Consider the following 144,179-nt stretch of genomic DNA (forward strand, 5'->3'; position numbering starts at 1 on the left):
ACAAAGCCAAAGTGGAAAGATCAATTTGTGCAGCCTACTTGCATCGTGAAACAACATATTTCTATTCTCATTATTTTAAGAACTTCATCTTTTCGCCTAGCAATGTTAGGAATGAAACACACTGGAAAAATGAAACATGTGACTCAACATTATTAGTGTTTCGACAAGTTGGTCATCACGCAAGCAAGGAATTGACTTATTGGTTAACTGATGTTAAATTCATCTATGCTCATGTCCATGTGTTAATCAATTGCGTTGAAGTTAAATCGTACCTTGAGTATGTTCTAATCTCAATCTTTGTACCTTAATCAGGAAATTTATATACTTACTAATTATATTCTTATCTAATAGCTCATTTGTTATGGCTAACCAAGTACATGAAGGAACTTCTTCTGCTCGAATATACTCAGAGTTTCCTTACTGGTTCAAACATCAAGTTTGTATGCTCTTGTTTCTTAAACAAATTGTTGTTATTGAAATTCATGTAACAATTTATTGTTGCATATTTGTAGGTTTATAATGCGCCATTAAGTCCCAAAAATCAAGATTTAAGGGATTTGGCAAATTGGCCCATGAGATGCGTAAAAGAATGGCACACATACTTTGTTAATGGGTACAAATTTCACACTAATGAATGGTCCAAATGAAAGAAGACAATTAACTGTGGTGTGTACGTTAAGGGCATTACAGAGGGTGGTTATGATGATTTTTATGGAATAATTCATAAAATATTTGAGCTAGAGTACAATAGTTGTACTTCTCTAAAGAAAGTAGTTGTTTTTTATTGTGAATGGTTTGATCCTTCTAGAGATGGTACAAGGGTAAATCCTAGGTATAATATTGTTGAACTTGATATGAGTAAAAGCTACTGACCTTTTGATCCATTCATTCTAGCAAATAATGTTAGACAAGTTTATTATGTCCCATTTCCAGCATTTTGGAGCATCGACAAAAGTGGTTGGTGTGTTGCGATACAAACTAAGCCTAGGGGTCGATTGAGTCAAATGAGGTGGAAGAGGATATTCCCTATCAAGTTGATGAAATGTCAAATGTCCATGAAATAATTAAAGTTGAAAGTGTATCTACATTGCATGACTTTGATGGTGCTCCTAAAGAATTGGAAGGAGAAATACAAGAAGAAGATGGAGAAGAAGAAGAAGAAGAAGAAGAAGAAGAAGAAGAAGACGAAGAAGATGAAGACGACCAAGAAGAAGAAGAAGATGATGATGATGATGATGATAACGATGACGACGAGTATGATGATCATGACAAAAATGAGGAGGAGGAGGATGACGACGATGATTGAATTATTTAGTTGTTGCGAGATGTTGTTGTGGTTGTTGTAATTGTTAAATTTATGTAAAAGATTCACTAATTATGTTTTGGCAAACTTTAAATATATCACTTATAAAAATATTATTTTGTGGTTGGTAATGTGAAATAACACTTGTCATTTTAAACTGTAAAATAACTATCTTGTTCATATTTGATGTTCAATTTTGTGGTTTTATAGTTTGATTGTTGCAATGTCACCTAGACGTCCATCGGGTTCTGATAAAGGGAAGAAGAAGACAAAGCCAAGAAGACAGCCACCATAGTATATCATAAGGGTTCCTGGCCAAATAGCACAGAGTGCGCCCATTCAGGCTCCATCACTTGTTGCGATACCCACACCACACCCTGCTAGGGTTACCACACCATCTACATCCATTCTGTCACCATCCCCTTATGTGGTTCCTACACCACACCCTACTGTGGCTCCAACACCACCTACCTCCACACCACACCCTATTGTGGTTCCCGCACCACCTACCTCCACACCACACCCTACTGTGGTTCCCACACCAACTACATCCATACCACAACCTTCTCATCAAGGACCATCCCCTGTCGTGGTTCACACTTCTTGTAGACCTTCCTCATCCTCTAATCCCTCTCCTGATGTTGCTCCTGCAACAAATGCTCCTGATTCAATTGTTGATGATGATGTTGACCCTCCTCTCCATGAGCTGTAACATCCCGGTCGGATATTACTAATTTAAGTAATAAAACTTAAGAAATATGATGAAAACATCATTTATTATACTTCGCTTCCCAAAAACGCGGGAAATTTTAAAACATTTATTAATCGGATGTTATCCAAAAAATCCATAATTTATGAAACTCAAATACAATATCCAAATTCATAAATTAGTAAGACACTATTTACAAATTTCATAAAAACAATAACGGTAAAACTCCAGTAAAAGCTTTTCCCAGTTAACCCTTTCTCCGATGCTATGCCTCATCAGCACCACCTGCAACATCATCTGCTCCCGTGTAACGCATTACACGATCATCGCCAAACACAAGCAGATAGGGTGAGCTCATAAATAATTAACATATAAGTTAATAAAAAAAAGTCAAGATACACCCATCTATTTTATTCTAGTTAATTCTTGGCCCAGACCTTAATCCCCAAGGCTTTTCAACCTTCACAACACATAAATAATTAACCTCGGATTCAGGGTTTATGATGCTCACACGAACCTGCCCGCTCGTGGTCCTGCCTCTACGAACCTCCCCGCTCGTAGTCCTGCTCTACGGACCTACCCGCCCGTAGTCCAACACACGTGATCCACCAGCTACGTACCTCCCCGCACGCAGCATCTCTCAAGTGTGAGCACAGAACATACGAACCTACCTCGCTCGTATCCCCACACGATAGTAACATGATATGAACCTCCCCGCTCATATCATCACGTGTTCACCACCATCCATGAACCTACCCGCTCATGGCACAGCATCCCCTGATCCAAGTTTCACAACACAACATGATAAAGAAAACAAGCAAAACACACCACCCTACACAAGGTATATACTCAAGCTGGTCTTAGGGATTCCAATGCTTCCACGAACCTGCCCGCTCGTGGTCCAACTCTACGAACCTCTCCGCTCGTAGTCCAACACACGTGATCCACCAGCTACGTACCTCCCCGCATGCAGCATCTCTCAAGTGTGAGCATGGAACATACGAACCTACCTCGCTAGTATCCCCACACGAGAGTAATAGAATATGAACCTCCCCGCTCATATCATCACGTGTTCATCACCAGTCATGAACCTACCCGCTCATGACAACATCAAGAATATCCCAGACCAAGACCCACATCACAATGCACCCTACCACTACACCATCACCTAGCGTAGCCTAAGCGCCGCTAGGCGAAATGGCAGTACAGACCGCCTGGCGGTTCCACATCACCGTCGGGCGCCACAACTTATAAAACATTCATGTTTCATACTATCGCCTGGTGGTTCAGTCTACACCGCTAGGCGCTACACCAGTAATGTGACACTACTGGTTTTAGGTACTCTAATTCATTTCCTACAATTCAACCATTTAATTCTCAAACATCCAGAAATCAACATACACATTCATATATTCCAAATTACAACATCACAACACATATGCATCTTTCAAGTATAAGCACACATTCCTCTCTTTTATAATTCATATATACTTACCTCTTAAATCAATTCCAGCACACATTTTATTTTCCCCTTCTCATTTTTCCCAACCCTTTGCATGCTTACAATTCCATTACATTTAAAGTATGATTATCATGTTCCCATACTTTTCCAAAACCCTTCATGATCATGCAACACTCGGTCATAGTGATATCATCAATTATGGCATTATTCCCACACTTATAACATCTTATGTTCGAGCTAACATATATAGGTTCATATATTCAACATGTCTCAACAAGCACTACCAAAAACATACTCATCAATCATGCATCAATATATTTATATATATACATTCACCAATCAAGGCCATACCAGCACTTGATCACACTTAATCATCCATTAGTAATCATACTATTAGGGAATTCAACAACCAATCATGAGTGACGTATATCTCCCTCTTGAGGCATCCAATTTGAATCTCCACCGTTCAAAGTGAAGAACAACATGTTGTTAAACACCTTACAAAATTTCACCCAAATCGGACAGTTAACGAAGCGGGAAATACAGTTTTACGAAACCTGCGCAAACCAGAAAAATCGGTGGCGCCTGACGGCATGAACTAGCGCCGGGCGGTTCCTGTTTCACGAAAAGTACGAAAAACAGCGTTTTTCATGAATCAGACACCACGCTTCACTGATATGGCGCCTGGCGGTAACCAACGTGCCGCCAGGCGGTTCCTGCTGTTCCAGGGACCCCAACATTTTTTTCTTTGCACCTGCGAATCTCAACCCTTTCAGAACAACTCTGAGTTCAACCAATTTATAACTCTATAGGATACGATTCCATCTTTTAGGATTACAATTCATTCTCTAACACTTCCCATACCCGAATTCATTCACCTTTTCCATTTAGATTAGTGTCGTTTTCTAAATCCCCAATTCATCAACCCTAAGATAACCTTCATGCAATCTTCTTCTCAATTAAACCCCAATTCCACGAATTTCCAATGAAATACTATGTTTAATCATTCATAAATATTAGAAAGAAATTTCTCCTTGATTACAAACCTCCCAGAACCTGTGAAACATCAAAATCGAGCCAAAAGTGGCTCGCGTCGCCTAGTGGGTATTCGTCACCGCTAGGCTCTTCATAAAACCTAGAAAACTGGGTACTCTAACATGCACCGCCTAGCGGTTAAGCCCGTGCCGCCAGGCAGTTCCGTCTCCAGAACCCCCAATTACCCAAAAATAAGATGAGTCATCTGGCGGTGATTCATCACCCGCCAGGCGATTTCTGGAAAATTGCAGAAAATACGAAAATACATGAAATAGCAGAGTACATGCATTCAAATTCTCATACATTTCATACAAATAAAAACAAGAAATAAAAGATTCGGTTCCAGCTCCCCTAACCTCTGATCCTCGCTCCAAACACGGATTGCACGTGACTTTTAATTCAAACTCACCCTTGCTCTTGCCTCACTCTTCCACAACGGTTTCCCACTCCAATTCTCCTCTACAATTCGTGCCAATCGCCCAGAAGTCTGTGATTCCGCATGCACTCCCCTGTCTCAGACCCTTAATCCCTTAATTATCCTCTCTCACTCAATTCATTCCACCTTTAATTTCACTTAACCTTTTAAAACGAAAATTACAATAAAAGTGTATGTTAATGTCTGCTCAATATCCCTCACAGTGTATTTTTCCAGCACTCACGAATGCCTTCTTGGCTACTAGGTTTTCCAAACCTTTTCACATTCATGCCAAAGGAAAAATTGGCAAAAAGAAATTTTTTAGTTCTTAACAAGGTTTGAACCCACACCCATGCACATACCAAACCAAGACCAAACCATTCAACCAATCCAGATTTCATGATAACTCTTACAATTCTAGGAATTTATCATCACCCCATGCATTCAATATATAAACACACAAAAACGCATAATTTAAATAACACCCAAGTGGCACACATAGGACTCGAACCCAAGTCCTCACACACAATAAAGCACTCTCAACTACTTGAGCTAGTACTTTTCCATGTCATAGTTCCTCACATTAATTGCTTTAAATTTTCTATTACCCGCCATAATTAAATAATTATTTAAATAACTATTTAATTTTCTCGGGTCTTACATTACACCCACCTTTAAAGATTTTCGTCCTCGAAAATAAGACTTACCAGGAAATAAGTGCGGATAGGATTGCCTCATGCGATCCTCCATCTCCCAGGTCATCTCCTGAGTAGTCTCATCCCAAAGCACCTTCACAGTCTTGATTTCCTTCCCTCGCAGCTGTTTCATTGATCCAACTCCCAATATTAGATCCTCACGTACCTAAACGTCTTCCTCCTCTTACACAAGTGTAAAACTTGCAATCATTATAGTGTTTACACTAAGTCCTTGTCATCAATTCTTCAGTATCTATTCCTCTGCTTCTCTTTCTTCCCATTCCCCGTGACACCATCCAATTAGAAATTATTGACACCAGCTCTTCCTCAGGTACTAATGCGATAAGGAACTTCACCACTCCAAAGTGAAATTCTAGCATATACTTTAAAATGAGTCTAGGGCTCTTCCACCATCGAGATGCTCTACATCTATTCTTCTCTGGTCTTTGCTAAGTAACTCTAGTTCACATGACATTTTGTCCTCACCTTTCTGATCCATCTACAATTGATACCTCGTCGTCGATTTGTCTTTTTGGATCATCGAACACTACCTTGTTGAGTACCACACTGTTCCAGCATGAGATTGGAAAATAACCTATCCATTCTTGTGTTGATGTCCCATTCTCACAAAAGAGTCGATTCCAATTAACCTTGAGTATGAATTCTTCGATCATCTCGAGACACCACCAAGCCCAAGTATTCCACACTTAGCCGCAACTGTAGAGTAAACCAACATCTCACTACCAATTCCCTCTTGCCGACAACCAGAACTTAATTCTCATAATGGCGATACCAAGGAGTATCTGATCTCGATTAAAACCAAAACGCATACCCCAAACACCACTTTTATACCTTGTATCCTTTTAATTATTTACTTTAACCGATCCAACACCAATTAGTAGAGACACTCCTTCAACTGCACAAGACTTTTTCTCTTTTCCTTTCATCCTCCCTTGTGCCATGACCTTACCCACTGCCTCATTCCCATAAGAACAACTTAATGAAGTATTTCTTCTTTCGATACTTGAAACAGTTCATCTCATGCCCCAAGTCAGACCTTTCTCTCTCGCGAGCCAACTTACTTAGGACATCCATTCTACTCCTGACTTAAATTGTGGTTATTGCCAAGAAGATTTAACTGCCTCTCATGGAGGTTGACCAGCATAAAACCTTGAACATACGGTATTCTTACCACGTGATTGGTTTTCCCCCTTTCTTAGAACATTGCCTGGTCGACCTAATCTTTCGAGCTTTGCCTCAACTTTACCTTTCACTAGAGATTCTCACTTCCTTGTCTCGACCCTTTTGGCTTAGCCTTAGCCTCATACGTTTCACTACTTTCCACTACTACCTCTGACCCATGTTAGGATGTAGTACCGATTTGACTTCTCAACTTTGCTGCACAAGCATGCACTGAACACCTCTCCTTATTCTAACCTTTGAATTTGATTCCTCTCCCAAAACTTATGGTATTCGTTCCAAGAACCTATTCTTGCCCTCAGTTTAACGCGATGTTTCTAAACTCCTCTAGTGCTTTTCGCCTACAAATCCACAACTTAACTTCACTCGTACACTGATACACAACCTTCTGCATATTCGTATCTTCGGTCAAAAGGCTACCTCAAAGGCCCTACACTAACCTTTGAAAGGAAAGCAGGTCAAGTTTGAGCTTGAATCTGCATTGCTTTGCCACCACAAATAACAAACACATACCACATGAGTGCAAACATAAAAGGAAAAGGTATAGGAGAGAAACTCAACCTATAACTTCCCTCTCTTTTACCAAAACCTTTAGAATTAAGAAAGGAAACTATCTCTGATATAGTCATCAGTGTGCACCCTCATCACTTTACCAAGAAATTTTCTATTCTTAATGCTTCCAGTTTCACAACTTTACGTAGTCCACAATCAATAGTATGATTTATAGACTGTAAATTCATTCCTACACGGTTTCGCAACTGAAACACGATAAGCTCACTCCCCAAGGCCCAAAAATCATTTGAAAACCATTGCTCTGATACCAAATGTAACATCCCGGTCGGATATTACTAATTTAAGTAATAAAAATTAAGAAATATGATGAAAACATCATTTATTATACTTCGCTTCCCAAAAACGCGGGAAATTTTAAAACATTTATTAATCGGATGTTATCCAAAAAATCCATAATTTATGAAACTCCAATACAGTATCCAAATTCATAAATCAGTAAGACACTATTTACAAATTTCATAAAAACAATAACGGTAAAACTCCAGTAAAAGCTTTTCCCAGTTAACCCTCTCTCCGATGCTATGCCTCATCAGCACCACCTGCAACATCATCTGCTCCCGTGTAACGCATTACACGATCATCGCCAAACACAAGCAGATAGGGTGAGCTCATAAATAATTAACATATAAGTTAATAAAAAAAAAGTCAAGATACACCCATCTATTTTATTCTAGTTAATTCTTGGCCCAGACCTTAATCCCTAAGGCTTTTCAACCTTCACAACACAAAAATAATTAACCTCGGATTCAGGGTTTATGATGCTCACACTGTAACATTCTTTTTTTTAATAAACTGTATTATTTATTTTAAATAAAGCAATTAGAAAATCTTATGTTTTTACTAATGTTTCATATATTATTATGATGTAGTTTAAACAGTAAAAATATATATTTTATCATGTTTTTACTTATTGAAAATAACAACAACAAAAAAAACAACTAATAAAATATATATACATATATATATATATATATTTAAAAAAAAAGTTTTAGCTAAAAAACAAAATATATATATATAAATTAAAATATTATTAATAGGTGTGTGTAAAAGAAAATGAATGAGATAAGAAGAAGATAAGAAGATTATGAGAAAAGATAAGAAGGAAAGAAAAAAAAAAGAGATAAACATTATCTCTTAATTAATGAAAGTCATGATGATTTGGATAAAAACAACCACATGCACATGATTTGGCTTATATATATATATATATATATATATATATATATATATATATATATATATATATATATATATATATATGTATGGAGTGAGGTTACGTGAAAGTGAAAGAGAAAGGAGAAAGAAGGAGAAAGAAAAAGAGAAAGAGAAAGGAAGGAGAGAGAGAAAGAAGAGAGAGAAAGAGAAAGAAGAAAGAGAAAGAGAAAGAGAAAGTAGAGAGGGAAAGAGAAAAATAGGAAAAGAAAGTTTAGAGCAAAGATTCAAAGAGATTTTAGTCCTCTTCAAATATTATTAGTGTGCTCTTCAATCAATAAGGTAAGGGGGAGTGAGGTTAAGCTCTTATATATTAATCTTGATAAGCTCATGGGTTTTATATTAATCTTTTATTTATTTTGACTCATATATTATTCTATTTACTTTTATTTAACTTATTTTCATTTATTATCCTCTTATTTTTATTTTATTTAATCTCTAATTATACACGGATCTTGTTTACTTATTTATTTTATTTAATCTCCAAATATGTATTGATCCTATTTATTTATTTTATTTTATTTATCTTTAATTACGCACTGGTCCTATTTATTTATTTTATTTTATTTATCTTCAGTTACGCATTGGTCCTATTTATTTATTTTATTTTATTTATCTCCAGTTACGCACTGGTCCTATTTATTTATTTTATTTTATTTACCTCCAGTTACGCACTGGTCCTATTTATTTATTTTATTTTATTTACCTCCAGTTACGCACCGGTCCTGTTTATTTATCTCCAGTTACGCACTGGTCCTGTTTATTTAGTTTATTTTATTTATCTCCAGTTACGCACTGGTCCTATTTATTTATTTAATTTAATTTAATTTATCTCCAGTTATGCACTGGTCCTGTTTATTTATTTTATTTAATCTCCAATTACGTACTGGTCCTGTTTAATTTATATTTTTGTTTATTTATAACGTTCTTACCCTTATCTAATTATTTATTTAAAGTTCTTGCTTTGATTCTTATTTTATCATTATTTTTACAATTAAAAATAAATAAATGTGAAGTGAAAGTATATATTATTTTATTCAGTGAGCTTGGATATAAGAAAATTGTATGTACATTTTATCGTTGTTTTATATTCTTTGTATAGTTTATACAATGACATGAATTGATAGTCATCACATTTAATGACCTTTGAAAATATCCAAGAGTATGTCAGTTAAGTAAGAGTTAAGTCTGGTTTCAATAAGTTGAGATTAAACCAGTGTCAAAGTGTTTGTATTTGGGAAGTCACAGTTTGGTACACTGCGGGATGAAAGGCAAGGACCATGGTAGGGTCTAAGGAAGTTTTACCAAGTAGGTGAATATCTGGATAGTTCAGAATAGCGCCCTGGACTAGGATATTCATAGGCCAAACTTGGGACTATCCGATACCTGCTCGGCATCGCCAAGGTTAGGTAGTGAGTATATATCTCTTTTGTGAGCCGATGAATGGCTAATATTCTCGAGAAAGAAATAATTATGATTGTACCAATGTTTTATGGGAAATACTCAACTACCTAATCACTTCCCAAAGTAACTTTTGATGTTCAGATTGGATCATCAAAAGTGAAATATGGATCCATATGTCTGGTAAAACAAGATCAAGTTTTGTGGTTGTAGGTCCAAATCTAGGCCCCCGATGTCTGCATTGTTTGTTGAGTTTATTAAGATTGATATTTAAGGCTTATAAAGACCTCACTCCTTTCATATTTTTCTTTCATATGTACCTGTTGCATGAGCAGAAGAGGAACCTGCTCAGTGAGAGTTGTTCGGGATATTATTGGTGGATCTTCTGAAGATTGACTCATGGATAATTTCTATTAATATCTTTAGGAGATGTTAAAAATATAGAAAATCTTATATTCTGATGTAGGACTCTTAATATTTAACAAATATATATTTTTGTAATATTTTATGAACAATTACATAGATGCAAACTACATATATGAATATGAAGTTATGTTATTATTAATGTTTTCTCAAGGATAATCTCTAAAAAAAAAATTAATTCCATATCTTTTTATCCAATAATAATTATTTAGTATAGCAGTCGGGGTGCCACATTGAGTGGTATCAGAGCAATTCCTTCTATCAAGACCTTGGGTATGGTGTCTTCCATGTTTGTAGTCTCTACTAGTAAGTAGAGGTGCAAGTTGTTTGTTCTTACATTTTTCCTGTAAAAGAGAAATGCAAGATAAGTAGACTAATAAAAGTAAGTAATAACAACAATTAATACTTGTAGTAAGGATAAGTTTTAACAATAGTTAAAAAAAAATCTAAAGAAAACTAAGGAAATTGTTCATTCTTTCAGGAAAAGATGGATAACGGACCAAACATTACCAATTAGTTGTTGGAAAGAATGACAATTGTCCTGGAAAATATGAGCCAAAAACAAAATGTTGAACCCATGGAAAATCAAGGATTAGAAACCTTTCGCAGGAATAATCCACAAAAATTTAAAGGGGGATTTAATCCTGAAGGTGCTCAGTCATGGATAGCATAAATTGAGAAAATTTTCATCGCAATGACGGGTGCAGATGCAAATAGAGTCACATTTGCTACATTTATGCTCGTTGAAGAAGCTGAAAACTGGTGGAGATTTATGAAACAACAATTGGAGGATGAAGGGAGACAAATTACTTGGGAAGTCTTCAAACAAAAGTTTCTGGAAAAATATTTTCCAGAGGATCTACGAAGGAGGAAAGAAGTTGAATTCCTTAATCTTCGTCAAGGAATCATGTCTGTAGGAGAATATGCAGCAAAGTTTGATGAGTTGTCAAAGTTTTGTCCTTACTTTCATGATAGAGTTGATGAACGTTCCCGTTGTTCCAAGTTTGAAAGTGGATTAAGACTTGATATTAAACAAGCAGTTGGTTATTTAGAGATTTCTTCTTTTCCCACTCTTGTAAATCGTTGTAGGATTTATGAGGATGATACTAAGGCAAGGCAAACTCAGTGGAGGCAAGGAGGGCCTTTGAGGCACAAAAGAAATGATTTTAATAATAAGAAACCCTACCAACGTCCATCTCATGCTTCATGGAATTCTTCAGGACAAAGACATTCCTCTCCTGCCAATAATTCAGGCATAACCAACCCTATCAAATGTTTCCACTGTGGAGGACCTCATCTGTCAAGAAACTGCACCACAAGGACTGTAACTTGCTTCAATTGTGGGAAATTGGGTCATTATCGTAATGAATGCAAAGAGTTAATTAAGGAGCAAGGAAGTGGGGGAAGCAGCAACAGAGGAAATAATCAACTTGGAAGACCAAAGACAACTGGAAGAGTCTTCACAATGAATGGTACTGAAGTTGTTCAATCTGAAGATCTAATCCAAGGTAAATGCATCATAAATGGTCACCTCGTTAATGTACTATATGATTCAGGTGCTACTCATTCTTTCATATCACATGAATGTGTCAAACATTTAAAGTTACATGTCTCTTTATTGCCATATGACTTAACTGTATCTACTCCTACCAATGTTCCAGTCACCACTTCACTTACATGCACAAATTGTCATATTTCTATAGGGAATAGAAAATTTTATGTAAATCTTATATGTCTACCCTTGTCTCATTTGGATATTGTTCTTGGAATGGACTGGTTATCTTCCAACCATGTTCTCCTAAACTGTCACGATAAGACTTTAATTTTTGAATCACACATAGGTGAAGTTTTTGACTCAAAAGAATTAAAAGAGAGTACTACCAACCACAATGAAATCCCAAAAGGATCTCAAGTATACATGATCTTAACTTCTTTAAAAGTCAAGAAAATTCCAGACATTAATAAGTTTCCTGTTGTTTGTGAGTATCTTGATGTTTTCCCTGAAGATGTTCCTGGGTTACCTCCACAAAGAGAAATAGAATTCACTATAGACTTGGTACCAGGATCAACAAGACCTGTGTCTATAGCCCCTTATAGGATGTCACCTCTAGAGTTAGCAGAGTTGAAAAAACAAATAGAAGAATTGTTGGATAAACAATTCATCAGACCTAGTGTTTCTCCTTGGGGTGCGCCAGTATTGTTAGTCAAGAAAAAGGATGGCACTATGAGGTTGTGTGTGGATTATCGTCAGCTTAACAAAATCACCATTAAGAACAAATACCCTCTACCGAGGATTGATGATTTGATGGATCAATTGAGAGGAGCTGTGGTATATTCCAAAATTGACTTAAAATCTGGCTATCATCAGATTCGAGTCAAGGCGGAAGATATTCAAAAGACAGCATTTAGGACAAGATACGGTCATTATGAGTACTTAGTAATGCCTTTTGGTGTGACCAATGCTCCTGCCATTTTCATGGATTATATGAACCGTATTTTTCATGAATTTTTGGATAAATTTGTGGTTGTTTTCATTGACGACATTTTAATTTATTCCAAAAATCATGAAGAACATGAGAGACATTTGAGGATTGTGTTACAAATTCTAAGAGAGAGACAATTGTATGGAAAATGGTCAAAGTGTGAATTCTGGTTGAGAGAAGTTCAATTTTTGGGTCATGTGATATCACAAAATGGCATTGCAGTTGACCCCTCAAAGGTTCAAGCGGTATTGCTTTGGGAACAACCAAAGAATATCACAGAAATACGTAGTTTCTTAGGATTAGCAGGCGACTATAGAAAATTCATTGAAGGATTTTCTAAATTAGCAATGCCTTTGACTAAGTTAACACGTAAGGGACAACCTTTCGAATGGAATGAAGCATGAGAGTTTAGTTTTCAAGAATTGAAGAAAAAATTAACATTTGCACCTGTTTTAATCCTTCCCGACCCTACAAAAAATTTTGAGGTATATTGTGATGCATGCGGACAAGGATTAGGATGTGTGTTGATGCAAGAAAGAAAAGTTGCAGCTTATGCTTCACGACAACTCAAGCAACATGAGCTTAATTATCCTACACATGATTTGGAATTAGCTGCAGTGGTGTTTGCATTGAAAGTATGGAGACATTACTTGTATGGAGCAAGGTTTGAAGTTTTCAGTGACCATAAAAGTTTAAAATACCTTTTTGATCAAAAAGAGCTAAACATGAGACAACGTAGATGGATGAAATTTCTTAAGGATTACGACTTTGAGCTGCAATATCACCCTGGGAAAGCAAATGTTGTTGCAGATGCTTTGAGTCGAAAGTCTATACATGCATCCATGATGATGGTGAAAGAATTGGATTTGATAGAATCATTCAGAGACTTGAACTTAGCTGTAAAGCTTAGACCCAATAGCATATGCTTAGGAATGTTAAAAATATCAAGTGAATTCTTAGAAGAAATAAAGAGAGCTCAAGAAAGAGATCAATTATTGCAAGAAAAGTTGATAGCAAAAGTTGAAGGAAAGGAATCTGAATTCCACAAGGATTCAAATGGAATCATCAAATTTAGAGATAGAATTTGCATACCCGCAAAAGAAGAGTTGAGAAAGTTGATAATGGAGGAAGCTCATAAGAGTAGCTTAAGTATTCATCCGGGTACTACAAAGATGTATCAAGACTTGAAGAAAATGTTTTGGTGGTCTGGGATGAAGAAAGAAATGGTGGAGTTTGTTGCACGTTGTCTAGTGTGTCAGAAAACAAAAGTTGAACATAGAAAGCCTTATGGGGAACTACAATCCTTAGATGTACCAGAATGGAAATGGGAAAGCATATCCATGGATTTTGTGACAGGGTTACCAAAGACTGTGTCAGGTCATGATGCAATTTGGGTCATTGTAGATAGATTAACAAAATCTGCTCACTTTCTACCTATTAACATTAGATTTTCCTTTGAAAAGTTAGCTCATTTGTACATAAAAGAAATTATCAAGCTACATGGAGTACCTTCTAGTATAATTTCTGATAGAGACCCTCGTTTCACATCTAGATTTTGGGATAGCTTACAAAAAGCCTTGGGAACAAAAGTTAGGCTTAGTTCAGCTTATCACCCCCAAACTGATGGACAATCAGAAAGTACTATCCAATCTTTAGAAGACTTGTTGAGAGCCTGTGTTTTAGAACAAACTGAAAGTTGGGAGAAATTTCTACCACTTATAGAGTTCACTTATAACAACAGTTTCCACTCAAGCATAGGAATGGCCCCATATGAGGCTTTATATGGGAGAAGATGTAGAACCCCGTTGTGTTGGTATGAGAATGGAAATTCCTTAGTTTTGGGTCCAGAGATAATTCAACAAGCAACTGAGAAGATTAAAATGATTAGGGAAAAGATGAAAACTTCTCAAGATAGGCAGAAAAGTTACTATGACAAACGAAGAAAACCCCTTGAGTTTGAAGAAGGAGATCATGTTTTCTTGAAAGTTACACTTGTAAATGGGGTTGGTAGAGCTCTCAAATCTAGAAAACTTACACCCAAATTCATAGGTCCTTATCAAATTCTTAAAAGAATTGGTTCTGTCGCATACCAAATTGCTTTACCTCCAAACCTTTCAAAACTTCACAATGATTTTCATGTGTCTCAACTTCGTAAATATATTCATGACCCTTTTCATGTGATAGAACCTGATGTAGAACAAATACGAGAAAACCTTACTTATGATGTGCTTCCTGTAAGGATTAGAGATCGAAGGATTAAACAACTTCGGGGAAAGGACATACCTTTGGTAAAGGTATTGTGGAATCAACAAGATGAAGGTGATGCAACTTGGGAATTAGAAAGTAATATGAGAGAGATGTATCCCCATCTTTTTGCAACCACGTGAATTTCGGGGACGAAATTCTTAAAAGGAGGGGAGAAATGTAACATTCCTTTTTTTTAATAAACTGTATTATTTATTTTAAATAAAGCAATTAGAAAATCTTATGTTTTTACTAATGTTTCATATATTATTATGATGTAGTTTAAACAGTAAAAAAATATATTTTATCATGTTTTTACTTATTGAAAATAACAACAACAAAAAAACAACTAATAAAATATATATACATATATATATATATATATTTAAAAAAAAAGTTTTAGGTAAAAAACAAAATATATATATATATATATATATATATATATAAATTAAAATATTATTAATAGGTGTGTGTAAAAAAAAATGAATGAGATAAGAAGAAGATAAGAAGATTATGAGAAAAGATAAGAAGGAAAGAAAAAAAAAAGAGATAAACATTATCTCTTAATTAATGAAAGTCATGATGATTTGGATAAAAACAACCACATGCACATGATTTGGCTTATATATATATATATATATATATATATATATATATATATATATATATATATATATATATATATATATATATATATATATATATATATGTATGGAGTGAGGTTACGTGAAAGTGAAAGAGAAAGGAGAAAGAAGGAGAAAGAAAAAGAGAAAGAGAAAGGAAGGAGAGAGAGAAAGAAGAGAGAGAAAGAGAAAGAAGAAAGAGAAAGAGAAAGAGAAAGTAGAGAGGGAAAGAGAAAAATAGGAAAAGAAAGTTTAGAGCAAAGATTCAAAGAGATTTTAGTCCTCTTCAAATATTATTAGTGTGCTCTTCAATCAATAAGGTAAGGGGGAGTGAGGTTAAGCTCTTATATATTAATCTTGATAAGCTCATGGGTTTTATATTAATCTTTTATTTATTTTGACTCATATATTATTCTATTTACTTTTATTTAACTTATTTTCATTTATTATCCTCTTATTTTTATTTTATTTAATCTCTAATTATACACGGATCTTGTTTACTTATTTATTTTATTTAATCTCCAAATATGTATTGATCCTATTTATTTATTTTATTTTATTTATCTTTAATTACGCACTGGTCCTATTTATTTATTTTATTTTATTTATCTTCAGTTACGCATTGGTCCTATTTATTTATTTTATTTTATTTATCTCCAGTTACACACTGGTCCTATTTATTTATTTTATTTTATTTACCTCCAGTTACGCACTAGTCCTATTTATTTATTTTATTTTATTTACCTCCAGTTACGCACCGGTCCTGTTTATTTATTTTATTTTATTTATCTCCATTTACGCACTGGTCCTGTTTATTTAGTTTATTTTATTTATCTCCAGTTACGCACTGGTCCTATTTATTTATTTAATTTAATTTAATTTATCTCCAGTTATGCACTGGTCCTGTTTATTTATAACGTTCTTACCCTTATCTAATTATTTATTTAAAGTTCTTGCTTTGATTCTTATTTTATCATTATTTTTACAATTAAAAATAAATAAATGTGAAGTGAAAGTATATATTATTTTATTCAGTGAGCTTGGATATAAGAAAATTGTATGTACATTTTATCGTTGTTTTATATTCTTTGTATAGTTTATACAATGACATGAATTGATAGTCATCACATTTAATGACCTTTGAAAATATCCAAGAGTATGTCAGTTAAGTAAAAGTTAAGTCTGGTTTCAATAAGTTGAGATTAAACCAGTGTCAAAGTGTTTGTATTTGGGAAGTCACAGTTTGGTACACTGCGGGATGAAAGGCAAGGACCATGGTAGGGTCTAAGGAAGTTTTACCAAGTAGGTGAATATCTGGATAGTTCAGAATAGCGCCCTGGACTAGGATATTCATAGGCCAAACTTGGGACTATCCGATACCTGCTCGGCATCGCCAAGGTTAGGTAGTGAGTATATATCTCTTTTGTGAGCCGATGAATGGCTAATATTCTCGAGAAAGAAATAATTATGATTGTACCAATGTTTTATGGGAAATACTCAACTACCTAATCACTTTCCAAAGTAACTTTTGATGTTCAGATTGGATCATCAAAAGTGAAATATGGATCCATATGTCTGGTAAAACAAGATCAAGTTTTGTGGTTGTAGGTCCAAATCTAGGCCCCCGGTGTCTGCATTGTTTGTTGAGTTTATTAAGATTGATATTTAAGGCTTATAAAGACCTCACTCCTTTCATATTTTTCTTTCATATGTACCTGTTGCATGAGCAGAAGAGGAACCTGCTCAGTGAGAGTTGTTCGGGATATTATTGGTGGATCTTCTGAAGATTGACTCATGGATAATTTCTATTAATATCTTTAGGAGATGTTAAAAATATAGAAAATCTTCTATTCTGATGTAGGACTCTTAATATTTAACAAATATATATTTTTGTAATATTTTATGAACAATTACATAGATGCAAACTACATATATGAATATGAAGTTATGTTATTATTAATGTTCTCTCAAGGATAATCTCTAAAAAAAAAATTAATTCCATATCTTTTTATCCAATAATAATTATTTAGTATAGCAGTCGGGGTGCCACACACACGAACCTGCCCGCTCGTGGTCCTGCCTCTACGAACCTCCCCGCTCGTAGTCCTGCTCTACGGACCTACCCGCCCGTAGTCCAACACACGTGATCCACCAGCTACGTACCTCCCCGCACACAGCATCTCTCAAGTGTGAGCACGGAACATACGAACCTACCTCGCTCGTATCCCCACACGAGAGTAACATGATATGAACCTCCCCGCTCATATCATCACGTGTTCACCACCATCCATGAACCTACCCGCTCATGGCACAGCATTCCCTGATCCAAGTTTCACAACACAACATGATAAAGAAAACAAGCAAAGCACACCACCCTACATAAAGTATATAATCAAGCTAGTCTTAGGGATTCTAATGCTTCCACGAACCTGCCCGCTCGTGGTCCAACTCTACGAACCTCCCCGCTCGTAGTCCAACACACGTGATCTACCAGCTACGTACCTCCTCGCACGCAGTATCTCTCAAGTGTGAGCACGGAACATACGAACCTACCTCGCTTGTATCCCCACACGAGAGTAATAAAATATGAACCTCCCCGCTCATATCATCACGTGTTCATCACCAGTCATGAACCTACCCGCTCATGACAACATCAAGCATATCCCAGACCAGGACCCACACCACAAACCATGCAAAACATATCACAATGCACCCTACCACTACACCATCGCCTAGCGTAGCCTAAGCGCCGCTAGGCGAAATGGCAGTACAGACCGCCTGGCGGTACCACATCACCGTCGGGCACCACAACTTATAAAACATTCCTGTTTCATACTATCGCCTAGCGGTTCAGTCTACACCGCTAGGCGCTACACCAGTAATGTGACACTACTGGTTTTAGGTACTCTAATTCATTTCCTACAATTCAACCATTTAATTCTCAAACATCCAGAAATCAACATACACATTCATATATTCCAAATTACAACATCACAACACATATGCATCTTTCAAGTATAAGCACACATTCCTCTCTTTTATAATTCATATATACTTACCTCTTAAATCAATTCCAGCACACATTTTATTTTCCCCTTCTCATTTTTCCCAACCCTTTGCATGCTTACAATTCCATTACATTTAAAGTATGATTATCATGTTCCCATACTTTTCCAAAACCCTTCATGATCATGCAACACTCGGTCATAGTGATATCATCAATTATGGCATTATTCCCACACTTATAACATCTTATGTTCGAGCTAACATATATAGGTTCATATATTCAACATGTCTCAACAAGCACTACCAAAAACATACTCATCAATCATGCATCAATATATTTATATATATACATTCACCAATCAAGGCCATACCAGCACTTGATCACACTTAATCATCCATTAGTAATCATACTATTAGGGAATTCAACAACCAATCATGAGTGACGTATATCTCCCTCTTGAGGCATCCAATTTGAATCTCCACCGTTCAAAGTGAAGAACAACATGTTGTTAAACACCTTACAAAATTTCACCCAAATCGGACAGTTAACGAAGCGGGAAATACAGTTTTACGAAACCTGCGCAAACCAGAAAAATCGGTGGCGCCTGACGGCATGAACTAGCGCCGGGCGGTTCCTGTTTCACGAAAAGTACGAAAAACAGCGTTTTTCATGAATCAGACACCACGCTTCACTGATATGGCGCCTGGCGGTAACCAACGTGCCGCCAGGCGGTTCCTGCTGTTCCAGGGACCCCAACATTTTTTTCTTTGCACCTGCGAATCTCAACCCTTTCAGAACAACTCTGAGTTCAACCAATTTATAACTCTATAGGATACGATTCCATCTTTTAGGATTACAATTCATTCTCTAACACTTCCCATACCCGAATTCATTCACCTTTTCCATTTAGATTAGTGTCGTTTTCTAAATCCCCAATTCATCAACCCTAAGATAACCTTCATGCAATCTTCTTCTCAATTAAACCCCAATTCCACGAATTTCCAATGAAATACTATGTTTAATCATTCATAAATATTAGAAAGCAATTTCTCCTTGATTACAAACCTCCCAAAACCTGTGAAACATCAAAATCGAGCCAAAAGTGGCTCGCGTCGCCTAGCGGGTATTCGTCACCGCTAGGCTCTTCATAAAACCTAGAAAACTGGGTACTCTAACATGCACCGCCTAGCGGTTAAGCCCGTGCCGCCAGGCGGTTCCGTCTCCAAAACCCCCAATTACCCAAAAATAAGATGAGTTGCCTGGCGGTGATTCATCACCCGCCAGGCGATTTCTGGAAAATTGCAGAAAATACGAAAATACATGAAATAGCAGAGTACATGCATTCAAATTCTCATACATTTCATACAAATAAAAACAAGAAATAAAAGATTCGGTTCCAGCTCCCCTAACCTCTGATCCTCGCTCCAAACACGGATTGCACGTGACTTTTAATTCAAACTCACCCTTGCTCTTGCCTCACTCTTCCACAACGGTTTCCCACTCCAATTCTCCTCTACAATTCGTGCCAATCGCCCAGAAGTCTGTGATTCCGCATGCACTCCCCTGTCTCAGACCCTTAATCCCTTAATTATCCTCTCTCACTCAATTCATTCCACCTTTAATTTCACTTAACCTTTTAAAACGAAAATTACAATAAAAGTGTGTGTTAATGTCTGCTCAACATCCCTCACAGTGTATTTTTCCAGCACTCACGACTGCCTTCTTGGCTACTAGGTTTTCCAAACCTTTTCACATTCATGCCAAAGGAAAAATTGGCAAAAAGAAATTATTTAGTTCTTAACAAGGTTTGAACCCACACCCATGCACATACCAAACCAAGACCAAACCATTCAACCAATCCAGATTTCATGATAACTCCTACAATTCTAGGAATTTATCATCACCCCATGCATTCAATATATAAACACACAAAAACGCATAATTTAAATAACACCCAAGTGGCACACATAGGACTCGAACCCAAGTCCTCACACACAATAAAGTACTCTCAACCACTTAAGCTAGTACTTTTCCATGTCATAGTTCCTCACATTAATTGCTTTAAATGTTTCTATTACCCGCCATAATTAAATAATTATTTAAATAACTATTTAATTTTCTCGGGTCTTACATGAGCGACCGATGATTGAGCCTTTTAGTCGAGGGTAATATTTGATTATCTTAAATACTAATTTGTATGCCATGACTTGTTATTTGCCTTGCCTTCTTTTTGATGACTTTTATGCATTTATATTTAGGTTTGTTCCTTCTAGAGTTGCTTCTCAGGCCATCACAAGATATATTAAGCAACAGTTCCTTTCGCCTTGGCCATCATGGGGAGCTATACCTCCAGAAGAGAAAGGACCTTTCTGGCAACGATTTAAGGTAAAACGTCATGAAACTTATTTTCATTCCGTATTTATGTATATATTTCAAATGAAAAATAGATGTTAACTGTTATTAGACTTTAAATACCATGCATATTGTGTTTTCAAGATCATATGTACTTGATTTATTATTACAAAGGTCGGTTCAGTGGAGACCTAAGCACGAAGGTCAAATTAAAAAAAATTTCCACACCAGAGTATCTCATAGGCTATGTGAGATGTTTAGAGATGCCCGGATTGTAGAAGAGTGCCCTTATGGGATTGGGGACCATATCTGGAATTGATTGCTAGAACATTTAAATTCTCTTTCTTATCGCAATAAATGTATTACAGCCCAGAGGAATAAAGCTTCAAAAAAGGGTGGGACCCTACACACATGTGGTTCCATTACCACTCATGAGCATGCCATTCGTATGGTATAAACCTTAATGCTTTTTATTTTCATATTATGATATAATTAACTTCTTTTACAACTGATGTATATATATAACTCTTTATGTTGTTAAAGGCAAAAGAGCTAGGGAGAGAGGCATATATTGATGAGGTATTTTACCAAACTCATCTTCGCAAGGGGTCTGGCCAGTTTGTTGATGAAAGGTCTCGAAGAACACATGTAAGGAAATCCTTTTACTGTTTATTATTTCCTTTAAACTTAAATGATGTACCTTATTTAACTAATTTGTCATTGTTTTCTTTAACAACAAGAATTTTCAACTAGACTCTCACAGGTCAGATATGAGCAAGGGTCATGTGCTGATGCGTCAAAGCATAATGATGATATTGATAAGGAAGACGTCATTAGGACACAATGCTGGGTTGATGTTGTCGGTGGAAAAAATAAAGGAAGACTTTATGGCACTAGAGAACTTGGCAAAGGTTTCACTACTGGAAGTGGTATCCATAAACAACAAGTATCAACTTCCAGCAATGTTGAGGAGGTCGTGAACCGACTCACACAACGACTAAAAGAACGTGATCAGGCTTATGAAAATTTGAGAAGTCAGTTTCAAAACTTCCAAAATCTAGTCATGGCCTTTCTACCTGTTGAATGCCACAACCGTCTTCAACAACAGTAGTCCGACCCAACACCGCCCCAGCAACAACCCACTACAGTCCAGCCCACTCTGGTCTAGTCCACTCCAATCCAACCCACTCGAGTCCAGTCCACTCTAGTCTAGTCCACCGCAGTCCAGCCACAGACTGAGCAACAAGAAGACCCACAGAAGAAAATCATTCAGATGATTATATAGATTATTAGGAATTTTTTCTATATTGAGTTTTTTACTTATGTCTGCTTTTACATTAGTTAAACATAACCTATGAGATTGTGATTAATAGATGTTTACCTTTATTTCACTTTCATATGCAACCTCTTAGAATATATGCGTGTGATGTCTGTATAAGATACCTGTTTGGATTGGCTAGGGATATAATTATAAGACTGGCAAGTCTGATTGTATTTGTGAAATTGTAGGTCTGATAAATTTTGGAAGCTGTGCGAAAACAAAATGCACTTTAAAATGCAAATGAAATTACCGACAGATTATTCCGTCGCCAAATTCGTCGGAAAATGATGCGCCAAACTCATGAAATTTCTAACAGATAATGCCCGTCAGTAATTACCGACGGTATTATCTGTCGGTAATTACAGACGGATAATGCCGTCAATAATTACTGATGAATGCAGGTCCTCAAAAATTACCGATGGATAAGACCGTCGGTAATTACCGAAAGACGTTATTTGTCGGTAAATATTAGCTACACCTCTTTTACTGACGAATTTTGGCTCGTCGAAATCTGTCAGAAAAATTAGATTACTAACGGATATGTGTTGATATCGACGGATCTAGACCGTCGGTAATAGCTATTTTTTTAAAATTGGGATGTTACATATAAAATATGTTTGAGATAATTTTTTTTGAAAAAGGTTAATATTTCATAAGGTGGTAGAGAAGTTAATTTTAATATGTAACACATTTGAAAGATGCCTTCTAATTACAAGAAGCAAGATGTTTTTTAGACAACTCTTATATGATATATGTTACATATTAGGGTTAAATATGTTTTTGGTCGTTCAACTTTTAGTGAAAATTGGAATTAGTCCCTCTTGAAAACCTTGAACTAATTTAGTCTCTCAGTTTCAGAAAAATGTGAATTTAGTTTTTTAAACCAATTTTTTTTAAGTTTATTTGATGTTTCAAACGTGTTTCTCAGCTAATATTGAAGTGAAAATGTGTCAAGCGATGTAAACAAACTAAAATACTATAATGAAATGTGTTTGAAGCGTCAAATAAACTTAATAAAATTTGGTTAAAAATACTAAATCCACATATTTATAGAGTTCGGGAACTAGATTAGTTCAAAAATTCCAAAAAGGACTAATTTCAATTTTTACTAAAAATTAAAGAACCAAAAACATATTTAACCCTAACAAACTCATTCCTCTGAATGGAGTTCAAACACCATATACATCAATACACTCTGACGAAGACTATATACAAGTATAACAGTAGACAAAAAAGAACATTATTATTTTGGTACTCATAAAATTTTTACAACCACTTCACATACATTATTTTGCCCCTCACTCTTTTTTTCTCTGTTTCTTTCTTTACAAGTATAAAACTTTACTTTCTAATGACTATTTTATTCCTAAAAGTGGGTCGTCTGGGTGTCAAAAATCATTTTCCAGACAAAAAAAAAAAAAAAAAACACAAAACACTAGTGCTGTCATACGAGTCTCAAACGCACAATATGCAAGAATGTGAGCATTTTCAAATGATGTTTCACAGGAGTTGATGGGTCTTAAAAGCAAAAGCGAAATACATGTGTTAGGCAAAGACCAATCCATAAGACTTAATTTATTATTTTAATAATATATCATATAAAATAGTGTTAAACTATGAGGTCTTGAATCTGGACTAGTTCTTAGCCATAGTGAAATTAATCTCATCTCATTGAACCAGATACCAACAAAAAACATGTCAAATTCATTGTCTGTATGTATTTATATTATAAATAAGCCGAACAGATACAAATGCGATATCTCCAACTGTTCCACACCATTGAATTGCAACAGCAAAAAAGTGAAAGGGCATGGGAGAGATAGATCCAGCGTTCATTCAAACAGCAGAGAACAGGCCAAAGCTTGGTATCATTGAAGAAGAGAGCATCCCTGTGATAGACCTCTCCCCTTTGTTTTGTGCCTCTTGTTCTTCTTTTGAAGAGGTTGTGAGGCAAATAGGAAGCGCATGCAGAGAGTGGGGATTCTTCCAAGTGATCAACCATGGAATCCCAGTTGAGAGCAGGCAGAAGATGGAAGCAGAAGCAAGGAAGTTCTTTCATCAGAGCAAGGAGCAGAAGAATGAGGTGAGAAGAGATAGCGTGCATGTTATAGGCTACTTTGACTCTGAGCTTACCAGGAATGTTAGGGACTGGAAAGAGGTGTTTGATTACACTGTAGAGGAACCTACCTTGGTGCCTGCTTCACCTCATCCTCATCACCACACAATCACTCATTGGTACAACAAGTGGCCTCACTACCCACCACATTTAAGGTATTTTAATCTTCCTAATCACTTTACCCACATACTTTACGTATCTCACTTGTTTTATATTCTTCCTCTGCTCTATCTTTTAAATATATTGATTTTCATATATTAAAAAGGCTTTTAATATATTTTAAAATATTAAAATCAGTTTGTTTTAAGAATATAACATAAATGTAACACTACAAATTTAACTGAAAAAATCAAATTTCAAAAAGTTTAAAAAGCCCATCATGTTTCATGATTTCTTGTGTAGTGAGGATAGAAAACAAATTTCCTGTTGTGTGGAAATCATATATTCTATAGGTTTAATAGGTTTTTTCTTTATATATTTATAAGATTTATTCAATATGAACTCTTAATTTTTTAATTTTTATTTGTTCTCAACTTTTTATTTTATTTAACATGAGTCAATGTGATTTATATGTTAAATATGACATGGATATTTTTTGAAAAAATTTATATTTCTCCGATCTTCATTCTCTCGGTTTCTACTCACTTCATCTAAATAAAAAAGAGACTGAATTAAAAAAAAATTAAGAGGTCACATTAAATAAATTTATGAAATATTAGGATGAAAAACCTATCAAGCCTATTCTATGATACATCATGTAAGGGAAGAAAATATTATGATGTGAAATTGTCATAATTTAGGGTAATTTTGGTGCGATGTATAGTTAGATATTATTTGTTATGAATGAAAATTTAACAAAAAATAGTGAGAATCGCATAAAAGGGAAAAAAGAGTGGATACTAGAGTTTCTCAATAATATCAAACACTACGTTTTCAAAATATAGCAGAGTTTACTTTAAGTGAGATATCTAAAACAAATAGGATTAAGCTCATTTATGTCATTTTGGACACACCTTTCGTATGGAATTACTTTTATTTCTTATTTAACATAAAGTATGGCTGAGTAAGAAATAAGAATTTTTGGAAATCTGAATAGCAATTTGTTAAGACTCCAAATCGAATAAACTAATGCATTATGTATATATAATTTTATACAATTTTACAGAAAAAGAATAATAAAATTAGAGTGTCGATAAGTGTTTACTTAATTATTTATTGTGCATGTCGTTCTCCCTTGCGTATGTATAATTATGTATTAATGTATTAATTAATTAATTACTGAAATATCAGAAGATTTAAAATTGACAGTGTTAACACTCCATACTAACTTTCACCACACTGACAGATAAAAGTAAAAAAAATAAAAATAAGAGAAATTAAATTATGATTGAAAAATCATTTCAGAAATATTACAAAGAAGATAGAGAAAAGAAAGAGCTGTAGAGGAAAAAAAAAGTTAGAAAAAAAAAGGCACATGGGTTTCCCAAAGAACATGTAGCAGGGGCGAATATTAATTACTTAAACTATCTCTGAATTATGCTATGTGAATTTGAAAATAAAGTATCGTAATTAGTTATATATTTTTATAAGTATAATGAAAATATATTAGAAAGTTTTAATTAAGATAAAACTAACGATATAAAAAATTATTTAATTATTGACAGAATTTTATCAATAAAAATAAAAATTATCGGAAAAGTAAGATTTATTGATGAATTTTATTAATAAAAATAAAAATAAATTCGTGAATAAAATTTATCGATAAATTACAATTTAAATTATCAAGAAATATTTTGTTGATAAATGTTTGTTGGTAAATTTTATCGGTAAAATCCATATATAATTTACTATTGTTATTATCGAAAGATTTTCTGTCGATAAATTCTGTCAATAAAATAATGCTACATTTCTTATTTTTTGTTTTAACTATTTTGTTATAAAATCCATCGATAAAGAAATTATGTTTGTTAATGAAAAAAATTTCATCGGTAAATCAGTTGATAAATTATTATCAAATTTTTTACTTAATCTGACAAAATATATTTATAAATTAATTAGAGAAGTGTTAGAAAAAAAAAGATAAGTAGTATAGAAGAAGGAAGAGGAAAAGAAAGTGGAAGAAGAGGAGAAGGAGAGAAGCCAAAGGCACTACAACGACAAAGTGGTGACAGTAAAACATCGATAGTGGAAAAGGTGGTGTTGGCAACAGAGGAGAAAAACAAATAGTGGGAAAAGGAGAAGGAAAAGGAAAAGTAGGAGTCAATGGAGACGTCAAAAGCAGGGGCGGAACTAGCATAGGAGGGGGAGCCGCGGCTCCCTTTTTTTTTGAATTTTTTTTATATATATTTATATATTTTTTAAAATTATATTCTATATTATTTATATTAAAATTATATTATAGAAAATTATAATAAAAGATAAAATAAAATAAATTAATAGAGACATTAATTTATAAAAGAGATTAGAATTTTTTTTCTGATTATAAGATCTTTCCACCGTGTAAATTATCATGAAAATGTATGAAGAGAGATAAATACAAATAGATAGGTTGGAAACACATAGATTGAGATTCATGTATACATTCTTGCATGATCTCTCACAAATCAATGTTAGTATCTTATTATGATGTATGTATGTTAGTTTATGATTCTTTTTAGGATGTTTCTTCCAAATTAAGTTTATCCCAAATTAATATAAATCCTAATTATAATTTTAGGGATTCTTTTATGAAATTGGTATGAACCCTAATTATAATTTTTCTTAAATTATTATAACCCTTAATTATGAAATTTAGGAATTTTGTATTTTTCGCTACCTATGGTAAATTTTTTTTTAAGTTTTGAATTTATACAATATAGCTTATTTAATTAAAGTAGTATGAGTTTTGTTATGTTTTGCATTGTGATAATTGTGATTTGTGAATATAAAATTTATTTTTTTTAAATAGGTAAGAGGTGATAAATTTATATTAGAAAGATTATGATAAAAAGTAAAAAAATTGATTCCTTTTTTTCAAAGAGAAAGGTTTGTGATGAAGATGAAAAAGAAATGCATTTACCTTAACTAAACTTGAGAAATTTAATAAGAACCAAGAATTTAAGACAATATAAAACAAATATCTAAAGTTCTTAGAGTTACATATAATGAATTTAACAATTCATTATAACGTGATCTGGGAAAAACGACATCAAATTTGACAATACCACCAAATCAAATTGATGAGATACGAATGACTTGTCTAAAATAGTATTCATGAATTGGTATCATGATATAATAGCATGATATAATAGCGAATGATAGTAATATTTTTTTGAATTCTACTATTATGTGTGTTTGTTTTAAGAAGAGGAAATGAAGAGAAAAAAATGAATAATTTTTCTTCTAAAGAAAAATTATATATAACAAATCTAATTTGACCCCCCTACAATTTTAGTCCAAGTTCCGCCACTGGTCAAAAGATCCAGAGGAGCCATTGGCGAGAGGAAGAAGGAAAAAGAGATAAATAGATAAAAGGAACAAGAAGAAAGGAGGAGAATGAAGAAGAATCTCTTCACAATATTTACTGATAAAAAATATTTGTCGATAATTATCGACGAATATTTACTGATATTTTTTTTCTGTCAGTAATTACCGACGATTTATCGAATTTTTCAATCTATTAGTTAAATTTATCAACAAACATTTTATTGATGAATTTTTCAACCATCGGTAGACCATGAGTAATTTCTATTTATCGACGAATTTTAAGCATTACCACCAAATTTTGATTGTCAATAATATCAATTTTTCTTGTAGTTTTTTTTTATCATGAAAGAAATTTTAAATTTATAGTAGAGCACTTGGTGTACTCTAACTTATTTACACAATTTACATACAACAAACTCCACACTTTAGTTCTAACTACTATTAATTCATATTGCTATTTACCCTACTAAAATAACATGTAACTATTATGAAGTCCCGTAGCATAAAATCCCAAAATTTGTAGCATGATTGATAGTACAAACCCCAACATGATATTTATAGAAAAACTCTGAAATTGCAATATCTCTGATGACATATGGCTTTTAATTCCATGTAGCTTGTCATGTTTCCTTATTCATATTAGGTGCTTCAAGTCATTGTGTGTATATGTATCTTTTTAGTTCCTCCCTTTGGAGTACACCTTATATGTCTTCTTTTATGATTATTCCCACCTTGATAGTTGTCTACACATGCACAAAAAGAAAACATCACCAAGTTGCCCTACATATCTTATTTTGCTACAATCCTTTCTACATAACCATACGCTTCTCAATCTTTACTTAAGTGTACACTTATTTATAGGACACTTGTCATATGAAACAATCTCTTACATGGCCTGACACCATTTTGTGTATAAAAATGCTTTAGTTGACATTTTGTTTTTATCCATAGCCAGACGTTTAGTTGTATCATTGTAAAATTGTCCTCTGTGTCAATTATATCTTGCTTAAATAGTACCCCATTTCTATGATTTTAAATGGCCCAATTATTGCTACTCATACTACTTTCCAAGCTTTGTTTTGTTTTCCATTTAATTTCAATAAGTAAAAGTGTTGAAAATGTGTCTAATGATGGTTATGATGCGAAAGCTTATACTCACCCACCTATCACACAATTGTTACACTAGGTTAGATATAAGTAACAAAATAGGTGCTCAGTGTTCTTGTAGTGTAATATGCATTTATTTAATTTTTATATTTTTATAAAGCTTTATTTATGAAATATATAAATTTAACAAATTTTGTCATCTAAATTTCAAAATGATAACCTTTTTATTTGTGATAAATATAAGGTTTTAGTGAAGATATTTGAATAACAAAATCCAAAGCATTGTATGATTAGAAGTTGTTGTGCAGGGAGGCATTGGAAGAGTACGGTGAGCAGATGGAAGAGCTAGCACTGAAGTTAATGGAGCTTATTGCTTTGAGCTTAGGTTTGGCACCAAAACGTTTTCATGGTTTCTTCAAAGACCAAACAAGTTGGATAAGGGTGAACTTTTATCCACCTTGTCCTTCACCTCACCTTGTTTTGGGATGTGGTCGTCACAAGGATAGTGGTGCTTTGACCGTGCTTGCTCAAGATGATGTTAGTGGCTTAGAAGTAAAGAGAAAATCTGATGGCCAATGGGTTAGGGTTAAACCACCACCTAATTCTTATATTATCAATGTTGGAGCTGTAATCGAGGTACTCTCTGCTTTCTATTTATCAATTAAAACTTTAACTCTAAAAAATTGTATTCCAATCCGATCGAGTTAATTAGTTTTGATATATTGATGACAATTATTAATTATAGATTATTATTTTGCAGGTTTGGAGCAATGAAACTTATGAAAGTGTTGAGCACAGGGTTGTATTGAACACCGAGAAGGAAAGGCTCTCGTATCCATTCTTTCTCACGCCTGCACATTACACCATGGTGCAGCCCTTGGAAGAGCTCGTAAATGACCAAAACCCTCCCAAATATAGGCCCTACAATTGGGGCAAGTTCTTTGTTACAAGGAAACGTAGTAATTTCGTCAATCTTAATGTAGAAAACATTCAAATTGATGATTTCAAGATTAATTAGATGTTTTTTCGATAATGTTGTAATCAGGATCCTAAAGGAACTTTGTCCATCTATTATGATAATGTATTATTCTTAATAAGCCGCCTTTGGCACATAATAAAATTCAATTTCAGAACCCAAAGTTCATCTGATCTTTTATTATTCTTTTTTCATTACTACATGTTTTATTCAGGTGAACGAAACAAATTTTAACCAAATTTACCAAAAACTATTAAGTGATACAACATGCAAAATTAAACTAATTTTTAAATTAAAGTTATTCAAAACAATATATATATATATATATATATATATATATATATATATATATAATTTTGAGTTTATAGAAGTTTGGTAATTCTTTTTATCGTCAAAATTGGATATGTTTCTTAAATAATGTAGTATTACAACGACTTCGAATAATATTGCCGACAAACAAATATTTTAAATATTTTATTTTTTTTATTTGAATCAAATTTATAACATATAAATACTTGTAAATATCATAAGACTATTGTAAAACCCATTTTTTTTAAAACTTATCTCAGCTACCAAAGTTTCTAAGAGAAAGCATGTCTCTCTTTTTCTTTCAAACTCATAAACATTCTTTGTTTAACTCAACCTTGTTCTTCCTCTTTCTCATCTTAATCTTCATCCTTTCTTGAATCAAAGGGTTGATTTGGTTTCGTGGCGAATTTCTCTTTGAATCCACCCAAACAAATTCTTCCTTCGAGTTGAATTGGGGTTTACAATTCAAAACTCATCTTTGGAGTTCTTCGTTGTCTCAGTTTTTGTCTACGTTTGAGACGAGGGAAGCTATTCTCTTTTGATGGGAATAAATTTGTCTTGCATGTTATAATTTGGTAAATTGAATTGCTTGAAATTGTTGTGTTTGATGGTTTGAGGTTCTAGTTTTTGCATGTTAAGAATAGTGAAAATCTGCTATTTTAGCTTAAGCGAGAGCCTTCTAGCTTAAGCGAGAAAACCACTGAAACTCTTTTTGTTTCTGTTTAATTTTAGCTTAAGTGATAATCTTTAGCTTAAGCGAGAGTCCCTTTTGCTTAAACGAGAATCTCTATCTTAAGCAAGAGTACTATCGCTTAAGCGAGAATTGTTGCCGAATTTTAAATTCCTTATTTTTAACCTATGATTGATTGAGTTAATTTTAAAAATATAATTTATGAAGCTATCCATGAATGATGTGGTATTTTTTAGACTTGACTTGGTATGTTGTTGCAAAATATGTGATTGTTTGATATTTGGAATTTGAGATGGAATTATTGATATGTAAATATGAAAATATGATTAAGAATGTATATAATTGTTAAAGTATTATTGTGAAACTATGATGATAATGGGTTTGTGAATATATATATATATATATATATATATATATATATATATATATATATATATATATATATATATATATATATACGAGCATTGTATGTGTTTAACGTAATTCCATAGGTCTCGTGAGGAGATTTTATGGTGGTGTTATTTTAGTGTATGCATTGGACTATTGATTCAAGTAAGGTAATATCTTGAAACTCTAATGATCATTTACACTCAAATAGAGTAGAATGGTTCATGTGGTGAGAGTAGTAGGAGGTCCTAGTCTAAGGCAAGATAATGACCTTAGATGATCATGGATTTTCCTTGTGTGTGATAGGGTGAAACCCATTGGCAATGACTTTGTAGAGCAGTAGAGGCCACCACAAGTGCAAGTCTCTAGTGATTCTAATTCCAATTGGATGTATCTGAATAATCGAGTTTAATGTCAATTGTTTGTGTGTAGTTATGTGAATTAATTGTAGTTACCCATGTATGAATTATAATTGATATGATTTAATGGTCTTAGGACAACTCTTTTGTAAACTAGCTTACCATTACACTTTGTGGTCTTGTGTTGTGTTCTTCTTTTGTGATGATCACCATCCTGGTGGGAGCAGATGAAGATGCAGGTTTAGAGGCACCTTTGAAAGATGAGGAGTTCGTAGTTAGAGTAGTGAGATTGTGGCAGAGGTATGAGTGGTTAGTACGTTCGATATAGGGTTACCTTTAAAGTTTTGTTGTTGTTGTTGTATAAATATTATATTTTTATCGTTTGAACTCTTAAAGGACTATATTAATATACATTTTATTCTAAAAAATCTGCCTTTGAATATTATTATGAAATGTCTTATTTTATTAGTTTTACACTACTAAAATGGGATGTTACAATTATAATAGAAAATATTTTGAATTGTTTGGTTATAATAAATAACTTATATTGGTATATAGCGTTAACTATGTTTTTGGTTTTTAAACTATAAAGCGATATTGACTTTCGTTCCTATTTCAAATTTGATCTTGTTAGGTCTCCATACTTAATAAATGTATGAATACAATCTTCCTTGCTCAACAACATGAAAAGAATTATTCTTCCATCTTATCTTATGTTTCTCTCTTTTCTCCTTAGTTTCTCCTTCACAACTTAGGACACCCTCACTCTTCCATCATGGGTGACCTAGCAAAGCTTCCGTTCAACTACCGCCACTCATCGTGCCTGCAATTATGGTCATTGTCGGTGTGAGGAGGAAGAACAAGGGAGAGGATTTGAGAATCAATAGTGATTGTAGTCTGCTATTCACGAGACAACCAACTCTTTTCTCTCTCTTTTTTTAATTTCTTCTTTCTCATTTTATTCTCTTTATGGAGGAATAATTGGGGGATGGAGGTACTTGGATGAGTTTTGTGTGGCGTTGTTGATGGATTAAGTTCTGATTTATGGGGATTAAAGGGACGGATCTCGATTTTTGATGAATTGGGGCAATTGGGTGCATAGAGATGATAAATGTTATATATTGTAGGAATTTTTTTACATTATTTTATTTATTATTATTATGCATTTATTATGCTTTACTTATGTGTATTTTATTTTTGTTTCTAAAATTGTTCGGTAGGATTCCAAAATTGTTCAAAAAGATTTGTGTATATATTCAATGTGTATAATGAGCAGAAGTGAGAATGGTATCATAGCTTTTGATCCTTGGAAGCCTTTAACTATGATAAATTGAGCAACCTTAATTGATGTCTAAACCTAATTGCAGCCTTCATTGTTGCTCATTCAACCTCTGATCTATGTTGTGTGTTTTGGGGTCCATTATCGTATACAATTACAACTTTCATTGTTGTATTTTTATTTTATTCAAGTGTATCAACTTTTTTGTTACGGTCGAAATCGAAAATGGAGACAAGCCTCAGGTTAGAAGAGAGCTACATAATGTGCATTCAGCCTATCAATTGGATGGAAAAAATTATCTCAAATGGTCTCAATCTGCTCATGTTTTTGTTGATCCTGAAAATAAAAAAGGGTCTATCCCACAACTCAACCATGAGGGGTTAGAAAGAGTAAAATCATTCCTTAGTAACATCAAAAAACCAATAAGTATAGGTTCATTGACATATTCTGATAAGTTACCATATTTTGTTAGATTTAATGTCTCAAGATACCCCTTTTACCAATCATTGGATTTTAGACTTTAGATCACCAATCACATGACACCATTTTGTGAATTCTTTTCCACATATTTTTCATGTCCTAATAATGAAAAAATCTTCGTAGCTGATGGAAACATGATAACTATAGTGGGTCAAGGACATATATAAGTAAACCCAACCATACTTTTGAAAAATGCCCTTCATGTTCCTAAATTATCCATAAACTTGATATTTATCAATAAACTTAGAAATGACCTCTCTTATTATGTGATTTTTATAGTAATTCTTGTATATGGAGGACAAGAAATTAGGGAGGACAACTGGACATGTTAGAGGGTGGAATGGCCTTTACTATTTTGGATTGAACCAGCATGTTATGAGTCACTCTTTGATGATTGAATCTTCAATACACAACCAGGAAAATTTTCAATTGTATCATTGTCGTCTTGGACATCAATCATTTCATGTTATAATAAAACTTTTGTTTCCTTCTTTGTTTAAGGATTGAATTTGAATATGCATAATCATCATTGTGAGGTTTGTGAATTGGCAAAACACAAATGTGTTATGTTTCCTCCCACTTGCAATTAAATGAGTTGTAATCTTTTTTATGTGGTGCATACTAATGTGTGGGGTCCTTCTAATGTTTCAAATATTTCAAGAGGTAAATGGTTTATTACTTTTATTGATGATTGTATGGAGAAACTTGGCCTTTTCTCCTTAAAAGAAAATATGAGGTTAGTTCTGTTGTTATAAAATTTGTGGCATTGAGTAAAAATCAATTTGGGGTGATTATCGAGAAATTTAGGTATGATAATGCTAAAGATTATTTTAATCATTAAACTTTCTTTTTTTCAAAATGAAGAGATTATTCATGAATCCTCATGTGTTTATACACCCCCAACAAAATGTAATTGTTGAACAGAAAAAAGAATATCTTTTAGCACAAACAAGAGCACTTCTATTTCAAAATAATACTACTGAAAGATGACAAGTTTGTAGATGAGTTTATATTTCCAAATCTATTTTCTGAAAGAAAAATAATACTACTGAAATTAAACTTGTTTAGAGAGAAAAAATGGTAAATCAAAATCTTCCTAAAACTGAATAAGGTAAAAATTCCACTCATACAAAAAGGCTATTCCAAGATTTGCTCGTGTTCAAGAGTTCAACCCGTTACCATTACAAGAAGTAAATATATCTAAACCGGTAAATCCTAACTCTATTAACCATGATGAATCTCCTTGTGATGAGTTTGTTACATAGAATTTATACCTTACAATTGGCCTTGGAAAATGAACTTGAGTTGTGACTAAACCTTCATATCCTTTAGTAAATTATTTATGCTTTGAAAAATTCTCTCTTACACATAAAACCTTTCTCACAAGCCTAAACACTACAACCACACCTTCTTCTATATCTGAGGCATTAATTGACAAAAAATGGAAACAAGTCATGGATTTGGAAATGAAGGCTTTAGAGAAGAATAATTCTTGGAAGCTAGTCACTCTACCACCTCAAAGAAAACTTATTGGGTACAAATGGATTTATACAGTAAAATGCAAGACTAATGGAACCATTGAGAGGTACAAGGCTAGGTTGGTGCTAGAAGGATTCACTCAAACACATGAAGTAGATTACTTGGAGACTTTTGCACTAGTTGCAAAAATGAACATGATTAGAGTTATATTATTATTGATAGCAAACCGTGATTGAATTTGTTGCAATTTGATGTGAAAAATGTTTTTCTACATGAAGATCTTGAAGAAGAACTATACATGGAGGTACCACCTGGATATATAGGATAGGTTAAGGCAAACACAATATGCAAACTAAAAAAGGCATTGTATATGCTAAAATAGTCACCTAGAGCATGGTTTGTGAGGTTCACCAAAGTCATAATGAGTCTCCAATATAAATAGAGTCAAGGAGATCATACCTTGTTTATTAAGCATTCTAATTCAAAAGGGTGACAATTTTGTTCATCTATGTAGATGATATTATTGTGAATGCTAATGATGAACATGAAAAATAAAGATTAAATTGATATCTGGCTAGAGAATTTGAAATTAAGACATTGGGGAAATTGAAATGCTTCCTAGGAATTGAAGTTGCTCACTTCAAGAAAGGGATTTGTATATCTCAACAAAAGTATATTACTGATCTATTGTAAGAAACTGGTAAAATGGCCTACCAACCAACGAACACGCTTGTTGATCCAAATGTAAGGTTGGGAAATTAAGAGGATGGTGTGGTTGTTGATAAAAAAAAGTATCAAAGGTTTGTAGGAAGACTTATTTATTAATCTAACACTAGACCTTATATTACTTTTGATATGAGTTTAGTAAGTCATTTTATGCATCAACCAAAGGAAAACCATTTACAAGCTATTATTAAGATTGTTAAGTATTTGAAAGGGACACCAAGAAGAGGAATTTTATTTAAAAGAAACAAGAATGTCAGTCTTGAAGCATATATTGGTGTTGATTTTGCAAGTTTAGTTGTCGATAGAAGATCGACTACTGGTTATTGCACTTTCCTTGGTGAAAACTTGGTAACTTGGAAGAGTAAAAAGCAAAGTGTGGTAATCATGTCTAGTGTTAAAGTAGAATTTCAAGCAATGGCTCAAGGGATATGTGAGCTATTGTGTTCAAAATTTATATTAAAAGACTTGAATATAAAATGGGATGGACCTATGAAGCTATACTATGATAAAAAGTCTACAATTAGCCTAGCCCATAATCTAATTTAACATGATAAAACCAAACAGATTGAACTGGACAAATATCTTATTAAAGAAAAACTTAATAGCGACATGATTTGCACATCATATGTTTCTTTTCAAGGACAACTTGCAAATATATTTACCAAAGGGTTGAACAATAATAATTTTGAAAGAGTTATATCTAAGAAAGGAATGAAGAAAAAAAATTATTCACCATCTTAAGGAAGAGTTTTGAGATATTTTAGGAAATTTCTAAAGTTATTTTTATGTATATAATTTTTTTTATTTCTAAAGTTGTCCAGAAGGATATATATATACATATATATATATATATATATATATATATATATATATAATGTGTATAATGAGAAAAATTAAGTGAGAATAATTTTTATTCTTGAGATCTATCCTTTGAAGTGAGTGCAAACCTCACCTTATAAGTTGTTTTTATAAGGTTGAATTAATTTTAAAGTCCACTTCTTAACATGGTATCAGAGTCATGAGTTAGAGTCTATCCTAGCGAAGTTGTTTGTTGGGTCTATTGTTCCACTCGTTATCGGACCACCCATTAATATCTAGTCCCACGCTTGAGATGTATATGTCTCGATGTGAAGGGTTATGTTAGAAGTTTCACAATGTCTAGAGATAAGGTCAATATTTTTAGTATATAACTGGATGCAAACCTCTCATTATAAGTCAGTTTCGTAAGGTTGAGTTAGGATCCACTTCTTAACAATAACAAATATTCAAACCATGCTTTTGACCTTATTTTCGCTCAAGTGGAAATATAGCTAAAAATAATCGTATTCTTGGTAATATTTTCGCTCAAGTGAAGAATTTTTCAATTAGACAAAAGTGACATGCAACTCAACTCCTGGATCTACTAAATTTTCACTCAAGCTATTTTTTTTTTGTAATTTTTCTCTTCTTGCCTATTTGATGAATTGTATTTGAATATATATTATAAATGTAAAATGAATATTAGTCTGTATATTAAATTGATTTGTGATTTTGTTTAAGTGAAATAATGTTGTATGAAAATGATTATGGAGAATTATATAAGACTTGTATGTATAAGTGATCACATATTTGGGATGATGTGTGAATTATCATTTGATTTGGGTATTAAGTATTGACATCTATGTTGAGAGAATTCTCATACTTCACTAATGATTTAAGTCATATAGACAAAGATATCATGTAGTGAGAATTTCATAGGAGAGTTTTTTGTACATTGTACATGTGTAAAAGTGCGACTTGAGTTGTAATAAACTTATCCTAATCCTTTTTCCTAAATTCACTTGTAAATATAAGTTTTAGTTATTTGATCATATGTTAATCTCTATTAAGACATACTTAGTAAAATCTTTCAAAAGGTGTCAATATATAGATTCAGTAGTTGTTATATATTGAATTTTTAATGAAAATATATTTTTTATTTGTTTTGTAAATTGTAGTATCACTACTAAAAAAACTCATATTTCCTGCCAATTTTGTTTTGAAATTTTTTTTGTAGGAAATACTTATAAATTTTGTTATGAAAAAAAAATTGCAGAAAATTACTGCCAATTTTTTTGCAAAATATTTTTTATAAAACACTTTTTGCAACAAATTTTGTAAGAAATACTTGCGAATTTTATAATTTTGTAGGAAATAATTACCCACGAAGAAATTACCTGTCAATTAAAATTCTTAGAAAAAATAGCAGGAAAAAGCCTTTTCTTGCAAATTTTTTTAACAAATTTGCAAGAAAATTACCATGTAATATGAGAATTTGTAGTAGTGTATATTTAATACAACAAAAGCATATATAAGTATAGATGTAGGTAGCGAAAATAATATAGATATTTTTTTTTATTTTAAACTACTCATATATAAATATTTCATATTTGTATATATTTTGTATTTTATATCATATTACCTATTAATATAAGGAAAATGATTGAATGACTAATGCATTTTGACTCCCACCATACTCCCTGACGTGGAAAATGAATTTTCAATTTTTTTTATTTGCAAAAGTGGGAGTGGCACGTGAGGGAAGGAGAATGTTAATGAAAGGGAACATTTGAAAATGGTGAGAGAACAAAAAATAGAAAGCCAGTTTTGCTCTAAAACCACTCTCACACCATTGAAAGAAAGGCCTGAATCCTTGGAAACTCTCCAACCCTACCTGCGAAATCCACCATGCTGGTCAGAAAATCTCCAACCTCCTTGTGAAAGGCAAAAGTGAGAAGAGTGAGAGAAAAGAAAGGCAAAAGGGAAAACAAGTGAGAGAAGAGAAAAACAGTTTTCATAAAACACTCCCAAGCATCAAAAGGAAGGGTTTCTCGTGTAGGGGTAGGGAGAAGTGGTGAAGACGAAAGTGAGAGGAAGAAGACGACATTTTATGGAAATCCTCTTTTCCAAGTTTTGTCATTATTGTTGAACCCTAAGGGCAACCCATTTTGTTCAAAGATTTGTGTTGTCGCTCCTCTCCGTTAGTTGGAAACTCGTGGCAGGTTCGATATCTTATTCTTTCTAAATTCATTTATGTAGGTATTTGCCATGAAATTGCACGATTGAGATATGTTGTATGTATTAAATTTGAATGTGTTTTGTGGTATTTGGTTTGTCTCAAATGGATTCATGTGACATTTTGCCATTAAGTGAGAAGTTGTTTTGGTTCATATTTTAGTACTGTAACAAGGTTGATTTTGTCATTGAGGGAAGGTTTATACCGTTGTTCTTCAATTAGGCTACCTAGAAATTTAGTGACCTAAAAGGCCCCCAAATTCATAGGTTATGTTATGTTGAATATAGTCAATGATTTTTCAGTTGTTGTGATTAATTGTTTTGAGTTAAGTTTAGTTGTGATACCATTTGTGAAGTCATGAAGTTTTTATAGAGGAGTGTGGACATATGTCTGACATTGTTGCAGTAGCTTTTAAGGTTGACATAAGTTTTTCATTAATTTTTTATCCAAAAATTGTTATGTGTGGAGTTTTTAAAGAGGTTGTGAAACTAAATAAGAAGTAATTCATGTTTTTTTTTTCTGTGTGAAGAATAGTTAAAAGTGATAACAATTGCATTAATGTAAGTTTCACTTATAAATTTGTGGTGACCTCAATTATGTATTCAGGTGAGAATTATGAGTGAAGTCAATGAGGGAAGCGATTTTAGTGGTGACGAGAAGGTATGACACATTTTTTAATTGATTTGATTTTGAATGTGGTTTTGATTACAATTGCCATAAGTTTTTTTTTTTGTTCGTTGTTCCATATTTGTTTCAGGCATTCATGTCGGACCAAATTTATTGGTAGTTTGAATAAGAAGTTAACAAAGGATGAAAAGTCATTTATTCAAGCAACATCATTTGGATGGTTGGTTAAGTTGAAAGGGTGTCAAGATATCTAGGAATCTTTTGAGTCTCTTAGTTAGTAGGTGGGTTGAAAGGTTGGGGGGTTTGACATGGGTACAGAAGTTGTTGCATTTAGCTTATTAAACATATGTCTTGGTCTTGGTTTGAGGGGGTCAGAAAATTGATTTAATCCAAGAAGGGTTAGATAGTGATTGCAAGAAGTTATTTGGACCTAACAAAGTTGTTGATTTTGAAATGGTATATGATTACCTATTAAAACATAGTAAACATCTTCAAGTTAATGATTTTTGTAAGCTTTATCTTTTGTTAGGAATTTCTAAGTTTTTGTTGCCCAATCGTAATGGCATAGTTTTTTTCTATTTTGTTTGACATTGTTGATGACGTTTGTAATATTGGGAAATATAATTGGGGTGGTGTGGTGTATGAGTATTTGGTTGGAAGCATTTTTAAAGTTAAAATGTTGTTGAAGGAGAAACCAAGTTTGAAACACTTCCATGTAATTGGATGTATTTACTTGTTACAGGTACCGTATGTTTAATTTAGTTGATTTTCCATTTCATGAGTTAAAAGTACGTGCTCATGAGTTGTGACTAATTTTCCTTTCAAATGTTTCAACTTAAAGGAACGACATCCGACCACCAAGTTCTCTAGAATCTTTCATTGGATGGAAGTGAAAGTAAGGGACCGTGTGTAAGACCCGGGAAAATTAATTAATTAAATAATTAATAAATTAATAAATGCGGGTAGAAGACGCCTTTATGACATTAATTGTTGTTTAATGTGACGTGGAAAAGGGCTAGCTCATGTGGTTGAGAGTATTTTGATTGCGTGAGAGGACTTGGGTTCGAGTCCTAAGTATGCCAATTATGTGTGATTGTTTTGTTATTAATTTTTAAGAATATGTATGAGTAGGTGATTGGTATTGTAAACTTATGCTGATTGTGTATATCACCAAATGGAATTTGGTATAGTGGTTGTACTATGGTCTTGTGAGTGGAAGGTCCCGGGTTTACACCTTAGTAGACAGAACTTAACCTTTATTTTTATTAAACTTGGATTGGAGTAAATGTGGAAAGGTAGAGAACCTAGCAGAGGCAGCCAAGAGGGTTGGAAAAACTATTAAATAATTGACATATGGGGGCAGCCAAGAGGGTTGGAAAAACTATTAAATAATTGACATTAAGAGGAATTAAAACCCACCCTAAGCCCAAACTCGTTTTATTTTTTTACCCATCTTAAAGGCACCTATAAAAGCCAAAAATTAGGTAAAGGGAAGGGTTTTGGCATTGCTGGGAATTGACTTTTGAGAGGAGCACGGGTTTGAGAGTGTGAACTGAGTTTTGAGGTGCAAGGGTTGAAGCAAGAAAGGAAATCGTGAATCAAGGGGGGGTCCTGTCTTCATAATTTGATCGCACATTCCAGGTTAGGGGAGTTGTCTTTGCGCATGTGATTTATTGATGTGTGTGCTATGAGTATTGACTTATGTGTTTGCTCACATGAATTCTGGATGGTGTATATTTTCGTATTCCATGTACTATGAATGCAAATTGGTTGGTTGGACATTTGGGTACAAAGTCTTATGTGAATATATTGGGTATATTGAGGGTTTTGGTATGGAATTTGGTAAAGATTATTCAATTTCGAATTGGGGTAATGTGAATGGATGAAGTAACCTGTTTGATGTGTGCCAACTATTGTTTTATGTTGGGTAATGTTTGAATGTTGTTTTGGAATGTGTTGGTATGCGAATTGGGCAAGGTTGGGGAAATTTCGTGCGCGATCAAAATTGAAACTCTACAAGTCTCGCCCAAGCGAGTCCATCTTGCCTAAGCGAGAGTTGCAGAGTCTCATGTGTAGTTCTGGTACGCGTATCTCGCCTAGGCGACTCTGGACGAATTGAGCGACTTGGTCTCTCACTCAGGCGAGAGACACTCACCCAAGCGAGATCGCGAAGTGACTTGGGAATTTTGAGCGCGATATCTCGCCCAAGCGAGAGGTTTTTGGGTTTTGAGCGATGGACACTCTCGCCCAAGCGAGAGTGACTCGCCTAAGCGAGTTTTCGAAGTGCATTGGTGTTGTTTTGTCGAGACTTCGTCTAAGCGAGGTCTGTGTGTTGTTTTGGGCGAAGATGTGACTCGACCAGGCGACAGGATCTCGCCTAAGCGAGATAACTTGATGTGATTGTTGTTTTAAGCTCGCTCAAGCGAGGCGAGCTAGCTTAAGCGAGGCTGAGGGCTAAGCTTGGGCGAGAGGTCCCTAGCTTAAGCGAGTTTGTGTGAATTACTATGTTTTATGTGCTTGTGAGTGTGGCTTGGTTGTTTATACCAAGTTTAGATTGTATATGCATGTGGTGTGATGTTTGGGCTTGAAGGACTAAGTCCAATAGGGGTCTGGGATGTGCTCGGTGGTTGGACACATGATGGGCATGGAACTGGTTGAGTTCCCGTCGGCTACTAATCGGCGAGGAGTCCTTAGTATGGTGATTGCATGTGTCGGGCGCACGATGGGCAAGGAACTGTGATGTTCCCGTCGGCTACTATCGGACGAGAAGTCAATAGTATGGTGATTGCGTGCGTGCCAAGGTCCAAGTGTGAGACTTGGATGTTTTTACTATAGACGAGGAGTCTGTAGGGCAGGACTATGAGCGGGATAGGCTCATAGGGTTGGACCACGAATGAGTCAATTTCGTGGGAGCACAGGGAAGTCCCAAGACCTAGTTCATGCATATGACTCATGAAGGACTATGAGGTCATGGTTGGGTGATTATGAAATATGAAATTAGTTATGTTCTTGTGGGTTGGGAAACATATTTATACTCATGTTTTTCTTTCTATATGTTGTGCATAGCTCACCCTTTCTCTGTGTGTGTGGCGATGATCGGGTAACTTGTTATCCAGGAGCAGATGATGTGACAGGTGGGCCAGGAGATGCTTAGACTTGGAGCGAGGGCTAGCATGAGATATTTTGTAGATATACATGTATTATATTTATCATTTTATCTTTGAGAACATTATGTAAACTTGGCAGGAGCCATTGACTTTTATTTCAGTTTTATGAATTATGGACTCCTGGTTTTTATGACTCGTATATTTTAAGTTTTAAATTTCCCGTGTTTTGGGAAATAGTTCATATTAAATGTGACCCTTATTATATTTTGAATTTTATTTATTTTATATCAGTAATATTCCATAGGGATGTTACACCGTGTAATTAAAGGAGTTTGCATAGAAACATGGTAGGTTGTCTTACATGTAAGATATTAAGTTTTGCTGAATAATGTCATTTGTAGTTATTGATGGTGTTTGTGAAATCTTGCAGGTTGTTTCAAATGTTCTTGTCTATGCAAAGGAGCGTAGCAATTCCGTCGTGAAAGAAGATTTTGAGGAATATGGACATGGAAGTATGGGTCTCAAAGAAGGTGACCTAATGGAAGTTGTTCAACTTCAAGAAGAAATGTTGGGTGAAATGCAAAAATAACTTTTTGACTTGAAAGCAAAGATGAGTGATAGGAAGAAGCAAGGTCATAAGGATGAGGTTGAAGATAATTTTGGTCAGTGGGACGAACCTAGTCTTGGTCACAAAGGTGAAGAAAAATTTAGTGAAAGTGTTGAACAGAATATTGGTCAGACTGGTGAACAAAAAGTTGGGGACATTGATGAACAAAATTTTGGGCAGTGGGCTTCAGATGTGCATACACCTCATTCCACCGTCCCCAAGGATTTACCTAATTTTTGTTCTTTTGGTTAAACTGGTGTTGTTGGTTACAATGTTGATTTTGCTGACACATCCTTGAATCAATTTGGCAAAGAAAAAGATAGTCTACATGAGGAAGACAAGGAAATCCAACAAAGCAATATGTATGTAAGACACAGGATGGTCCACGGAAGCGTTTCAAGAGTTTTTCAATAAGAACTCCTTTTGCAATGTATAGCAAGAGGAAACGCCATAAATAATTTATTTAGATGAATTTTGTTTTGTGTAGTTAGGATTTTTATGGTTCAGTTTGGACTTTCTTAAGTTGATATTTACTTATGTTAGTTTTAAAACAATTGTATTCATTACAACTTTTATGAAATTGTCACTGACTTATGGACAATTGTAGTTACTGTTATTGAATTTTTTTTCTTGGGATACAACTTTTAGTTTATGAAAGTATATTGGAGTGGATATAGCATATTGTGTTCCATAATTGTTTGTCATGGATTGGATCCATTGCAGAATACTATTGTTGTCAGCAATCCACTAAAAATGATTTAGAGGATCAGTACCCTAATAGCAAACCATAATTGATATTGTTGTGTAAAAATTAATGGGTAGGTCACCATGTAATACATCAGGGATCACTAGTTAATGCATTCATTGTTATCATGTGTGTGAGGTGGAAGTTATGGACCAATTATTCCAGACCAATTTTTCTTAGGAGTAAATATACCTTTCATACATGTTATTCAGGTCTTCTAATAAACTATAAATGTTTTAGGTGTGGACTTCCTTAAAACAAGGTAGTGGTTATACTATTGTGCAAAAAGTTCAAAGCCGTTCACAAGTTAATATTTTAGTGTTTAATAGTTATTCCATCCAGAGTTATTATATATGTGAGCTAAACTTTGTGGACCAATTCTCTCACACCAATATTTATTAGCTTCAATATATCTTTCATACATGTTGTGAAGGTCATCTGATTCACTGTAAATGGTTTACATGTTTAGTACCCTAACAATAGAACACATTTGATATTGTTATGCAAAAAATAATGGGTAGATCACCATGTAATACATCAGGGGTCTTCAGTTAATGCATCAACTATTATCATGTGTGTGAGGTCGGAGTTGTGGACATATTATTCCAAACCAATTTTTCTTAGGAGTAAATATATCTTTCATACATGTTATTCAGGTTTTCTAATACACTATAAATGTTTTACTTCTAGACTTCCTTAAAATAGAGTAGTGGTTATATTATTGTGCAAAAAGTTTAAGGGCGGTCACTAATTAATATGTTAGTGTTTAACAGTTATTCCATCCAAAGTTATCATATATAATACAATTTTATCAGTGAGTGTAGGTTAGGTGAATAAAAAAGTGCACATAATAACAGCAATGTCATATTGTCATATAAATCAAAGTACAAATGAAAAGCTTAAACCCTTAAGTAAAATTTAAATACCATAGAAATAAAACACATTAAATAGTTATGGGTTACATAAGTGAAATATTATCCAAAGTAGATGATCCATCCTTGAAGCTCCCCCCAACTTCATAACAAGGAGTTTGAGTGTAGGGAGGAACCATCCTCTATAGTATTTCCTCCACATTGAGAGACACTGGTGGTGGGTTTTTGTTGTCGACATTTGGCGGCACATTAGGATCCATATTTGTGTTTTGATTTCAGTTTACATTAGGCTGCATATTTGTCTTTAGATTGGCGTCCATAGTTTGTTTCACAACATAGTTAAGTCGCATTACAGGCATAGAAGCCTTCACTTCTTCAATTGGAGGACTAATGTCATATTTAAAAACCTATTAATCACAAAAATCATGAAATTGTATCAAATTCAACCAACAATACAAGTAAAGAAAAGAGATAATTATGTGTAGTTATTTTATTTGCCTTCACAATGTTCCTAAGTGTGATGTTGAAATATTGAATCCATCAATCAACTTTAAAGAAGCCTACCTAGACAATCAATATGCATGCACTGTTAGGATAAGTAGTTTGTGATCATGACAAACAATAATTAAAAAAATGTGTGTCTTGTTTTGGTACTTCTTTCAATCATAGGGCAAATCCAACAACCACATATGAACCAAATTATGCATCCTTTAGCACTTCATTATGGATGGTAGCCTTCGAGGTATCAGATTGGTCCTGATACAGTCTTTTTCGACGTCAATGTATGGCAAAGTGGGATTGCAGCATAATGGCTTAATCAAAACTAACCTTCAGAGTGATGAGCATGTCACCAAGGTCGTTTGGCTTACATTCTTTGACTACACAAACCATAATAGGGCATTCTTTTCAATGATTTCCTCTTTGAAAATGGAGTTATATTTTTAATGTCTCCATCCTTAACTAGAGCTATGGGTTATACGATGAATTATTTCATTAAAATTATATCATGAATATATATATATATATATATATATATATATTTATATTGGAAATTCATTTAATAGTAATAAAAGAAGGCTAACCATGGTGTTTGATGAACTTCTTTACCCACTTCCAAGCATATGAATAAAAATCACGTGCATGACTCGCAGCAACCATTTTCTTCATAAAATCTTGTGTATTGTGTGCTTCATCTAACTGTCTATTAAGGATAACAACTTGGCGTTTCCAGTTGTTCTAGGGATGAAATTTGTGGCTGAGTTGTAGCATTCCAAAAATTCTTTGAGAACTTTGTCATCTATTACCAATGCCTCCCACAGATTCATTACTGAAACAAAAATGGACTTCCCTTCACAAGTGGGTTGAGAAAACTCCAAAGTATACCTTGATACTTGGAGTTCTAGTTACCAAGTAGTGAATTCATTAGTCAGGTCATCTTACTTTTATATGACGCAAGAGATAAGCTGAAATGACAAGTATGCCTTTCACTTGCTTTTTATACACGCTAGAATTAATGCATTTCATTCAACCTGTCTTCAGTTTCATTGCATTTACGCATCCCCCACCCACCACCCTAAAATCATTTTCGTAACATTAAATGGATATTATTCCATTGCATTCAGCCTCCGTCTTAAAAAATAGGGTTTCATTGGAGCTCAATCTAACCATGGGAACGAGCAATAAATGTTGAAGGCATATCTGCCACCTGCACAAACAATATTGGTAGAAACCCTCTAACAAGGTAAGTGTTTCCTTTTATTTTTTCATTGCAAATGGCATTTCGTACCAAAGTTGATTTTATAAGACTAAAGCACTAAATGAAGCAAATGATCGTAGTCCTTGGGTTTTTTTATATACTTATTTCAATGGATGTCATGTGATGGAACTTTTCACAGTTCTGAATGACCTACTAAAGCTCATCGTTAAGATCAAATCTTTCTTCTAGAAAAAAAGGAATCCATTGAATACATTCAGTTTTAAGCAACGTATGTGGTCATGTTTTATAAGATAACTAACCTCATTGGGCACATGATGAAACCTTTTACACCTAAGTATGCTCTGATGCATTCACAACCCAAAGTTAATTTTTGTACAATTAGTATTGCGTTCATCATCATAATCGATGTATTAATTATAGAAGGAGGACGTCAAAGAAAGCAACATCATGGGTTTGGAGTACACAACTTTATTAGACGTAGATGGGGTTATAGGAAGTGTGAATGAGGACCACTACATTGATAACTATGACAATGGAAAGCACTGTGATGAAGTTCTTTGTCCATATGTCGGGATGATTTTCAAAACTGTTAATGAACTCAAGAATTATTATAGAGACTATGCAATCAAATATGGTTTTGGAATGTCTCTTAACCTACACAACGACGGGACGACGAACTAAAAATAAATTGATTTGGAAAAAGAGATTAGAAGTCGCCACAAAAAGTTTTATTCTGGAAAACTTTGGAAAACCATAAAAATAATATAAAGTCTGCGAAAATCAAATTTAGGGTCTGGGAGTCGGTTACGCGTAGGGAAGGTATTAGCACCCTACATCGCACCTTTAATTAAATTTGCAAAAGAGATGTATTTATTTTAAATATTTATTTTTCCCATAAATAAGAAAATATTAAACAAAATTATTTTTGGAGTAAAAAGGACCCAACAAGAGATTAACCTTGGTCCTACGTATTCTCATTAAAAAAATGAGAAATCAAGCTAAGTAGTTCTTTATAAAATTATTTGAAACAGATTTGGAAAACCTTTTAATTTTTTGAAAGTGAACTTGACAAGGACTTGCCCTGCTCCTACGTATCTCCATTCACAATGGAGAATCAAGGATAACGTAGTTCTTGATAAAAAAAGTCTAATTAAAATATTTAATTTTTAAAGTTCTCTTTTGACATTTTTAAAATTAAGTGTCATGCAACGCGTGTGGTCGGATTGACACAAAAACATTTTTTATATTTTGTATTTTTGAAAAAGAGTGTCGTGTGACGCGAGCGGTCAATTAGACACCCAAAACATTTATATGATTTTTTATATTTTTGAAAAGAAGTGTCGTGTGATGCGAACGGTCGATTAGACACCAAAACTATTTATATGATTTTTTATATTTTTGAAACGAAGTGTCGTGCGACGCGAGCAGTCGATTAGACACCAAAACTATTTTTATAATTTTTTTATTTTTAAAAAGGAGTGTCGTGCGACGCGAACGGTAGATTAGACACTAAAAGAAAGAAAAAAATAATTTAAAATTTTTTATTTATTCTTATTTTTATCATTTTTGAAAACTATGTTAATTTTTATTTCAATTTAAAATATTTTTGTTATTTTGAAAAAATGATGTGATTGAAATGTGAGATTTAATTAAAAAAATGGTAAAATTAGAAATAGAAAATGAGGGTGCATAAGTGAATATGTGGGTGCAATGAGAAAAACTACACATATGAGAATGTGGTTCACATAGAGAAACATGTGGTTCTTAAAGTAAACGCATTCTAGACTAAAAAAGAAATTAAAGGAGTGGGGTGTGTGCTTAGTGAAAATACAGGTACATAAGTTAAAATAAAACTTAATGTAAGGGGTGTGGGGTTATTACACCGGCGGCGACGAGGCCACCAACGGCGCTGGCCGCCACCGTCAAACCATCACGAATGGCAGCGCTTGCCACCACCTCTTCTCGTGCTAGGGTTATGTTTTTCAAGATCAAACATCAAGGGTTTCTTCTCCAATTCTCTTCACGGTGCCATTCCAGCAACAGAGGAAAGAAATACCCCAATTCTTCTGTTTCCAATCTCCTTTGAACCCAATCCTCTTGTTATTTTAATTTCTATATTTGGATGATTTATTATCTCATGTAAACCATAATCTTCAATTTTATTCTTTTCTTATAAATTCATATTGCAATTAACGTACACTATCAAAACAAACAACAACATCGTAACATTTGACTAGAAACTATGCACCTTATGTATGCTTCAAATTTGTCTTTGCATTTACTGTTCTTGATTCTTAACATATCCTTTGTTGCAATTCTGGTTCTCGTTGCACTTATTGTGTTTGCTTTCTATTTTCCACTTCCTTTGCCAATGTGTCTTTGTGAATGAGTGTAAAGGAAGAATGATAAATTAACGTGTTAGTAAGAAGATCCTTCTCTAAGGTGTAAGTGTTTTCCTTTTCCAAGAATGAATATCTCCCCTGTAAATGAATTTCAATGTAAATTAAAAGATGGCTTGAGCAGTAGTTGGAAGAAGTTGAAACTAGTAGTTGGAGGAAGTTGAGGCCAATGAGAAACAGTTCTTTCAAAAACTATTTTTATATTTTTTTAATTTTTGAATTTTGAATTTTGAATTTCTGATTTTTATTTTAATTAAACAAAACGAAAATAATTAATAATATTTTTTTATCTTACAAATAAAAACCTTATTTTACTTAAAAAAAACATAAATTAAACAAACATTTTTTAATTCCTTTTTATTATAATTAATTTTTTTTAAGAAAATTTATTTTTATTCTTTTTATTTAACATTTATTTTTGGATTTTTTTTTAAATAATTTTATTTGCCCGAACGAAATTGAGTGTTGAAAATAGACCTACATAGCAACGAAATGTGAATCATAACATCTAGAAAAAGACGATGACAACCAAATGTGTTACTTGAAGTTAGTTTGTTCCCGTGAAGGAAAGTCCATGTCTTCCATTCCACTTGAAATGATTACTTTACCTACACAAAGTAAGCAATGTCCTGTAAGCATCACAACGGTTAGAAAGCAAGATAGATTGATCATTAGCAGTGTGGTAGATGAACATAATCATGACGTAAGTCCTACCAAATCTAGGCTTATTCGTAAGAATATAAAGCTCAATATGAAAGTCAAAAGAACCATTGCCTTAAAAGACTAAGCCGGTGTGCGCATTAACAAGAACTTTCGGTCCTTGGTGTGTGATGTAGGGGGATTTGAAAACTTACAATTTGTCAAATGAGACACTAAAAACTACATCGGTAAGTAGAGACGTGCATTAGGGAATGAAGGTGACAGACAAGCTTTGTTAAACCACTTTTCTGCTATGAGCGGCTTGAACAAAGATTTCTTTTTCGAAATTGGTATGGATTCAGATAATCAAATAAGCAACGTATTTTTGGCAGATGCCAGGAGTAGGGTTGCATGTGTGGAGTTTGGGGATGTTGTCTCGTTTGATACAACGTACTTAACCAATAAGTACGACATGCCTTTTACACCATTTGTTGGGGTTAATCGTCATAGCCAATCAATCTTACTAGGATGTGGACTCCTGTATGTAAAAGATAGTAGTACATTTGTGTGGCTATTTCGATGTCGGTTGCGATGCATGGGAAATAAATCCTCTAAAGGCATTGTCATTTATCGGGGCAAGGCGATGCAAAATGTCATCCAAATGGTCTTCCCCGACACACGACATTGTTGATGCCTTTGGCACATCATGAATAAACTTTTGAAAAAATTGATTGGATATAGAAACTACAAAGAAATCAAGTATAATATGAAGCAATTGGTGTATGAATCATCTACTGCTGAGGATTTTGAGAGTGGATGGGGAAAGTTCATTGAAATGTATCAACTACAACTAAAAGAATAACTTTACACCCTATTTGAAGAAAGGCATCGATGGATACCATGTTATTTGAAATGTGATTTTTACGTTGGCATATCAACAGCACAAAGAAGTGAGGGGTGAATGCTTTTCTTTGATGGGTTCATCAACTCTACAACCACACTCCAACAATTTGTGGTTCAATATGACAATGTCCTTCGTTCTAAAGCAGAGAAGGAGTACGAGGCGGACTTCAGTTCTCTTAATACTACCATTCCTTGTGGATCTCAATCATTTATTGAGAGACAATTTCAAGAGAAATACACTCATGCAAAATTTGGGGAAGTGCAAAACGACTTTAGGTGCAAAATGAATTGTAACGTGAAAAATGTTGCATTTGATGGGATTAGGACAACATATTTTGTCAAAGAAGCTTTGATATGGAAAGACAAAAGTGCAGACAAAATGCAGGAAGTTTTATTTCATCCTTTGACAAAAGACATTGAATGCTCTTGTAAGTTGTTTGAGTTTAAAGGTATTCTTTGTCGACACAACCTAATGGTCCTTGCATAGGAAGATGTGGAATATGTTTCACAAAAGTATATTTTGGGTCGGTGGAGCAAACGCATACGCAGAAGGCATACTTTGATACGAGCATCATACAACACTAAGAAAGACAAACCAAATGTTAAGAGGTATGACTTATTTTGTAAGAAATTTTATGAAATTGTTCAGGTTGCATGTGAAAGTGAAAGTGGAACAGAATTCATATTTGACTAATTGGAGTCAATGTCAAAAAATTCATCCATAACATGCTCCAATCTAGGGGCTACTTGCCTAGAGCCTCAGAAGCACATGTCTTCCACACCTAATACGGTGGTTCAACACAACAATATACTAAGCATAGTTCATGTGAAAAGAAAGGGTCAACCACGAGCATCAAGGATGCAATCAATCGTTGAAAAGGTTTGCAAAAAAAAAAATATAAGGCTGTAAGGAACAAAGCATCTACGGATGGGAACTCACTCCACGACAGTGACCTTGGTACTTTAACTTCATAACCTAATCATGGAGGAAAACATGAAAGAGAGAACACAAACAACATGGTTAATATTCTTTTAATAATTAGGTATTCTTACGTTATAGAAAATCATTAATTATTTTAAATTATGCCATGGGCAGGTTTATAATGTGCAGTGCACATGCTTCTGAAAGTCAAGATATATTTAGGTAAACTTAGCAATTGACATCTTTAATTGCACTTACACTTCATGACTTCTACCTATTTTGACCGTAAGTTTTGTTATGTGCAGGAACTACTTTGCAAAGAACACCTACTTTTGGATTGATTGGTATGATGAACATGGCATAACCAAACACCTTTTGATATTAGATTATGTGTTTGTGAATGACATGTTTAGTTATGGATGTAATGGTTGCACTTTAAATTTTCATGTGGGTGAAGTTCACTAAAGTGATTTTTTGTACAAAAATATTGTCATGGGTCACCACTTATTTCATCAGAAGGCATCACATTCTATAAATAGTGACAAATGTTATTAAAATAGTTTAGCCTTCAAACTTTTTCATGCACGTATTTTATTGCAGTCAAAGTGCATCTCAAAGCAAGCACAACATGTTATTTAGTAACATCTATGTGGGGTGATAGCTTCCCTCATTGCTCTCACTTACACAACATGGAAATTTGTATTCTAATAATTATTGATACTCATATTTTATTTAAATAAATGGAATAATTAATTAAAATGATTTCACTTCAATTTATTAATACTCATTATTAATACTCACTTTATTTAAACGTCCTGACCATTGACATTGCATAACTGGTTCAAAATGATGTCACTTCAATTTAGTTAAAATGAGAATGTCCTAGTGATTGTATGGTTGGTTTAATTTATTTCCCTAACTAAATTAACTATCTCTTAGGTAAGAACTTTTTAAAGAACCACAAAATAATTAATGTTAACAAGGTCATTATGATTTCACTAACGTTAGTGAAGCTAAGAAAACAACACAAATAAAGGTCATGTGATTTTAATCATTCCACATGAAATAAATGATTGAATTGGGTATGAGAACGCCCTCTAACATGTTAACTGAACATCATGTTATTCATAGTCATCATAATACACCCTACAAGAGCACTTTTAACAAGTTTGGTCATAAAACTAACCTTCATTTAAATTTATAACACAACAAAATCATTTTCAAGCAACACAATATTAAGATAGAAAGTTGGACTTCAATTTAATATGCCCATAAAATTACATAAATAATTGTTCTCAAAGCATTTAAAATGTTTCATATCAATACTTATAAACCTTAGCAATTTACAACCTATTCAAACAACCAGTGCGCACCCTTCCCAATGACTGATCTAATTACACAAAACTAGGGATTTCAGATTTAATATGTTAAGTGATATGAACTTGTAAAGCCTACTTCAACTACATATATGGACCAACTTCCATATACCACTAATTCCTAAGGTATGGTTGAAATCTTTGAAGAACACAAGATCTGTCGTTAATATTTCTTGAATGGAACACAAATCACGAGGAAGGTAATGCATATAGTTGTCCACACACCACACATGTCTATTGATCTTTCTCTTGTTACAATCGATGATACATTCAGCAGTAAAAAACATATTAGATATTTGAAACTAAGATCATCATAAATATTAAATATATACACTTACCATATAAAGGACTGAATATAACTATATTTACTCTCCTAGTCTGACTTTTCTCTTTGTATATGAAGTTACTTGCAGCAAACAAAACAGACTACACACACTCACACACGTACACACACAATTAATGATCATTATATTCCATTCCTTTCAAAAAGTAGATAAATTTGTAACAATTTGAACTGACAGAAGTTATCGTGTTATCAATCCAACCCCGAGAATGAAAGCCATGACACTCATTGCTTCTTAATAATTTCCCTTTGATTTTAGCGTAAACAATTCTAAGAAGTCAAATTAAACAAGTCAGAATATATCCTATTCAATTTAACTATATTTGTAGAAAGTAAATGAATTCCCTACCTACTACTAACAACAACGGTGACATCCCTATATAATTTACACATATCAATAACCGTTGTACTAGTTTGCCCTTCAATGTAAGGGACAATGGTGTTGCAATCACGACGGTCATAAAAATTTGATGATTCTCTATTTTGAAGGCTCTTTTCCTGACTAGGAGTAAAGATGTCAAACTCTACACACTCCTTCTTTTCATGTTCATCACACTTCTCAGGTTGGTCACACTTTTTCTACTATGAAGGGAAGCCTTAGCTTTGTCAGACTCCTACTGGTGTTTCGGAGAACCCATACCTGAATTCAAAACATTTCCTTCACCAACACAATCCTGAGGTTCACCAGTAGAAAATAAATGACCATGGAAGTTATTTTCTTGTGTCGATTCAGATTTCTTCTGTTGAGAAAGGGGACACTAATCTTCATTAAAGTCATTTGCTTCACTAACACAAGTAAGTGTCAGTTGCAACACTTCCAAGGTATTTAGCACACATCTTTTTCATTTATGCCTTCATCTCCTTAATTAGCATTTCATACTTTTGTATTTTCTCTTCTAATTCCACTTTAGCTTTAGAACGACGTTAACATCCATTGTCATCGTTTTTGGTAGTGGCTTCATGCAGAACACTGAGTGCACTTTGAACAATTGGGTTCTTCTTCTCATCCTCACTTAGGGACCAATAAAAAACAACCTACACAAAAATACCAAATAATTTTCAAAAACTTTAAATAGAAAAACAGAGTAACAAGCACAACCTACAAACACTATGTACATCATCATCATCATCATCATCATCATCATCATCATCATTACTACTAACATAGTTCTTAATCTTGTTAATTATATCTTATACTGTAATAGGTTTGTTCTCAAAAAGTGAACCTACTAACCGACTAACTTCATTATCAAATGGAACAGATTTACCAACCATACTAAGACCTAAGCATATACAAACATCATATACTGATAAGAGAACTAAGTGTTGGCTAACACGAAGGAATTCCCAATCTACAACCCATTGATTCAAAACTTCCCTTACCAAGGGGCAATTTATTTCCAACACCTTGTCCATCTCCAAACACCATCTAAATGGTGTTCCTTCAATTCGCTTACGGTGGCTCACTTTGACTATATTGTTCACTTCAACAATGTATTTTATTTCACAACGATGCACGATTCTCACCTATAATACACAACAAAAAAAATTTAGCTGAACTATTAATAAACAAATTTCATTTAAATGGTCACAAGGCCTGAAAATTGACCTATTGATCCTTATTCTCCATTTTGGTCTTGTTGCTCTTATTGCATGAATTCGGAGAAGATTTCACTTCACGTTTACCAGCAATCTAACTATTTCAACTAATGAACAATTGTAATCACCTAAGAACAAAATAAATAAGTCACCACAAACAAATCTTACACAATACTTTTACATCTCCATATTGTGCAACTAGTGAACTCATTAAAGCAATTAAATGGGCAAAAAACTTAATCCACGAACATCCTTCAAATCTAATAATTCAAGCATCTATCAAAAAATTTTATTCCTGTAATTATCCAATCCATATTATAACAATTCCTAAATCACAGACAAAGTTTATTGAATTCCATGAAATTAATAAAGGATCACATATGCATCAAACTTGTACGCATGCATATCAGGAAATCATAACATTTTAAACTTACACCAATATAGTTGAAATTGAAATATAGATAACTTTCATTATGGTTGAATTTTTAACCATCAAATTTTATTTTTATATTTGTGTTGGTACATCCTAAGAATCAAGACCAAACATGAAGAGTGTGCTAAGAATGCTCCTAAATGCTAGATGAATTCAGATTCTTCAAGGTTGGAATGCATATGTGAGGGATATTTCTTTTAAGGTGATGCTTTTAAGTCTATAAGATATGAGAGGTAGAATACATAATTCAACAGGATTTTCTAAATATTCGTATGGTCTATGAACAATGTATAGTGAATCAGTTTACTAGTGATAGAAATATAGTTTATCCAACAACATTGAATGTCTTATTGGTTGGTTTCTCGAATGGATATAGTAAGGACAGTTGGTATCTAAGTTGAGAAATGTTGATTTGATGAGCCTCGACTCATGAACCAATCCATAATCACTTATTCTTTTGTGTGGAGAGTTAGTGAAGTGTTAGCTCAAGTTTTAATGTTTGTATTCACTTATTTTAGAATAATACTTGGCTCAAGAAAATTAAATCAAACACCACAACCAATACCCAACATCGAAAGTGCAACAATTTAAATCTTAGAGAAGTAAATTCCTTTGGTAAACAGAAGACTAATTATAGTTGCAAAATTAGCATCAAACACAACCCTTTTGGCGCTGCTATTGTTTTTGTAAACACAAACTTCATAATCAAAACGATGCATGGAAATATATTTCTACATTAGGAACAAAGATTACATAGAAGATAAAGCAAACCAGTAAGCTCAAATCCCACAAGCATTCGATTAAATGTCAATATGAGCTCATCTAAAATCATATTTTAACATTTAGTATGAAAATTTGGTAAGCTGACCCCTTAAGTTTTAAAAAATGAGTTCAGTACTATTATCCATGATTATTAATAGATTACAATACATTCCTAAAAACTTCAACACCTTTGATTTTGATTGTGTTTCTATAATATTTGCCAAAATGCCAGTCAACGAAACTCATTGCCTAAAAGAACCACAACTCATTTACCTAGTGCAAGTAGCATTGTTAATGTTTATTTCATTGTTTGGAAGGGGACACTCCTTATCTTATGTCAATTACAGCGAGGCTTGACATTGAAAAAAGCATTTAAAGTTAAATAATAAAACCATTCAAATTCTTGTCGAAAGAAAAATCCTTCTAAGTCAACCACAAATGGAAAGCCACAAACATTATAATCTAAATCAAGCAACTTATAAAGTAATAAAGAATAAACAATTAATGATCATCCACAACATAAGCTCTCACATTTCTAATTGTCTCACCCTTCATTTCCTTCACTACAGCTAAAGGGGATAACTATTGATACTTTTTATATACTCGTGTTAAAATCCTTTCATTCTTTATTAATGACAACTACAACAACCACCATCTGTATATACTTCTTGAGCAAATCAAATGAAATATCAGAAGCCAAAGCGTAATGATGGAATATTCTAAAAGACATTTTTTTAAGGAGAAAATTGGATTAGTTGTAGCACGAGAGAATAATAAAAAATTAACGTGCAATTATAAGTGAAACATATATTCTTTTCACTTAACCTTTACATGTTTTGTCATCTCTTACACTTAGTTATTCTTTTGTGCAAAAAAGAGGAGCTCACCCTTGGAGATTTCATATAATTCTTTACTACATGAGTTTGAACTGCTAAGTCTTAAGTAAATTCCTACATCAAGACTTAAAGCATTATTTGAGATGGATATTATGGTCCAAAGCAGTCACATAATTCTATAATCTTTACATACAAGTGGCTCTATCCTGTGATGAATTTTAAAAATAGAAATGATTTGCAAATTAATGTTTGAAGCAGTGTCTATCATTCCATGTGCTAATGTTAGGGAAAAGAAAAGAAAGCCAGCAAACAATAACAAGATATTATACAAGCAATACCTTAACCTAAAACTTCTATTTATTCTAATAATTATTAATTAAATCAGGTACTATAGCAATTTTGAAAATCCCTAGTTCACTAATAGATTGAAACCCACTAAAATAAGGAAACAAATATAAAACGATACTTAAATGTTTCTATTGTTTGTAATATACTAATTTACTTGTTTTGATTTCCATTACACTTTATTTTATGGTTTTAGTCCTTGTAATTAATAATTTTGATGTGGCAACCATCTACTACAAAACACACTTGATGTTTCTTAAATAGTAAAGACTAAAACACACCACATACACTAAAACTCACAATATACAAAACCTTACAATTTTCACGCAACATATGAAATTGCAATACAAAATTAGTTTTAACAAATTGAAAAGGAGGAAAACCCAAGTTATAATAACGAAAATAAAATCAATGGTTAAAACCTCAAGTCGCGCCCAAAACGTTTGTCGTTTTGCCAAAAACATCGCTTCAATGCCACACCAAAACGAAACAACCACGACCACCAATATTTACACTTCAAAAGAATAAACGCAAACATTCACCATTTTTTGCTTCACCACACCACAATGACATTGGTTGGGGAAAAGAAAAAAGATTTTACCTTTAACAAAACGGAACAAAAGCCTTGGCCTTGATAAAGAGGAAACACAGTGATAACGTCCAAGCAAAACAAATGCAGAGTTCGAGCCGAGAAGAATGGATGCAGAGACCAAATGTTGCACCCCTCCCCACGTGTTCAAAACCCCCTTTTAGTGGATTTCGCAGGGATCACTTACCATTTATGGAACAGAACAAACACCGTCGATTTTGCATGGAGGTTGGAGATTTTCCAAGGAAGATGATTGACACGGTGGATTTCGCAGGGAAGGGTGGAGAGTTTCCAAGGATTTGGGCCTTTCTCTCAATGGTGTGGGAGTGGTTTTAGAACAAAACAACCTTTATGTTTTGTGTTCTCTCACCACTTTCAAATGTTCCCTCTCATTAATGTTCTCCTTCTCTTACTTGCTACTCCCACTTTTGCAAATAAAGAAAAATTAAAATTCATTTTCCACGAGGTGTAGGAAGAAGTGTTGACTTCCACTTAGTCCACCTTGGCTCTTTTGATAGCTCATGGCCAAATCTCCTATTGGGCTTAGTCAAGCCCAATTTTATCAATTGAACTACTCATTGTTTGACTTATTATTCTAGAAAGCAAAGCCTAAACCATGGGCCAATATTATTGCTATTCTATTGCTCTTTGAGACACCTCTTCAAATCTTCACATCTTCTTTGGCCCATGTGAAGAGTATGAGAAGCCCATGTGGGTTTGGGCCATCTTGAATGAAGCCTAATTGGATCTTTTTGAGCATGCTCCTTGTTATTGGGCCTCTTGATGGGCTTGGGCTTAAAGGTGCATATGGGTCATGTATTGGGCCTTAAACATGATTTGGGCTTAGGCGTTGAGTCAAGCTATAAGCCTTGTTGGGATCACATCATCCCCTCCCACTTAAAGAGGATCTGACCTCAGATCAAGAGGGTAATTTAAGGCTCACAGCAACTAAAGTTGGGTTCCACCAGGATCAAAAACATATCTGCAATAGTCATCAAACAGAATTGGATTAAAATCATGAAGACCATGCAGTATAATTGATTGGGGAATATGTGAAAGTGGGCTTATAAATTTGGAAAAAGTTGGTATTAGGCCCACTTCACAAAAAGAGTGTTTCACACTTTGACTTGGATGATTTTTGAAAAGAATTTTAAAGTCAAAGTGTATTTTGGCACTATATTTTGAAGAGGATGAAATAAGGGAATGAGATAAAGAACAAAATTTTTGAGAAGGAAACAAAACAAGAGATTTAATGAAAAAGTGAGAAGAGTTTAAAGATGGGAAAACTCCCTTTGGAACTTGGGTATTCATGAAAGGAATTGGTGAAGGATTACACACCAAATCCCTAACAATGAGTTTCCTTGAGGTTGAATTACTCTTTAACTCGACCACTTTTGATTTTCTTTCAAACTCACTCTCTTTTTTTAATTTCTCTCTTGCTTCAAAGTCTTTTCTCTCATTCTCTTCTTTGGCTTTTCTAATATTATCCTCTTTTGCCTTTTCTTCTTCATCTCTTTTCTTCTTCTCAATTCTTTCATTTTCTTTTCTCAACTTCTTTTCATACTCTCGAAGCTTTCCAAGTTTTGCTTGCTCTCTCTTATATTGTTCTCTCTTTCTTTGTTCACTCAAGAGCAAGTCCAAATTGTGCTTAAAATCCTTTTCTAGTCTAGAAAACTTAGCAATGTTTTGGATGAATGCATCCCCAATGTTAATGAAGTCTTCTATCCTAGCTTGTTGGGCTTTAGTGATCTTGAAAGAAGGGGGAATGAAATGTTTCCACATGCATGTTTTTAATTCATAAAATGTATTGATGCATGATGTTCTCCCCTTTTTGACTCTATATTGTCTCTCTTGCCACCACTCGGATGCACGTCCTATAAACCTAGAAGTAACATGCCTAAGAATGTCAAATTGACTATATTTACTAAACAATGGTTGCACCAATTTCTCTGTATCCCATATCCAATCTCTAAATGATATTGGTCCTATATCCTCCCCAAAGAATGGAATGTCACTATGAAATGTATGATGCAACTCATGACTACCATGCTTATGCAACCTAGGACTATATGTAGAATATGTACTCATGGTGATTGAATGAACTTATGCAACTTGAACAAAGTGTGGTAGAGGAAATCAATCACAAGTGGACCTCCAGGTTAGGCGAGGTGAGTCTTTAAGACTTCTTAAATACCAAGGCCAATCCTTGCCAATATACACTTGTAAAAGGTGTCAAAGATCACACAATTGTCTAAGTGCTAAGTAAATAGAATCACTTGAGTCACTAAGCACAAAACAAGCAAAAAAGACTCAAAGAAATGTAACACTAAAAACGGACCCCTAAATGGCAAAAGATTAGAAACTTTGGTCTCACAAATCAAGTCACTATGCAACGTGAAAACTTGAATATAAGCTAGGCGGCCTAATGTAAGGTGAGAAAGCACTTAGAACTTTCAACACACTTATAACTAAAAGCGAATTACTAATGGATGAGAAAGGTTCTACCTAGGAGATGGGATTGAACACCTTGTGGTTCCCCAAGACACCTAAGTAGGCCAAAATACAAGTTCAAAGAGAGTTAAAATTGGTACACAAAATTTAGGCAAAGAGGAGCAACCCGAGAGCACCAAACTTTTAGAGAACTTTGAGTAGAAAATAAGGCACAAAGGATGCTCCAAATTGACCAAAATAAGTGACCAAATTGTAGAAAAACTAATAAACTAAAAAGATGCAACAATTAGAAGCCACAATGACCAACAAAAATGCTTGAAATCGGTGTTAGAAGCTACTCCCGAGGCCAACTTGAACACCACAATTTTGGAAAGTTTTGAGCCATCAATTTCTTGCTTGAGTGAGAGCTAACCAATGCCTTTGGCATAGTTTATTTGCTATTTTTGTTCATTATTTTGGCCAGGTTTTGTTGCTGTTTGGTGTTGCATTTTGCATCTACAAGGGGTCCAAATATTCCTCCAATTGGTGTATACTTCAAAGCCATCAACTAAGGCTTCATTTGGCACCAAAGTGCTCTTGGGAGTGCATCACTTTGTTGTCCAAAATAGTGGTATTCAAAGCCACTCGTTCGTGGACCACCGTGAGATAAGTATTCTTTGTCTTATCTCTACTACTTCTTCTTTTCTGTTCGATTCCGTTTTGTTCATGATTGATTGCGTTTTTTGAGTTTGCCTCTCTGTTGAATATGTGTCGTGGTGAACTTTGTGCTGAAATTGATTCACTGTCTTGTTCTAATTGTCTTGAATCAATACAGCTGAGATGAATGATAAACTTAGGTTGAGAACACTCCCCTTTCGTCTCTGCTTAAACCCTAAACCCTAGATTAGGTTTCACCTCGTCGGGTTTACCAATCCAGTGAGAAGCTTGAGAGAATCGAGCGTTAACTTCCATTTCCGATCTTCCGCTGCGTTTTCCAATCGTTTCCACTGAGCGAACGACTACTGGAGACCGTTTCTATCGAACGAAGTCCATTTTCCGCCGATCAACGGCGCCGATGGTCTCATCAAGTGATATAAACCTTGTTGGGATCACATCAACAACTTGATAATAGTTATAATAATAATAAACTAATGATTATTTATCTATTATTATGATAAGTTTATTATTTTATATACACTTTATATATCAGAATATTATAATGACAAAAAACTAATAAATACATTATCATAATTTAATATTTTATTTACATTTTTATATTTTATTAAAAGTTGATTTTTCGTTAGAGATTATTATTTAAGTCCAAATATGGTAACATCTGACAATTTAATAATTGATTTTTTAAATAATTTATTAGAATGTGATAAAAGTTTTATAAACTCATGCAATAATAAATTTTTAAATGATTTAATATAAATAATATTTCATAAAAACTATTTATTTTAATTTTATAATGTTCTTTATTTTCTGTTCTTTAAACTTTTATAATATTAAAGCAATAAAGTTTTAAAAGAATAATTATTCTTAGATAAACAACAAAATAAAATCCAATTCAATTTAATTAGAATATTTTTTCAGCAGACGGTGCCAGTTTTTCGTACTTAAGCTCTACTACATAGTAGAGTTAAACCCCAAGGCTGTATTCGGTTATTGTTTCAGCCCGAACCGAATGTAAGAAGGAAGAAATTCGCAGTTTCACAAATTGTGAACACCCAATTCTCTGATCCCCTACCCTTGTTTGCTTCTTCGCTGTCTAGAGAAAATGAGCGCAGTCTCTTCCAGTTCTCTTTGTATTCACACTGGCCATTCTTGGAACAACCCCAAGGTATCCTTTTTATTTTTATTTTTTTGTTTTTTGTTTTGTAAAATGTTGTCTTTGTTACCGTACAATGTTTTGTTTGTATTTATTAGAATACGGAGCACAATTTTGTTTTGATTCTGTCACTTTTTCTTTTGTGGGTAAATGTGCTTGATTCTCAAGAGTTTATGTTGTTACTTTTGTGGGTAAATGTGTTTGATTCTCGGTGTTTATGTTGGTGTTGTTCAGGAGTTTGGAAGGGGGAGAAAGCAACAAGATAGGAAGCTACTTGTGAAGTGTTCCAGCAAGAGTGGGAATCCATCTTCACAAAATGCGGTTCGTGTTGGTGTTCTTGGAGCTAGTGGCTACACTGGTTCTGAGGTGAGCCTGCATGACGCACAGTGGTTCTAACTGTGTTTGGTTTAGTGTGAGGAGAGGTTGGAACATGGAAAATTAATAAATAAATATTTAAATAAATAAAACAAGTAACAGTGATTTTCAACACAAGTTATGGCTTAGAGTGAGATGGGTATAATCAAGAATTTGAAAAAAATGATTTTTTGTCACAATGTCAAGGTTTCTCGGATCACTGCAACTACAATTGCGACCACTTCAGCAGCATTGTGGTGACAATTTCCCGCAATATCAAGAATCTTGACGTAACTGTGATCACAATTTTAAACCTTAGTTAGAATTAATTTATTCTGTTTTTTTTTTTCTTTTGCTTGTGCTTTTAGTGTATCCAACTTAGGTGTAAACTGTGAAGTGGCTTTCGTTCCAACTTAGGTGTTACTGTTTTTGTGAGATTGTGAAGATTTTTTGGTTAGGTTTTGCGACTCTTGGCGAATCATCCACAATTTGGGATTGCACTGATGACTGCCGATAGGAAAGCTGGGCAGCCGATCTCTTCTGTATTCCCACATTTGAGCACTCGGGTATGGCTGGTTTTAGGAATGATGATATGTACTTTAAAGAGATATTTTTGTTCATTTTTTGTTATTTTTTATGGAGGGTGTCGTGAGCTATCTGTTTTGCTTCTTCTTAGTGAAATTAGTATACCATTTTTATGATGATCATGTAGGTTGTTGTTATTCTTAATCATCATTTTCTTGAACAATCCTCTGGGCGTGATTTGAAATATGCATATTGATGTACTGTTATGTAAATTACATAATTTGAACTTAACCCATGTTTACAGGACTTACCAGATTTGATTGCAGTAAAGGATGCAAACTTTTCTGATGTGGATGCTGTATTCTGTTGTTTGCCTCATGGGACTACTCAGGTTCTTTATTACGTGTTTTGACATTTGTAATTTCCATATTGGCCAAGAGAGCACTGGATAAAGTATATCGGTGTTTAAAATTATTCCTTAGATTATCTTCTTGTTAACAGGAAATAATTAAAGGTCTACCCAATCACTTGAAGATTGTTGATCTTTCAGCAGTATGTTTTAAATAACTATTTTCTCTCTTTTTTTTTTTTTTGAAAAATAAATCATTATGAACAAAGCTTTGCTTCATATCAAAATTGTAAACAAGAGGGATTTTGTAGGATTTTCGTCTAAAAGATCTTTCTGAGTACGAAGAGTGGTATGGTCAGCCACATAGAGCACCAGATTTACAGGTGGGAAATCTTGTCCTCTTTGATTACAAAAGGGTCTAAATTATCTAGGTCTACCATCTGTTTTCTAAATCAGTATAGCACATTATCAACTTATACTATAGGCTTCTATGCTGTCTTTCATTTCATTGAACTTTGCTTAGCAAACTGTTGAACCCCTTATAAATTATAATTTCAAAATGAATATATTTTATGAAGTACAATGCCTTCACTGTTTATGAATTTGACCTGTCAACATTTATTTCTTTTCAAGTGTTCATATATGTAATATATGAGAAGATTGAGTGTCAGGTTGAAACCTCTTCCTTGTTTTATAATTTGATTTTAATGCATGAGTTAATCTAGTTACTTCTATCCAGAAAGAAGCTGTATATGGATTGACAGAGGTTTTAAGGGAGGAAATAAAGAATGCACGTCTAGTTGCCAATCCTGGTTGTTATCCAACTTCTGTTCAACTTCCCCTTGTCCCACTGATAAAGGTCAGGATGTTTACATTACAGTGTACAATGCATATGTTCAAAAAGTGAATTTTCCTTTCAAGAAAACAGTCTCATCAAAATGCAAATAATGGTATTAATTTGTGTTCTAAGGATTTTGTTCTGTGAGTTTTATCTAGTCTTTTCTTTGCCTAGTGGTTTGAAATTTATGGTCTAGGATATTAAGCTTGATAGGTACCATTCACTTTAAGCATATTTCTATGGTGCTTAGTTCATGGTCTTCTTTTAAGCTTATTTTCAGATATGCGGAGGAACTGGATAGCTCTTTATTATTACTAGTTTTTAGGAGCTCCTTTCTAATTTATTTTTTTCTTTTACCCCTTTGTTTTTACTCCTTGTTGATTTCTTCTCCTTCAACCTTTTGTATTTCTATCCTTTTCTCTAAATAAATTTATTCTTTTATCAATTAAAAAAATGTGCATATTGGCATTTATTCAATAACATGAACTATAGACCATAATATATATGAATTGTTCTTTTGGATGTCCTCTTGTCGTAAACTCACTTATCAAGTTTTTCTACCTTGACTTGACTGGACTACTCAAGATGTCAAATCAAGAGGTGTATTCAGGGGTGGAAGCATTTTAGGCTCAGCTTTATGCTTACTATTTTAAAAACTGATTTTTCTGTATTTATTGATTTTATCATGCTTGAAGTGTTTCATATCCCCTTTAACGTTAAGTTTATTCTTTCTTTCTGAGTTTTCTTTATTTTTTCAGGCTGGTCTAGTTGAGATAAAAAATATTATCATTGATGCTAAATCTGGTGTCAGCGGAGCAGGTTAGAATTTTGATGCATCTCTTTTGTATTTTATTACGATTATTCCACAAAAATATTCTCAGCTGTAACTTCTCATTTCTATGTGGTTCTATTACTTGATTCTTGTTGCAGGGCGTAGTGCCAAAGAAAATTTATTGTTCACTGAAGTAACCGAAGGTCTCAATTCTTATGGTGTTACTCGTCATCGCCATGGTAAGTTTAGTTTGGTTGTTATAATTAGATTTCTGTATTTCTATCTGACAACTCCAGCTTAACTAATAAAAACCCTGTCATCTTGTTACACTTTTGTATGTGACAATGAAGTATTGAGGGATTAGTTTTTTGTAAGAGGTATGCAATTGTAAAATAACCAGTAAAGGCAGAACCAACCAATAATACATTTTACATATGAAGGTCAAATATGCCTCTTCAATGGCGTGTCCCCATATCCTACATGTAGCCTACACGTATCCACACCATGTGTATGACACTTCTACAACACATTTTAGACACTATTAAATTGTAGCTTCAAAAACATCTTTTTTGTCTCCGACACAACTCTAACATTACTTTTGCATTAAAATTGTTGAATATAGAGAAAATAGGGATTGAGGTAACTTGGTGGGGAAAAGATGTAAGGACTATTTTGCAAAAAACTATCATATAAGTTTTTTTTGTTATAGTCAAATTGTACTAACTCATAAGTTAAATATATGCTAATATATTTATGACACTCACCTAACTAAGGGACTTCATTTTTCCTTTTAAAAAAATTGTTGAAAACGCAGACTTTGACTCGTGAGAAATCACAAGTCTTTTTTATCTTTTCTATGTGGTTTCTGCAATTGATTGCAAAAGTAAACAATACAAATAAGAAGTGTTAGCATAAACTAAAAAAGGCACTCAACTTGGTTTGTTAAAAATAACAGCTAAGAAAACAAAATGGCAAGTGTGTTGCTCCTCCAACGTGATTGTGTATTGATGAAGCTATTGCTAATGCTTATTCTTATAAGAAGTGGCCGCGCTCATAACGAGTGCTATGAGAATTTGTCTTGTTACACTCAAGCTGGAGCATACAAATCGTATGTGCCAAACTTGTTACAAATATAATCAATTCTAAGTCATCGTAAAGACTTAGTAAAAATATCTGCTAACTGATTAATTGAGTTAACAAATTCAGTCTTGATGTCTCTAGACATAATCTTTTCCCGAATGAAATGACAGTCAATCTTAATGTGTTTGGTCCTCTCGTGAAAGACAAGATTAGTGCTAATATGAAGAGCAACGTGATTGTCACACACAAGTGTCATTTGAGTGATATCTCCAAATTGTAACTCTAAGCAATTGCTTGAGCCAAACAAGTTCATAGGTAGTTGAGGTCATAGCTCTATATTCTGCTTCTGCACTAGATCTTGCCACAACACTCTGTTTCTTACTTTTCCATGAGATCAAGTTACCACTAATGGAGACACAATACTCAGATGTAGATCTTCTATCAGAAGGTGATCCTGCCCAATCAGCATCTGAATAACAAACAACTCTTGTATGGTTATTAGAACCATATAACAATCCTTTTCCATGAGATCCTTTAATATATTTCAAGATACGAATGACTACACTCCAATGATCTTCACATGGAGAATTAAGAAATTGGCTTACCACACTGACTGTAAAGAAAATGTCAGGACGAATAACTATAAGATAATTCAATTTCCCAACCAATTTTCTATATTGCTCAGAATCAGATATAAGCTCTCCCTGATTTGGTAGAAGTTTAGTATTGGGATCCATGGGTGTATTAACAGACTTTGCACTCACCAACCCAGTTTCTTCCAAAATATCCATGACATTCTTCCTCTGAGATATAACAATACCATCATTGGACTATGTCACCTCAATACCCAAAACATATTTGAGTTTGTCAAGATCTTTGGTCTGAAAATGGTGACAAAGATGTTGTTTCAACTAAGAGATGTCATGGTTGTCACTACCTGTAAGAACGATGTCATCAACATATACTATCAAGTAAACACATCCAGCACTCGAATGTTAATAAAAAATAAAATGATCTGCTTCACACCGAGTCATATCAAATTGTTGAATAACATTGCTAAACTTTCTAAATCAGGTCCTAGGAGATTGTTTTAGGCCATATAGGGATTTGCGAAGACGACATACCATCCCAGAAGAGTCCCCCTAAGCAACAAACCCAGGAGGTTGCCCCATATAGATTTCTTCTTGCAAATCACCATTGAAGAAAACATTTTTAACATCTAATTGATGAAGAGGATATTGTTAAACAGCAGCCATGGCGATAAATAAACGAACAGAAGTCATCTTCGCCACGGGGGAAAAAGGTATCTCCATAATCCAATCCAAAAATTTGAGTATAATCTTTGGCCACAAGATGAGCTTTGAGATGATCAATAGTACCATCAGTTCCAACTTTGATAGCAAACACCCACCTGCAACCAACAATAGATTTCCCAAACGGTAACGGGACCAGTTCCCAAGCTCCACTCTTGTGAAGAGCACTTAGTTCATCTGTCATGGCCTGACGCCAACCGGGATGGGCTAAAGCTTTACGGATAGTTTTTGGAATGGTCACAGAAGAAATAGAGGAAAGACAAGTATAAAAAAGGTAATGACATCGATGATAACTCAAAGCAATATAATGGGGAGAGGGATTATGTGTAGAACGCATACCTTTTCGGAGGGCAATAGGAAGGTCGGACTCAAGTGTCAAAGCCGAAAGAGACAAAGTAGTTGACACTTGAGTGGAGTCACGTGGTGGTGGTTAACTGTGGAGTAGGAACTGATGGTAAAGAAGACACATTAAGAAGGTCACAAACAACAGGAACATTAAATGTACTAGTAGTGTTGACAGGATTGGATGGAGACAGAGGTGAAGACTGACTCTTAAAATAAATGGAGAACTCATCAAAGGTGACATCTGTAGACACAAAATACGGTTAAGACAAGGAGAAAAACATTTGTATCCTTTTTGTGATCTTGTAAACCCTAAGAAAACACACTGATGTAATTTAGGATAAAGCTTGTCAAAACCAGGACTGAAATTATGAACAAAATATGTAGACTCGAAAACTCTTAGAGGTAAGGGATGAAGAGGTTCATGAGGGAATAAAATGAAATGAGGTATGTTATTATCTAAAACCGAAAAAAGCATGTGATTAACGAGATAACATGCAGTAAGAATAGCATCACCCCAAAAATGTTCAGGAACCTCTCCATAAATTAAAAGAGTGTGAGTTGTTTCAATAAGATGTCTATTTTTACATTCAGCTACACCATTTTGTTGAGGTGTATAAGCACAGGTTTGATGCAGAATACCGTGAGAAGCCATAAATTGTTTAAAAGAATGAGAAAGATATTCACAACCATTATCACTGCGCAAAACTTTAATAGAAACACCGAAGTGAGTTTTAATTTCATTAAAAAAAGATTGAAAGATATGAAATAATTCAGAACGATTTTTCATCAAAAATAACCAAGTACATATGGAATAATCATCAATGAAAGTAACAAAGTATTGAAAACCTAAAATAGACTTAACGCGGCTAGGTCCCCAAATGTTAGAGTGAACCACGACAAAAGGGGACGAAGCACCACATGTGACACTACGAGGAAAGGAAGTATGACTATGCTTGCCTAATTGGCACGACTCACTCCAAATGATACAACTTGGACAAGGTAGGGACAAGTTGCTGTAACTTGGCAAGGCTTGGATGACCTAACTGAGCATGAAGAAGAGAGGGAGACTCCATAATTGCACCAACATGTGTAGATGGGCGGAGATGATAAAGACCATGAGACTCACATCCTGTGCCAATCACTTATTTCGAACTCCGATCCTGTAAACACATAATTGTTGGTAAAAGAAATAACACAATCAAGAGAATGAGTTAGACGACTGATGGACAACACATTAAAAGAAAACCCAGGGACATAAGGAACATTATGAATGGTTAAAGAAGGAAAAATTTTTATAGTGCCAACACCATGAGATGATACTCTAGAGCCATCAACCAATGTAACAGAAGGTAAAGGATTAGGAGAGGATAAGGAAGAGAACAAATATTTGTTACTAGTAATATGATCAGTGGCTCCTGAATCAAAAACCCAAGGACCAGGAGAAGAAGATTGCGTTAGACCAGCAAAAGATGTACCTGTGTGTGCAACAGACGCAGTGAAACTAGAAGATTGTTGATCCTTATACTACCATTTGAGAAATTTGTTGAACATAGCAGGTGTATCAGATGAAACAGAAGGAGGATCCCCAACAGATGAAGGTGTGGAAAGATCGGTCTGAACAACTACAGTAGATCGAGGAGGACGACCATGTATGCATAACACTTGTCAATCTTGTGACCTGGCTTGCCACAATGTTCATACTCATGTAATGCATAACAATTGTCAATCTTGTGACCTAGCTTGCCACAATGTTCACACTTAGGATGCTCTTTTCCCTGTTTGTTGTTATAATGGTAAGATGCCAATGCAGAAGAATCATCAACAGAAGCAGGTGTATCAATGTTGGGTTTTTCTAGTACACGCTAAAGAGTAGAGCAGGTTGAAGTCAAGGTTGGGACAACTGGGGAACCCAAAATTTGATCACAAATATGTGAATATTTATCAGCAAGTCCGTGTAATGCCCATAGCATGAAGAACTTTCATCGTTGTGCGATCTCTGGGACAAGGTCAGGGGAAGGAGGCAATAACTCATTGAACTCATGAAAAAGAGCATGAATTTTGCCTATATAATCAGTCATAGAGGCTTGATGTTTAGAGGCAATAAGATCTGCAAATTGAGAACAGACACTATAGAGACGTTGAGTATCATTGGTGTCTAATAACTTGGCATGCTCCCAGATTTGAGCACACGTTTCGTAGGAACAAAAAATCTGCTTTAGCAAAGGATCAAGAGTACCCTTGAGAACCACACATAATTGAGCATCAACTGTATCCCAACGATCGTCCTCAACAGGAGTGAGAGAAGGTGCTTTCGGGACAAGATAATCAAGATACCTCTGACTCTTAAGCCATAACCTAACGTCTGATGACCATGTGGCATAATTAGGGCCGGTTAACTTGTCAATGGATAAGTGCACATTAACATAGTTAGTGTACACGGAAAGATCAGACGCAGCACTAGCAAAAGTGGAAGTAGTAGAAGAAGCGGTAGAAGTGGAAGAAGTCATGAAGGGAGGTAGAACAAACCCTAAAAAAAAAACAATGCCTCAAACTAGAAAACAAAGTTGCAATCAGGTGAAATCTGAAAAAAAAAATTGCGAAAGAGGCTTAGGACTTAGGGCTAAAGGCTAAGGGTATAGGAAAGAAGAACTACTGCAAGGATCCCTTCTCAGTCATGGATCGTTTAGAGCTCTTGATACCATGTTAAATATAGAGAAAATAGGGATTGAGATTAATCTCCCTTGTGTATAAAGTACACATAGGGTAATCTGTTTATAATGGAGAGAGGTATAACTAAAAAGAGTAACTAAAAATAAATACAGTAAGTAGAAGATATTGTTTGATATTGTGATTAACAATATCTTAACAATATCTAAACAATATCTTAACAATATCAAACAATATTAACAAAAATTATATATGGTGGTATTATATTTCTTTTGACCGCAATGTTTCCGTCATAACCCGTTATAATTTCCATTATAACTTTACAAAGGAGTTTTGGATCATATAATTTCCATTATAACTTTACAAAGGAATTTTGGATCACTGATATTTTTCATTATCTGATATCGATAACAATGCTTTGAGTATATAAATCTAGATTGTCAATTTAAATAATTCATAATGATCCCCTCCGGGTAACACACCAGTGTGAAGAAGAACCGAGAGTGATTTCTGCTAATTAGCCTTGTATTCCTCCATTAGGAAAAAAGAGATGTGGGGATTGGCTTGTTGTGGCCTTATGGGGCTTCATAACGAAAATTAACCATAACTTGATTGTGGGCTACTAAACTCTTACCCTATTTTTGTTGCATATAGCTACTTAGCTAGTGATTTTATCTATTGGGAACAAATGGCATCTGAATTTGAATAGATCTAATAATCATATTTTGCTGTCTGCAGTCCCTGAAATAGAACAGGGACTTGCTGATGCTGCAGGTTCAGAAGTCACCGTTAGTTTTACACCACACCTAATTCCAATGGTAAGTAAAGCTTAGAGTTCTGATCTATTTTCTTGCTTTTCAAGAAAATTAACAAAAATCTACTTTGCCATTTATCAGAGTCGTGGAATGCAGTCAACTATTTATGTGGAAATGGCTCCAGGAGTGAGAACTGAGGACCTGCACCGACAACTGAAGCTCTCATATCAGGTTAAAATTTTTGTCAGTGCTTGTCACCTCCTCACTATACATGTCATTACCACTACTTTACAAAAATGTAATGTATGAATTGCTTATATGCCTACAAATACGAAGAATGCAGGTCTGAAAATGGTACTTGATGGTTATTCTTCATTGTTGTGGAAAATGTTTTCTCGATTTGTCCCTTTCTCAACTTCTCTTTCTAATTTTTGGTGGTTCAGGAAGAAGAATTTGTTGTGGTGTTGGAAAATGGCGCCATTCCTCGAACTCACAGTGTGAAGGGGACTAATTACTGTTTAATCAATGTCTTTCCGGATCGAATTCCTGGAAGAGCAATAATTATATCTGTTGTATGTTATATAAGTTTTTTTCCCTCTTATATACACTTTACTTTAGCTAAAATTTTATGCATTTAACGGTATTATGATATTATAGTTGGCATGACTATTTTGATGTGTTGTTGCAGATTGATAATTTAGTGAAGGGAGCTTCAGGCCAAGCTTTACAAAACCTTAACTTGATAATGGGATTTCCAGAAAATTTGGGACTTCATTACCTGCCTCTGTTTCCTTAGAGTACTTCTTTTGTCCTGCTAGAGCTCCAACACTGTCGTTACAGTTTCACCTATTTTTTTTCCTTTGTGTTGTTGCTCTGTAATCTTAAAATAAGTCATTGAGTTTAAGGTGGTTGTTTTTTCAAGCATGAATTTTGGCCTTTCTGTAATGCCTATGTTTAAGTGGACTATGAATTCTCTATCTCACGTTTCGTTTATGAGATTTTATTTTATTTTATTTTTTGACTCGCTGCCTTTCTGGTTTTCTCTAAAATCACAGGACAGTGGACTGGTTGGTCCAGTTCCTTTGTTTGGATTATATACTTGCATTGAACGAAATTGATGTAAAAATAGGTTAATTCATTCTCTTGGTATATAGTTAAACAGGTTTTACCTTTTCGGTCTTTATATGCAAAAGGTATTCTTCAGTTTTTATACATATTGTTTTTAATTTCTTTTAGTTTATTAGTAATTAAAACCAAATGTTTAGTATTTGCATTGGCTCAAAGCTCTTTAAAAATCTTAACCAAATCGGTGATATTAAATCTCGGTCATGGAAGTGCTATTAAATATCGGTCATGGAAGTGCCAGGGTAGAAATTGGTAACGGTTTTCCAGCTTGTTGTCACAATAAGGTGGAGACGAATTAGGTGGAAGAGAAGAGATGTGCAGATTGAACGACAACGTGGTGGGAGAAGGGGGGAAATAAGATAACCTGAAACCCTAGTTTGATTCTTTTGTCTTCTAGTCTATAACCACTTAAATATTTATTTAAACATACCAACCTGAAACCCTAATTTGATTCTTTTGTCTTCTACTCTATAACAAATTTTGCCCGACCCACTTAAATATTTATTTAAACATACCAACGTGCATATTGGTCTCCACTCATTCTTTTATCTAATTTTATTCTTTTACCTAAGTTACTACAATAGTCACAGTAGTAAAGTTTTCTTCGACCTTAAGTTTTTTATATTATAAAAAAGTAAAGCATGTTATGTTATTCTTCCCATTCCTTCACCATGTTACTACACCATGTTACCTGCCGTGGTTGTTGCCAATTGTCGCTAGTTTCCATTGGCGGCCACCACCGCCAGCAGTCACTCGTCGCAAGCCACCACCAAGTTTTTTTTTCTACTTCTTTACTTTCACTATAATTATTTTACAAAAAAATATATCTATTTTCCAACAACAATAATGGCCAATGATTAAGATACTTCAAAAACATTTCATAGAAGTGACCTAAGTTGGAAATATTGTCATCCAATGGATAAATCGAATTTAAATAAAATTGTTTACAATTATTAAGAGAAAGTTATGAAAGTAGGAGTTATTAGAGCAAAAGAACATTTAATGGCAAAGAAGGACAATGTTGTTGCTTGCACCAAGACTCCGAAAAATGTGAGAGAAGAACTTTTGAAATTATATAAAGAAAGAACAAATAGTTCCTCTTTCAATCTTGGATATAGTGCAGCCAATGATAACCATGAGAGTGAAGATAAAGTTGAAATTTCCACGACTAACAATGATAAAGGGAGAAATAGTGGTGGTAGGAAAGGACCAATGTATATGTTCTGTAGAAATCTAGTTGTTGCAATAGAGAAGAGAAAAAAAGGAAAAACTAAGGCAAACTAACATCAAAGAGGTATGTGACAAAATAAAGACCTTGGTTCATTGATATATTGCTCGATTTTGGTACAAATCAGGCTTGTCATTTAACCTTGTGAAGTTGAAAAGTTTTCAAGATATGATTGATGTCATAGGTGCTTATGAACCTAATTTACCCGCTCCTAGTTATCATGAAATCAGAGTTCCACTTCTCAAAAGGAAGTTGAGTATATTGAGAAGTTGTTGTAAGATCATAAATTACAGTGCAACAAACATGGTTTTTCTGTTATGTTAGATGCATGGAATGACCGAAAGCAACGATGCTTGATTAACTTTTTGGTGAGCTCCCTAAGATACAATGTTTGTCAAGTCCATTGATGGTTCAAACTTTGTGAAGACAAGAGAAAAACTATTTGAGATGCTTGATTCCTTTGTGGAGGAAATTGGAGAAGAAAATGTTGTTCAAGTTATAACTGATAACAGGAGCAATTATGTGTTGGTTGATAAGTTGCTAGAAGAGAAAAACCTATCTCTATTGGACTCCTTGTGTTGCCCATTGTATAGATTTGATGCTTGAAGATATTGGATAGCTTCCTTTGATAAAGAAGACAATTGATAAAGGAGTTAGTCTTGTTGGCTTTATCTATAGTCATTCTACTACCTTGAGTTTGTTGAGACAATTTACAAATAAGAGGGAATTAGTAAGACATGATGTTACAAGGTTTGCTACCTCTTATTTACCATTACAAAGGTTGCATCAAGAGAAGGGGAATTTGAGAAAGATATTCACTTATGATGAATGGAGCAATAACAAGCTATCTAAGGAAGCCAAGGGGAGGGAGGCTACAAAAATTGTTCTTATGTCTTCCTTTTGGAATCAAATCGTATTTACTCTCAAGGTCATGGCTCATCTTGTTCAAATCATATATGGGTTATATATATGAAGCAATGGAGAAAGCAAAAGAAATAATAATGAAGTCATTCAACAACGATGAAAGTAAATACAATTATTTATTTACAATAATTGATAATAGATGGACATGTCAACTTAATCGTCCCTTGCATGCTGCTAGTCACTTTTTGAACCTAGAGTTTTTTTATTCCAACCCAGACATGGAATATAATTTGGAAGTTACAAATGGATTATATGATTGCATCAAAAGGTTGGTGCCAAGTAAAGATGCGCAACATTTTTTTTTAACTAAGTTGCCTCTTTATAAGAGTGCAAATGTACTCTTTGGTGATGATTTTGCCAAAGAATCAAGGAAAACCACAACCTCAGGTGAGACACTTAAACACTTTTTAAATTGTGCTAAGATATAATGGTTACATTCTAAGTTACTTTCTTTGCTTGTGTAACTCAATGGTGGAAGAATTATGGGCATGCAGCTCCCAACTTACAAAAGCTAACAATCAAGATTTTAAGTTTGACATGTAGTTCATCGGGATGTGAGCGAAATTGGAGTGTTTTTGAGCAAGTAATAAGACATGACTCATTTCATTATTATCTTATTTTTAGAGAGTAGAAAGAAATCAATTCACATATTACTTATTTATAATGCATATTCATTCAAAGAAAATGAATAGGTTGGACCACAAAAGGTTGCATGATTTGGTTTACATAAAGTATAATCAACAACTTGCTCAAAGATACGATATTAGGGATGAAATAAACCCTATTCTATTAAATGACATTGATGAATGTAATGAGTGGTCAGTGAAAGAAGTTGATGACGATAACAATAATGAAGATAGGGGCAATGAGTTGGTTTTTTATGATGATCCCACCCTTAATTGGGCAACTGTTTATGAAGCTTCAGGTATTGGAGAACTAGTAGTTTATACAAGGAGACAAGCAAATAATAAAAGAAAGCAACCATCAAGTGGTGGTATTGTTATTGGATTTTCACATGCTTCTTTGAAAGGTCCAGGTTCAACTCCAACTCCAACACAAACTAAGAAGGGTAAGTAAAAGACTCAAAGTCAAGTTCAAAATGAATTGCATAATAGTTCTGATTTCGAGTTTGAAAGATTATTTAACTTTGAGAAGAGTCTCTCAGAAGGGGAAGAGGAGGAGGGATATGTCCCATTAGATGATGACATTGAAAACAATTACGTTGGAATTGAAGAAGAATCTCATGATTAGAAAGAAACTCAATACATTTATTTTATGATTTGTTGTTATTTTATCTTTTGAACTTTAAATTTGTGGTGTTTTGATATTATGTCATTATTAATTGAATTTTTAGACATAGTATCATTACTTTTTCATTAAAATTATATGCGGTGGTATTATATTCTTTTATCGTAATATTTTCTCCATAACTTGTTATAGTTTTCGTTATAACTTCACAAAACAATTTTGAATTGTCGATATTTTCCGTTATCTGATATCAATAATATTGAACCAAATGGATTTTGATGGTTGGTACGGTATTCACAAGATGTTCTCAATCATACAATAGTTGGATTTTGATGGTTGGTACGGTATTCACAAGATGTTCTCAATCATACAATAATTGATTTCTTTTGTTAATGATTTTCTATTCTTGTGTAGGTTAGACACGTAAAAACTTATTTGTTTTGTAATTTTTTTCTCATTTATAGCATATAAAATATCAGGATATAAAATTTTAGTAATCTTATTTTTATTAAATTAAATTAGTAGAAATAATAAATTTTATAAATTTATTTATTAAAATAAGTAGTATTTTCAGTTTTATAATTTATATCTTTTAAGTACAAGTATGTTAAAAGTTTCATGTCAAATATATATAACTAAAGCAACAACATAAACTAATTTTTAAGTAACTAAAGCGGTTAAAGAGAAATGGGAATTGATGAAAGACTCTCCCAAAAACAAATTTAATTAATGGCAAATTCACACTAAGTGTTAAATATATTTTTAATCCCTAACCTTAGACACAAAAATAGAATTATTTTTGTCCTAAACTTTAATATATTTTTGTCTTCAAACTTTAAAAATTAATCGATATAATCCTTTTAATCCAACGATGTTAATTTATTTGGGTTTGTTAAAAGATATTATAAACTAGCATTTGAGCTGAAATGTGTCAAAATGGTATAAACAACTCAAACATCATCCTAAAACGCATTTGACACGTTAAAAAAATTAACATAGTTGGGTTAAATGGACTATATCCATTAAATTTTAATGTTTGAGGACTAAAATGTATCAAAATTTGAGAGAGGAACGAATTTCAATTTTGAATACAAGTTTAGAAACTAAAAACATAGTTAACCCTTCATACAATCCAAGCTATATGGGTCACTTCGTCCTATCCACCACATCGCATTGTTATCCCACATGGACTTTAGGTATATTGGCCATCGGGTCAAAATATCCCCGCACTTTTATTTCTAAACCAAATTTTTATTAAAATCTTATTGATTTTGTTGAAGACTTTCTATATTGATTGATCCATAAAATTTTTGAATTATTCAATTCAAAACATTATAGATGAAGTAAAAAAATAGTGAGTTTCATAATTTAGAGATCTATTTCAGATTGGTCGGCTCAAGGATAAACTAGGTAAAACATTCGGTTTAGACCTCCAAAAAATAAGACTTCAAATTTTTTTTAGTACTAATATTCCTCTACTAAGTTAATTATAAAAGTATGTTTAAGAAAAAAAGGTCTCAAATTTTTTAAGTACCAATATACCTATACTAAATTAATTATAGAATTATGTTTAAGATAAAAAGGCCTAAAAAAATTTGATACTATCTCTATTAAATTAATTATAAGTTTATGTTTGAGAATAAAATTTAATTTAGTTATTATTAGTATCTGCTAATTTTTATTGGTATTAAAAATAATATTTAATGAGTTAAAACCTTTTTTCAATAAATTATAATTTTGTTTAGAAAAATATATTAGTTATCTTTATTCTCTTATGGTCAATTTTGATTCTATTTTCTTCTTTTATCTTTATGTAACTTTAATTTTTGTTCTATTTTTTTCTTTTATTTCTATGTGACTTCAATTCTGATTTTATTTCCTTGTTTTATCTCTATGTAACTTCAATTTTGATTCCATTTTCTTCTTTTATCTTTTTATGACTTCAATTGTGATTTTTCTTTTCTTATTTTATTGCTTTGTGACCTCTCATCTATTGATTTCACTCCATGTCTCTCATTGCTTTCTTCTATTATATATAAAGTTATTCTTTTAAGGGTTTGATATATTCCCTTGATTCTCATATTGTCTTGTGTACCAATTTTTTGTATTTTCAATTTTTGTTAGTATGTATTTCTTTTTATTTTTGTTGATGTTGTTTTTATTCTATTTGTTGAATTTATATTATGATTAGAAATATGTTTTTCTTGTCTGAATTTGTTTAGGGATTAGGGTTTATGATTATAGCCGAGAAGAACAATCATTTTTTAATTGTTTTTAGTAATAATTAATCTCAAAATAAATTTTGTAGGTTTATGAAAAAGTTGAGACTTGAGAAAGAGAAAGAGACTTGAGACTTTAAGATACTACAAGTCTACTATCAAGATTACTTTTTGACCGCCATAACCAAGTTCTATTGTTTTAACTCATTTTTTTTGTATACTTATTTTTAGTAGTGTTTTATATATTATAATTTTTTTTATTTCATATAAAAATATATAGATATGTCAAGTATAAAATTTGAATCAAGCTATTCAAAAATCCAAAAGTAAAGAAAAGTTGAAACTTTAATTGCATCATAGAAAGAAACTATGAATAAATTTATAAAAATAGATAAAAAAATGAATTAGAAAATACAAGTGGGTCTTTTTGAATGAATAAGATAATAACAATATAAATATCGGTAAAAACAACTATAAAGAGAGAAGTAGTTAGTGATTAGGTTAAGTATGATTCTCAAAACTCATGTTAACTATTAAAAATATATAAAAAGATGAAACAAATTAATCTTATTATCTATTTAAAAAAATATAAATAAAATTAATTTTGATAATTTAATAAATAATTTTGCATAAAAAAACTTGAAAAATAAATTTTAAATAAGAATGAACCAAATTATGCTATTTAGACATTTTCAAATTCCATTTTTAAACTAAACCATTTGAAATTCATTTTAGGTTAAATCATTCCAGAGGTCCTCATTTTTGTAACGAAATTTCAAGTAGGTCCCTTTATTTTTATTTAACTAAATTGGGTCCCTATTTTGGAAAATTCATTGCAAGTAGGTCTTTTCCGTTAGTAGTACTCTAACTGTGTTAACTATGTGGCACACACATGGTTTTTTATTTTAATTTTTTAATTTTTTAATTTTTTTAATTTATAATTTTTTTAATAATTTAAAAAATAAAATAAAAATTACCACATGTTAATCTGATATTGTGCCACGTGACAGAGACAACGTGATGTGATAGTGGTAGTGTCACGTGTCATGATTGAATGTAAAAAGTGTCAATGCAGTCCTTGTATTTGTTATTTTGTCTCAATTTAATTCCATTTTTTTTAAAACTGAATCAATTTCATCACATATCAAAATTAATTTTTATATAAATTTTACAATGGTATTTTTATTATAATTGATATTTTTAACAAAATTAATTGATATCCTATCTATGAGGCACCATCATGAGCTCTCACCAAGAGGGTCATGGAATTATGTCCTAACTATGAGGCACCACCATGAGCTCTCACCAAGAGGGTCATGAAATTACGTCCTAATCATGAGACACCACCATGAGATCTCACCGTGAGATTCATGGAATTACGTCTTAAACCATACCAAAATCATGTCGCACAACCAACCATAGAATTATCATGCATACCAATCTCATGCCAATATTTATAACCAACCATCATATCATGTTCCATACGAAAGATCATACCAAACTCATCAATTCCAGCCCATAAACCATTTAACACATGCATATTCACTCAGTTCATGCTTTAGCGGAGTAACTCAATCAAACATATGACCATTAACAAAAAACAAAGGAAAGAACAGTTATAGAGCCATTTCTACACCAGTTCTCGCTCAGGCTAGAAGACATTGCTCAAGCGAGAGAGGTTCTTTCGCTCAGGTGAGCTCCTTTCACCTAGACGAGAGCTCGAATAGTGGAACAATGGCACTTTTGCGTTTTCTCGCTTAGGTGAGACCTCCTCGCCTGAGCGAGATGAACTCTCGCTCAAAACTGGAGCTCGTCGCCTGAGCGACAGCTTGCGCAAGCACCTGAGTTTCTGACACTCTCGCTTAGGCGAGACCCACTCGCTTGGGCGAGAATATCAGATTTCCTCCACTGTTCACGCATGCCAGCACAGAGATGCATCAACAACAATGCACAATACATGTTCATATCATTTTAAACACCATACAATCACCAAAAGCCCGAAACAGAGCTGAAAAACAAGCAAGATACATTAAAAGCGCGAAACCCTAGCTTTCCTTACCTAGACAGATATTAACGGAAGGATGCACTCAATAGACAAGCACAACAACTCTGTGAGCCGATTCGTGAGCTGGAAATACTGACCCAGAAAGAGAAACGAGGTTATCCAGATGAACCTCTACTAGACCATGAAAAATAGAGCTAAAGAGAAGAAGTTAGGGGTTGAAGATTAACTTACGTAGAGTGGAAATGGGGTTGAGCTAGCTTGAGGAGAACTAGAAGCCAAACCCTAGTAGAGCGTTGTTGTTGCATGCTAAGAGAGTGTGGGGGGCTGTTTTCTAAAAGTGATAGAATAAGAGTATTAGGACTAGTTTAGGAGTTTTGGGCACCCTATAGGTCATCTTTAGACCCAACAGATTAAGGCAGACCCTTAAACTTTGGACAGAAAAATAAGTGAGGCTTATAAAATCCAATTTCGAAAATAAAAGTTCGCAAATTAAAATCACACCAAAGGTCAACATTATAGGTTTTTAGAGGATGAATGCGTTATAAAATAGTAAGGGTAAAATTGACGTTTTAAAAAAGTGCTGTAAGCAAAAGCTTTGTAATTTATATATTTTTCGGCCAAGATGCTATGCTGGTAAAAATATGTAAGAGTTCAATAAAGATAAAATTTAATAATTGAACTCAAATAACAATACACGTAATATTACAAAATACTGTATGCAATAAACCAGTTAATAAAGTATAAATTAATATAGAAAAATCAACATTGTTTTATGTACATATTTTTAATCATTTTCACACATTTCCTAAAAATTAATTTTGCTGCATGTATGTTATCTCTAGTTTTCAGTTTTCACTGGAACAGACCTAGAAATGTTCCTTTTATGGTTACTCTCCACTATGCTGCTATTATCGTAGTTGACACCACCGCAAAACCCACTTGTTGAATTGCAATCCCTTTCAAAAGGGTATTCGGATTTGGTTTCAAGTTTTCATCTTTCATCTACGCGAACATGTCTCTCCCCTCTTCCCCTCACCTCCTATCTACTACTGCTTCTTCTCGTTTCCAACCCTTGATCCTCAACAGCACCGTCTCTATCGAACCTCCCTTTCTGGGTTTCAAGGTACTCTTTTCAACATTTTCTCTTACAACATGCTCTTTCTTTCTCTTAGGCAATTGTTCGTATTCTGTTGTTATCTGAAGCCAAAATGTTAGTCAAGGATATTTTAAAATAATATAATAGTAATTTGTGCAAAGTGACAAATCAAATGTTAAATGTAAGAAGTATTATTCATTTATTAAGTTATTACAGTTTCTAGGGCAGGAAATTTTGGATTTTACTACTTGTGGATAATGCATTACTCAATCTGTAAATTGCCTGTTATCATTTGTTTTTGGAGTTTTTGAATTGAATGAGTGTCTGATTGGGTAAATAGCTTAATTAAGGCGTCATTGAATGAGTGTTTATCGTAGAGGCATGTGTGTATTAGTTGTTTCTACAATTGAAAAAGAAATTAGATTGAAATATTCCATATAAATTGTAAGCTGTTTTCACAAGTTGTCTTAGAAATCTTATTGGAAAATGTTGAAAATGTCATAAGGACTTCCAAATGTTTGCACAAGTTCTTATACCTTGAGATAGTTCAAATAAGTTGTAAACAAGATATTCCAAATGGACCCTAAATAATATGTGTACTCTCAGTGTAAAGGTCTTTTACACTATCATCCAATTACAGACCACCATGTATGGCAAGTGCATTGACTTTTATAATAACTCCTTTAAAAATGATTCAATGGATAACTTGTTTTTTTGTTTGATTGTGTAAAAACTTCTATATTGGCAGTGCATGCCTGTTAAAAACTTTTGAATATTTGACTAAGGTCTGGTTACTGGCTTCATAAGTTAAAATTTCCCCTATCTGCTGTTGCACAGGGTACACCATGTTTTGTTGAGAAGCATAATTGCTGCTTAAGTGTTAAACCATTTGGTGTATCTCAGAAGAGAGTTACCAAGATCTCCTGTTCTATGAATATGTCTGCACAACAATCAGATGATCATGGGAAAATGAAGCTTGACCACTTAATAGACAAAGCACGAAAGCTTTGGGACAATTCTCCTGAGTCAGTGAAGATTTTCCCGTGGAACAAAGCTTTGGACAACTTCATTCAACTTATTCTTGATCTCATTTTGGTTGTTGTCAAATACCTAGCTGTGCCTGTATTCGCGGTTACCTCACTGAGTGAAATGTCCTACTGTGCACATGAAAGGAAGCTACGTCTGGTTCCTATTCCAGTTCTCTTTGGCGTTGCTGTTGCTGGGATTCTTAAGGCGACTGCCCTTGAGTTATCTCCACATCTAAAGGTATGGTCATTGGTTATTCACCATTTTATAATCTAGATATCAGAGAGATTTGTTGGATGTAGTATTAAGCTGTTGTTTTTTCAATAATTACTTTCCCTCATTCAGAATGAAACAGTTGTGATGCTTGATCTCTATAGACTCTTTTTTTCTTCCATTCACTCCGTAAAACATTTTCAACTGCCTCATTATCTCCATATTTTGAACTTCTAACAACAGGGCATGGTCATTTTGGATTAGTTAATCTCACTGCACTTGAAGACTTTTCTTTGGGAATTTATTACAGTGTATGGACAAAATGGTGACTACCTTAGATGTTGACTAATTTGAAAATTCCAGTTTAGCAATCCAGCTTGCAAAAAGAAGTCAGATGAATGCATAATATATTTCAAAACTAGATGTCTTGTTTTCCAGACGTTTGCCTTGTTTTTTAGGTGCCAATCTCTTAGGGACTCTTCTGGTATTTATATTTTGACATCATTTTTATTGATCATAATAAAGCAAGATATGAGAAACTTAGTCTGGTTGTCCACCCTTCCTATTTACTGTCTTGGAGTCTATGTCTTGTTTGATTTCACCCTTTTACCATAGCTTATTACTGGTCTTATTTTCAGGATGCAGAAGTTCCGTGGCATTTAATTGCCATTGCAATTTTTTTCACGTTAATCAAATTGCCAGGGCCATATTACCCTTACTGGGGACGTATAATCATTCCTCATTTTGCAAATGGGGTTCTTTTGAGGACTCTATGGTTTGCAATATTGTGGTATAGAAGACCAAAAACAGTGAATATGCCGGGTTCTAGTTAGTTATCCTCAAGTTATGGTACTAGCTCGCAGAGTTACTCAGTTTTTGTAAGTATTAATAAATCCTACAACTTACTATGCTAAATCCAATACATATGTGAAATGTGATTCTTGGGAATTCGAATGAGGGTATAATGTGTTTCTTTGCTTTATGAGCAAATGCTATATTATGGGAATTTAACCATGTGGAAATGCTCGAGTCTAATTCAAGTTTAGTTTTATCAAAACTACAGCTCCATTTTAATAACTATTTTTGAGTTTTTGCTCTTTTTTTCTTGGTTAAATCATTTTTTAAGTTCCTATAGTTTCACTAATTTTTTAAACTGGTTATTATAATTTAAAATTATGTAATTGGCCCCCATCCCACCAAATATTGTCAAATAAGTCTTCACCTCACCAACAGTCATTAGATTTTTCTAAACTACAATGATCTATTTGAAAACATGTAGATAAACCTTGTTACCTATTCAATTTGTATTTGTCAAATATAGTTTTTGAGTTTTCAAATGTGTCCCTATGGTTCAGCAAAAGTTAGCAGCTTTTAGTGAGGACTAATTTGAAAAAAATTGAAAGCATAGGACCCTAAGTTAGTTCAAATTTAATGTAACTATAGGTATTATTGAGTAAGTTGATCTTTTTCTTCCCTTTACAACTTTTAAATGTTAACTTATGTAATGAGAGTTGCCATAACTTTATAAGCATTTTGATACCACTTTGACATCAAAATAATAGTCCAAAAGATTCGCCAAAAATAATACACCAAAAGCTTCTGTGTACCAGTATATGTGAGCAAATGGATGAAAACAATTATTTAAGGACCAATCTTGTGCAGCTAATGGGTAATTTAAGGACCAAAAATCTTTTATTGAGCAATATATAAAATTTTATTTATGTATTTATATAAATAGTCCCCTATCAGATTGTAGTTTGCAGTTGTTTCATTTCACATGCTTTAGTCGAGATCTAATCATTCAACATTTGTAACATTTTCTTTCAAGAGTAAAACTGATTTCCCAGTACATGTTACTGTTAGTAGATTGTTTAGTAAATCAGACCCAGTGAAAATGTTTTGTGAAATAATAGTCCTAGTAACAGCAATTAACCAATATATTCAAGTTTGCTTATATTAGTCCTGCAATTCAATATGGGAGTACTTTGATAGTTTAATATCTTGTGCAAGCTGGCTTCAGTTGTTAATTCAACAATATTTTGTATTAAAATGCTCTTATTCATGAATCAATCATTTACTTTTTCTTACTCTTATACAGGATACCAGATTTTTACTAGTGAAGACCCGAGTGGCGTTAAGCACTGCATTTAGATTTTTACTGAATTTAGATTTCACTTTGTTGAGAAATAATGTAAGTGCTGTAGTTAGTCACTATAGTTTGTCTTGGGAATGGAAGATATGGTTGTGTTGGATACCCCATATGAATAGTTGTAGCTGATACATATGAAGAAATAGATGGCAATGGTGACTTCACTTTTGGTATAAGAAAAATAATTCTTAAACCTTTGCAAGAGAAATATCAAAAGGATTGGTTGAGTGGAATGACACATGGTTTATATTTGATGGGGATTTCTTGTAGGTGACATGGTCTACACGTCTTTCCGGAGTTCATAAATGTTGCTCCCGAAAATCATTTCACCATCAAATTTTATGTAGCAAAAACCTATGTGAAATGCTGTGATATGTTCAGATTGGAGCATCTATGCACTTTTTTAACTGAATTCATGCATAAACTAGTGAATAAACTGTTTTACATTTATTTTTCCTTAAAAATATTCATTTCTTAGGATGACATGACGACTCTAATCCTTTGGTTAGAGACTGATATAACTTATGGTATTGAAATTACAGTTGACTTGTACAAATTGTCATACAGTGATCAAATGCAATTTTTTCTATTATAAGGATCTTTGTTACGACATGTGAGCACAATGTGTTAAAGTAATGTGAATTTTGTCTACACTATTTTTTTTTTTTAAATGACAAGAATACGTTCTTTCAGACACTTTTTTATTGGTTTCACATCTTTTTTAATGGTCTTTTCTTGATTTTGTAATTTTTAATAAATTTTAATCAATAAAAAAGTAGTATTAAAATAATGTATTATGAATAATCTTTTCGAAGATTTTCTTTCTTACTATTATCTCAACGTGCATGGTTAATTATTAGTTTCGGATATGCATAACCATTTTTATAATAAATTTTAAATGTTAATAGAGGTTTAAAAATTCAATCAACCCTTTAAATACCGAAAGTAATATATAAGTATTTAAGCTATTTATTGCTAGCATTACAACGGTAGAAAAAATGGAAAATATCTAAACAATATGTTCAACCATATACCACCATAAAACTGTTCATTTATATTTAAAAAAAAAGTATAACATTTTATTTTTTACTGTATATTTTGAAATATAAAAAAAAGACTATGAATTGGTAAATATAATTCACGGAAATTACTATTTTGGTCTTATATCACAGAAGTCATAAACGAACTTGCTATTCATTTGCGTTGGGATTTTAAATGGTTAATTCCAAGCATGATTGAAGTTACAAAACTGTAGACTAATAAAAGATTACCTCACTTTATTGGATGATAATTTTCCAACTATACCTAATGGATATTAGGAGGAGAATTTAATGAAACAAACTTTTCAGTTATCACAGTATGACTCAAAAGCTTCCAGTCTTTTGGTTTTCCAAACGAGTTATGGTAGGTTAACAAAATGTTTTTAACAACATACAAATGCACAGTGCACGAAGAGACCCTATTAATGGGAATAATTAAGTTGTGATTTCTGGTTGCTAAGCAGGTTGTGAAAACAAGATGGATACATGTATATAGTTTAAGTATTTCAGTTACTGTCATTTTTGTATTTTCCATAGTATAAATATTAAACTCTAACATTCATCCAAGTGTTTGAATTCGGTTTTGTGTATTATACTCTTCATTCAGCTGAGACAGAATGGCCAAAGAAGACCAGAAATTTGCCATAGGAATCGACCTTGGTACAACGTATTCGTGCGTTGCAGTGTGGCTGGAGCAACACAGCAGGGTGGAGATAATCCACAACCAGCAAGGCAATAAAACCACACCTTCTTTTGTTGCCTTCACAGACAAGCATAGATTTATTGGTGATGCTGCTAAGAATCAGACTGTCACCAATCCTGAAAACACTGTTTTTGGTATGATTTCATTCTCTACAGCATTGAGTTGTTTTCTCTCATGATACATAGTTGTTTCAACGAATAAATTTACAATTGTTTGTTGTTATGAAATTCTAAATAACTAAACTCAAATTAAGCCGTGCCAATGTAAACAATGCTAACTGATGTTCCAATGTTGAAACCAGTTTAAGACCGTTGCTTAATTCTAAGAAATTGCTGTCAGAGGAATGTTTGTTAGAAACACACTGTTCTTTTTATTGATTGAATTTTATTGAATACTGAAATTAGTAGAGAGATTCATTTAATATAAAACAAAGCTTTTAAAAAAATACTTTAGAGAATGTTGTTAACATTCTTTTGTTGAGATAAACAACTCGGTTAGAGTTGCTCTTAACAATTGCCTTCCATTTTATTATCTGTCTATTGACTTTTTCAGACGAAAATTCTTTTTGCAGATGCTAAGAGGTTAATCGGTAGGAAATTCAGTGATCCCATTATTCAAAAAGAGAAAATGTTATGGCCATTCAAGGTTGTTGCAGGTGTTAATGACAAGCCTATGATCGTGGTTAAATACAAGGGTCAGGAGAAGTCCCTGTGTGCTGAAGAAATCTCATCTATGGTTCTCATGCAGATGCGGGAGGTTGCTGAGGCGTATTTGGAAACACCTGTGAAGAATGTTGTTGTCACAGTGCCTGCTTATTTCAATGACTCTCAACGTAAAGCCACTAAAGATGCGGGTGCCATTGCTGGCCTCAATGTTATGAGGATAATCAACGAGCCTACTGCTGCAGCTATTGCATATGGCCTTGACAAGAAGACTAACTGTGTTGGGGAACGAAATGTTTTCATTTTTGATCTTGGTGGTGGTACTTTTGATGTGTCTCTCCTTACAATTAAGGACAAAGTCTTCCAAGTTAAGGCTACCGCCGGAAACACTCATCTAGGAGGAGAGGATTTTGACAATGAAATGGTGAACTACTTTGTGAAGGAGTTCAATAGTAAGAACAAAGTAGATATTAGTGGAGACCCAAGAGCCCTGAGGAGGTTGAGAACTGCATGTGAGAAGGCAAAAAGGATACTGTCATATGATATCACCACGGACATTGAGTTAGATGCTTTATTTAAGGGCTTTGACTTCTGCTTCTCAATCAGTCGCGCAAAGTTTGAGGGAATTAATATGGAGCTCTTTGAACAATGTATGGAGACAGTTGAAAGATGTTTTACTTATGCTAAGATGGACAAGAGCATTGTAGATGATGTTGTGCTTGTTGGTGGTTCCTCTAGGATCCCAAAAGTGCAGGAACTATTGCGAGACTTTTTTGATGGAAAGGATCTGTGCAAGAGCATCAACCCTGATGAGGCTATTGCTTATGGTGCAGCTGTTCAGGCTGCTTTGCTGAATGAAGGCATGAAGAATGTTCCAAAGTTGGAGCTACTGGATGTTACATCTCTATCCCTTGGTGAAGTTACAAAATCAGATATCATGAGTGTGGTCATCCCCAGGAACACTACCATTCCTGTGAGCAAGACAAAAGAATTCGTGACAACAAGAGATAACCAATCTGAAGTCTTGATTGGAGTTTACGAGGGTGAGAGAGCCCGAGCCAGTGATAACAATTTGTTAGGTTCTTTTGTTCTTTCTGGAGTTCCTCCTGCTCCTCGTGGCCATCCTGTGTATGTATGCTTTGTCATAGATTCAAATGGTATGTTATCAGTTTCTGCTGAGGAAAAAACGACTGGAAACAAGAATGAGATTATCATAACCAACGACAAAGAAAGACTGTCTCCTGAAGAAATTATGAGAATGATTCAAGAAGCTGAGAAGTTTCAGGCTGAAGATAAGAAATTCCTTAGAAAGTCCAAAGCAATCAATTCTTTGGATATGTACGTTTACAAGATGAATAATGCTTTGGAAAAGAAAGATATCATTTCTAAACTTGGCTTACTGACAAGGGAGATGATTAACTTGGAAATTAAGATGGGTACAAAATTGCTGGATGGTAAAAATGAGCATGACGAAGCATATGTATATGAGGATTATCTGAAGGAGCTTGAGAGCTTCTATGAAAACACAATAGGCAAGATTGGTTAATAGCTTTTCCAATTACCTTTTTGCTGTGCTGATTTGTTATCTTAACATTGTTCAAGTTTCACTATTTTATAGGCGATATGTTTAAATTGATGCTTTCGTTGATTTTGCACTCAACCATGCATTCAGATTGCTTGTTTTTCCACCATGTTTGTTGCCCTCAGTTGCTTCTCTTCCTACCTGTTCATCTATTCTTTCTGGACACGTACGTGAAAGTAGAAAACAATTCTATGTAAATTTTAATTTGACTGTTTGAAAAATAAAATTTTTGACTAAAATATGAAAATATTTAATATTTATTGAGATAGTAATATTTTTTTTCTCTTTCATGTTTTCTTTTCATTTTTTTTGGACAAAAAAATAGCAAGTAGTTATCTTGATAAAAATAATTGCTTTTACAAATTATTAATTTTTTAAACAATTAATTATTTTTAAAAATTATTATAATATTTATTATTCAAAAGGCAATAATTTAAATTAAATATTTTTTTTACCATTTATTGAAATTTTATCTTTTTCTATAGTGAATGCATATTAGTATCACAGTACACTTGTGGCATTGAACCATTCATGTCATTCAAAATTACAAAAATAAATTGCATCAAATTTATAAAAGTTAACTTTGCTAATAAATTTTTCTTATTTACATGTTTTAAATTATTATAAATATTTTGTTTAATTACTATGTTTTATATGATTTTTTTCCAAAATACTTTTTATCAAATTATTTTCCAAAAACAAATTCTTAAAATAATTACATTTTAAAATCAAAATTACAAATATCTTTACCTTAATTTTTAGACGAAGAAACAAAAAATTTAAAACTCAATTCGTAATTTGATTTTCCGATGACGGAATCCTAAACTGATTTTTTGAACTGTGCTTTTTTGATTAAAATTTCTATAAAAATATATTTTGCCCTTAAAATATTTATTGAGTTTCTGTTTTAACATGAATATGAATATGATCCTTTTGAAAAAAAAAAGTTTCGGCTATAAGAACATTTCTATCCCGTCATTGATAATATGAGTCATACACTCATTATATAATTTAAGGTTTAAGATCTTAAATAAGACATTTGTTTAAATGTATCTCTTCTCTAAAAAAAATGAGAAAAATATTATTAGAATTTTGTATATGAATAAGAATTATCATGAAGCCTTAAAATTGACGTGACATAGACTTCATTCAACGATTTTTGCAGTGAAGATTATTTTATATACTAAAATAAGTATTATTAAAAATTATCTTAATAAAAGTAGTTTATCATATTTTTCAATAAAAAATAATAATTTAATAAAAAATATGAATACTTTTTTATGTACTAACAATTAAAAACTTTATAACGGGTTAGATAGAGAATTTTGAGTGAGTATCTTATTTATTTTTATTAATATATGAAAAAAATTTCATTAAAAGTATAAAAATAAATTAAAAAGACAATTAAAATATTTTTAAATTTGGATATTTGTTTGTTTGTTTTATAACTTTACAAAAAAATTTTAATTTTCTAATTTTATCAACTTTGTTTTGTTTGATTAATAATGGTTGTAAAATTAATAAATGCTTGAAAATTTATTTAATATTCAAATTTGAAATTTATATTATTTGAATTTTAAAACATTTGATATTAAAGTAATGTGAATACACCATTTTGGTATTAAAAAATTGATTATATTTATTATCCACAAGTCAGTAATTTAAATTAAATAAAACATTTTTAACCATTTTTTGAATTTTTTAATTTATTTTTATGAAATTTTCCAAACCAAAATTGTTGGATTGAATGCATGTTAGACCAAAATTTACGGTGAATAGGGAGGGCACAACTTTTACTTAACCTTGTGTTTGGATTGAGCATTTCAACAATGTTTAGAAATTGAAATGTTTTGCATTTTGTAACGTCCCATTTAATTAATAAACGTGATTAAAGAAACGCCACACACAAATGATACTAAATAGCAGTCTTTGAGTCCTTAACCCAACCCCTACAAACTAGGCACACCACGATGCCGAAAGATTTTAGTTGAAAAGTCTAATCCCTACTGATAGAGAAAGTAAAGCATAACGTGATACATGGGACAAAGCCCTAAAGGAAAAACCAAGATCCAGTCCATGCAGATCATGCAGCGAAACCATCACCTCCCTACTGTCCGCGGTTGTTCCTCGCATTTGCTCACACCAATAAGTTGGCGATCATCGCAAGGGAGAGTGCCACACGGCAGAACACACAACAACAAAAGTAGGGTAAGCTAAAGCACAAGAGATTTCATTCATCAAGTCCGATATAATTTCACAGTATCAAACATTCACTTCAACCAAGCATGTTATGACTCATCAGGCAATACACTACGACTCGACTCGACTCATCCGGATACATATAACTTGGTCGGATTCAGCGGACGCTTGCACTTGTGGTGGATACCTCTGCTCACCCCCGAGCTACTCACCCCCGAGCTATGTGTTACAAGTGTTTCAATGAATAAATTTCCCTCACCACAAGGTTAGCCCTTAATGAGTTTCAGGCCTCCTGCTACTCTCACCACAGGAGTCAATCCGCTCTAGGTGAGACTAATTGACCCCTTAAAGTGTCAGGATGCAATCCTTACCTAGTTATACAGATGGGGCACCACCACGGACACCCACTAACAGGGGCCATGGAATTACGTCCCGACCACTGAAGCGCAATCCTTACCTAGTTATACAGATGGGGCACCACCACGGACACCCACTAACAGGGGCCATGGAATTACGTCCCGACCACTGAAGCGCAACCCGGAGGTCTCACCTAGAGGCCCCAAGGAATTACACGCTGACATGGACCAACATTCATAAATCAACAATACGAGAACATTAAATCATGTTTACCATTTCATACCAACCCCTGGAATTAATTCCTCATACGTATCACATTTTGGATCCATACCACTGGTCATCACCACCTCATGAGTCTAGGGCCTCATCTCATATCAATACCATGTTACTTTAGTTCCAATCTACTCATTCATTTCACATGCCAAGTTCCCACCACACCCATCATTCACCATTCATGAATCATATCACACATGCATAGCAATCCATTAGGCATATATCCATACATAAGTACATGTATCTCATCATAGCAATCATACCCAAACAATTCCATTCATCCAAGATTAAACACACAACCAAACACAGCATTGTCTTGCCCAACCCCTCGCTCAGGCTAAAGGGCCTCGCTCAGGCGAGACATTCTCGCTCAGGCGAGTCCCCTTCGCCTAGGCGACGGCTAAACAGAAACACCAAGAGAGCAACGCGGGATCTCGCTTAGGCGAGACCCCTCTCGCCTGGGCGAGATGCTCGCTCGCTCAAATTAAAGAGCGAGTCGCCTGGGCGACCTCTCACGTAATAGGGTTTGGGCGAGTCCCTGTTCATCTCGCCTAGGCGAGACTGGCTCGCTTGGGCGAGATTAGCAGGTCTCGCCACTGTTTTCCTGCAACAGTGATCCACACCAGCCCATCCCACATATATTCACGCATTCACAGCTTATCACAACATCATTCCAGCCCCATAACCTCAAAACGACAGTTCATAACAAAACAGAAACGAAACGTGAGAGTGAGCTAGAGCTCCCCTACCTGGAAATGGGTTCGTACAGGACTTTCGGCACAGAACCAAGGAGCACAGCAGCCCTAAAACCCGACTCGCAAGTGAGCAGAACAAAGACCTAGCTAACGTGACCCTGAACGTTGGAACCCTAGCAGAAAACGGCAACGGCAGCAACTCTAGGAAGTGGGATTTCTGTTTTACGAAAAGTGAGTTTAAGTTAGGGTTTGGGGCTGACTAAGTCTGTTTTCCCTTTCTGGCCAACCCTAAGGCCCAATGGCTAAGGCAGCCCTAAGAAAAGGGGCAGAAAGGAAAGCGGGCCTTACACATTTGAATTACTTGCAATTAAATTCCATTCATTTTTTAAATAATTTGTTTGGATAAGAAAATTAAAATAACTTACATTTCAAATTTTTGTTTGGAAAAAAAAATTGAATTTATTGTGAGATAAAATTTAATTTTAACAATATTTATTTTAGGCTTAATTATGTTTTGAGTTCATGATAAATTTGGAAACCCGACGATCAAGAAGGGCTCGACGACACGGACGGGTCTGACAACACGGACGGGTCTGACGACCCGGACGGGCCAGACGACCTAGACGAGCCGACGACCTGGACGGGTTCGACAACTCGGTCTAGATTGTTGGGCCCGTTAGATAATTGGTCTTGTCCGGATAGTCTGCCCCGTCTGAGTCGTTGGGCCATTCTGGGTCGTCGGGCCCGTTCTGGTCATAAGGCCCGTTCGGATTGTCGGGCCCGTCTGGGTCGTCGGGCTCGTCTGGGTGGACGGACGGGCCCGTCTTGATCATCGAGCCCATTCAGGTCGTCGGACCCGTTTGGGTCGTCGAACCCGTCTAGATCGTCGAGCCCATTTGAGTCGTTGGACCCGTATGGGTCGTCGGGCCCGTCTAGGTCATCGGACCCGTTTGGATCGTCAAGCCCATTCGGGTCGCCAGACCCGTCTGAATCGTCGTCCCCATTTCTGTCATCCGGCCTACCAAAGAGTCTAGAATGTGAGGTTGAGTGAAGAATTTCAAATTCCACCTATTTTAAAGGTATGTGAAATTCTATTAATTTAGCTAATTGAAATCCTTCAAAAAAATGCTTGCATTTGAAATGCTTTTTAATTTTTGTATCCAAACAAAGCATTTCATTACAAAGAAATCTAAATTCTTCAAAAAAATGAATTATTTTATTAAAATACTGTATCCAAACACACTCTAAGAGTATCACAATTTACTTATGTCACTGAACCATTCATATTATTTAAAATTACAAAAAATAAAATTCTTCAAAATTTATAAAGTTAATTTTGTTAATATTTTTTTTTGTTATTTACTTGTTTTGAATTATTACTTAAAAGATGTGTAATGCCTCAAATTAATAGGATTTATAAGATCTAGAAATTTTTAATTTAGTAAAATAACAAAAATAATGATTTAAGTTCAAATTATAACTTTTAGAACGAGTAATATGATCATATAAGTTATATCGTTCATTTAGTTAAAGTACTTGGATAATATATGGCAGATATTAGATTTAATTCCTATCAATACATTTTTTGTTTTAGATAATTTCCAAAAATGAGTAGTGAAACACTAGTCCTCCACAAGCATTCAATCGAGCATGTACGTTATGAAAGTGTTATTGGTTGTAAGTTGATGGTTGTTTATTTGGTTTGGATATAAGATGGTTTCATTTCTGTTGTACTTTAGGAAGGTGGTATCATAGGAAGGACAACAGATGTCATTGTTGCTGCAAAGGTCAATGTAGCTCTGCTGCTGCGCACAAGCAGAGATGGTGAATGACTCATAGCACCAAGTTGTTTAAGTCTAACTTCCTCTATCTACTCATAGCACCAAGTTATTGCCTCCTTTCTCATTCTTTTTTTTTGGATTTGTTTGTATTTATAACATCATATTTTATATCGGTAGAAAGTTATGGAATTGACTGTGGTTAGATTAAAATTATTAAAAAATAATTAATAATTAGAATTTCAATAAATATAAAAAAATATTTTAAATAATTTATGGCGATTCCAAATCTTTAATAAGTGTTAATCAATAATAAAATATATAATATATTTTGTGATCATTTTTAATTGTTAGGATGATAAAACTACAATTATCTATCTCACAAAATCAAACAATGTAATTTCAGGGCAAAAGAACTTCAGATAGTATGGTATTCAATAATCCAACAAATGAAATTTAATTTATACTGCAACAAGCAACTAAAAAAACTGTAATATAAAGGAATGATCTATGCTCAAGACGTCAGAGTCGCTTCCCTGGCATTGCACCTGATAAGCAAGGAAAAACTCAGAGAGGATTCTAGAAACAGAGGAGGAAGAATAAGATTCTAAAAAGATAGAGAATTACCACAAATTGCCTAACTGACAAAATCTTATAGCATGGTATTTTATATTCTTTTTTTCTTACTCCTCATTGGCTCCATGATTTGCAATTTCGTTGCCACTTGTCCCTCCTTTATAACTAATTTGGAATTTGGCTCTTTGTGCATGCCACCTTCCATGTCACCCGTCATATTTTTCTTCATTACATTAGCCGCCCCATATGAAACAACCTTGTCCTCAAGGTTGAATTTCGGGTAGGCCTTGTAGAATTCTACAGCATCCTCCCACGTGAAGATAGAATTTGGTTCGTCATCCTATTGCACTTGTAATTGTTTAACTTTTGTTCCGCCTAACAAAATGATTCAACTATCGCTCACTACAGTAGGAGACAGGATTGGCCTATATGCATCAGTATGCAATGGCAACGACAAGTACTGTTGGTTGGTTTCCCCTCTAAACTTCTTCAATAGAGAAATGTGGAAAACATTACGAATTTTTGCCTCTACTAGTAATTCCAGTTTATAAGCTACCAGACTGAGTTTCAGATTGATTTTGAAGGGGCCAAAGTACGTAAGACCAATTTTCTGATGCTTTCGAAGTGCCACTGAGTGTTGCCGATAGGGCTGCAACTTGACTAACACTAAATTTCCTTCCTGAAATTCGGCATTTCTTCGATGTCTATCAACATAGTATTTCATGAATAGTCATATTAGCCCGCAATTGGTCCATTGGTTTATCTCTTTCAAGCAACATTTCTTATAGTGACAATTCATCCTTGTGGGAGATTTCGTATCTAATTAAGGATGGAGGGTTCCTTCCATACAAAGCCTTATAAGGTGGCATCTTAATGCTAGTGTGATATGATGTGTTATACTAGTATTGGGCCCAAGGTAACATTTTCACCCAATGCTTGGGGTTGTCAAAGCAATAGCACCTGAAATACATTTCCAAAGTCTTGTTCAAGACTTCACTTTGACCATCTGTTTGGGGATGATAAGCTGAACTTAAAGCAAGAGTGGTTCCTTAAAGCTTACAAAGATGTTTCCAAAATTTGCTAATGAAGATTTTGTCTTTGTCTGAGATAACAACTTTAGGGAAACCATGAAGCTTTATAATGTTTTGGACAAAGATTTGAGCAATTTGTTGACTAGATAAATCATTCTTCAATGGAATAAAATGTGAAAATTTGGAGAGGCGATCAACCACAACCATTATAACAGAATACCCATGTGCTAGAGGCAAGGCAGTAATAAAATCCATACAAATTTCTTCCCAAACCTGTGATGGGATTGGCAACGGCTGTAACAAACCTGCGGATAGCTTTGTGTCAATTTTAGCTTGTTGGCAAATGAGACAATTCAACACATATTGTCTGATTTGTTTTTGCATGTTTGGCCAATAAAATTGAGAACAAATGTGTTCCACTGTATTAGCAATCCCAGAGTGTCCTCTCGCTACATCGTCATGGTATTCTATGAAAATTAAAGGAATCAAACTACTGTTTTAGGGAATAACCAATTGTTCCCTCCATAATAATAACCCATTCCGATAGTTGTAATTATGGTCCTCTTGGCTTGAGCTAGCACACTGCTGGATGATTTGTTGTGATTTTTCCTCTTGAAGCAATTATGCTTTTAATATGCACAACTATTCTAATTGCGGAGTTGACCATGCCACAAAGAAACACCTTGAAAGAACATTAGCTGTAGCATTTTACATCCCTGGTTTGTACTTTATCTTGAAATCATAGCCCAAAAACTTGTGCAGCCATTTGTGTTGTTCAGGAGTGGAAAGTTGTTGATCCAACAATGATTTAAGACTTTGTTGATCTGTGTGAATGATAAACTTCTGGCCCAACAAATAATGTTTGAATTTGGAAATGGCTTTTGTTATAGCAAAGAATTCACGGGTGTACACTGATTGTCGCTGCATTTGTGGAGACATTTTCTTAGAAAAATAGGCAATGGGATGTTTATCTTGCATAAGGACAACACCAATGCCATTGCTGGAAGCATATGTTTCAATTTCAAAGGGCAATTCAAAATTAGGGAGAGCCAACACAAGTTCTGACGTAATGGCTTCTTTCAATTTCAAGAAAGCTACTTCAGCCTTGAAGGATCATTTGAAAGCCTCTTTTCTTAGCAAATCTGTGAGTGGAGCTGCCAAGGAAGCATAACCTTTAATGAATCTGCGATAGTACCCATTCAAGCCTAGGAAACCACTTAATTGTTTAATGTTTTTAGGTTGTGGCCATTCTAAAACTACTTGCACCTTATCTTTATCCATGTGAACACCTCCAATTGTAATTGTATGGCCCAAATAATTGATCAAGGTGGTTCCAAAAGAATATTTGGAAAGCTTGACGGACAACCTTGTGTTTAGTAACAATTGTAGTACTTGTTCTAAATGAGATAAGTGAGTATGCCAAGAATCACTGAAAACTAGAATATCATAAAAAAAAACCAACACAAATTTCCGCAAAAAAAAGTCGAAACACATCATTCATTAAACCTTGAACGGTGGCCGGGGCATTTGTTAAACCAAATGGCATTACCAACCATTCATAATGTCCTTGGTGTGTCTAAAATGTTGTTTTGTACCTATCCTCGGTTTGGACGAGGATTTGGTGATAGCCGGAGCGCAAGTTCAACTTTGAAAAATATTTAGAGCCATGCAACTCGTCAAATAATTCATCAACAATAGGTATAGGAAATCGTCCTTCACCGTCATGGCATTTAATGCTTGATAGTTAGTGCAAAACAAGTTCCATCCTTTTTTTAGGAGTAAAATTAGAGAGGAGAAAGGACTCTTGCTTGATTGATGATGTCGTCCTCTAACATTTGTTATATCATGAGCTCAATTTTCTCCTTTTGGCTATGTGGATAACGATATGGCTTTAGTTTGACAGGTTGAGCTTCAGAGTATACAGTGATCATGGTCTCGTTATGGAGGGAGATCGGATGGTGGGTCAAAAATTGGTGCATATTTATGTAATAATAACACCAATTTAGGATGCATGTCCTACGGTAGCTCAAGAGGGTAACTGGCATTACCTTCTGGTTGTGTGAGTTTTATAGAGAAGGCTTCTGCTACAACTTCTGTATGAAAAAGCCTTTTCATGTGGTTAAATTGAGCTTGTTGCGGCCCAATTGCCTCTTCGCCTTTAATAGTGATAAATTTCCCTTCATGCAAAAACTTAATCAACAAAGCATCATAATCGACACTTGTAAGAACATAAACATTTGGAAATCTAATAGAATGTCCTTGCATTGAGATGTCTAGAAAGGGAAGATGACCCTCAACAATCATAACATGAAAATTTCCTACCATGACTCGAAAAGCAGGAGTAGGTTGGACCGGCAGGTTCAAAAATTTAGCAATTCGTGGTTGAATAAAACTGTCAGAGCTACCTCTATCAATCAATACCTGAATACCCGAGCTTGGTGTCCCCTTCATTGCATTGAGGGAGAGGTGGTGCTCCAAGACCTCTTGTTCTCACTGGTGCAGATTATGAGCATTTGGGTCACTATTCACGAGCAATTCTGGAGGCATGGCGGGGCCCTCTTTTACTTCTTCCAATTGGTAAAGCATAAAATGCTTATTAGGGCACTTGTGGGAGGGAGTAAATTTCTCATCACACCAAAAACAGAGCCCTTTCTCTCGTCGCATCTGTGAGGTCGAGTTGCTACGACGGAGTGGGAAGGAGTGGTGGTAATGTAGATCGTGGGGGTGGTTTGATTTGTGGGTTTATATGTGGTTTGTATGTTGTGTTACGAGACGTATTGGGTCCTAGAGTGGTGCAGAAGAGAATTTATCCTCATAAAGTTTAGCTAGACTCATCCCACGCATCAAAGAGTAGGGGCATTGAGCCTTTACTTCTCATCGAATCTTCGTGTGTAACCCACTAATAAAACAATCGTGTAACGCCTCCACTGGTTCAATTTGGGTGCGATTTGCAAGTGTGATGAATTCTGAATAGTAATCTAAAATTGTGCCTTGTTGGTGGAGTTTGAAGAGTGATTCTCGAGGTAATTTGAACAATGAAGATCCAAACTCTAACTCAATGGAGCGTTTCAAGTGTGTCCAAGAAATCGACGACAACGCACATTATGTCATTTGAAACCATGGAATGGCGGAACCAGTCATGTGCATCCCAACAATAGCAACTTGTTCTGCTTCTGGAATCTGGTAGAAAGTGAAATATTGATCAATGCTAAATTGCCAACCCAAAGCATTTGAACCATCAAATCGAGGAAGATTGAAATTCATGCATCGATGGGGGAGCAGGGTTTGATGTTGATTGTGAGAGGCAATGTGCAAGTTCGTACCATGGGTGTGCTCATTAGGGATGAAGAAGCATGGTTGGATTGATGAAGTTGCACAACTTGAGTTAAAGACTGTTGAACTGCATCGAAGCGACACTGGTTGGCCTCATTAATTCGAGCAATTTCATTTTGATGGGTCTCGACAATTTCTTCCATAAGCTTGTAAAGTTTTTTTACCTCAGCGTCCATTGTCTTCATCCGTGTATTATCGGCCATGGTCAATGAAAGCACTAAATGATAGAACTACAATTATCTATCTCACAAAATCAAACAATGTAAAGGAAACCTTTAACTATTTTAGGGCAAAAGAACTACAGATAATATGGTATTAAGTAACCAACAAATGAAATTTAGTTTAACTTCAACATTCAACTAAAAGAACTGTAATATAAGAAATGGTCTATGCTCAAGATGTCAGAGTCACTTCCCTGTCATTGCACCTGATAAGCAAGAAAAAACTCAGAGAGGATTCTACAAACAAAAGAAGAATAAGATTCTGAGAAGATAGAGAAGTACCACAAATTGCCTATAACTGACAAAATCTTGTAGTATGGTATTTGATATTCTCTTTCTATTACTCCTCCTTGACTACATGATTTGCAATTTGGTTGCCACTTATCCCTCCTTTATAACTAATTTGGAATTTGGCTCTTTGTGTATGCCACCTTCTACGTCACCCGTCATACTTTTCTTCAGTGCATATGATATACGATAAAAGATTATAAAATAAAAATAAGTTTTGCGACAATTTTTAATGGTTAGATTTTTTTTCTAACATAAATATCAACTATTAAGATATTTCTGTCATAAATTGTTTTTGATATATATAATTCTTCATATGACATTTTTTAATCACTAAAATTTAAAATTTTAACCATTATAAATATTATGTTTTCTAGTACATGTTTTATTACAAAATATATTGTATATATAGTTATTTTAAAAATATCAAAATTTAGAATTTTATGAGAATAATTAGATTATTTAAAATTGAGAATTTTATTTTCATGTAAAAGGAAAAAAATTAAAATTTGAACTTTTAAATTTGTGGATATGATGTTTAAATGCTGCTTTTGTTGATTTTGCAATCAATCTGCGCCTGATTGATCTTTGACTCATACCACGCATACAGATTGCTTGTTTTTCCACCATGTGTGTTGCCCTCAGGTGGTGCATCTCTTATGTTGTTCATGTGGCTGTTGTGCCTTTTAGATACATTTGTGAAAATAGAAAACAATTTTCTCTAATTTTTTGTTCACTTAGAAAAAAGTATTTTTCCCTTGATAAGAATTAAGCTTCCATTTTAACATCGATCTAAATAGGATCCTTTTAAGTAACTCTCATCCGGATTCTAGTCTTAAAAGATATGATTGAAAATACCTTATCAAATTTAGTTAATCAAAGTTTTTCAATAAAGAATAATCACTGACAAATTAAGCACAAGAAAGCAGTTTGAGTCCATATCTGTCTATGAACAAATTAAGCACAAATTCATGAAATTTCCAACCATAAACACCAAACGTAAAATAAACATCGAATTTTTTTTTACTATTTTACAATATGATCCCATTAATGAAGTATAGTAATATAGTGATAAAGTAAATTTGTATTAGATGTTTGTGTAAAAATATTTCATATTTAACAATATATAAAGTTAACTGAGAAAACTGAAACCTGAATAGATGCCAGAAATGAAAGATAGCATAGGATCATTAAAGATCATAAAATACAAGCAGAGTGGATCCTGATAATATAAGATTTTGATCATAGAATCCTTTCCCTCCATATGTGAAATACTTTTCTTCCACGCACTCTAACAATTCCACTGGATCTCTTATAAATTGATGAGAGAATTGAGTTTACAGTGTCTGGCAGGAACTTACATTGCATAAACTATTTCTCCACTGCTATCAATATCGAGATCAGAATCTGTCTCTGGGTCCTCGTCCATGTCATCATCATCCATGTCCAAGCTACCAGTGAGATACTGGTTGAGAGACTGAGTTTTGGCTCCAGGAATTGTAGCTTCTCTAATTATCTGCATGATCTCTTCAATGCTCTGCATTGGTTGATGAGCCTCCTCAAATTGGTTGCTCATTGTGTTGTCCACCATCAGATCTGCCGGAAGGTTCGTCAAAAACCACTCGTGACTTCGAATATCAGGCATAGTTATTCTCTGCATAAAACGATATTAGTCTCCATTTTAAGGTAAGAAAAAAACAAACAAGGGGGGCTTAACTTGAAATGGAATATTAATTTGATGATTCATCTCACTTCAACTCTTCACATGGAAAGTGTTAGCTTTATGTAACACAGTTTTAAATGTCCAAACTGATTGGAAATCACAAATTTGGAAGATTCTGCTTCTTCTTCAACAAACCTCACTCATGATTTTGTAGTTCTCAACAAATTTTAACTGATAGTTAATAGCATGCTAGAGAATTAAAAAGAGTGTTTGAAAGTCTCTAGCTATCAATATTTTAGGAGAGAGTTAGAAGGGTAATTGAAAGTGTGTGTAACAAACCCAACACTGATAAATGCCAATGGGACCGTGAGCTGGAAAATTTGGAGGCAGGGAAAAATTGTAAAGTGATGGTTAACAGAAGAATAAACAGCGGGCACAAGATCCTATGCACATGAAAGTGCACAAGAGTGAGAAAGAGAATAACAAATTATTTGTTGCAAGATTTTGTAGTACCATTCTAGAAATAGAACAGCAAGAGAGGGAGAGAGGGGTGGCTGATGTAATACTTTCTCTCTCTGTCGTTTCTTCCTTCTGGAGGATTCCTTTCTTCTCTGTCTTTTGGTTTCATCTGTACTAGCTAGTAGCTGATGTAATACTTTCTTATCCATTGTAAGAAACTCATCATCATAATACCAATACAGATTTATAATCCTGAGTTGCTCCCTTCTAGATACATAACAGTGTGTTGCTAGCACATTTTTAAGATTCAATCGTATAAACGAAGCACAAAATTTTCAGATCGAAAAATTAGAAAAATTATAAGCTGACCTGTGCAGGATCTGCGACGAAGATCCTTGAGATTAGATGACGGCATTCCGGAGATATATGAACATAATCAGGAATTGAGTACTGGACTTTCAAAATCCTCTGCAAACAAAATCCAACTGTTTAAACAAAATCGAATTGCAGTGACCTAAACACGGGTCCAGTAAGTAAGCTACCTGAATTGTCTTTCGGAAATTTGCAGGTTCCTCTGGATCCTCGAAAGGATATGCACCTACCAACATGACATATAAGGTCACCCCACAGGACCACACATCTGCAATCTGAGTCACAGTTGAATGCAAAGTATATTACAGAAAATGCATAGCTGTACTGAAAGTAGTGCTTTCAGATTATAATCTAAAATTTAGTTTCATGTGTAGGAGATCAAGCATAACATTAGTCACAACCCGATCTAACCATAAATGAAAAGTAAACAATTTGAAGATCCACGATATATTAGTCTCACAATTATCAAACTTCTCTTCAAGTTCCACAACCACTGATAAGAAACATGCATAGAGAAAGTGACAAGAAAACAATGGAGGACCGTTTTGATATTCAGTTTGGAGAACTATAAGTGATGGGGTTGATCTTGATCGTCACTGGGATTCTTATTACTCAGAACACCACAAGGCTCTCAGAAAAAACTCCATTTTCTGAAAGAATTCACACTTCACACTGGGAAACCATGAAAGAGATTGCAATGAGTCTTAAATAGAAAAAAATATTTTTCATTTCTCACTCTTGGTTATGTTCTATTGTTCGGGGAGAAAGAGCTCAATGTACTAGTTAAGGTGAAAAGTATTACACTATTGTCCTTGTAAGTTGTAGGTCTTGTATGCTGTTGACATGCCAACAAAATACAACTCCAGATATCAACCAAAGTCTACTACTCACTGAATTAGATTTAACAAGCAGGATGATGCTAAAACAGTGACAATCCAATTAAACCTGTAGTGATTACGGAACATATCATTATATGTTTTTCCATGCAACACCTAGATAGTGTCATAGTGTCTTTACTGACATTAAGATGGTAGATTCTATACTGCATGGAACAAATTAACAGGTTGTTGTGGTCACCAACATATAATTGCAAACTATAAGAACCAAATAAGCCAATACAACAGTTCTATGAATTTTCTTCGGGGATGGAAGTTACATAATACCTTGCCATCATATTCTTTCTTAAGCAAAACTTCAGGAGCAATGTATGCAGGGGTTCCGACTGTAGATTTTGGTTGTGAATGTAGTACAGAGGACTGCAAAAGTAAGACAATCAGGATTTATGTCACAGATAGTACAAACTGATCCACAAAGCCAAAGTACAGAGGAAGAAAATTCTTGATCTTGGGGTACAATAAAATTGCAATGAACTTCCTAAACAGTACCCGGTTCCAATGTCAATCTGGAATGCAAGTATTGTAAATGCGAAGGTATCAACAAATAAAACAGTATGAAGAAAGAAAATTACCTTCGAATACCCAAAATCACAAATCTTCAAACGAGGAGCTGGACTGCCATCCAACAATGTGTTCTCCAACTTTAAGTCACGATGGCATACTTGCTTTATTAAAGAAGAGAAATGGAGACATTCAAGTCAGACAATTTACTATATCTTTCAGGCAGAAAATGCACTAACGAGAAAGTAAAGACTAAAGTTGCCAAACTCATGTACCATTGCATGACAGAAGCTAACCCCTGATATAAGTTGTTGGAAGAAGAACCGTGCCTGCAGCAAAACATAATAGACATTAAGGGTAAACGGTAACTGCAACAACACTGGAAAGAATGCTTGATTGGAAAAGATAAGAACCTCATCTTCACCAAATCTTCCTGCTTTGCAAATCCGTTCAAATAACTCTCCTCCAGAAGCATATTCCATCACAATAGCCAAATGTGTAGGTGTTAGTATGACCTATACTTTCAGAGAATGAGAACTGATTAAAATACGCCTTAGGTATATGTAGGAAGAAATCGGCTAAGACTTTGGATGTGTACAGAAAGAGAACAAACCTCCTTGAACCTAACAATATTGGGATGCCTCAATGATCTGTGATTTATAATTTCCCTTCGTACATTTTCATCTATCTGTTAAGAAAAAAACATGACTAAGCTTAATGTAATGCAGGGAAAACCACATGCATGCAACACAATACCTTTCAAACTTCATTTAACTCTACAGCATAGCTTAGCATGTAAAATCCAACGAAATTGATTCACATAAACTCTAGATAAGCTTCACCATAAGGGGGAATGCTGGTGTACATGTGACTTCACAAACAAGTGTCAAGGGTTTAAGGCAGATATAACATTAGTTAAGAAAGTCTGCTATCAAGCACACTGTAGCATTTGCACTTTCAATTGAATCACCGCAGCCAACATTTAGAACCAAAAACAACACTTATCATTATGCTTTGAAAACAGTAAGAGTTCAAGGGTCTTCCACTGTCTACTAATTCCAATATTGAGCTTAATTTTTATAGGTAGAAGAGGAAAGCAAAATCTAGGTTCATATTCCCAAAGGCCGGAAATTCCATCCAAACATAAGAACAGCAAAACCAGTGCATACAATTAGATTAGGCAGCACGTACACATCTCAATTCTAAACAGACTGAAATCCAGATGCACACCCCTATTAATCACCTACACCTCTTTTAGCACCGTCCAACTGAAAACCAAAGCACCCACCACCACTAGTAGAACCATTTCCAACAAAGAACCCAACCAATCAAATCATAACCTACAGACTTCAGTTGCCAAAATCCCCCACCCAAACTAAAACTTTACGAGCACGATAAAGAGAAAAGGAGAGCTTAATTCACGAAAGAAGAACAAAAACAGAAAAAATTGAGCTAAAATGGGAAACAAACCTTTTCACCTCTCTCAATATACTTCACAGCAACAAGCTCCTCAGTGTGCTTGTCCCTCATGAGCCTAGCCACACCAAAATTCCCCGACCCAATATCACGGACCAGCTCATACCTATCACTGTCATGCATGATTGGCATATCCATTCCTGGCCCAACAGTCATCGCAGAACGATCCATCTCCACCCCTTTACAAATCCCACCTTTACTTTTTCTATCACTATGAACCAAAACAACAAAACCCCAACAGCAAAATCTTAACTCTCACATTGAATCATCCAAAACCCAGATCAGATCTTTGAAAAACAAAACCAGGGTCGCTGCTGACAAAAATAAAACAAGGGAAAGCTGGTACTTGAGCCCGTGTGAAAAGGTTTCAACTTTCACCAACCAAACTAAATGGGGATATTTTATTCTTTCTTTCAGAGTTCGCAGTGGTTGAAGGAGGAAGTTGCAGGAGCAGAGGGTCGGTGATAGGCTCGTGAAAGTGAAACTGAACCTGAAAGTGAAACCTCTCTTTCTTTTCTTTTTCCTTTATTTTTCCTCACCCTCTCTTCTCTTTCTGTGTGCCTTCTTTCACCAAAGTTTATCTTTTTGATTTTATCCAAAACTCTGAGAATCTGAGATGCATGAGGCTACCATGTTTTTAATTTCTTAATTTTTCTTTTCTTTTCTTTTTCTTTGGATTTTCTATTTTGTGCTTTCAGCAACTCCAATGATGATCGGATCAGTTTACATCTGTTTGTCACTAAATCAGTGAAACGTGTCAACCACAGACTGAGAAATTAAGGAACACCTTTACCATTTTTCTAGTTCAACTCAGTTGCAACCTTTTTCGTTGGGAAAAAAATGAGTGACATGATTCAAGTAATGCTAAAAATCATTTTATTCTTAGTATTTTAATGGAATTGGAATCTATTTCGTTTTAGTACTTCAATGGAATTGGATTGTAATGTTTTATTTTACAAAAACATCTTAAAATATTTAAAAAGAAAATATATTTAAGTTATGCTGAATTTTTAAATGATATGATATTATTAAATATATCAAAACAAATATTTCAATCATGAAAATTTTAGTACTAATATTCCAACCTTAAATTTGTTATAATAACATCATTAAGGTCAATTAACAATTGGCTCGATCAATCATAATTTTACTCCATATATTTTTTTTTATTTCTTCAATGATATACAATTGTCAAGAGTTTGTTCATGACTCAGAGCTAGACATAACTAGAAGGGAGCACCCATAATTGAGCAAAGATATAAAGGTGACAGAATGGTGTCAGTAACAGTGGCAACAAAGAATATTTAAAAAATGGAACAATAATGTATGCAAATAAAAAGAAATAGGCATTAGAAGACAAATAAAAGTAGATGGATAAGTTAATAGAAATGCAGAATGTGCATCCTCTTTGTTTGGTTGATAGTAAAGGCAGTATATTAAAGTTGTCGAAACTTCATGTCGAAGCAAAAGGAAAACGATATATTGGACAAATATATATATTTAGACAATGTATATAAAGTTTTATTTGGATACATAACTTCATAAAATATTTTATTTAAAAATTATTGGACAATGACTTGTATCATAAAATTAATGAGGATGTTTTCAAAATAAATAAGAACGATGAAACTGTAAGATTGCTCTTAAATAATGAGTCTACTTATTTATAGATATTTTCTTTCATAGAGAAAGAAATAAGAAAGGAAAAGTAAAATTAATTTTTTTTTTCACGAGTTAAAATTAGTTTAATTTATAAAAGATATTTCCTATTAATTTTTCCAAAAAAACGAGTTTCTTATTGTATTATTTAAATTTAGTTTTAAGGAGAAACTAATTTTATTTTCTACTTTTTTCTTTTGTTTTTAAATCTTATAAAGAATTTTCCTCCAAACAAACATAATATTTTCTAACAAATTTTATAGTACTTTTCATAACCTTGTTTATAAATATGATCTACAAGAAACGAGTATAATATTTTTTTTCTATTTTGAAAACATTGAGAGTGCATTGTTGTTTTATTTTTCTAGAACATCTCATAAATGAAGTATTTTTCTAAGCTAATATTACTCATCTTCCCTAAGTTAATTAATACTTTCTATTATTTCATTATAGTTGTTAGTTTAGGTCACTATATATAGTGTGGTCTTTTTAATATTTTAGAGGTTGGGAAAAGAGAAAAAAAATTAAACTTTGTATTGTGCAATTCGTTATTGTTTGTTTGGGCATGTGATTCGTTATAATATTTGTGAATTATTGTATTTCTTTTTGGTACGTGTTCATTAAAAACTAATTAATAGATATATCATTGTTTCTTGTAATTTTATTGAGTGAAAATAATTTTTTTCTTCTAATTTTACTTTACTTATTATTTTTTTCTCTCTCATTTTTCAACCAAGATATGAGAAGAAAAATGCTCTCTGTTTACCCTATAAACATGGGATTGTATTGTATTTGTCAACTTTCTACTCACTCTCATGAAAGTTAGAACACTCTTTGCATTATTTTGTTAGAAATCAAATAGTATTTTGAAATGTAAGAATGCGTTTTTCCTACAAGAATAAAAAATAATTGAAAAGAACATAAATTGGGAATGTAGAATTTTCATGTTTGCTTGGTATTCAAAATATATTTTTGGTATTGGCCATTTGAGAAAGTGAATTACAAAGTGATTTGCTTCAATTTTATTGTCATGATAAGGAATGAGTGAGTTGTATTCTGTCGAGAATGAGAAAATTGATATTTTAGCCACCTTATAACTTCTGCTTTAACTCTATTTATTATTTTATAATTTAAAAATATCCCTAGAAATGTTAAAATTCATCCAAACATTAATTTCAAATTTCTTAGAAAATAACATTAATAAAAAAAGGAGGTGCACTTTATTCGGTCCAAACAATTAACAAGACATGCACGTAATTTGGGCCGAGAGAGAGCCTAAATATTTATAAAAAGAATCTTACTTCATGAACTCCATAATTGTTACCTGCACCATAGTAAAAAGATCCAAAGACAAAAATACCCTTGACCTATAACTTTACTTGAAACCTAATTCTTCTTCCTTTCTCTTTGTCCCTAGGTTTTGGTTTGCATGAGACAACTGCTGTACACGACACTTGTGCTACTCTTATAGTTGATATTATCATTACTGCATTAGTGCATTTCGTCACACTTCATTGTTATTTTTGCAAAAGAACATGTAAGTGCGTCCTTTTTTTTCTTTTACATTATGAAATTGTAACTTTTTTTTATTGATTATTTTGGGAGATTTTTAGATTGTTTTTTCAGGATTGGATTGCATAATGTTGGGAATAGTCCAAGTGTGAGTCAAAAAGTCCCACATTGGATAGAAAAGACAAAGTTAAACACTATATAAGAATAAAGACCCATAACAACATTGCCTTAAGGTTTTGGGGTTAAAGTGGTGTCTAAGGTCTTATATGTGTAAGACTAATGTCATATAACCATATAGAACCATAATCTCCCAATAACCATATGCCATAACCATGCCCATAACCGTATATGAAAAATATATATAACTTATCAGTGGTATCAGAGCCGATGGTTCGGAGTGACTGACTGCATAACCATATGAAAAAAAGAAAAAAACAAGGGACTCACCCTTGAGAAGAGATGTTGGGAATAGTCCAAGTGTGAGTCAAAAAGTCCCACATTGGATAGAAAAGACAAAGTTAAACACTATATAAGAATAAAGACCCATAACAACATTGCCTTAAGGTTTTGGTGTAAAAGTGGTGTCTAAGGTCTTATATGTGTAAGACTAATGTCATATAACCATATAGAACCACAATCTCTCAATGACCATAACTATGCCATGACCATGACCATAACCTATATGAAATATATATAACCTATCACATAATTAGTGTTTTGGCTTCATCATTCATGAACATCATTTTGGAATCATTCCGAAATATTTTTCTAGAGTAAATATTCTAGAAGCATGTTGTAAATAAATATTCTAGAAAGGTGTTTCAAGATGACCGATCTTGGAACATATTTCAAAATATAATTAAACATAATATATTGTATGATAGACATGCATAAGATATCATTAATTACCTCTAAATAGATTTGTTCATAATGTCATCGATTAAGTTCTTTAAGTAAGTTCAAGTCAAAAACAACTCATAACTCCTATCACATGCCTAGCAATGTTGCAATACCACAATGACCATCAATCTTTACATCAACAATAAATATATATATATATATATATATATATATATATATATATATATATATATATATATATATATTTTTTTGGATGAACCTCAACATCAAATGGATCCATAAATGAAATTAATTTTCATACCAAATTCTTACCAAAGTATCATTTATTTTTCCATTGTTAGATTGTCAAGTAAATGAACTACCATGCTAAGAATGCATGACATCAACCTACTAAAAATAAGATAAGTTAGACTTATTTGATCTTGTAAGCTTATTAACACACCCCATTTTTTGCCCCTTTGTTTTGACCTTGTGCACACAATGATGTCATATATAGATGTACACTGCCAAACTCTTTAAATTTATTCAAGATGATATCAAATTCCTTTTAGATATACCAATGTATGAACACTTCATCATATGAAACATCATAAAAACTTAATTGTGGACATCCACTAAATGTAGTGACATGGTACCAATATCATATGAAGTTAATTCACAAAATACCTTATCTAACTCAACATATTTTACTCGATCATTTTTTTTTCGCAATATGTTGCAATGCATATTTTGACACAAAAATCGTGTAGTTTTTTTATGTTGTGATGTCACATGATTAACCATATGAAGACTTTTCTTAAATGAAACTTTAATTATATTATGTTGTAAGGTTATCATGTTGTTAATTAGTTCCCAATAAAAACACAAGTCTCTCATGTTAGGCTTCAACCCTACATAAGAAAACAATTATAAACAAAGATAAGTTTGACAAAACACATAACAAATTATATAGTGAAAATAGTCATACCTATTTGACAAATGAGTTAAAAACATATATATTTTTTAAAATCCAAAGCATCCAATGCTCTTATGTGTGCTCCATCAAATAAGGAATACTTTAAGATGCATGCCTATAATGGAGAAAAGGAAATGTAGGAGACTCTTATCATTACATATTAGGGTTCCATATAGGTAAGAGTGACAAACTCATTCTACTTACTTAATAACACAAGTTGTACTATGGAAGAAAATGAGAGCATATCAAGTATGCTCAATAAATTTTAGATAGTATAAGCTTTGTTTTGTAGGTAAGTACTATAATTTATATGATGATATTGACAAAACATTGTCCAACTTACCTAAGCCATGAAGACCACAAGTAATAACCTTGAGGATCTCGGAAGGGTTAGATGAAGTGTTTGCTGAAGAGCTTATTTAAATCCTTAAATCTCATGAGCTAAAATTATAATAAGATTAAATGATAATAAAGGAAAGAAAAACTAATTCACTTTAAAGACACAAAATAAGAGATATACACCTACTAAAGCTTTGAAGGTTGAAAAACTAATAGGTGAACCTTCAAAGAATGAAGACTTTGAAGTTAAAGATGAAATTTCCTTCATCTTAAGGAAAATCCATCACATGTGGAGGAATAAAGTAGGTTTCAAAGGAAAAAAGTTTCAACCCATCAAAGAAAAGACTCAAGGGAAAAGAAGCAAATAATAATTAAAAAAGGACAAATTGTCTCTTCAAGAAAGACATAAAGAAAGTCCTTATGTCCATGTGGGAGAGCCTAAACGATTTTGAATATAAAGAAGAAGAAGAAGTAGCCAACATGTGCTACATGACAGACATATGTTTGATCTCTCATCAAATGAGTCTGACAAAGAGATTATACTATATAATAGAAACAATCATGAGCTTCTCTCCATATCATCTCTTCTTTCTAAAGCTTACACGAAATCGAAAATAAAGATAAAGTCCTTATCAAATCAAATATCAACTTCTCACTTTTCACACGGTTCAAGTCATGTATACATACTTGTTGCATAAGGCTTATGTGAATCTTAATTTATAACATAAGTGTCTCATAATATTTTTGTTGGTCTTCAATTATATATGCTTTAAAGTATATATTTCCTTTAATGATATATTTGTTATGAATATGTATTGTCTTTGATATGCATATTATATATAAACCAACTCTAAAAATGATATCTTTGATTATAATAAATAATACTTATTGTGCAGAAGTTTATAATACCTTGGTGTGGTGCAAAGAAATACCAAGTGCACATACAACTTAAACAAAGATGTTGCAAAGAGCAATAAATATTTTTTATTCAAAAAGTAGACAAAGTATACTAAGAAGTGTTAGATGCACAAGGACTATATACAATTTTGTTAAAGTACTATACCATAAATGAAATTTGATGAAATATCAAACACAATTAACAAAAATAAGACACACTTCAAATAACTTGATGATAATATTGTAATTTTTTGTTGTGATAGAATTAGGTATGGCTAGGACATAATCTTAAAATTATAAATGTTTTAGTATCGTAATTTGACACATTTTTTATGTATAATATAGTAAATGTAATGCAAAGAAAGTTTGGATGCATATAAACAACAAAGACAATTGTTTGATGAATCTGAACTGATGTGTATGATTTGGTGTAAGTTTGTGTGTTGTATATTTGACTTTATGCTTGTTTGATATGGTTGAAATTTATGTTGATTGGGAAACTTCGAAACTGATCATTTGCATGAATGGGTACTCCTTTTCATGTGCTAAAACTGTTTTGAACCAAATCACTAAGAAAGGAATACCAATTTGGGTGATTAATCAGGTTTGAGTTCACTCAATTGCAGAAAATCTTCTACTGCGGATTTATATGTCATTGAGTGGCAGCCCCCACTGTTGAGCTCCACTTTTTGCACATTGTTAGGCGTTGAGCGACATCCAGGTGGCATTAAGCGCCAATAATCATCGCAGGTCTAGGAGCATTTTAGCTCTAGGGCATTGACCGAAAGTTCTCCACTGTTGAGTCCTTTTGTGAATGCTTGGATGCTAAGTGACGCCTATGTGGCGTTGAGCGCCACTTACTGTTAGGGGAATGGCGTTCAACGCCACCCCTAAGCGTCAATTTCTTATACTAGCTTTGTTTCTGTGCACTGTTATCCTTGGTGATGCTTTTTATTGTTTGAGCTACTTTGTTTATTGTTTATGATTAATAATGAATATGGGAATGATGTTGTGATGGTGTTGTTAGTATATGCCTTGATATAAGAGATGTCAAGAAAGAGGTATTCTGAACTCTAATAATCATTCAAACTCAAATAGAGTATAATGATTTATGTGGTAAGAGTCGTAGGAGATCCTAGTCTTTGAACTTGTTTTTGGGACCTAGGCGTGAAGGAGATTAACCTTGTGCGTGGTTGGGTGATAACCCCTTGAGGCTAGACTCTGCAGAGTCTAGGAACCATCATATGTGCACACTTCCAATGAATTCTAAATCAAAGACATGTATCTGGATAATTGAGTTTAGTGTCAACTGTTATGTGTGCATAAACATGTATTATATATATATATATATATATATATATATATATATATATATTTATATTTTTGAAAGTGATATGACTTACTTTCTTTTGAATAACTTTATTTGTATGCTAGCTTAATCTGTGGTGTGTTTATGTTGTTTGATTTTCTTTTGTTTTCTTTTGGAATGATCACTTAATTGTGTGGAGGACACAAGTAAGAAAGCTCCTCTGGTGGACAATAGAGAGGTTGTTGAGTAGTGTTTAGCGTTCTTGAAGTTATTGTACAAAAATACATAAATCTTTTGAAAAACTCTTGGTGATTTTAAGTATATATATATATATATATATATATATATATATATATATATATATATATATATATATATATATATACTAGTTTTTTGACCCGTGGAATGCACAAGATTATTTTTATTATTGATTATAAATTATAAATGTGTAACAAAATATTTTAAGAATTTAATGAAGTATAAATTAATATATAAAATGTTAAACTTAGATAATAATATTATTGACATGATAATAATAACAAATTTCATTCCAATAAAATGAGATATTACTTTCAATCAAATATTTTGTTATTAGTATATTATATTGTGAAGCACACATAATTTTTGTTTGCAATTGAAGCCATATTCAGGAAGTGTCAAAAAAGATATGTCATATAACCAAGTTAAATAAACATAAGTCATGAAATACACCATTTTGAACAACAACATTATAGAATTATGCTTAATCTAATCACAACAACAACCATTAACAAACACTTCAATATTTGGTTCGATAAAATCATTGTCTGGTTGAAAGACAACAATATCACCTTCTTTTAACTCATTTTCAGAACAAAATACCCTCCCACCTTGATCCATCTTTGTTGAACTTCTACTTTTATTCGATATTAGGATTTTGCAATTGACTATAGTTTTAGGCCCTATAAGAAATACATCTTGTACATTCTCGTCCCGAATGAAGTTGGCAAACTTTGATGGCAAGTCCTGTATGATTCAAATGTTATTGTTAGTGCATTAATTATTTTCATTTAATTATATGTAAATTGATATTAAATAATACTTGAAATGATAAAAAGAATTCATAAGGCATATACCAAGTGACTTGCTTTGCTTTGATACTTTGCCAATTTGACTAAAAATATAGATCTTGTTTCTTGATGACTGATACGACACATAAATGTTGACAAACTCCTTGGTGTACAACCACCTTTAAACATGATTACGTGAGATAAAGAATTTCCCAAATACTGAAACTGCATGTGAGAGTCACTTTTGATGTCATACAAATCTCTCATATTACTCCAACCTTCTATGATTTTTGGGTTATTTGAATCCATGTTATAGGTAACTGTCGTGCTCTTACTATTTACATCTACCAAGTGCCATTGTGGACCTAATTCGTGTTCATAAGCAACAACAAAGTGTCGATCGACAAATCCAAATGGCTACAAATTAATAAAGACAGTAAAAACATGAATATATTTATCTCTGCAACGAAATGAAAACATAAAGAAAAACATATATATATATATATATATATGTACAAATTGTTTTTGTTCAAAAGTCTTATGTATTTATTACAAATGAAAAATAAATTTAAACTTTATAAAGTAATAAAAAACATTACACCCAATAAATAACAACTAAAATAAGAATAAATTTTAAATATTTAAAATACTTGAAAAAAAAAGAAAATTCAAATTTTTGTTAACGGATGGTTTTATCTCCTATATAATGGTACTATATATCGATATCTTTGTTTACCATTGTGGGAAAAATCTGAACGTCTTAATGTGGCTGATACAGTGGAAATCAGGATGATAGAGTTGACAGTAGAAAACACATACAACAACAAATATCAATGCTTTCCAAACATGTATTTCTGTGGTTAAATTTACAACATACCTGACAACATATGTAGATTGTGTTGAAGTTCCAAAGTATTGTTCTGTTGTTTGCTCCATCTGTACTGGTTTGCTCCATCTCCATTCCTCTAATTGCATAACAAAGTCACGGTTGAAATATATGGGTAAGTGAAAATTATGGATGGAATGGTAAAGGGGAAGTTGGGAATGGAAGGGCAAAGAGCATCACGTGGAAAAGGAATCTTACCTGAAACTGGCAGCACAATTTCAGTTTCACGTGCAAATAGTGGCTTTAATTGTAAAGTAATTGAAATATATGTTGTATGTGTTTTTTGCACATACTTTAATATATAAAGTAACTGAAACATAAAACATTTACAAACTATAACATATTATATTTTATATTTGTTATACATATAAGAGTTATAACAGTAAAGCCACATGTACTGCAGTAACGAATAAGAAGATGTAGGTAGATATTTTTTCTACACAATACAGTAAAGCCATAAACATAAATTAAAATAACAACAATTGAGAATCTTTATAACAATTATAATATTTGTACTGCAACAACCATGGTGTTCAAAACATCAATCCATGAGTGGACGACAAATAATGCAATTCAAACATGTATCAATGACCATGTACTTTTCAATATCGCTGTAGCTATAAAAAAAAAATATCCTCAAAGCGTATACTATACACCATTGCATATTATAATCTGCAACAAAAGAAAGGAATTATAGTTAAAGATACAATAATTGACAAATTATAAGAATGTTGTTAAAGTAAGTTGTATACCTCTTATCAAAGATTTTCAAATATTTCTTTGTAAACCACATTTGTAGTTGTATTGCTTACTTTTCCATCTTCATCCAGAATTAAAATTTTGAGTCCTTTCTTTGTTGTCACTCTAGAAATTGCTACGTACAATTGTCCATGAGTAAAAACTAGGCGAGGAAGATAAAGTCCAACTTTAGAAAGAGTTTGTCATTGACTTTTGTTTATTGTCATTGCAAAGCATAAGGATATTGAAAATTTCCTCCTTTGAAATTTAAACGGGATGCTAGAATCAGAAGGTGTCAAGTTCATTCTTGGAATGAAAATTTTGTCACCAACATTTTGATGGGCAAAACAACAACAAACAATATACCAGAGAATGCAGTGGATATAATTTCCCCTAACTTGCAAGAATCTATGAGGAGCAATAATCAAAGAGTAGCAATAATAAATCACCAAAAGCACAAATAAAGGCACCAAGATTTTTAACGTGGAAAACCCCTCAAATCAAGGGTAAAAACCACGAGTCGTCCAGAACAAAGAAATAGCTCCACTATGATCAACAAGAGTACAAAAGAGTCTCAATCAATAGCACAAATTAGTGCCAACACCCAACCAAATAACAAAGCAACAAAGCTTTCAAAATAGAGAAGAACAAGAGAGGAAAACCTCTACAAATCACTGCTGCAGTGCGAAATTAATATCTCCCAACTCAGACCTCGTATCAAAGATCCGATCGGTCAGAATGAAGAGCAATGAGTTGCGAACCTGCTGTAAATTTTAGCCCGATCCAACGGTGAACGAATTCGCAGTGCCGATTCTACTGTGACAGCTCTGTGAAAAACGTGAACAGAATTTTCCCTCTACCTCTCCCTCTATGTGTTAGGGCTTTCAGTGTGTTCTGACTCTATTGTTCTGCCTCTCTCTTTATTTTATAGCCCCCTCTCCACTAGGTTAAATGAGACATGGACTTCTCAAGTTTTGGGCCTTTTCTCCACAGAGGAAGGGAGCCCAATACCCAACAAATCTCCCCCTCACAACTATGTGGAGATAACTGTCAAACTGACGATCTCACAACAAACTTCAAACTTCCCTCTTGGCAATGCTTTAGTCATCATATCAGCACCATTATCATCTGTATGAACTTTTTCCAACTCCAACAACTTACCATCCAAAGCATCATGTATCCAATGATACCTCACATCAATATGTTTGGATCTAGAATGAAAAGTTGAATTTTTACCAAGATGGATAGCACTTTGACTATCCACAAATAATGGATAGTTGTTCTGCACAAAACCAAGCTCCTGCAAGAATTTCTTCAACCATAGCAACTCCTTGCATGCTTCAGTAATAGCAATGAACTCTGCCTCTGTAGTAGACAACGCTACATACCTTTGTAGTCTTGATTGCCAAGCCACAGCTCCTCCTGCAAACTTTATCAAATAGCCTGAAGTGGACTTTCTAGAATCAATGTCCCCAGCCATATCTGAGTCTGAGTAACCCATCAAAGTAGGTTTATCACCTCCAAAATAAAGCTTCATATCAATTGTACCATGAAGATACCTCAAAATCCATTTCACAGCATTCCAATGCTCTCTACCTGGGTTTGACAAAAATCGACTAACTGTACCAATAGCATGTGCAATATCTGGTCTTGTACACACCATCGCATACATCAAACTGCCCACCACAGATGCATAAGGAACTCTACTCATATTGGTCTTTTCAATTTCATTTGAAGGACTCTGTTTAACACTCAGTTTAAAATGAGTAGCAAGAGGAGTACTCACAGCTTTAGCATTTTCCATCTGGAATCTCTGCAACACCTTCCTAATGTATTGCTCTTGTGATAGATAAATCTTCTTTTCTCTCCTATCACGTGAGATATGTATGCCAAGAATCCTTTTAGCAGCTCCCAAGTCTTTCATGGCAAAAGACTCACCAAGTGTCTTCTTTAACCTGTTAATTTTGGAAATATTTTTCCCAACAATAAGCATGTCATCAACATATAATAACAAGATAATAAAGTCATCATTAGAAAAGCTTTTAACAAATACACAATGATCAGAAGTAGTCTTCTTGTAACCTTGCTCACACATAAAAGACTCAAACTTCTTATACCACTGCCTTGGGGCCTGCTTCAAACCGTATAGACTCTTCCTTAGTCTACACACATAATCTTCCTTGCCTTTAACAAGAAAACCATCAGGTTGCTTCATGTATATCTCTTCCTCCAAATTACCATGAAGGAAAGTTGTCTTCACATCCATCTGCTCAACCTCCAAATCAAGAGTAGCAGCTAAACTTAGCACAGTTCTAATGGATGACATTTTCACCACAGGTGAGAAAATCTCATTGAAATCAACACCCTTTTTCTGTCTGAAACCTTTCACCACTAATCTGGCCTTGTACCTTGGAAGCGTAGAATTTGAATCTTGTTTCACCCTGAAAATCCACCTAGTTTCCAATGCCCTTTTGCCCTTAGGCAATTTCACCAAGTCGTAAGTGTGATTATCATGCAAAGATTTCATCTCATCTTGCATTGCATCCAGCCACTGTTTCTTCTCTTCACTATCCAAAGCCTCTTCAAAACACTTAGGTTCTCCACCGTCAGTCAAGGTTATGTACTCATCACAAGAATACCTTGTAGAAGGTTGTTTCTGTCTATTAGACCTCCTGAGTTGGACTTGAGGTGATTCAGGTATATCACCAAGATCATCATCAACATCATGTTCCTCTTGAGCATCATCAATTGGAACCTCTACTCCACTTCCAAACTGTTGATCATCAACATCACCATGTTGCTCATTGTCTTGAGCTTCCGTTTCACCATTCTCCAAATTGTGAGCAGGCAACCTCATCGGATTACCATCAGTGAGATTACTATCTTTCTCGGGTGTGGTCTTCTCCACCTTATCAATGTCTTCAATGGTCTGGTCTTCCATGAATTGTACATCACGACTTCTAACAAGCTTCTTCTCAACAGGATCATAAAACCTGTAGCCAAATTCATCCTCACCATAGCCAATAAAGATACATTGCCTTGTCTTTTTATCTAACTTGGATCTTTCATCCTTAGGAACATGAACAAATGCCCTACAACCAAAGACATGCAAATGATCATAGCTAACATTCTTACCAAACCAAATTTTGTCTGGCACCTCAGTATTCAAAGCAACTACGGGACTGAGATTAATAACATGCACAGTTGCAAGCAATGCCTCTCCCCAAAAGTGCTTAGGCAACTTTGCTTCTGAAAGCATACATGTAACCCTTTCAACCAAGGTCCTATTCATCCTCTCCGCTAGGCCATTCAACTGAGGAGTTTTAGGAGGAATCTTCTCGTGTCTAATACCATGCTGCCTGCAATAAACATCAAAAGGTCCACAGTACTCACCACCATTATCACTACGGATGCATTTCAGCTTCTTTCCTGATTGTCTCTCAACCATAGCATGAAATTCCTTGAACTTTTCAAGTACTTGACCTTTCCGTTGAAGAGCATAGACCCATAGCTTCCTGGAACAATCATCAATAAAAGTAACAAAGTAAAGTGCACCACTAAATGACTTTACCTTTAATGGGCCGCAAACATCAGAATGCACAAATTCAAGCAATTCTGACTTCCTTGAGGGAAGATGCTTCTTAAAAGATACTCTGGTTTGTTTACCAGCCATGCAATGAGAACATTTCTCCAATTCTGCATTCCTCAATCCCATAAGCACATCCTTTTTAGCTAAGCAGTTAAGCCCTTTCTCACTTATATGACCAAGCCTCCGGTGCCACAAAGATGCCTCCATATACATAGCATTCACATTGTCTTTAGCAACCAAAGCTTTAGTCTAGTACAATTTAGATTGTTTCTCCCCTCTGGCCATAACCAAGTTACCTTTAGTGAGCTTCCATTTACTAGAACCAAAGTAATTGTCATAACCACAATCATCAAGCAACTACACAGAGATTAAATTAAAACGGACATCCGGAGAATGTTGACTCCTTTAAGCAACAATTGCACTCCCATGTTGGTTTGCAGGCAAACATCACCAACACCAATCACTTTAGACTCACCATCATTACCCATCTTCAACACTCCAAAATCACCAGAAGTGTAAGATGTGAAGAACTCCTTCCTAGGTGTAACATGCAGTGTAGCACCACTATCAATAATCCACATGCTCTCATCAGATACAAGATTAACGGACTCAAAGTCACGAAGAAGAACAAGATCACCATCTGTAGCAGTAGTGACACGACCATCATCATCATCATCATGGTCATTCTCTCTCTGTTTGCCCTTCTTGTCTTTGTTCTCATTTTTCCACTTAAAACAATATTTCTGAATGTGCCCAGTTTTATGACAAAAATGACACTCTAAATTCTTGTATCTTGACTTGGACTTGCTCCTACTCTTCTCTCTACCACCTTTATGTTCCTTTTTCTGACTTCTCCCCCTAGCTTCTGTAACAAGCATCTCAGACTGAGATGGAGAACCATGTGCCTTCCTTCTCATCTCTTCATTAAGAGCAACACTTTTTGCCATCTGAAAAGAAACAACACCATTCGAGGCAGAGTTCGTAATTGAAACCCGAAATACCTCCCAAGACTCTGGTAGAGTATTAAGTAACCATAATCCCATAACTTCGTCATCAAACTTTATGCCCATTCCTGACAATTGATCTAGGAGCCCTTGAAACTCATTTAAGTGATCAGAAATAGAAGAATTCTCCCTGTACCTCAAATTCATCAAGCAATTTAACAAATACAATTTATTATTGCCCGACTTAGAAGCATACAAAGACTCAATCTTCTCCCACAAAGCTCTGGCATGTGTCTCATTAGCAATATGATTATAAACATTATCTTTAACATATTGCCGAATAAAACCACATACTTGTTGGTGCTCAAAGTCCCATTCTTCTTCAGACATAGAATCTGGCTTCTGTGTAGTAAAGATCGGAAGATGCAATTTCTTGACAAATAATAAATCTTTCATCTTGCCCTTCCACAAATGATAATTTGTACCATTCAAAGCAACCATCTTTGCATTTGCCTCCATCATTCAAGCAAGTAAATATAGCCCAACCAAGAGCTCTGATGCCACTCTGATGGGGAAAACAACAACAAACAATATACCAGAGAATGCAGCGGATATAATTTTCCCTAACTTGCAAGAATCTATGAGGAGCAATAATCAAAGAGTAGCAATAATAAATCACCAAAAGCACAAATAAAGGCACCAAGATGATTTTAACGTGGAAAACCCCTCAAATCAAGGGTAAAAACCATGAGCTGTCCAGACCAAAGAAATAGCTCCATTATGATCAACAAGAGTACAAAAGAGTCTCAATCAATAGCACAAATTAGTGCCAACACCCAACCAAATAACAAAGCAACAAAGCTTTCAAAATAGAGAAGAACAAGAGAGGAAAACCTCTACAAATCAATGCTGCAGTGTGAAATTAATATCTCCCAACTCAGACCTCGTATCAAAGATCCGACCGGTCAGAATGAAGAGCAATGAGTGCCGAACCTGCTGTAAAAATTTCAGCCCGATCCAACGGTGAACGAATCCGCAGCGCCGATTCTACTGTGATAGCTATGTGAAAAACGTGAACAGAATTTTCCCTCTACCTCTCCCTCTATGTGTTAGGGCTTTCAATGTGTTCTGACTCTATTGTTCTGCCTCTCTCTTTATTTTATAGCCCCCTCTCCACTAGGTTAAATGAGACATGAACTTCTCAAGTTTCGGGCCTTTTCTCCACATAGGAAGGGAGCCCAATACCCAACACATTTTTGCCTGTTATGACAGTAGCAGAGATAACATTCTTTCCCAAATCATTAACTTGCAACCTTGTACCATTGCAAAGACCATTTGCTTGATCAATGTTTCTTAAAAGCATAATTGGTACGCCAACTTTCAATTTAATCCTATGATTTGGAATTCCTGAACATTTGATATCATTCAAAATCTCTTGAGTAAACCACTCACCTTAAATTTCTTGATCATCATCAGATTGGCAAGGAGTGTCTGAACTTAAATAAATTTGTTCTTCACCAGGAATCAAAGATAAAATGAAGTTATTTACTTGTTCAACACTATCAATTGTAGGACAAAATATAGCGCCGTCATCAAAGAAGCCAGGAATCATGAGGTATCCATGGAGGGTTAAGGGAAGTGACCGTTCTGTTTCCTTGATGGATAATAAACAACACTTGATGGATACTCAACTGTTATATACATATGAAAACACTGTTTCAAATTCTAATTACTTTAGATAATATATATATATATATATATATATATATATTTAATGATTTCCATAAAATATATATTTAATATATATATATATATATATATATATATATCTTTAATGATTTCCAAAATATATATTTAAATTCGTATATATTTATTACAAATTACAAATATTACAAAAATTTAAAATTAAGAATAAAAATACAAATTAAAAGTTTATTAAAAATAAAAATACAAATTAGAAGTTCAAAGAGTAATAAAAAATATTTTAAAAAATAAAATAATCAAATAATATAATGTAAATTTTTTAAAAATTAAAACATATTACAAATATTATAAATATTATAAATTATTAGAAATAAAAATACAAATTAATATTTGAAAGACTAATACGAAAAATTTAATCACATAAAATAATAAAAAAATGATATTTATTACAAATTACAAATATTACAGATTATTAAAAATGAAAAATAATTTTTTTTACAAATTACAAATATTATAAATCATTTAAAATAAAAATACAAATTAGAATTTCAACTACTAATACAAAATATTTATAGAAATAAAATAATTATAAAATGTAAATGAATGTCATCTTTTCTCTTGGTTAATTAAAATTCAAGATTCAAAATTCAAATTCAAAACTGAAAATAAAAGTAAAAGTTAGAAGTTCAAACAACAATACAAAATATTAAAACAACAAAAATAATCAATAAATGAAAATGAATGTCAGTTTTTGTCTTAATTGATTAAAAAGAATTTATTACAAATAAATTTCTTTCAAAACATGAAATAAATTAATTGATGGTATAAATTTTTAATGAATGTCTTTTGGTTAATTAGAATTCAAAACTTATTTGTGTTTAGAAAATTATTTTTAAAAATTAAAAGATAAATTCAAAATAGATGATTAGATGAATTAATTTTAAAAGTAAATACATACATTGAAAGGTTAATTGATTAAAAATAATTTGTGTACATGCGTAGGGAACCCATAATAGAATATATTTTAAAATAGAAATATTATGATTTTATTACAATGTTAATAAAAAGAACAAGTTATATATGAGTTACAATATATAACTATCATGATTTTGAAAACACGAAATAAGTTATATATGTTGTGAAACAAACAATGTAGTTAAAAATTGTACGATAAATCAAAACTTACTCTCTTTGATGTAGCTAGCATGATAGTGTAGTTGAAAAAATAAATAATATCAACACATTCAAATTCAGCTAGCAACATATAACGATGTTTACAAATCAACACATACAACAAAAGATAATACTACATGTATGTAACCTGAACTATATTTTTATGAATTATTGATTGCTAAGATTAAAATGTAAACAAATGTTGAAAGACAAAAATCTTTAAAACAAAAATACACATACAATACACTTCCTTTGATATAGCTAGCACGATTATGGTGTTGACAATATAAAATAATATCAACACAGTTTGACTTTGCTAGCAAATTGTCACTGCAAAAATAATTAGGGATTCAAGTTGAGCAATAAGTAATATACTTCATAAATAAATAAACAGAAACTTGAAATGAATGTTTTCAACAATAAAACAACTAAAGAACAACAAAACATATTGTAGTTAGCATGATAGTGTAGTTGACAAAAAAAATAATATCAACACTTTCAGATTCAGCTAGCAACATATAACGATGTTTAGAAATCAACACAGACAACAAAAGATAAATACTATATGTATGTAACCTGAAATATATTTTTACGAATAATTGATTGATAAAATTGAAATGTAAACAAATGCTGAAAGACTAAAATCTTGTAAAACAAAATATAAATACAATACACTTCTTTTGATGTAGCTAGCATGATTATGGTGTTGATAATAGAAAATAATATCAACACAGTCTGACTCTGCTAGCAAATTGTCAATGCAAAAATACTTAGGGATTCTTGTTGAGCAATAAGTAATATAGTTCATAAATAAATAAACAGAAACTTCAAATGAATGTTTTCAAAATTATAACAACTTAAGAACAACAAAACATATTGGTCATGAGTATCAGCAAATGTTTTCCAAAAAAAAAACCAAGATAAAAACACAAATAAAGTCTAGTACAATTTTCAGATTGAAATAACACAAATCACTTTTCAATCTTGATGTTCTTCTTCAACATCTTCACTGGGATCTTCTTGTTTTCTTGAACCACAGATCGATTATGCCTTTTAATTGCCAGGACACGTGCTTTGGTAGCCAAATCAAAGTTAAGATTCTCCAGATGAGATGATTCTTTTTGGGTTAACTCATCATTTTCAACATCAATTACTGGTTTATTGACCAACGCTTCCTCTGTAGAAACAAGGCTTGATCCTATAGTGTTCAAATGATCACCTAGAGTCTCATCATCATTTGATTCTTTAGTGAATTTGATATGCAAATTCTAAAAATAAACTTGAAAAAGTTAGCATATAAAAAGTTTTAGAAAAAGAAGTATAGTTGTAATCTTAACATACCTCTGCAATGGTATCAGATGCCATCTCATTTGTAATCTGCTTAAGTTTACTTTCTTCTTCATTTCCAGAGTATACATCCTAACAAAGATATTCAAGTACAAAAAGAGTAAAATTAAAATTATATATATGAAAAGACCTAAACAGAAACAAATCAGATCTTACCAAAGACTTAACTTCAACATCACTAAAGCTTTCAATGATTTTTTTCATCCATGCAGACTTCTTTAACTCCGAATGATTGCTCAAATTTGCTACTATAATCATTCTTGCACTCAACTTTGAACAGATAGGTCTTATCAACGAGGACTTCAAACTCTTTAGGCAAGTTCACAACAACAGTGTTTTATGAAAAGAAGTAGAAATACAAATGATCTAACTTAATCAAATATAATTTGTGTATATAACAATCATGATTTAAATAATTCGAAAAGATGTCCATAATATAGAATATGAAAATATTGATTAAGAATTTCTTTGACTAGATAGGATACTTAACCTTGTCTTGTAAGTCAAGAATATCAGAGCATGATTTCTTCAACATTGCACTTGCATCATGTAACATCCCTAGGGATTATTACTTAAAAATAATTATTAAAATAAATAAATGCTTTAATAGCCATCTCGATAAAAATCCCAACGCGGGAAAATTTCAATTTATTAAGATAGCGCGCCAAAACTCATAAATAAATTCATAAAAGGTTACAAGTTCCCAAAATTTGCATTTAAAATATAAATTACAATTTATCAAAACCCTAGCACTACTCCCATGCTAGCCCTCACTCCGCCATCTGAGCATCCTCAGCACCATCTGTATCAACATCTGCTCCCGTGTAACGAATTACACGATCATCGCCACACACAAACAGAAAGGGTGAGCTGAGAAAATAAAATAACAAGAATGTAAACACAAGATAGATCATTTACCCATCTTAATCATTATCTATAAATCTTGGCCAAGACCCTAACCCCAAGACTTGACAGTCTTCAAGTCATACAATTGGTTAGCCTTGGACTCGGGAATCTGATGCTCACACGAACCTGCCCGCTCGTGGTCCTGCCTCTACGAACCTCCCCACTCGTAGTCCTGCTCTACGGACCTACCCGCCCGTAGTCCAACACATGTGATCCACCAGCCCCCGTACCTCCCCGCACGTGGCATCTCTCAACGTGAGCACGGAACATACGAACCTCCCCGCTCGTATCCCCACGTGAGAGTAACTTGATATGAACCTCCCCGCTCATATCATCACATGTCACACCATCCATGAACCTACCCGCTCATGGCACAGCATCTCCCGATCCAAGCAAAGCACCGTGGTCAGTTAAAAACAACACACCAAGTAAAGAACAACAACGTTTCCGCCTGGCCCGACCCTACTCGCCGCCAGGCGAAACTGTCCCAGACCGCCTAGCGGTATTCACCCACCGCCAGGCGCCAGCGATGTTCCAGTGCTCCCTGTTTCCTCGTAACCGCCTGGCGGAGCTCAATGTGCCGCCAGGCGCACCTCAGTGCTAAGCGCTCTCCTATTGCGTCTATCGCCTGGCGGGTATCAGTATACCGCCAGGCACCATACCAGAACATCACCTCTCTACTTTATGATACCTCAGTTAGTCTAATTTACTGGATAACTCATTTTCATGACTAAATAGGAATTCTCATATCAACGGCTCTTTGTAGTTAATCCATCCACTAGTACACACAATCAAGTACTTATACTTTTAAAACGATTAATCCATCTAATCACTTTTGTTCGAGTAACAAGAATAATGTCATATCATAATGATTCCATCCCTCCTATGAACTTGATAGCATCCAATTTCTTAACACACTGAATTGACTAGGCTTTCACCTCCTGTTGGACAGCAATAACTTATAATTTCGCTCTTCCCTTCGACTCACTATATGTAAATAGGTAAGTCTATGACTTTTCCACCTAATCTCCTCCACTCAAGCTACACCGTTCTCCCAACCCCTAAATCATAATTTTCTAGTTTTCACCATACTAACTACTCCATCACCAAATACCCATTTCCCCTCTCGCACTGTCCATGGCACAGCATTCAAACTGGACTGCTACACGCCCTCGCCTGGCGGTCAGCATGGAGCCGCCAAGCGGCATACCAGGCACAGACCTCCTCACGCATTTTCTGTATACTCCGCGATCTCAACTCTCTACTCTTCTCCCACGATCACCACCATACACTCATTCACAACAATTTTTAACACCGTCCTGATCAATCTCATTTTACTCGTATTCCATGTTTCCAATTACATCTCAATTAGTCAAACAACTCAAGGTTTTCATTCATTCCTAGGGTTTCCACCCAAACTACCCATACACGAAAATCCAATACAATCACAAGCATTCCAACATATCAATTCAATACAACAACTATTCCATATATATATTTGTATACAATCACTGAACCTCAGCAATCGATTACATTCACCCAAAATAGCATCAAAACCATCAAACAGAACTCGAACAGCGGGGTGCCGCCTGGCAGGAACCCATTGCCGCCAGGCGATTCAACCCAAAATAAGAACAGTGCTCATCTTTGATGAGCCACCTGGCGGTAGGGATTAAACCGCCAGGCGGTTTCTGGGAAAAACCCAGAAACCCAATCAAACAGTGCGGAAAAATAGGTGGAAAGCATACAGTTTCAATCATCAAAGCACAGTACAATGCAATTGTATCTAAAACACCGAAAACAACTCCCCTTACCTGGATTCCTTGCCCAAATTCGAATAGGTGTGCTTATCCCTTCACCAAGCCTCCTTAGCCCTTGCTTTCCACTCCAACCTTTACGTTTTCAGCCTCACTACCTTACTTTATCAGTCCCAATTCTCAGAAAGTCTTTTGCTTATGAGTACCACGACCCTAAATGCTATTTTCCCCCTCTTTTAACCTTTTCTCCCACTTCCACTCTCACTTAATTGTCCCTTTAATGACTTGCACGAATTTTCAAATAAAAATGATGCAAAACTAACCAAATGCTTATTTAACCCTCTGTTTTCCAGCCCTTAAATTACCCCTCCCTTGGCTGCTAAGTTTCTAACCCTTCCAGATTCATGCACAAGAAAAAATTTGGCAAAAAGGAATTATTTAGTTCTCAACAAGGTTTGAACTCACACCCATGCACATACCAAACCAAGGCCAAACCACTCAACCAACACATGTTTCATGATGACTCCCACAATTTTAAGGATTTATCATCATCCATACGCATTCAATATATACACACAAAAAAATGCATAATTTAAATAATATCCAAGTGACACATATAGAACTCGAACCCAAGTCCTCACACACAATAAAAGTACTCTCAACCACTTGAGCTAGTACCTTTCCACGTTATAGATCTCCACATTTATTACTTTGAATATTCTCATTACCCGTCCTAATTAAATAATTAATTAAATAACTATTTAATTTTCCCTGGTCTTACACATCACGATCAAATACAACAAAAGTTGTAGAATCAGTAGCATCAATTACACGAAGTCTAAGTTTAAACCTAAAAAAAATGGAACATTATTCATTTATTCAAATTTGTCTATTAGTAAAATTAGTAAAATAAGAATTATGAAGATTAATTATATTACCTAGGTGTAACCTTAATGATATGTTTGTTACATTTTTCACAAAAAAAAAACATTTTGGAATCAGGATACACAACTTTGTTTTTAGGATTTTCATGATTTTCAAAATAACATAACTAAAATTTCATGATTTTCAAATTACCCAACCATGACCTCATAGTCCTTCATGAGTCATATACATGAACTAGGTCTTGGGACTTCACTGTTCTCCCACGAAACTAACTCATTCGTGGTCCAACCCTATGAGCCTATCCCGCTCATAGTCCTGCCCTACAAACTCCTCATCTGTAGTAAATCATCCAAGCCTTCTCGACTTGGACCTTGGCACGCACGCAACCACCATACTATGGACTCCTCGCCCAATAGTAGCCGACGGGAACATCACAGTTCCTTGCCCGTCGTGCGTCCAACACATGTAATCATCATTTTAAGGACTCCTCACCCAATAGTAGTCGACAGGAACTCAACCAGTGTCATGCCCATCATGCGTTCAACCATTCAAGCACATCCCAAACCCTTATTGGACTTAGTCCTTCAAGCCCAAACATCACAAACACAAGCATATACTTCCTATCCTTTAGGAAATAACAAGCAAACCATCCAAATAGTACACAAACACATGGCAATTCGCCTAAACTCGTTTAAGCTAGGGACCCTCGCCCAAGCTAAACCCTCAGCCTCGCTTACGCTAGTTCACCTTACCTGAGCGAGCTTAAAACAGTGGCTTCTCCACTTTATCTCGCTTAGGCGAGATCCTCTCGCCTGGGCGAGCCATACCATCGCTCAAAAACAACACACACCTCGCCTAAACGAGGATTCAATCAAACATCCATCAACTCTCATCAAGACCTCGCTTAGGCGAGCCATTCTCGCCTAAGCGAGCATACCTGTCGCTCAGAACCCCAAAACCTCTCGCCTGGGCGAGAAGTCGCGCTCAAAACATCCAGGTTTCCTCATGACCTCGCTTGGGCGAGTGTCTCTCGCCTGAGCGAGAGACCAAGTCGCTCAACCCCGTCCAGAGTCGGCTAGGCGAGATACGCGTACCAGAACCAAAAATAAGACTCTGCAACTCTCGCTTAGGCGAGATGGACTCGCTTGGGCGAGATGGACTCGCTTGGGCGAGACTTGCAGGGTTTCAACTCTGATCACGCACTCAATTCACCCAACCTTGTCCAAAGACCTAAACAAAAACAAATCAGATCTTACCAAAGACTTAACTTCAACATCACTAAAGCTTTCAATGATTTTTTTCATCCATGCAGACTTTTTTAACTCCGAATGATTGTTAAAATTTGCTATTATAATCATTCTTGCACTCAACTTTGAATAGATAGGTCTTATCAACGAGGACTTCAACCTTTTTAGACAAGTTCCCAGCAGTAGTGTTTTATGAAAAGAAGTAGAAATACAAATGATTTAACTTAATCAAAAATAATTTGTGTATATAACAATCATGATTTAAATAATTCGAAAAGATGTCCATAATATAGAATACGAAAATATTGATTAAGAATTTCTTTGACTACATAGGATACTTAACCTTGTCTTGTAAGTTAAGAATATCATAGCATGATTTCTTCAACATTGCACTTGCATCACGATCAAATACAACAAAAGTTGTAGAATCAGTAGCATCAATTACACGAAGTCTAAGTTTAAACCTAAAAAAAATGGAACATTATTCATTTATTCAAATTTGTCTATTAGTAAAATTAGTAAAATAAGAATTATGAAGATTAATAATACTACCTAGGTGTAACCTTAATGACATGTTTGTTACATTTTTCACAAAAAAACATTTTGGAATCAAGATACACAACTTTGTTGCAGATACATGCTGTGTACCACCAATCATCATGATCTAGAACATGTTTGATAGTAGCCTTCACTACAAAAGTACTTTCCTGGAACATAAATAATGCAACAATATAAAGCACAATATTCGAACTAAACAATTTAAATGAAAGATAAAGGAAAAGAATTCAACCTGTTTTTAATCTTTGAGACCTTCAATTGAGCATCTAGGATGCAGCTTAGTGAAATCTTCTTCTAAGCTAACTTTTGAAGACTGACCAAGTTGGGTAAGAGGTTGAGAAGGAGATTCAGTACTATCCCACATCCTACAAAAAAAAAACATGCAAATTAAACGAAAATAATGAACGAAAATAAAAAAATGCAAAATGTACTTACATTTTTTTCAACTTCATAGCATCTTCACCATCACAGTTAAAAATTATCCTCGTACAATTCATACAGTTTTGAATAGAAACTTTATCTATAAAATATATCAACATGTCAAACAGTTTTAAAAAATTACTACAACTATACAAAATGTCAAAAAGTTAGTTACCTTGGAAGATCTTCACTTTGCAATAACTTAAAGCAATGACAACATATTGATCCTCTCCAGAGGCAATAAATGCATTTAACATATCAACATATTGACCAAATAAAGAACACTCCAGTCGATAACTATTGCATGATGTAAAATTTCGTTAGATAAGACTAATGTTAAACATCAAATAAAAGAAGAACAATCCTCTTACCCATCAGATTCAATAAGGATGACATTCATCTTGGTCTTTTTACCACCTTTCTCTAACTCTCTCTCTGTTCCAGTAAACATTCCAATGACATCTACAGAAAAATAAAACAATAAAAAAATAAAACATGAATAAAAATTTAAATGCAAAGAAGAAAAAAAAGAAAATAATATACTTACTAACTAAGTAATCTGTGTCAAAACCAGGTGCTTTGATGGTTGAAAAAAGGGTGTATGCAGTACTAATTTCGGGAACTAAGGTAGATTCTACAAATTGACCTTGGTTCCAAATTGGAAGTTGATCTTATAGGTGTGATTTGTAGTTCTATAAGAACCACCATTACATAAAAGACTAAAAGACTGAATGGAGTAAACCTTATCCTCTTTGATTTTAGATTAAAATTTGTATATTAGTGTGCGTCTAACAGACGCATGGATTAGGACACCCTGCACAAACAATTTCATATATCACATTATAATATAACATGGTAACTAAAAAAATAACGAAAAGTAACAAAATGACAGACATTTATAGTACCTCTTTGTCTTGAAGAACAATCTCCATGAAAAATGGAGATTTTCCTTTTGTGTAATCTTTAACAAACCATAACCTTACCACTCTTGCAACAATATTCCAGCTTTCCTTCTCTGGATTCAGTTCTTGTAATGACTGGGTTTGTTTTTGCAAACCAGACATGGTGTAAGGAAAACGGAAAATTAGACAATAGTGAACAAAGGAAGGTGTGGATAAATGTATTTGTAGAGAACATAAAAAAATAAGAATAGTCTGATGTATTTGTAGAGATAATACATCAAAACTAAACCATACGCATGCTGTGGTTTTGGTTACACAAATTCAGTAAAAATCGGGAAAAGCAATTGTCAAACATATGAAGAGGACAGAAGAAAGCAAAACACCTTTTTTGAAATGCCTACTATGGTTCATTCAAACCAAAACTATACGCATACTCTGTTTTTGGTTTCCCAAAGTGAGTAAAATGTGGGAAAAGTAATTGGTCAAACATATCAAGACCAGAGAGAAAAACAAAAGCTCTTTTTCACACGACTCAATGTTGTGGAATAAAAGGAAAATATGGCAGAGAGCAAAAGAAAAATAAAAGTTGCAGGACATTTAAAAGGAAATAAAGATATTGTTTGAAGGTTTGAAGAAAAGGAAATATGAAGACAACAAAGAAGAAAAACAAAAGTATGAAGAGAACAGAAAGCCGAAAAAGGAAAGAAGTAACATGATGTAGTCATGTAGCTACATCGAAGATAAAGGAAAGAAGTGACCTGATGTCAATTAATTGAGGACTCCAACATAAAATATGGGTAAACCTACATAAAAAAATGAATAATAAGGTTACAAATAAATTATAAGGTTAAAAATATAATTGTTCGAAATTCATATCAATGCATTTTTCAAAACTTCTACATTATTAGTTCTCATATACAATCCCAGGGACAACAACTTTGGTTCTGGCTTTGAGATCCTCAAGACAGAGCATGAGCAAAGCAGCTGGCCATCTTTTTTGCATAAAATTACAGCCATCATTTTATCTTTTGCATAAAAACATTACTTCCTCTGCATTGAATTCAAACACTACCTGAGAAAACATATCCACCTTGGGTTCCAATCAAGAAATCTTAGTAAGTCCCTTTTAAAAAATCAGAAAAAAAAACAGAAATCAAACATATAAAATTGTGTCGATTTAAGTGTATAACTTGGATTTCCTCTGATACAATTAAAAATGGTTTTAAAATTAATACTGTTAGATCTGATACCATACAATAACATTAACAACCAAGAAATCAACAACCACTAGCAATAAAAGATGAACATAATGAATTGAGATGAACATAATGAATTGAAACAAAATTAAAATGATATCAATGCATATCAAAATTAAAAAGAATAATCATTGTTCCAACTTCAACTCAATGCATTTTAACAGAACTCAATGAGTTCCAATGAGTTCCAACTTCAGACTAAACTCATGACTGTCATTTTGAGACATCCTGTATATAAATCTCCAAAACCTACAGAATAGGTAATCACTAACAATGTAAAATAATCCTATAAAAACAAATTATCATATAAACAAAAAAAATAAAAAATGACCAAGTAGTGGTCGAATATGATGGAAAACAGAAAAAGCTAGAAATAAACCCTATAAAATGTGAAATCATCCGGTAAAAACAAAGAAATTATCATGTAGTGGTCGAATATGAGATAAAACAAAAAAAAAATAAGAAGTAGTGGTCGAATATGATGGAAAACAGAAAAAGATACAAACAAACCATAAAAACCAAAACTAAAACTTAATTGGAGATGATCGAAGATGATAGAAAAAACATAAAGGGTAAACGGTGAAGGCAAAACCAAAACCTGATCGGAGAAACCCTAAAAAGTGTGAAATCAGCCTGTAAAAATAAAGAAATTATCATGTAAACATAAAACAACAAAAACTTATGAAGTAGTGGTCGAATATGATGGAAAACAGAAAAAGATACAAATAAACCCTAAAAACAAAAACCAAATCCTGATCAGAGATGATCGGAGATGATAGAAAAAACATAAAGGGTAAGCGGTGAAGGCAAAACCAAAAACTGATAGAAAAAACCTAAAAAATGTGAAATTAGCCTGTAAAAACAAAGAAATTATCATGTAAACATAAGACAACAAAAAATTACGAAGTAGTGGTCGAATATGATGGAAAACAGAAAAAGATACAAATAAACCGTAAAAACCAAAACCAAAACCTGATCGGAGATGATAAAAAAAAAAGGGTAAACGGTGAAGGCAAAACCAAAACCTGATCGGAGATGAATATGGTGTGGGTGAGAAGAGTTGAGTGTGAAAAGAGTGAAAGAAATTAGGGTGACGATAAAGAGTGAGAGAAGAGTTGTTAGGGTGATGGCAGAGAGTGAGAAAAGAGTTGAGTGTGAAGCGAGTGAAACGAATTAGGGTGATGGTAGAGAGTGAGAGAAGAGTTCAGTGTGAAGGAATTAGGGTTTAGAAAAAGAGTTGACACGTGTCATCGTCAGGCTTTGTCACTTGTCAAAAAAATAGAGTGTTAGAAAATGCTATTTTGAGTTAATTCTCTGTATTTTGCTTTTTGTAGGTCATTGAAAAGGTTGACGTGCTACCTTGAATTGTATTATTAATATATATATATATATATATATATATATATATTATTTTATATTTTATAATTTATGATTATTCGTTATAAATAACTGTATGAATATTATATATCTTAGTAATTATTTGTTTTTTTTTATCAAAGTTTAAATGTTTTATTTAATAATTTTATACTATTAAGTAGATGTTTTATTTGTATAATAATGAAATTTACAAATAAAAGTTCCCCTTATAGAAGTTATTGGTGTCTAATGTATTACTCATTCTTTATTTGTTATAATTATAAAATTTTAGTTTAAGTGTGTGAAAATTATTTTTTTTTCTATTGGTTTTTTTAACTTATCCTGAAATATTTTTAAATTTTTATTTGAGCCTCTCTAATCCAGTTTTATCAAAAAATATATATGTGTATCATTGTTTAAGATACATGTTTTACCTTAATTAACATACGAAGAGTAAAAATAATACAAGTAGCTAAAATGACTTTAATAAAAAATTTTAATTTATTCAGTATCCAATTTTAAAAAATATTAGATTTATTTAAAATAAAAATCGATGATATATTAAAGATATGAAATTTATTTAAATGTAAAAGTTATTTGATAATATAAAGTATTGAGAAAATAAAATGTTGTTCATTCTAAAGATTCTATATCCTTTACAAAGGATTAAAATAACCCATAAACTGTATTATTTTTTTTTCCTATGATGGTGGATTGGAAACAAATAGATGCCTTCATGAGGAGGGAGGTGGTGGGGGAGTGACACAAATGCCTTGTACCCATGAACAAGAGCAGGTCTTCACGTGAAGGAATTTTCTTTAGTCTTCATCTAAAGCTTAGATAAGGTATATATCTTATGTTCTTTGCTTTCAACCAAGTTTGGTGTTGTAACTTTTCTGAAAGTGAGGGAAAATCATCTTCACTTCATCACATGAAATTTTAGCAGTAGCTCTTCCGATGTTTAGAAAATGAAACATCAATAAATCATCAAACTTATATAATACGAAGTATGATAGATATGCGTTGAACTCCAATTTGAGTCTATGTTCCATTGGTCATAAATAAAAAAGTAGAATACCTTATAATATATATATATATATATATATATATATATATATATATATATATATATATATAAATTTATTATTTTTAGGTTTTAAATTAAAGGTGATGTTAATTTTTAGATAACTTTTTATGTATTGAAATTCGAACATGAACCTATATTTTAGATTGATTAGAAATGAAAAATTGAATACCTTATGTTCATAAATTTATTATTTTGAGATTTTACAGTGAAATGATGTCATTATTTTATATAGCTTTAATTCAGATCTATTATTATGTCTTTTTGACGATTTTCTCTTAAAATCTATCTTTAATAATTGAGTCAAAGTTACAAAATATTCAAAATCATAATTTCAACTTTTCAATAAATTATACTGTGCTAAAAATCAAATTAACTAAATAAAAATAAAACATTGATTTTTGAGTATGATGATGCATCTAACCTCCATTCTTTTTGTTTGGTCATCAAAATTTAGAGGATTTGTTGGCAACTAACAAACCATTGGGTCAAGTTGCAAACCAATTTGTCTTTGTCAATGTCAGCCAAACCAAAGTTTCATGTCTTCCACTTCTGGTTCTGTGTTGTTTTCTTATTCTTTCAATTTAGTCAATAAAATTCTGTTTTGAGTATACTTGTTTTGGGAAAATGGCCCATATCATGCCTCTTTCAATTCAATGCAATAATTTCTACCGGATAGAAAAAGAGCCTTTCCACATCTTAAAAATAAAAGTCCACAACTATGCTCTTATTATTATTATAGGCTAAAATAAAGACGCCTCTTTTAATTTTTCTATAAACTTTTTAAGACGTGAAACATCTCTATAATAATTTATACAATATTATTATTATTATTATTATTATTATTATTATTCGGTGTATCTGCTTATCATTATAGGTATCATAAAGGGTGTATAAAATATAATACAGCATTTTATAAATAATACTTTTTTAATCTGTTCCTAACATGGTAACATTCCTAGAAGCATTGAATACTGAAGAATATTGCACCCCCATTCCAGTTGTGTTTGATGGAAGGAACTTTCATTTGCTTTTTAGCCAACTTTCATTTATTGTGCATATATCTAAGTCAAATCAAATACAAGTTTCTAGGCTGCATGATTTACTTTTATTTTTGTTAATATATAGTTAAATATGTTTTTGTCCCTTAACTTTCAGTGAATTTTGGAATTAGTCCATTTTGAAACTTTAGACTAATTTAGTCCTTCATCTTTCGGAATCTGTGGATTTAGTCCTTTTAATCAAATTTTGTTAGGTTTATTTGATGTTTCGTACACATTTTAAGATTGTATTTGAGTTGTTTATACTGTTTGACACATTTTTGCTTTAATGTTAAGTCAAATACTATTGTGAAACGCGTTTGAAATGTTAAATAAACTTAACAAAATTTGATTAAAAGGACTAAATCCACGTATTTCAAAAGATGAAAGACTAAATTGATTCAAAGTTTCAAAATGGACTAATTCCAAAATTTACTTAAAGTTAAGGGACCAAAAATATATTTAACCCATATATATATATATATATATATATATATATATATATATATATATATATATATTAATTTCTGTAAATTTAGTCATATTCCGTTTCTAATTCTGAAAAAAGAAACTCTTTTCTTATAAATATTAAAATTTTGAAAATAATTTCCTTCTTCAAGGATGTAACAAGTATTTAGTATCATATATTGAACTAATGCATCACGTATATTGATAACACTAAATGAATCTCATGTCATTATTAAATGAGAATTTTTTTTTTCTTTTTTTCTTGCCTTAAGTATTAGGTTTAGGTCTCCATTTTGTAGGTAAAATCTCAATTTGGTACCCTTATTTATAAAAGTCTCAATTTAATCCTATTTTTTGTTAAAATGTCCCAAATGTGTTCTTTCTGTTAAGTTGGGCTAGACGACGTTAACTGAATAGTAATATGACAAGGCTGACCAATGGTGGAACTGTGACAAGGAACAGAGCACAATGACGTGAAAGGGGAATTTAAAAAAAATAATAATAATAGTAAAATTAAATTAGGATTAGGATTTTTAAACGAAGAAGAAATTGGGGATAAGGTGCTTCTAGCTGGTTTTTGAATTCCTATACTATCTAAATTCTGCTCATCTTGACCGCAATTTTCCAATGGAGTCACACCAGTTGTGTAGTTAATGATTTATATTTAGTATTTAAATAGTAGAAAATTCAACGTGTGGTTGTGACATGGATTCTAATTGGTAATTATATAATTGGACTATGTGATGTGTGGCTGTTAATAATTTCATTCTCCCTCTCCATGTATACTAGTTTACTAGTTTACACTCTAAAGGTGAAGCTTCAAATGACAGAATCTCCAATTTCCCTTACGTTTAAAAACCCTAATCCTAATTTAATTTTACTATTATTTTTTTAAGAAAAGATTTCCCCTTCCACGTTACTGTGCTTTGTTCCTTGTCACAGTTCATCACTGGTCAACCTTGCCATGTCATTGTTCAGTTAACGCCGTCTAACCCAATTTAACAAAAATGGTACATTTGGGACATTTTAACAAAAAAAAGATTAAATTGAGCCTTTTATAAATAAGGGTACCAAATTGAGATTTTACCTCTAAAATGGAGACCAAGGAGATGATTAAAGCTAAGTATTAAGTCTAAAAGGTTTCTAGTAATTTTATATGGTTAGTTAGTTTAGATAGCTTTTCTATTTTACGTAGTGATGTATTTATACATCATTTGTCCTTTCTTTAGAATATAACACAATTACGTTTTTATGCAAAAGCTTTGTTATTCTCTCTTTTCTCTCTCTTCCTTTTGTCATTTTCAAAGCCTGATCAAGTCATCTCACGTTCCTGCAACATGATAAACATGAAATAATATGGTATCAGAGCGGGTCAATCCCGCTCTGCTGTGCCATCTCTGATTTCTTGTTACTCTTCCTTTTCTTTTCTTGTTTCCATAATCTGTATTTCTTGTTTCTTTCTTTTCCTTGGTCCACCATGACAACAAGCAACGCTGATAAGTCACAAAACCCGTCGAGCCCTTACTACTTGCACCCAAGAGAAAACCCAGGAATGGTTTTGGTTACTCCTGCCCTTAATTGAGGAAATTACCATTCATCGATGGAGGAATCAAACAACCTGAGAAGAACGATGTTGTTTTTGATGCTTGGGAGCATTGCAATGTAATGATAATTTCATGGATAACACACACTCTCTCCTCTCAGATAGCGTAAAGTGTCATTTATATCGACAACGTAAGAGATCTATGGGAAGAACTAAAGGAACAATGCTCTAAGGGGGACCACTTCTGAATATCATACATGCTGCAAGATATACATTATATGAACCAAGGGGAAAGACGTGTGACTGAATACTACACTGATCTCAAGGTTCTTTAGGAAGAATTGGCATTTTTTAGGCCCATTCTCTCTTGCAGTTGCAAGAATACTTGTATTTGCAATCCTACGTCTACCTTCACAAGGTATAGGGATTTGGAAAACATAATTTGTTTCTTGAAAGGATTAGGCGATGTCTTTGGTACGGTGAGAACGCAAATTCTTTTGATGGAGTCGTTACCAAGCATTAATCGTGTTTTTTCCATGGTTATTCAACAAGAACGAAACCTAAGTGGGGTTACACAAAATGACAGCAAGGTTCTTCTCAACAACGTAAAACAACAAAATGGAAAAGAACAAGTGCATGGTGAAAGAAAACCAGGTAGAGGAAGAAGGCGCAACTATAGCAAACAATGCAGTTTCTAGCATAAAATGAACCATACAATCAAAGAGTGTTATTCAAAGCATGGATACCCTTCATGAAACAAAAGAATAAGCATGCTGCAAACTCTTTCTCTGCCAACGTTGATACAGAAAGTGAAATTAACCAAGATCATGAAGTATCTCAAACCAGTGGTAGGAAAAACCAAAACTCTGATTCTTTTACTCCTAATCAGATTGAGCAACTAACCAAACTCATACAAACTGTTAATGCATAAAGTAAATTAAACCAACTCAAGCTTTATGAGATCCAGGAAATTTATGAAAATTAATAATTAATAGAATATAAGAAATGAGGGGTTGAGACTACCACCAGTAGTATGATTGGATTATCGCGAGAAAAGTTTTAAATTTTCCTGCGCTTGGAAACTTTAAATAATGTCTGAATTTCCAAAAAAAATTTTATGAAATATGCTTTATCTATTAATATCCATCTGGGGTGTTACAAGCTTCATCCAAGTGAGTCTTCTAACACCCAAGACACAAAAGGTAATTGGATCGTAGATATAAGGGCTACAGACCATGTAACACATACCAAATCTTTATACACCAGTTTTTAAAAAATAAATCCTTTACATGTTTCTTTGCCTAATAACCATCGTGTGATTGCCCATTATGTTAGGAATGTTAATCTAACTGATGAGCTTATTCTTTATAATGTTCTTTATGTGCCCGAGTTCACATTAAATATTATATCTACACAAAAAGCTTATAGTTATGTCCCACTATAACTTGTTTTCTCTTGTTCCTTATGCCAGATACAGGACAAGAGATCCTTGAAGACGATTGGTCTTGTTGAGCTACAACAAGGGCTTTATGAAATAAGGCAGTGAATTTATCCATGCAAGACCAAATACAACCAGATAAGCAATATCGGTGTTAGCCATGCTGAACAAAGATACAACCTCTAGGATTACAGACTCGGGCACCCGTTTAATAAGGTTCTTCATAACATTTGTAAAGACCATATAGATATACCTTTCAATAATAACAATGATACTTGTGAATATTGTTGTCTTGGTAAACAACGAAAATTAAAGTTTCCTCATAGTATATCTCGTGCTCAAAACATCTTTGATCTTCTTCATATGGACATTTAGGGGCCTATCAATAAACCATCCATACACGATCAGAGGTACTTTCTTACCATAGTTGATGATCACAGTAGGCACACTTGGTTGTATCTCATGAAAAAAAAAGGTGAAGCTAAAATCCTTATCTTTAATTTCCTTGTCTTGGTTAACAATCAATTTAATAAATCTTTTAAGATTATAAGAACAGATAATGCCCAAGAGTTTAATCAAAAGGCTTTTTATGAATCTAAAGGAATCAAACCACGTGTGTGGATACTCCTGAACAAAATGCTATGGTTAAACGTAAACATCAACACATTTTAAATGTTGCTCGTTGCCTCATTTTTCAATCAAATATCCCCTAGACCTTTTGGTCATATGTTGTTAGTCATGCCATATATTTGATAAATAGGTTACCCTCTCCTGTTATAAGTAACAAAAATCCTTATGAGTTTTTACATGGCACTAAACCCAATATCTCATATTTAAGAATATTTGGTTGTGTATGCTACGTTCATGTCAATGAGAATAAGTGCACTAAACTTGATCCCAGATCTCGAAAATGTGTTTTTCTTGGGTATAAAAATGGCACCAAAGGCTACATTGTTTTTGACATTAAAAGAAGGGAAATAGCTATATCTCAGAATATAATTTTTAATGAAACTAAGTTTGTCAATTTTAATGTCTCCACTGCCAAAGACATCGATGAACAAGTACAAGAGGAAGGATACAATGTCTTCTTTGACGTACCCTCTTCTGACCAAAGCGAAACCAATGAAGACAATCATGAAGTCATTGAAGATAACTTTGATGAAGTACATGAAGACAACCATCAATCTAGTGAAGGTAGCGTTAATGAGAGTCAAGAACCCAGGAGGTCAAGTAGACAACGTAAAACTCCTGCCTTCCTTAATGACTATCATCATCAAATTTACAAGGCTTCATGCAACAAAAACAACAAGGTCAAGTATCCAATGAATTTTTTCATTTCATATCAGAATCTATCTTTAAAACACTTACGTTTTACTCTTTCCATTTCTTCAAACTCAAAACCAAAAAACTATGAAGAGGTTGTTTTGTTCCCTGAATGGAATGAAGTCATGCAAGCAGAAATCAAAGCTCGTGAAACCAACAACACATGGATTATTATTGATCTTCCACCAGACAAAAAATCCATAGGATGTAAATGGGTTTTCAAGATCAAATATAAGGCCAACGGAGATATAGAAAGACATAAAGCAAGACTCATGGCAAAGGGATTTACTCAACGTGAAGTCATTGACTATCTAGAAAAGTATTCTCCTGTGGCAAAGCTCACTTGTGTCAGACTTCTCCTAGCTCTAACTGCTACAAAAGGATGGCATATTGAACAGATTGATGTTAACAACGCCTTCCTACATAGCGAACTGGAGGAGGAGGTATACATGATGCTTCCACAAGGCTTAACTTCCACCAAGCCCAACCAGGTTTGTCAGCTAACTAAATCCTTATGTGGATTGAAATAGGCAAGTAGGCAATGGTTTGCCAAATTAAGCACCCATTTACAAAGCATAGGTTTCACACAAACCAACTATGACCACTCTTTCTTTATTAAAAAAAAGTGAAAATTCCTTTTTGGCTTTACTCTTTTATGTTGACGATATCCTCCTTATTGGTAATGACTTGAATGACATAAACTCTGTGAAGGAATCTTTAGACAAAACCTTCAAAATAAAGGCTCTCGGGCAAGCTAAATTCTTCCTTGGCCTTGAGATAGCTAGGTCCCAGAAAGGCATTCATGTTTGCCAGAGAAAATATACTATTGATTTGCTAGCAAATACAGGAATGACAACTTCCAAATCGAGTCCTACACCCATGGTCAAGAATGTGAAAACTATGCTCGTGGACAATCCTAACATCTACAACATAGAAGCTTACAGATGCATGATAGGAAAACTCCTCTATCTCACTAACACTGGGCCGAATATCACCTACGTGTCACCTTTTTGAGCTAGTTTCTTCATAAACACACCAAGCGCCATCACCAAGCGGTTCACAAAGTCTTGTGTTACCTTAAGACTGCTCCTTCATCGGGCACATTCTTCCCTTCTGACAACAACATTCATCTCAAGGCATTTAGCAATTCAGACTAGGCCTCTTGCCTAGAGACTCGAAGATCTACCATCGGTTTCTGCATCTTCCTTGGAGCATCATTGATATCTTGGAAGACTAAAAAACAAAGCACAGTTTCGCGCTCTTCATCTGAAGTAGAATATAGAGCCCTTGCTGCCACAACTTGCGAATTACAATGGCTAACATACTTGCTTCATGACCTACATATAGATGATTTTCTTCCTTCCATTCTTTGCTGTGACAACCAAACAGCCAGACACATTACTCAAAATCCAAGGTTTCATGAACGGACCAAGCATGTTGATCTAGATTTCCATGTCGTAAGAGAAAAATTGAAAGCAAACCTTTTCCATCTTCTGTCCATCAAAACCATTGAGCAACTAGCAAATATGTTCACAAAACCTTTTGGATTTAGTAGCTTTAAAACATGAATTTACAAGCTTGGAATGTTAAAGATTCACATTCCAGCTTGAGGGAGGCTATTGAGTCTAAAAGGGTTTCTAGTAGTTTAATATGATTAGTTAGCTTAGATAGCTTTTTTGTTTTACTTATGTGATGTATTTATACATCATTTGTCCTTTCTTTAGAATATAACACAATTATGTTTTCATGCAAAAGTTCTATTATTCTCTTTTTTCTCTATCTTCCTTTTGTCATTTCCAAAGCTTGATCAAGCTGTCTCATGTTCCTGCAACATGATAAACCATGAAATATAATAAGTTTGAATAGCTTTTATGTCTTCAATATATTAGTATAATATTTTTTTTATTGTTGGAGTGTTTGACTAATTTTGTTAATTAACTTTTATACGGAAATAGTTCATATATTGTTGAGTAATTGTTCTTTAAGAGTGATTTGTTATTTAAGTGTGTAACATCTCATTTCAATTGCATAATATTATTAAAATAAAACCTTTTATTATGAATATTCAGAAAAAGATAATTTAATGTATATGGTATATTTGCATAGTCATATCATATATGACTACAATAGTATCACGCACGTACATATTCAAGCTACTATACTATGCTTTTATTGCCAAATTATACCTAATACGATTTAATATCGCTTGACTACAGAAAACCGATGGCGCCTTAACCATAAGAGGTACCACTACACTTGCATCTTCATCTACTCACACCAATAAGGTAATCATTGTAAAAGAAAACAAATAACACAAAGAATGAACACAAAAAGAAGGGTGAACTAGCTGAATAAATGATACAAATGTATTTTAAAACATTCCATATACATATAAGTTTTTATTTCAAAATATACTACACAATCACTCAACATTTCATATTATTAACCAAACTCTTCTAAACTCAACATTACCCGGATACGTGCACTTCTGTCAAAGACTAGTGAAGCCATGCACATGTGGTGATATAACCTGCTATAATGAGTTATCATGCACATGTGGTGATATAACCTGTTATACTGATAAGCTTGATAAATACTTGGTATTTAAGCTTATTACCCTCTCTTATTTGTCTTTATTTCATGTGTATTGTGTTTATTTCTTAGGTAGTATTTTATGTTTTGTTTAGTTAGGAGTATTTTTCTTTTCTTAGATTATTGTATAGGTAATTGTATAGGAAAATGGAAGACTACAAAGATGTCTGTCAGGACCATCTCACCCAGCCAGAGCCCCCCACTCGCCCAGCGAGAAGTCTATCTCGCCCAGCGAGACATAGCAGTTGTGTGGCAGTTAAGTGATCTCTCACCCAGCGAGAGATAAGGCTCGCCCAACGAGCAGGTAGTTCTGGTTGGTTAAGTTTCGAGAATCAAAGGAAAGGAGTTAGTTCTTTTGTTGTGGAAAATGCAGAAAAACTCGAAAGCTTCGGTCAAGGGCACCTTGTGGACGAAATTACAGCGAATTATTCCATCTACTCGTGCGAATTCATCAAATCCGTATGTTCTAGATGATTAGGAGTAGCTAATATCTATTTTCATTAGGATTGGATGTAATGAATTCATACACTATGTAACTTTTCCTATGCAATATAATCTCCTTCGTATTCAATTGTTCTATCTTGATTATTAATGTGTATGATAGGAATATCATGTTATTTGTTGTTACTAAATCATTGGAAAATGAATTTGGAACTAGACATGGATAGAACATCCCAAGAGTTATGATCTAGGAATAGACATGATCTCTTGGTCATTCTAGAAATGTGATCTTAATGCAAATTGTATGCTAAAATGGCTAAGGAATTAGAGTTTTAACATATGATTTAGAACTTGCTTCTAAGGGATTAGAGTAAGTATGTTTTTAACATGAATGTGAGTACAGAGAGATGTATATATTGTGTAGCGTTACATTAAGTTGATTCATGAAATCCAATCCTAATGATGCCTTTTACCGAATCACATCTTTATTTTTATAATTTTGCATGCTTCATTGTACTTTGAATAAAAAATGTTGTTCACAATTGCTAAAATCAGTAAATAATCACAAGTAGATTAACAAACACAAATCCCTTGGGAAAATGACACTTGAACTACCATTTTACTACTTGAAAACGAATTGGTACACTTGCCAATAAGTTAACATATACTGAGCTACCATGCACAAGGTAAATCCCTTTAAAAAATGTAAGACCCGTGGAAATAAAATAATTAAATAAATAAATAAATACGGGTATTGGGAGTCTTAAGATAAAATAAGTTCATATTCATAGTGCCCTTAAGATAACAAAGTATATGTTTTATTCCAGACTATTGTCTTCTTGTGGTTGAAGAACTATATCTTGCTAACAAATTTACAAGAAATGCTATATCAGGACGAGTATAACTAACAAGATACATTAATGCTCCTATAACACTAAGATATGGTACTTTTGGACCAAGAAGTTTTTCATCCTTTTCTTGATATCTTTGTCAACATCTAACGATCTTACAACCATTGAAGTGCATAATGAATGTGACTTGTCCATATAGAACCTTTTAAGTACCTTCATTATATAAGTTTCTTGATGTACAAAAAGACCTTTATTTAAATACATAATTCATAATTCCAAACAAAACTTTGTCCTTCCAAAATCCTTCATCTCAAATTCTTTCTTTAAGTAATCAATTGTCTTTATGAGCTCATTAGGAGTCCCAACGATGTTTATGTCATCTACATAAATAAAAATTATGACAAATTCATTTTATAATATTTTCATACAAATAGAAGGACAAATAGGATCATTTATATACCCTTCTTTTAGCAAATATTCACTAAGACGATTATACAACATAAGTCCTAATTGCTTTAATCAAATAAAGGGAATTATTTTAATGTTATTGAATAATCCTCTTTAGAATTTGCCTTGTTGGGTTAATTAAATCCTTTAGGGATTTTCATATAAATATCATTCTTAAGGGAATCGTACAACTAATGAATATGTCTCTTCACATATAAATATCAGATTTTTGTAAAAAACCTTGAGCAATTAACCATGCTTTGTATCTAACAATTTCACCATTCTTATTTTGTTTTTGCGCAAAAATTTATCTGTACCCAACAAGTTTTACACCCTCAAGTGTGCAAACTATATGTCCAAAAACCTTTTATTTAGCAGGTAAACATAATTATGCTTCTATTGCATCTTTTCATTTTGGC

At 33.6% G+C, this 144,179-nt stretch overlaps 6 protein-coding genes, 2 long non-coding RNA genes and 2 pseudogenes across 10 annotated transcripts in view; 7 read left to right on the plus strand and 3 right to left on the minus strand.

Annotated features, from left to right (window-relative positions):
* Positions 1 to 566, plus strand: part of LOC146888238 (uncharacterized) — a gene marked incomplete at its 3' end in the record, with an annotated part of 2,907 nt that extends 2,341 nt beyond the window's left edge. The window contains exons 2-4 of the mRNA XM_085670025.1: positions 1 to 277; positions 352 to 436; positions 513 to 566. The exon at positions 1 to 277 is cut by the window's left edge and continues 32 nt beyond it. Of these exons, the coding sequence (XP_085526151.1) occupies positions 1 to 277; positions 352 to 436; positions 513 to 566 (416 nt within the window). The remainder of the gene's footprint in view (positions 278 to 351; positions 437 to 512) is intronic.
* Positions 567 to 572: 6 nt separating this feature from the next.
* Positions 573 to 1,306, plus strand: LOC146888239 (uncharacterized; annotated as a pseudogene).
* A 22,833-nt stretch (positions 1,307 to 24,139) lies between these two features.
* LOC114168743 (jasmonate-induced oxygenase 2-like) lies at positions 24,140 to 30,285 on the plus strand. Its single transcript, XM_028053659.2, has 3 exons — positions 24,140 to 24,729; positions 29,455 to 29,782; positions 29,907 to 30,285. The coding sequence occupies exons 1-3, from the start codon at positions 24,269 to 24,271 to the stop codon at positions 30,162 to 30,164; spliced, it is 1,047 nt and encodes a 348-aa protein (XP_027909460.1). The 5' UTR covers positions 24,140 to 24,268; the 3' UTR covers positions 30,165 to 30,285.
* Positions 30,286 to 61,720: 31,435 nt separating this feature from the next.
* LOC114169090 (Putative N-acetyl-gamma-glutamyl-phosphate reductase) lies at positions 61,721 to 71,967 on the plus strand. The gene is made up of 13 exons (XM_028054114.2): positions 61,721 to 61,960; positions 62,183 to 62,314; positions 62,761 to 62,868; positions 63,132 to 63,218; positions 63,329 to 63,379; positions 63,488 to 63,559; positions 63,916 to 64,035; positions 64,773 to 64,833; positions 64,945 to 65,025; positions 70,930 to 71,009; positions 71,088 to 71,177; positions 71,390 to 71,518; positions 71,635 to 71,967. The coding sequence occupies exons 1-13, from the start codon at positions 61,898 to 61,900 to the stop codon at positions 71,740 to 71,742; spliced, it is 1,182 nt and encodes a 393-aa protein (XP_027909915.1). The 5' UTR covers positions 61,721 to 61,897; the 3' UTR covers positions 71,743 to 71,967.
* A 1,649-nt stretch (positions 71,968 to 73,616) lies between these two features.
* On the plus strand, positions 73,617 to 75,525 carry LOC146888240 (uncharacterized; annotated as a pseudogene).
* A 5,006-nt stretch (positions 75,526 to 80,531) lies between these two features.
* On the plus strand, positions 80,532 to 84,591 carry EMB1273 (embryo defective 1273). The gene is made up of 4 exons (XM_028052950.2): positions 80,532 to 80,818; positions 81,629 to 82,057; positions 82,669 to 82,908; positions 84,129 to 84,591. The coding sequence occupies exons 1-3, from the start codon at positions 80,708 to 80,710 to the stop codon at positions 82,861 to 82,863; spliced, it is 735 nt and encodes a 244-aa protein (XP_027908751.1). The 5' UTR covers positions 80,532 to 80,707; the 3' UTR covers positions 82,864 to 82,908; positions 84,129 to 84,591.
* Positions 84,592 to 85,836: 1,245 nt separating this feature from the next.
* LOC114173338 (heat shock 70 kDa protein 4-like) lies at positions 85,837 to 88,216 on the plus strand. Its single transcript, XM_028057657.1, has 2 exons — positions 85,837 to 86,056; positions 86,494 to 88,216. The coding sequence occupies exons 1-2, from the start codon at positions 85,837 to 85,839 to the stop codon at positions 88,128 to 88,130; spliced, it is 1,857 nt and encodes a 618-aa protein (XP_027913458.1). The 3' UTR covers positions 88,131 to 88,216.
* A 9,050-nt stretch (positions 88,217 to 97,266) lies between these two features.
* On the minus strand, positions 97,267 to 99,184 carry LOC114173340 (uncharacterized). 2 transcript variants are annotated; one of them, XR_003602494.2, is made up of 3 exons: positions 98,912 to 99,159; positions 98,399 to 98,835; positions 97,267 to 98,255 (listed from the first exon to the last, which is right to left on the minus strand). It is a non-coding gene; the product is annotated as an uncharacterized LOC114173340 (long non-coding RNA). The 2 variants fall into 2 exon arrangements; XR_014992773.1 differs by having other exon boundaries at positions 97,267 to 98,835; positions 98,912 to 99,184.
* An 892-nt stretch (positions 99,185 to 100,076) lies between these two features.
* Positions 100,077 to 104,879, minus strand: LOC114173339 (serine/threonine-protein kinase SRK2E-like). Of its 2 annotated transcripts, XM_028057659.2 has the most exons (9): positions 104,279 to 104,879; positions 103,422 to 103,496; positions 103,222 to 103,323; positions 103,084 to 103,137; positions 102,880 to 102,972; positions 102,575 to 102,667; positions 101,582 to 101,686; positions 101,409 to 101,507; positions 100,077 to 100,571 (listed from the first exon to the last, which is right to left on the minus strand). In XM_028057659.2, exons 1-9 carry the CDS (start codon positions 104,453 to 104,455, stop codon positions 100,275 to 100,277), a joined length of 1,095 nt encoding a protein of 364 aa, XP_027913460.1. In that variant the 5' UTR covers positions 104,456 to 104,879; the 3' UTR covers positions 100,077 to 100,274. The 2 variants fall into 2 exon arrangements, with proteins under 2 accessions (XP_027913460.1, XP_085525878.1); XM_085669752.1 differs by having other exon boundaries at positions 103,084 to 103,323.
* Positions 104,880 to 128,511: 23,632 nt separating this feature from the next.
* Positions 128,512 to 130,719, minus strand: LOC114174397 (uncharacterized). Its single transcript, XR_014988144.1, has 5 exons — positions 129,925 to 130,719; positions 129,567 to 129,833; positions 129,391 to 129,481; positions 128,832 to 128,964; positions 128,512 to 128,748 (listed from the first exon to the last, which is right to left on the minus strand). It is a non-coding gene; the product is annotated as an uncharacterized LOC114174397 (long non-coding RNA).
* Between the last annotated feature and the right edge of the window lie 13,460 nt (positions 130,720 to 144,179).

The sequence above is a fragment of the Vigna unguiculata genome, chromosome 2 (assembly GCF_037176805.1).
Source record: "Vigna unguiculata cultivar grain cowpea cultivar isolate G323 ecotype 2 chromosome 2, ASM3717680v1, whole genome shotgun sequence".
NCBI lineage: Eukaryota > Viridiplantae > Streptophyta > Magnoliopsida > Fabales > Fabaceae > Vigna > Vigna unguiculata.

What these genes read in the sequence shown, in the direction of transcription:
- LOC114168743 (XM_028053659.2), top strand. Translation starts at nt 24,269, where the DNA reads ATGGGAGAGATAGATCCAGCGTTCATTCAAACAGCAGAGAACAGGCCA. An exon ending in CACTACCCACCACATTTAAG is followed by an intron (nt 24,730 to 29,454) that starts GTATTTTAATCT and finishes GTTGTTGTGCAG; the next exon opens with GGAGGCATTGGAAGAGTACG. An exon ending in ATGTTGGAGCTGTAATCGAG is followed by an intron (nt 29,783 to 29,906) that starts GTACTCTCTGCT and finishes ATTATTTTGCAG; the next exon opens with GTTTGGAGCAATGAAACTTA.
- LOC114173338 (XM_028057657.1), top strand. Translation starts at nt 85,837, where the DNA reads ATGGCCAAAGAAGACCAGAAATTTGCCATAGGAATCGACCTTGGTACA. An exon ending in TCCTGAAAACACTGTTTTTG is followed by an intron (nt 86,057 to 86,493) that starts GTATGATTTCAT and finishes TTCTTTTTGCAG; the next exon opens with ATGCTAAGAGGTTAATCGGT.
- LOC114169090 (XM_028054114.2), top strand. Translation starts at nt 61,898, where the DNA reads ATGAGCGCAGTCTCTTCCAGTTCTCTTTGTATTCACACTGGCCATTCT. An exon ending in TGTTACTCGTCATCGCCATG is followed by an intron (nt 65,026 to 70,929) that starts GTAAGTTTAGTT and finishes TGCTGTCTGCAG; the next exon opens with TCCCTGAAATAGAACAGGGA. An exon ending in AACTGAAGCTCTCATATCAG is followed by an intron (nt 71,178 to 71,389) that starts GTTAAAATTTTT and finishes TTGGTGGTTCAG; the next exon opens with GAAGAAGAATTTGTTGTGGT.
- LOC114173339 (XM_085669752.1), bottom strand. Translation starts at nt 104,455, where the DNA reads ATGGATCGTTCTGCGATGACTGTTGGGCCAGGAATGGATATGCCAATC. An exon ending in ATATTGTTAGGTTCAAGGAG is followed by an intron (nt 103,324 to 103,421) that starts GTTTGTTCTCTT and finishes CTGAAAGTATAG; the next exon opens with GTCATACTAACACCTACACA. An exon ending in ATTTCCGAAAGACAATTCAG is followed by an intron (nt 101,508 to 101,581) that starts GTAGCTTACTTA and finishes TTTTGTTTGCAG; the next exon opens with AGGATTTTGAAAGTCCAGTA.
- EMB1273 (XM_028052950.2), top strand. Translation starts at nt 80,708, where the DNA reads ATGTCTCTCCCCTCTTCCCCTCACCTCCTATCTACTACTGCTTCTTCT. An exon ending in CTCCCTTTCTGGGTTTCAAG is followed by an intron (nt 80,819 to 81,628) that starts GTACTCTTTTCA and finishes GCTGTTGCACAG; the next exon opens with GGTACACCATGTTTTGTTGA. An exon ending in AGTTATCTCCACATCTAAAG is followed by an intron (nt 82,058 to 82,668) that starts GTATGGTCATTG and finishes TCTTATTTTCAG; the next exon opens with GATGCAGAAGTTCCGTGGCA.